This window comes from Pistacia vera, unplaced genomic scaffold (assembly GCF_008641045.1).
Source record: "Pistacia vera cultivar Batoury unplaced genomic scaffold, PisVer_v2 Contig118, whole genome shotgun sequence".
NCBI lineage: Eukaryota > Viridiplantae > Streptophyta > Magnoliopsida > Sapindales > Anacardiaceae > Pistacia > Pistacia vera.
The window spans coordinates 836,730-958,797 of NW_022195226.1; the positions used below are offsets into that span (position 1 = coordinate 836,730).

General features: G+C 34.8%; 8 protein-coding genes, 2 non-coding genes and 4 pseudogenes across 10 annotated transcripts; 7 read left to right on the plus strand and 7 right to left on the minus strand.

Annotated features, from left to right (window-relative positions):
• The first annotated feature begins 18,257 nt into the window (after positions 1-18,257).
• Positions 18,258-19,577, plus strand: LOC116109009 (transcription factor HEC2-like). The gene is made up of 2 exons (XM_031395266.1): positions 18,258-18,402; positions 19,177-19,577. Exons 1-2 carry the CDS (start codon positions 18,258-18,260, stop codon positions 19,575-19,577), a joined length of 546 nt encoding a protein of 181 aa, XP_031251126.1.
• Positions 19,578-24,004: 4,427 nt separating this feature from the next.
• Positions 24,005-24,928, plus strand: LOC116108792 (annotated as a pseudogene).
• A 2,495-nt stretch (positions 24,929-27,423) lies between these two features.
• LOC116108817 (nicotianamine synthase-like) lies at positions 27,424-28,278 on the plus strand. Its single transcript, XM_031395049.1, has one exon. It carries the CDS (start codon positions 27,424-27,426, stop codon positions 28,276-28,278), a length of 855 nt encoding a protein of 284 aa, XP_031250909.1.
• Positions 28,279-34,033: 5,755 nt separating this feature from the next.
• On the plus strand, positions 34,034-34,885 carry LOC116108807 (nicotianamine synthase-like). Its single transcript, XM_031395037.1, has one exon. It carries the CDS (start codon positions 34,034-34,036, stop codon positions 34,883-34,885), a length of 852 nt encoding a protein of 283 aa, XP_031250897.1.
• An 18,134-nt stretch (positions 34,886-53,019) lies between these two features.
• Positions 53,020-53,914, plus strand: LOC116108681 (annotated as a pseudogene).
• A 7,470-nt stretch (positions 53,915-61,384) lies between these two features.
• On the plus strand, positions 61,385-62,237 carry LOC116108798 (annotated as a pseudogene).
• A 5,333-nt stretch (positions 62,238-67,570) lies between these two features.
• LOC116108763 lies at positions 67,571-68,465 on the plus strand (annotated as a pseudogene).
• A 3,992-nt stretch (positions 68,466-72,457) lies between these two features.
• Positions 72,458-72,527, minus strand: LOC116110098. Its single transcript, XR_004124836.1, has one exon. It is a non-coding gene; the product is annotated as a small nucleolar RNA Z105 (small nucleolar RNA).
• A 101-nt stretch (positions 72,528-72,628) lies between these two features.
• Positions 72,629-72,715, minus strand: LOC116110112. The gene has a single exon (XR_004124846.1). It is a non-coding gene; the product is annotated as a small nucleolar RNA SNOR75 (small nucleolar RNA).
• A 4,178-nt stretch (positions 72,716-76,893) lies between these two features.
• LOC116109029 (probable xyloglucan endotransglucosylase/hydrolase protein 23) lies at positions 76,894-78,250 on the minus strand. Its single transcript, XM_031395285.1, has 4 exons — positions 77,972-78,250; positions 77,685-77,878; positions 77,080-77,332; positions 76,894-77,046 (listed from the first exon to the last, which is right to left on the minus strand). The coding sequence occupies exons 1-4, from the start codon at positions 78,248-78,250 to the stop codon at positions 76,894-76,896; spliced, it is 879 nt and encodes a 292-aa protein (XP_031251145.1).
• A 3,476-nt stretch (positions 78,251-81,726) lies between these two features.
• On the minus strand, positions 81,727-82,987 carry LOC116109039 (probable xyloglucan endotransglucosylase/hydrolase protein 23). The gene is made up of 4 exons (XM_031395295.1): positions 82,706-82,987; positions 82,396-82,589; positions 81,913-82,165; positions 81,727-81,879 (listed from the first exon to the last, which is right to left on the minus strand). Exons 1-4 carry the CDS (start codon positions 82,985-82,987, stop codon positions 81,727-81,729), a joined length of 882 nt encoding a protein of 293 aa, XP_031251155.1.
• A 5,198-nt stretch (positions 82,988-88,185) lies between these two features.
• LOC116109646 (probable xyloglucan endotransglucosylase/hydrolase protein 23) lies at positions 88,186-89,361 on the minus strand. Its single transcript, XM_031395877.1, has 3 exons — positions 89,092-89,361; positions 88,815-89,008; positions 88,186-88,726 (listed from the first exon to the last, which is right to left on the minus strand). The coding sequence occupies exons 1-3, from the start codon at positions 89,347-89,349 to the stop codon at positions 88,321-88,323; spliced, it is 858 nt and encodes a 285-aa protein (XP_031251737.1). The 5' UTR covers positions 89,350-89,361; the 3' UTR covers positions 88,186-88,320.
• A 4,702-nt stretch (positions 89,362-94,063) lies between these two features.
• Positions 94,064-95,326, minus strand: LOC116109624 (probable xyloglucan endotransglucosylase/hydrolase protein 23). The gene is made up of 3 exons (XM_031395851.1): positions 94,982-95,326; positions 94,695-94,888; positions 94,064-94,608 (listed from the first exon to the last, which is right to left on the minus strand). Exons 1-3 carry the CDS (start codon positions 95,246-95,248, stop codon positions 94,200-94,202), a joined length of 870 nt encoding a protein of 289 aa, XP_031251711.1. The 5' UTR covers positions 95,249-95,326; the 3' UTR covers positions 94,064-94,199.
• Positions 95,327-105,379: 10,053 nt separating this feature from the next.
• Positions 105,380-106,736, minus strand: LOC116109628 (probable xyloglucan endotransglucosylase/hydrolase protein 23). The gene is made up of 3 exons (XM_031395854.1): positions 106,309-106,736; positions 106,022-106,215; positions 105,380-105,935 (listed from the first exon to the last, which is right to left on the minus strand). Exons 1-3 carry the CDS (start codon positions 106,573-106,575, stop codon positions 105,536-105,538), a joined length of 861 nt encoding a protein of 286 aa, XP_031251714.1. The 5' UTR covers positions 106,576-106,736; the 3' UTR covers positions 105,380-105,535.
• Between the last annotated feature and the right edge of the window lie 15,332 nt (positions 106,737-122,068).

Sequence of the window (122,068 nt, forward strand, 5' to 3'; positions counted from 1 at the left end):
AGGTAAGATTCTTGCACCAAGATGTGAGATTATATTTTAAAAGTTTTGAATTTTTATGGTTTTATATGCTTAGGGTTAAGAGGAAGGAGAATTCTACCAAAGAGAGATTATAGTGTTGGAATTACTCAAATTCAAGGTAAGTAAATCCAACTTTAGCTTTGATTGAATAAATACTTGTGTAGAGAAATTTCGTATACGTTGTATGTGTGTTTGGATGATGAGAATTATGGATTGAAATTGAGGTTGTTTGATTTTTGAATCTTTTGGTCTTGAGAAGTGATACATTTGTATGTGTTGAGTTGATGAAATATGAAAGAATGGATATGGAAGGGTGGAAGGTGAAATTCGGCTAGGGTGGTTGTTGGCCCTAGGGAGTTTTTGCTCCAATTTTGGTGGCTTGAGAAATATGTGGAAGTGTAACTAGTTTGGGGTTTGTATGTGCATATAAGGTGTTTGATGAAATTTCAAAGAAAGTGCATATATATGAGTATGTTAGACTATTACTTTGTTATGGAAAAGTCGTTGGTAGAGAATACTAGTTCCATAATGATATCTTTATATGCCATAATACATTCTTACATTTGAGCATTTGCATTTAGAAAGAATAGCAAAGAATGAGCATATTTACATGCATATATACATGTATGAGAACATTAAAGAATAAAGAGAAAGAAAGAAAAGAAATTAATTGTAGAATCATTATCTAAAGAACATAATTAAAGAATACCTCAAATCTGAAATTTTATTTAAAGAAATAGAAAAAAGAAGAGAAGAGAAGGTTGTTGCAATGGGGAACCCGTGAGTGACAGAGAAGAAGAATATCCCCACATGCACGCCGCCTTTAGTGAGCGGCCTAAGAATAAGAAAAAAGAATTTGTACAATCTGTAAGAAGTGCATATGGATGAGGACTATATCCAAGAAACAATTTGAGAATACAATGCTAGGGTTCCGAATCCATGCCTCAATCGAGTCCGATCGACAAAGAAAGAATAGAAAAGAAAAGAAAAAAAGAAAGAATAAAAAAGCAAGAAAGAATAGAAAATGAGAGAAACAGAAAACTGAGAATTGAAATAGAAAAAGGAAGAAACACTAAAAAAGAAAGAAAACAGAAAAATAGAAAAGAAAATGCATTGCGTAGAAAAAGTTTATGCATTTGTGCATATGCATCATGTCATTTCTACTACCTTGAGTTAGTTTCCCTATTTGTATTTACATATCAGTAAGTGAGAAACTAGAATCTTAGAAAGAGTAGAGAAGAACTGAGAAGTTTGGTGTAAGGAAAGAAAATCCAAGATCTGAGTAATGGAGAAAGAATAGAAGTATTGTGGGTTTACTTACTAAGCAATTAGTGCTCACTCTGTTGATTTCACTGTTTTTGCAAGTAATAGATGAGATGCGGTCGGGAGGAATGTCAAGTAGCGGAGGAGAATGGCACCACTGTCCAAGATTACTTTGTACTTATTTCTGTGACTTTATTAGTTGATGTAGAGATTTGTATATAAAGTTAAATTTATTTTGGGCCCACTATTACATTCTTATATACATATATATTTTCTATAACATGTTAGTGAGCTTTTCTTATATTTTTCCAAAGAACTACTAGCTAAACAGAATATTACAGGCCCCTTCGGATCAGATCTTCAATGGCGTCCTTCAAAGTCTGCACTCATTGGTGTTGTGCTCGATGTCCCGATAGTATCGACAATACTTTTGCTGATCTCTTCTACCTAGAGCCCCTCTCATCCTTTCTAGAACGGGCAATCTCTTAGCCTCACAAGAGACTTCATGTATATGAGCTATGTCATAAGTGAGGGGGGTGTATTCCGTATATTACGGGAAATGCTATTTGTCCCTACGGTTATCTATTCTCAATCTCTTTTGGGACTTGTGTTGATCCCTGTCATTGTGGTCTTGGCCATTCCGCTTGTCTGTTGTGTCAGTAAATGATTCATATACGCAACAGAAACAAAAAAAATATAATACAAGGATCGCTTACATGAGCCAAGATCAAGGGTATAATTTTACAATTTATATTAAAGTAAAATCTGCACAAAAGGTTAATCATGAGTTATGAGAATCATACGCACGTTTGGAGGCTCCACCACATTTGTCTTTGAACGTTTTTGCTATCGACCCAAGCGTAGGATCGAACCGACGTAGTTCACACGAAGACAATCACAAAGAACCAAAGAGGGATTTGCTAGATCCTCTTTGGCTTTAAGATTAAAGAAGAATGAAATCAAAATGAATTGATTTTAGGCAAAATGGGTTTCTGCCGTGGGAGAGAAATGGGGCTGCTGTGTATTTGGTTTTACAATGAAAAACGAGCTAATGAATTAATTGTTTCATTTTACAAATAAACCTTTTCTTTTATAGTAAAACTTTAATGCCATATTCCCATATGGAATAAGCTTGGGCTCCAACCCAAACACCTCATGTTACCAAACACTCCCTAATTAGATATTTTATTTATTTCATCATTATCTCAATTAATATATATTTAATCTATATATTAACATTTAACAATAATGATGATTTAATTAAATATATGTGAGCACATATTTAAACGTAATTTCACTTATTTAATTTTTTTAATTAAATAAAGGCTATGACCTTCAACAAATTTAATTGGACTGTGAAATTACCAAAATACCCTTTTGCCTTAAAAAGACGAAAATGTCTTTCCTTCTTCTTGGATCTTAAATTATCTTCTATGTGTGTGACTCATAGGCTTCTCATCATACCGGCAGTGTATAGTATCACGATTAACACCAATTAATCGTCTCACTAGTACACAGACCAAGATTGGCCCCTCGCAAGGCATCATGGCCACCCGATAGATTCGGTTTCAGCAGAGTAGCTACTTGTCAACGATATGGTTACCATACAATTCGATCATTTCATCATTCGTTATCTCGACGAGATGAAGGCATAGAAATAGTGTCAACCTCCGGGTACTCTCGATATTATGTATTCAGTTTCTGGACCAATGACCTGTATTATAAACCGGATAGAGCAACAACTCAATCCCACTGTGGCCACAGTTTTAGTGTCATTGCCATTTACTGAATTGCGCTGTGACATAACTTCTCCCATACCCGGGAGTGATTAATCCTCTGTCAATCCACCATAGTCTTAATACACTCCTTGATACAGCCAATCACCACTTTATTGACAGCTCTGAATAGAACTGCGTTAGGCTAGTGTCAAACTGCACCAATCGATTCACAAGACGCTCCGGTGATCTCAAGTCTAAGGATCACATGTACTACCATTCGTTAGAGGATTTGTTCCATAGACACTGGGGTTACCATTTATCTGGAATCCTCTGGTGCGCCAGTCCAGTGAACTTGCTGCGGTGTATCCGCCTATAACAAGCACCCATGTGTTGCACCAGGTTGTCACCAATCAACCTTGACAAGTGAGATCAGTCACTGCCTTTCGACAGGGTCGTTCAACACTATGATAGGCTTACTGTATTATCTGTGCCCTTACTTCAGAATAATACTGGGGCTACAGACGTTTCTAGAGTGGCTACCATATGTGCTCATAGGGTTCTCACTATCAAGATTTGAAACACTTGATACTCTCGTCACAGTTCTACCATTCTAAGGACATATATCAATACATATTGCAATAATAATGATTTACGCGATATAGTATAAAATGCCTTTTATTGATTAATGAATATTATTACAAAAAGTCAGTTCCACAATAATTGATTAGCTCTAAAGCACCTACTCCAACATGTTGGGCGATCCTTTTGCTTGTCCAAGGCTCTTCTTGGTGAGCTTCTTGCTAGGGCAGTTAGAGAGCTTTCCACTCACTAATGCTTAGCAGCCATCTGATGAAACATTGCCAAGCTCACATGGTCTTCACTTTGGAGCTCTTTCCATAGCTCCGTTTGCGGCTTAATGCCTGCAATTAGCAAATTTCGGATTGACTCTTCAGGTGCATCCATGACCTTTGCCTACTCATTCTGAAACCTCGTTAAATACGAGGTCAATGTTTCATCTCTCTCCTGACAAATGTTGCTCAAGTAGTTAAGTGGCATTATGACCTATCTCCTTGCTTAGAATTATTGTAAGTACAGCAAGGAGAATTGTTGTCAAGAACTAATGGAGTTCACCTTGAGACTTTTGTACCATCTTTTGGCATCCCCTACCAATGTGATCGCAAAGCAGCAGCACTTTGCCAAGTCATAGACCTGGTGCAACTCCATTAGGTCGTTGAAAGTGTCGAGGTGGTCTCTGGGATCTTCTTTTCCATCAAACTTACTTTCTGGCACCCTGAATCCCTGGGGAAGCAGGGCTTGGTGAACTTCCTCTATGAAGGGAAAGCTCACTATCTCTTCTACCGCATTGTTCTAATGGGTTATTAGATCATTGAGCATTTTCTACACCCAATCCAAGTCTTCGTTGTGAGGATTACCCTGGCTGGCTTTGTTCAGCCTTACCTCAAGCAGGTGAGTTCGCAAATCTGTTGCTTTTGAGCCCCCTCTATTATGCGCATTGATACGCAAGGTGTCATGATGGCTAGAGTGCTATCATGCTCATCGGTGCATTGCTCGTGATGTTGGTTATAACCAAAACGTCGGTCATTGTTAGATTGGTGCACATGACTCACCTCACGAGCCTGCGAGGTCTGAGCCTGCCTTGAGCATGGGTTAAAACCGGCACGCTAATGCTGGGGATACTACTGAGCAGGTCTAGTGTTCTGTGAGCGACCATTACCTTCATTTCCCCCATTAGCTATTTTCATGGTTGCCTCCCGGGGTTAGTTTGCCCATAGGACTCACGTTCATTAGCAGAATGAACTCTATGATGTAGAGGATGTCGGGTGTCCCTCGGTGCCGATGAACCGTATTGGTTGCCGACTGAATTTTGACCTGTCGAGGTGATATCTGTGAACCGTGGCTGGTCAAGCTCTTGGGCGGTTGGTTGCTGATTTCTTAACTCAGCCACATTCTATTGCATTGCTTGTGCAACCATTGTTCTTATCATCTCCACCAATTAGTCGTTCTCGAGATTCGATGTCCCTGCTCCCTGGTTATTCGCGGCCTGTTAAGTTGGCGACACTAGTGGTCGACGCCTAGTGATGTCTTGATGCACCTCCTGGTAGGTGGTTTCCATGTTATCGTGGTTTCCGATGGTGGTTTTCGATCTTATACACATCATTTTAGGCCTTGAGTGATTGCATCACAGGGTTGTTTGCCGGAAATTCTAAGATTTTGGCGGAGGCTCTCCTTCTAGCTCCAAAATGTTGATGCAAAAATACACTAACTACAGCAATCTAATCGACCTTGACGGGATCAGAATTGATGTGTGCGTGATTACATGTAACCAACAATGAATAAACAATAAATGTAGTTAAGAAAATGACAAGAAAATTTTTAAAGTGGTTCGGCGAGTTGCACTCTTGAGCCTACATCCACTATTCTTGTACTTACTGTGAATTGGTTGAACAACTGTAAGGATTGGTTGTGACTAGCTTGTGCTAGGTCGAGCTACAACTCAACGAACTTATGCTGGGTTGGACAATCAGTTGAGTCGAGTTAGCTCTGAATCGAGCTATAACTTCACAATTCTCCAAGCTTGAAGGAAAAAGCACACACAACAATATGCTTATTAAATATGAATAAATAATATAATAATAAAAAAGTTATAATCTAGATAATTAATTTGTATTTATAATATTATTATGAAAGAATTAATGAAATAAGTTAGTAAAATATCTGGTATCGTTGAAAAATTAAAAAAGGGCATTGAGAAAATACATCTTAATACATTTTTGTAAATAATTTTTTGACCAAATAAGAATTTTATATCCCGTGATTACAAAAATCAAACTTCGTACAAAATCCAAAAAGACAAAACAATATTAATTTAAGGGCTTTCATGATATAATAAATTGAATTAATAGAGTAGTTGATAACATTGGAAGGACATATTGAATTGACTATGGAAAAAAGTTGATAGAAAAATGCGTGTGCTTTTTATGGAAATATTTGTCGGTAGAAAAAGTCCATATCTTGCGTGCATATAATAAGTCGAGTAATTATTATATTTAATAATAATGAAAAATTACAAATAATTTAAAGATAAAGAGAGAGAAAATTTTAAATGACGGTATGGATGATCCATGATATTCACAAATAATTTCTTATTATAATTATTATTATTGTTGTTATTTTTGTTTTTGCTGTTTTTATTATCATTATTATTATTATTATTATTAGATTGGCCAAAAATTGTATTGGCCCTGTCAAGTCCAATAACGAAATAAACATATTACGGTTCAGTACCTTAATCCAATTCTCATTGAACTTACGCTTAAATTCATCTCGTGGATTGACCATGATATGAGATGACTCGATTTGTGAGAATGAATATGCTATGGGTTAACCCATTCTACGAGTTGGACCACACTACGAGTCAACCCTCCCCACGAGCTGAGTTATTATTATTATTATTGGTTAATAACAATCGGTTTTGAAGAAGAAGGGTGAAAAGGTAATTGAGGAGGAGCCTGAAAGGCTTGTTGATAACTTTCAAGGGGCGATAGAAGAAATAGATTCTTCATAAAGTAATTGAAATCGGTTTGGATTCTTGACATTTTCAACAGATTTTTATTCATCTTTTTTGGAGGGTTTTGATAAAGGTAGAGTGGTGATAGGATAATTGAAATTGATAGCATATGAAGACTTTAAAGAGAGATGATAGGATAAACACGAAATAAAGAGAATTTAGAGTAACAACTAGAGGTGGGGTTTTATTATCCAACCCTTTGAGAGATACTGAAACAATAATACGCAGTCACTATTTTTTAAAAATATTATATATTCTCCCATCAAATATTTGATACATTTTCAAGAAGTAACCATTAACTAAGGAGTATACAATATTTTTCTAAAACCATGGATGCGTTTCATTTCTTGTTATAACTCTTTATCTCAGTTTCGTCTTTCATCATCTCTCTCCCATTTTATCTTATGTCTTTCTTTTTCTCATGTTCTACCATGGTCTTTTATTTTTTCTTTCGATCAATTATAAATTATTTTCTTAGAAATTTTGAGAATATGTGTTAAAGTGTCCTTACTTACCCTCGGCTTCTTATCTTTCATCTAATAATCGAAAAGTAGTATGTGAACCACATCTTAACATGTATCTCGAATATCTAAACAAAAAAAGTAACATACAAACCACCTCTTAATGTTTATTTTGAGAGATAGTGAAACATTAATAAGCACTCACAATTTTTTTAAAATATTATATATTCCCCCATCAAAGGGGTATTTGATACTTTTTCAAGAAGTAAACAATAATAATGGGCTAAACGACATTTTTCTAAATTCATGGATGCATTTCGCATTGTACTATCTCTTAAGCGGTTGGACAATAATAACCCCATCTCTTGTAAAAACTCATTGTCTCTGTTTCGTCTTTTATTATCTCTCTCCCTTTTTATCTTATCTCTTTCTTTTTGTCTTGTTCTATCACCAGTCTTTTATTTTTTCTTTCAGTCGATTATAAATTATTTTCTAAGATATTTCAAGAAGATGTGTTAATGTCTCTTTACTAACCCCGGACTTCTTATCTTTCGTCTAACAATTGAAAACTAGTATGTGAACCACATCTTAACGTGTATCTTGGATGTCTAAATAAAAAAGCAACATACAATCCACCTCTTAACGTGTATTTTGAGAGATAGTGGAACAATAACACGCACTCACAATTTTTTAAAAATATTATATATTCCCCCATCAAAGGGGTATTTGATACTTTTTCAAGAAGTAAACAATAATAATGGGGTAAACGATATTTTTCTAAATTCATGGATGCATTTCGTATTGTACCATCTCTTAAGCGGTTGGNATGAAATGCCTAATAGAGGTTTAAGTATGAGTATTGAACCTTAATTCTTGCAACATTGCATGTTGGCATTTCATAAGTGCATTGGTGGAGATGAACCATCCATAGGCACTAATTGTGCATTGAAAAGTGACCTAAGAAAGTGTAGGAAACTTGTGTATGCAATTACCCTATGAGTAGAGAGCTTGGTGGATGCAACTACTCTAAGGGTAGAGAGAATGAAATTGCTAGAATAGAGTGAATTAGAAGAGTAGAAGAGATGGGTTGATGCTTTGTGATCATCACCCCAACAGTTATGGGAATCGGGTTGATGCTTTGTGATCACCACCCGAATAGCCCTTAGAGATGGGTCGATGCTTTGTGATCGTCACCCGATAAGTATTAGAAACGGGTGGATGCTTTGTGACCACCACCCGGTTAGTTAATAGATAAGTAGGTTGATGCGTTGTGATCATCATCCGACATTCAGTAGAAGTGGGTTGATGCTTCGTGATCATCACCCGACAGTAAATAGAGACGGGTTAATGCTTGGTGATCGTTACCCAAAAGTCATGAGAAACGGGTAGGTGCTAGGTGGTCTCCACCCGATAGTTATGAAAACCGAGTAGGTGCTTTGTGATCCCCACTCGGTAGTCACTAATAACGGGTTGGTACTGTGTGAATTCCACCCGATAGTCATGGAGAGTGAGATGGTGCTGTGTGAATGCCATCCGGCCGTGCCTCCGGTAAGATGAGGCCAAGTCATTTAGTAGAAACAGAAATAGAATCAGAAATAGTATAAGGAAAGAATTAAGAGTTATACATACGGGGACAGACAGATAGAGGGTTTTACTTACTGAGCATTATTTGGTGCTCACCCCATTATTTTCCTTTGTGGATGCAGGATCTAGGTGTTGATGCAGTCGGAGGGGCGTCGGCAAGCGAAGAGTAATAGCTACACTGTTTCCCCTGTTTTGTCTTTTAAAAATGACTTTTTGTAAACAGTATTCATTGTGTATAAAAGACATATGACTTATAATGAAAAGAAAGTTTTCGGGTCCAATTTTCTATTGTTATTATGCATGCATTGTACTAGTTTACAGTAGTTGTTACAGTTTGTTTAAAAAAATACAAAAGAGTTTTGCAGTTTTAAATTACCAAAAAAAACTTTAATATAATAAGAAAGGATAAATTAAATTTTTGAAAAAATATAAGGATATTTTTGAAATTTTAATAATTTATATAAACCAGAAAAGAATAGTAGATGTGTAATAACTCTTGTAATAAATCTTTGTCTCTGTTTCGTCTTTTGTTACCTCTCTACCATTTTAACTTATATATGTCTTTCTTTTTCTTGTTCTACCATGGTCTTTTATTTTTTCTTTCAATCGATTATAAATTATTTTCTAAGATATTTCAAGAAGATGTGGCAATGTCTCATTACTAACCCTTTACTTCTTATCTTTCGTCTAAGAATCGAAAAGTATCATGTGAATCACATCTTAACGTGTATCTCGGATGTCTAAATAAGGAAGTAACATATGAACCACCTCTTAACGTGTATTTACTATCAGTTATCTCATAACATATATTTTTAATGTCAAAATAAAAAAGTAACGTGTGAATTGGCTCTTAATGTGTGTAATAAAATCATGCAATAATATTAAAAGTCTTTTAAGATAAATTCCTCTTTTTTTATCAAACATTTTTGTTTATCTATTTTAAACGAAAATGTGTCTTATATATGTCCTCTTTCATCCATTTTAATGCATTCATCTTTTATAAATCTTTTTATGTCAGCCCATATTCGACAGTTTAACCCCTGCCTTAAAGGTCTTATTAAAATTTTGCAAATTACAAAATTAAGATGATTGGTTGATAAAAAAATAAAATAAAATAAATAAATAAATAAAAGAAATATGTCTCAACCACTGATTTTTTTTTGTAATATAAAGGAGAGAGAGAATCAATCAACCACAATTAATCATTAATGGTTGGTTCCTAACTTGTTCAGATCAACATGTCCTACTCAAAGCAAGTTTGGCCACAAAAATACAAGTTAATTTCATTCAATCCATGAGAGATAGCTAAGCTTTAAGTGTTTTAATATAAGTAAAACTAAAAAAAATTCATATTTTATGTATAACACAAAAATGATAATATTTATTATGTATTTTCATGATAATTTATTCAAAATATGAAAACACATCAAGAATAATTCCATAAAGCTAATTTCTTAATTCCACTTAAATTTGAAATTCTAACGTCAATCAAATAAGTAAAATATAAGACCTATCTAACTCTTGATGACTAAGGGTCAAGCCCGTTTGGATTCCACTTAAATTTGAAATTCTAATGTCAATCCAAATAAGTAAAATATAGACCTATCTAACTTCTTGTGCTAAGTGTCAGCCCGTTTGGTATGCTTATTCAATAAATTATGGAAATAGAGCTTATTAGAATAGTGCTTATTAAGTAGAACGTTCATAATTTTTTTAAAAAATGATAATATTTATTATGAATTATCATGATAATTCATTCAAATTATGAAAACACATCAAGAATAATTCTATAAAGCTAATTTCTTAATTCCACTTAAATTTGAAATTCTAACGTCAATCAAATAAGTAAAATATAAGACCTATCTAACTCTTGATGGCTAAGGGTCAAGCCCGTTTGGTATGCTTATTCGAGTAGAATTTGTGGAAATACAGCTTATTAGAATAGTGCTTATAAGAGTAGAACTTTCATAAATTTTTTTGTTAATTGTTTGTTTAAAAAAATGCAAAAGAGTTTTGCAGTTTTAAATTACCAAAAAAACTTTAATATAACAAGAAAGGATAAATTAAATTTATGAAAAAATATAAGGATATTTTTGAAATTTTAATACTTTATATAAACTAGAAAAGAATAGTAGACATATAATAACTCTTGCAATAACTGCTTGTCTCTATTTCGTCTTTTATTACCTCTCTCCCATTTTAACTTCTATATGTCTTTCTTTTTCTTGTTCTACCATGGTCTTTTATTTTTTCTTTCAATTGATTATAAATTATTTTCTAAGACATTTCAAGAAGATGTGCCAACGTCTCATTACTAACCCTTGACTTCTTATCTTTTGTCTATCAATTGAAAAGTAGCATGTAAACCACATTTTAACGTGTATTTCAAATGTCTAAATAAAAAAGTAACATATAAACCACCTCTTAATGTGTATTTTGTATCAATTATCTCATAACATGTATTTTGAATGTCAAAATAAAAAAAATGTGTGAATTGGCTCTTAATGTGTGTTATAAAATCATACGCGTATATGTTAATAATATTAAGGGGGCGTTTGGTTCAGGAATGTTTGATTACTAGAAAGATAGATTACCTTGGAAGATTACTGAGAATCTTTAGAAAAATGTGTTTGGTTAGTTGGTAGGTATGTTATATTAATATGTTTGGTTATGAGGAATAAATTGGTGGTACGATATTTAAATTACTAAATTGTCCCCTTTTCAAATATTAATATAATATTATTTTTATTATTAATTTTTGAATAATTTCTTTTAAACCCCAATATTTCAGATTTAGTTAAAACACCCCCGCTTATATAAAACTTTAATTTATTACGAAATCACCCTCACCTCCTGTCGCCGCCTGCTGCCACTACAAACCACCGCGGGGAGTCTCTGGAAGTCCCCGTGAGAAGCTCACCGTGACCAAGAGGCTCCGATATGGCCGTTTCTGGCCATATTGATGGCTGAAAACGGCCATATCAAGCCAAATCTGGCCGGAAATGGCCAGATCTATTTTGGCCATTTCCGGCCTGATATGGCCTTTTTTGGCCATCAATATGGCCGGAAACGGCTATATCAAAGCCTCCCGGAGCCTCCCACTGAATCTCATTCTTTTTTAGGGACTTCGATGACTTTTCGGTGGCGGTCCGTGGTGGTTGGTCGCTGTCAACGGTGGTCACTGGGTGGTAATGGTGGTGGTGGCTGAGTGGCAGTGGTGGTCTGTAAATTGTTTTAAATATAAGGACATTATTGTCCAAAATTTTAGTTAAATAAGGATAAAATTGAAACAGGATATTAATGTAAATTTATTTTAAAATGAGGGCATTATTGTCCAAAACTTTTATTAATAAGGGATAAAATTGTAACAAAAAAAGATAACTCTAGTAATCTTAGAATACCTAAAAAAATGGAGGTAATCAGATTACCTCCAATATTACCAATAATAACTATTATTGGTATTTGAAGATTACTAGAATCTTATATTACTTGACAACCAAACGTGGTAATCAAGTAATATAAGATGACATTATCCTAATAATCTCACATTACCGCCAACCAAACGCCCCTTAAAAGTCTTTTAAGATAACTTCCTCTGTTTTTTATCACACATTTTTGTTTATCCATTTCAAGCAAAAATGTGTCTTGTATATGTCTTCTTTCATCCATTTTAAGCAAAAATGTGTCTTGTATACGTCTTCTTTCATCCATTTCAATGCATGTATCTTCTATAAATCTTTTTATGTCGGCCAATATTCGACAACTTAACCCTCGTTTTAAAGTTTTTATTAAAATTTTGTAAATTATAAAATTATGATGATTGATTAAAAAAAAAATGGATAAATATAAAAAATATATCTCAACCACAGATTTTTTTTTGTAATATAAAAGAGAGAGAGAGAATCAATCAACCACGATTAATCATTAATGGTTGGTTCCTAACTGGTTCAAGTCAACATTACCAACTCAAAGCAAGTTTGGCCACAAAAATACAAGTTAAATTTCATTCAATCCATGAGAGATAGCTAAGCTTTAAGTGTCTTAATATAAGTGGAAAAAAAAAAAAATTCATACTTTATGTATAACAAAAAAAAGATAATATTTATTATGAATTATCATGATAATTCATTCAAAGTATGAAAACACATCAAGAATAATTCTATAAAGCTAATTTCTTAATTCCACTTAAATTTGAAATTCTAATGTCAATCAAATAAGTAAAATATAAGACCTATCTAACTCTTGATGACTAAGGGTCAAGCCCGTTTGGTATGCTTATTCGAATAGAATTTATGGAAATAGAGCTTATTAGAATAGTGCTTATGAGAGTAGAACTTTCATAATTTTTTTGTTAATTGTTTGTTTAAGAAAATGCAAAAGAGTTTTGCAGTTTTAAATTACAAAAAAAAAAAAAAAAAAAAAAAAACAAAAAAAAAAACTTTAATATAACAAGAAAGGATAAATTAATTTATGAAAAAATATAAGGATATTTTTGAAATTTTAATACTTTTATAACCTAAAAAGAATAGTAAACGTATAATCCTCTTTGTCTCTGTTTGTCTTTTATTACCTCTCTCCCATTTTAACTTATATATGTCTTTCCTTATCTTGTTCTACCATGGTCTTTTATTTTTTCTTTCAATCGATTATAAATTATTTTCTAAGACATTTCGAGAAGATGTGCCAACGTCTCATTACTAACCCTTGATTTCTTATCTCGTCTAACAATCGAAAGGTAGCATATGAACCACATCTTAATATGTATCTCGGATGTCTAAATAAAAAAGTAACATATGAACCACCTCTTAACGTGTATTTTGTATCAATTATCTCATAACATGTATTTTTAATGTCAAAATAAAAAAGTAACGTGTGAATTGGCTCTTAATGTGTGTTATAAAATTATGCAAGTATATGTTAATAATATTAAAAGTCTTTCAAGATAACTTCCTCTTTTTTTATCACACATTTTTGTTTATCCATTTTAAGCAAAAATGTGTCTTATATATGTCTTCTTTCATCCATTGTAATGCATATATCTTCTATAAATCTTTTTATGTCGGCCGATATTCGACAACTTAACCCCTCGCTTTAAAGTTTTTATTAAAATTTTGTAAATTATAAAATTATGATGATTGATTGATTGATTAAAAAAAAAAAAGATAAATATAAGAAATATATCTCAACCACAGATTTTTTTTTTTTTTTTGTAATATAAAAGAGAGAGAGAGAATCAATCAACCATGATTAATCATTAATGGTTGGTTCCTAATTGGTTCAAGTCAACATTGCCAACTCAAAGCAAGTTTGGCCACAAAAATACAAGTTAATTTCATTCAATCCATGAGAGATAGCTAAGCTTTTAAGTGTCTTAATATAAGTAAAAAAATAAAATTCATATTTTATGTATAACAAAAAAATGATAATATTTATTATGAATTATCATGATAATTCATTCAAAATAATGAAAACACATCAAGAATAATTCTATAAAGCTAATTTCTTAATTCCACTTAAATTTGAAATTCTAATGTCAATCAAATAAGTAAAATATAAGACCTATCTAACTCTTGATGACTAAGGGTCAAGCCCGTTTGGTATGCTTATTCTAATAGAATTTGTGGAAATAGAGCTTATTAGAATAGTGCTTATAAGAGTAGAACTTTCATAAATTTTTTGTTAATTGTTTGTTTAAAAAAATGCAAAAGAGTTTTGCAGTTTTAAATTACAAAAAAAAAAAAAAATAATAATAATATAACAAGAAAGGATAAATTAACTTTATGAAAAAATATAAGGATATTTTTGAAATTTTAATACTTTATATAAACTAGAAAAGAATAGTAGACGAATAATAACTCAAGATGTGCCAACTCTCATTACTAACCCTTGACTTCTTATCTTTCGTCTAACAATTGAAAAGTAGCATGTGAATCGCATCTTAACGTGTATCTCAGATGTCTAAATAAAAAAGTAACATATGATTCACCTCTTAACGTGTATTTTGTATCAATTATCTCATAACATGTATTTTGAAAGTCGTTATGCACGTAAAGTTAAGCCTGACATGGACTCTCATCAGCAAGAGCCAATCAGGATTTGGGAAGGTTTTGTGCTGTCAAGGCGCTGCCACGTTGTGCGGTGACGGAAGAGGTATAGTTCTTGTTAGTGCAACAGGTGAATGCCAGTCTTGCAAGTGGTCAAAGATTATCCACCAGCCCAAGCCTTACGCAATTTGAGGATATTTCTCATGCAGATAACCAGTAGGACGCAAAGAAGGATTTGCACGGCACCTACCCACTTACAGACTTATAATCATTACCTTGAACTCTCCTACTATAAATAGAGGACACCCCTCTCATTTACGGGATTGGCTAATCTTAGTCTAAAATAGCTTACACATTTTCTCTCTCTTTTTGTGTTTTCTCTAGATTATAACTCAGCTTGCAGCATGCGACCTGATTTTACCCATCTATTAATACAATAGCAGTGGACGTAGGATTCGCTTTTGAGTATCTGAACCACTTTAAATATCACTTCTCATTCATTGTTTCATTTCATGTTCCTTTATCACGTGTGATTTCTAAATTCACTTAACACTTTACACGTGTGAGTCATTGGTGTCAAAATCAAGTATCTACAAATGTAAAAATAAAAAAGTTACGTGTGAATTGACTCTTAATGTGTGTTATAAAATCATGCATGTATATGTTAATAATATTAAAAGTCTTTTAAGATAAATTCCTCTTTTTTTATCGCACATTTTTGTTTATCCATTTTAAGCACAAATGTGTCTTATATATGTCTTCTTTCATCCATTTCAATGCATGTATCTTTTATAAATCTTTTTATGTCGGTCGATATTTGACAGCTTAACCCCCGCCTTAAAGTTTTTATTAAAATTTTGCAAATTATAAAATTATGATGATTGATTGATTAAAAAAAAAAAAAAAAGATAAATATAAGAAATATATCTCAACCACTGATTTTTTTTGTAATATAAGAGAGAGAGAGAGAGAGAGAGTCAATCAATCACGATTAATCATTAATGGTTGGTTCCTAACTGGTTCAAATCAACATTGCCAACTCAAAGCAAGTTTGGCCACAAAAATACAAGTTAGTTTCATTCAATCCATGAGAGATAGCTAAGCTTTAAGTGTCTTACTATATTTAGAAAAAAAAAAATTCATATTTTATGTATAACCAAAAAATGATAATATTTATTATGAATTATCATGATAATTCATTCAAAATATGAAAACACATCAAGAATAATTCTATAAAGCTAATTTCTTAATTCCACTTAAATTTAAAATTCTAATGTCAATCAAATAAGTAAAATATAAGACCTATCTAACTCTTGATGACTAAGGGTCAAGCCCGTTTGGTATGCTTATTCGAATAGAATTTATGGAAATAGAGCTTATTAGAATAGTGCTTATAAGAGTAGAACTTTCATAAATTTTTTGTTAATTGTTTGTTTAAAAAAATGCAAAAGAGTTTTGCAGTTTTAAATTACCAAAAAAGACTTTAATATAACAAGAAAGGATAAATTAAATTTATGAAAAAATATAAGGATATTTTTGAAATTTTAATACTTTATATAAACTAGAAAAGAATAGTAGACGTATAATAACTTTGTTAAATTCCTATAAATGCTTTAATGATACAACCAAACAACTTAAAAATTTTTATGTAAGCTATTTCAGGTTTTAGTACTAACTAACTACTCAACTTGATACGAATAAATAACAAAGCTAGAGTCTTAATAAAATTAATAATATAAGCTTGGTGTAATTTCGCACATAATACTAAGAAAAATTATAACAAAGGTGGAATAACATTATCAATGTTGTAATTTTGCATACATCCATCGTGCATTTGATTTGTTAGTCTCCAATTCGTGTATCAGGCAAGTTTGGACAAATTGTCAAGTATAATACGTTAAAAGGAGTGGGTCAGTTTGTCCCGATGTCAAATAAAAAGCTCCATTATTTTCTCTCTCTTTTATAGCTGCAAATGTATCTTTATACTAAATTGTCAAATATATATTTAATTGATTCAATTTTACAATTTTTTTTTTTTTTGGCTCAGAGGCATGCAGATAGACGTTTGGTGTGTCCTCTCTGTGAAGGTCCTGAAGACTCACATAATAACTTGTTCTTTTGGTGTCCCTTTTCAAAACGCTTGTAGCAAGACATTCAAGTGAAAGTTAAGTTCATAGCCAATACTGATGGGTGGGATTGTTAATTGGTGTGCTATCCGGCTCAGGGGCAAAGGGATAAGAGCCATAATTAGGCGATTATTGTTGGGAGCTTTAGTCTACACTGTTTGGTAGGAGAGGAATTTCAGACTTTTTAAAGGAATCAGGCGGAACCTGGCTAAGGTGAAAGATCAGATTTTTGACACAGTCAAACTTAGGCTGCACTCCATATTTTTAAAGGAGTAATGCTATATTTACACCACCCATTACATCATTTTCATTACACCATGATGTGGCATATACCACATCCACACAAATTTTTAATTATTTTGAATTTTTAATATTATAATAAAATGATTATTAGTAAAATGGTGATGGTGTAATGAAAATGATGTAATGGGTGGTGTAAATGTAGCATTACTCCTTATTCAATACAATATTTTAGAACTCAAACCAGACCGGTCGAACCGATCAACCGCCCCTCTCTGATTTGGGGAACCGTAAACTCGATTTCACCCATTAACCCGGATTGACTTGCGGTTGAACTGGCAGAACAGTGTCGAATCGTCGATTCAACCAGCGGGTCAGAAAACTGGTGGTCAGCAACAATTGCTACAGGTGGGTTGAGTAGGACGACATTTGAAGCTGTGAAGAGACAAGGTAAAGAGGAAGGCTGAAGGTGGTGTTGGCGTCAGCGATCGCACGCAATGACAGTCGTAGGATCGCAAGGTGGGTTATGTGAGCGATGTTGATCGGTTGGAAATCAGTGAAAATGGAGTAGGGTAATTAAGTGTTTAGGCGGTGTCTAGAGCTTTGGAAATAGTAGGTGGGCGTCGAAAGCGACCAAAAAATGGCTGGGGGCTGATCTAGGATGGATTGCAGTTGCAGCGACTACACCCAAACCCCATTACCTCAACTAAACTACACCCGACCTCCACCATGCACCCGTCGGCCACCACAATACCCTGATCCCAACCCATCCCACCTATGCCTCCATCGTCATCCCACCATGAATCTTCTCACACAAAATCGCCGATGATCTCAACGATCTCTACCTCTTCCGCAACGTCGTCACCGCCTAACCCACACCCTACCTTCACCATGCACCTATTGACCACCATCCCACCACCACTGTACCTCGATCGCAACCCATCTCCATCGCACCCACACCAGAGCCTACCCCTACACCATCATCACATCAGCCACACAAACCAAAATCGCTTCTAACACCCAAAAATCGTAGCCCACTTCTACAGTAGCCCACCTGCCGCCTATACCCAACCTTATCCCACGACCAGCACTGCACATCATCTTTCCATCATGAGCTATTATGAAAGTTAGAGGCAATCGCGAAGATAAGCCCACGAAATTGGAGTTACGAAGACAGGCTACGACAGCACGAACGATCGCGAAGTATCGTAAAAATGAGCCTGCAAAATGGTAGTCAGGCGATCGATCGACCACTAGAGGACAACAACATTGACGACTTCAACTGTGACGATCATAAGTGGCGATTGCAAATGCGCCTTCGCGGTCGCAAGCGGTGCAATGCAATTACAGGTGAAACAGGTAAAGATACGATTAGCGTAGGTGGTGATGACTACAGTTGAAATAGGTAAAGACATGGGAAGGTGATGGCTGTAGTTGTATGCCGGAAAAGTAGCGAAAACCACCGATGGTGGTGCCAACTGCAATGAAGAAGTTGCGGACTGAATCGCACTCGACTAGGTACGATTCAGGCCAAAATCGCACCTAACTGGGTGCGATTCTAGCCGAATCGCATCTGACCAATCACACCAGAATTTGGGTGGATCTGGACCATCTGGTGCGATTGGGGGTGGAAGGGTGGGGAAGAAAGGGAAAAGGGTTTGATTTTTTTTTTTTTTCCTAAGTTTATCTATATGGGATACAACAAAGCTACGTAGACCGAAAAATTTTTATCGAAAATTTATACCGGCCTACGTGTATCAAGCGCCTGATTTTTTTATCAATATTTTTCTAGTGAACAGCCGTCCATCAAATTTGGTCGATCGTTCACTCATATGGACTCCCGTTCATATTATATGGACGGGAGTCCATATATCAGGGATGGGCATCCCTATTTAAAGGACGTCCGTCCCTGAATAAAATACAATAAAAAAATTTGTTAAACATTAAGAACGGCAGTCCATCCATTATGGACGACCCAAATATGAAAATAAAAAAAAAAAAAAAAAACTTTGAGGACGACCGTCCATAAATTTTGGACGACCATCCCTTATATTTGGACAGGCGTCCATTCGTCCCTTACGTTTAGATGGACGTCCCGTCCATACTTTAAAAAAAAAAAAAATTCTTGCAAAGTATGTCCACGTTTCGACTCCTCTTCTTCAACAACTCTTCTTCTTCCCCCTCATCATCCACCCTTCAACAACTCTTCTTCTTCTCCCTCATCGTCTCGAAATTGTCCTCGTTTCGACTCCTCCGTCTGTCCCAATCACGTACTCTTGCCTTCTGTTCAACCGCAACGTGAGTTGGCTCGTCAGCGTCGACAAAACAACAGCGACAATGTTCGGTGCTTGCAAAAGCTGATGCCATGTGAGAAGAAAATGGATACTGCTACCACGCTTGAAGAGGCTTATAAGTATGTTCGATTCTTGCAAAGTCAAGTTAACACTCTCCAATCAATGCCGCTTGAGTCTAGCTTTGCTCTTCAAAACGAGTTCTTCAGCTTTTCTGCAGTGTTAAGAAGATACCATTGGTAAGAAGAATCTGCATTGTTAAGAAAGTTGTTTCTTTCCTCTTCTCTCATGTGGTCAATTTTATGTTTGTTTAGTAATATGTATTCCTTGGTAGACACTGAATGCTGCTTTTCATTTTTTTAGTTGAACAAGGGCACAAGTTCAGATGGTAGCTCAGTCTCTGGATTGAAAGACAGGATCAACAACTGCAAATGCTTTATCATCTGGTGCAATGCCTAGTTCATCAAACTTACAAGCTGCCGCAGCAACTTCTGTGAAGCCACCTGCAAGTTTTTTTGGATTAACTCCCATGGTAGATTGCTTAATAACAATTAAATTTCATCTTTTCCTTCACCACAAGATCCCCACATGCACCATATGTCATTCATGGGGAAAGCTGTCATCATCTTCAACATTAAATATTTGAATTAGCAAACAAATTTTCTTCCATTTTTTAAGTCATTGGAGCTTGATTCTTCATGTATAAATGGACACGAGTCCTTGTACTAGTTCTAGTTTGAAGTTTTCTGAATCAAACAGTTAAATTTTTAAGTTTAGCCATGCACGTGTCGATATCCTCTCATCAACAACAAATCTCATCTTATGATCTGGTTTCATTTCTTTTACGTATAACAACTCAAAAAAGATCCTATCCAAAATATCTGTTTTTTGTCTCTTAATGTAAATATCTCTACCTTCTTCCTCCTATTAATTCGCTTCGTCGCTCTATTTTCTTCATTGTAGCAGTGATAGATAATATTGAACTATGGAGCAAAGTACCATGAATCGAGATCCGGAACTGGAAGCCAGTTTCTCTTTTGGCGGTCAGGATTTTAGCCCCGCGCTCGCTGCCTTCTCTGACGAGGAGGATTGTAACGATGACCAGTACATCGAGATAGCTCTTGAGCGACCCATGAATGGAGATCATCCTGATGATGGGTCTAATCAGTTGGAATTTTGTATATCGTTTTCATCTTCAGTTCCATTTCTGCAACTCCCTAACTGCGGTTTGGCTCGTGCCGATACCGTGGACAGTATTGGGAGTGTGGACAGTTCGGTTCCTTTTCTACCCAACTGTGGTTTGGCTCGCGCCGATACTATGGACAGTATCGCGACTGTTGACAGTATCGGAACTGAGTTCTCGACGCTGTTACAACTCCTTTATCGACGTCGTCCTCATCAACCTCTGCCTCCACTTTGGGCTTTTCTTCCGCAGACACATGACGGAGGAGTCGAAACGAGGACGTTTTCGAGACGATGAGGGAGAAGAAGAAGAGTTGTTGAAGAAGAGGAGTCGAAACGTGGACATACTTATGCAAGAATTTTTTTTTTTTTTTTTTTTTTTTTTTTTTTTTTAAGTATGGACGCCCGTCCAAACGTAAGGGATGGGCGTCCATTCATAATAGATGCCCGTCCAAATGTAAGGGATGACCATCCAAAATTTATGGACGGCCGTCCTCAAAGTTTTTTTTTTTTTTTTTCATATTTGGGTCAAGGACGGGCCTCCCTTACTTTTGGACGGCCGTCCAAAATGAAGGGACGGTCGTCCATAATGGATGGACAGCCGTCCCTAATGTTTAACAAAATTTTTTATTGTATTTTATTCAAGGACGGGCGTCCTTTAAATGGGGATGCCTGTCCCTGGTATATGGACCTCCGTCCATATAATATGGATAGAAGTCCATGTGAGTGAACGGCCATCCAAATTTGATGGACGGCCGTTCCCTAGAAAAAAAATTGATAAAAAAATCAGGTGCTTGATACACGTAGGCCGGTACAAATTTTTGGTGTAAATTTTTGGGTGTCCGTAGCTTTGTTGTATGGGATAAGATGACATAATTATCTTTTGGCTTTGTTTTGAATTTAGCATTATGTTATTCCTCAGTTAAAGTTAATCGTGCGTGGATGGAAAAGTGTCCTTAGGCTAAACCTTGGGTGGAAAATGCGTTTACTCCACTTCAAAAGCAAAATTACATAAATATTTTGGTAACACTAATATCTTTTGTTAAAAAAAAAAAAGAAAAAAAGATTTAATGTATTAATATTATCAAAATTTATCTTTTAGTTGTCTTTATGCCCTTAAAGACAATAACGTTTCTCCGAAATAAGAAGTTGAATTCTTCATGTTATAAAGACCAGCGGGTGGCAGGTATATACACATATTCCCTCATTAATTTTAAATAACGTCATCAAATTAAGTTATATAATTCTTTTGTTATTTACGAATAATATAGTGGTACATTTAAATGTCCTCGTCCATATGACCACAAACACCAATGAGAGACAAAAATATAGTGGCATCGCATATCGTTTATCCTACTTTATTTGAAAATGCTACATCAATTAATATTCAATTCATTTGAATAAAATATATAACTTTGGAAAACAAAAGAAAAAACTCAATGACTATTAGTTAAACCAAGCTAGTTTGCTCTCTATTTTAAAATAAAAGTAATACTACACATACAAATAAATCTTATAAAGATTTTTATACAAAGTGATACGGCAGAAAATGAATGAAAGAGTGAACACTCTTTCATTTATTTTCTGTCACATTATTTTATAAGAATTATTTATACATATAACATTATTGTTAAAATAAACTATCTTAATTTGTGTTTTTAATTTAACACCTTAAAGGCTAATTTAAAGAAGATCATGATCAGAGATGGGAACTAAATAATTTGGCTGATTGGATATCTTGGAGTTGTGGAAGAGATCTTAAAGATCAAATGCTCTCACATTAAAATGGACATAACGAACTTTAAAGAGAACTCATTAATTATTATATCAAGAACTAAAACAGCTGCTCCAGAATTTATTTTTATTTACTCTTTTGCAAATTATATATAATTGATATAATAAAGCTCTTTTCAAAGAAATACCGTGAAACCATGGAGAAAAGGGGAGGCATTCTCCATGCCTTAAGATCTGCTAACTTAATGTGAACAAAAACTGTGTCTGGGATCTGCTAACTTAATTAATAATTAACAATAATTATACAGATTACATACAGACAGATACATGAGTGTGAAAAATATACAAGAAACCATTACCTAATGTGTTAGCTTTTTAAATTTGTCTTAAACAAATGTTAATGCCAATAACCATCTGGGTTTGGTACTCAGTTTGTTTTAATAATTTTAAATAAACCACGAAAAGAACTTGAGATACAGTGGGGTTACAAGAATCTAATACACCAACGACTTAAATTTGGATTTTAAGCAACTATATAGCCTTTTTATTTGCGATTAAAATATGTTAAAAGTTAAACGAATCGTCAACTGATTCATTGAATACATGACATTAGCGGAGAGTATTAATTTCTACTGGTTTATCTCTTTTATGAATCTCATTAAATGATGGTTTATCAGCGCAGATAGATATATTATACTTAAAAAAAAAAAAAAAACCTCAAACCTTTATGTATTTGGAAGGAATGGTAAAATTTTACCTTTTATTGTTTAATTACACTATTTAATACTCCCTCCGCTTCGAAATAAAAATCGTTTTAAGCAATTGCACAATTTTTAATAAACTAATTTTTTAATGTAAAAATTTTTTCTCTCTCCTACTGCATCTCTTATTCCTCCTCCCCTGAAAGTGCGATAAGAAATGCAATGAAGAAAAAACAATGATGGGAAAGTTGTGTTAAATGGCATTTGAAAGAGAGAGAGAGAGAGGAGATGTCATAGACAAGACAACGACACTTAATTTGAAAAAAATTTAAACCCTCAAAACGTCATTTATTAAAAAATAGAGGGAGTAAGAGTTTAGATTTTGAAAATTTTAACATTTACTTGTGTCAAAATCTTAGGTTTACATATTGTTACGGGTATGGAGTTTCACACCATTAAGGCTAACCTATTAGGTGGATGGACTTCCCATTATAAACCCAAAACCCCCCTATGTAGGATATGTGACATTCTCCCCAACCCAATCACATGTAGGGCCCTTTGCCTACCCGTCCACCTCATCTTTGAGTAGACCCACAATCATATGTTAATGCTCCTCTGCATGGGCGCTTGGCGGGATACTAAAAGACAGAACAAGGTCAGTTCTGATACCATTGTCATAGACAGAGAGTTTCACACCCAAAAAGCTAACCTATTAGGTGGAGGGACTCCTCCCTATAAACCCAAGTCGCCCCCATTTCCCTTCCGATGTGGGATATGTATGCTACAAACACATATCTTATCTTTAATTCTTAATGATTTTCATCTTCTTTCTTTAATTTTTTTTTTTTTCTTTTCAAATTTAATTTTTTCATTGCACAATGTTAAAGATAGAATGGCATGAAACACATCCTCGATCAATAAATATAGCTGTGTCATTTGCACGTATTTGAGACTTAAGAGATGACGAAAAGACAAGCTTTTGCCTCTATAAATAGTCCTGTGGCCAGGCCTTTCCGCAAGACAAATACACAACTTATTGATAGCTCAATAACCAATCCCATAAGACTAATGACTTCCCCCCAAAACTCTAAATCTGAAAGCCAGATTTTGGCAGAGATCATCATAGCCCGCATTACGCGAATCCATGCTAGCATATCCAAAATGGACTCTTTGAGGACTTCAAGATTAGTCAATGATCTCTTCACCCATCTTGTGAAATTATGTACCCTCCCTTTATCCATAGACGTTAAGGCCTTACCCAAAGAAGTTCAAAGCATGGGAGAAAGTCTCATAGTTCTATGTGGCCGTGCTGAAATTTTATTGGAGCTAGACTTCGCAACATTTTTAAATAAAATCCCCCAACCCCTAAACAATCTTATTCTCTTCCCCTATTATGGAAATTACATTAAGCTAGCCAATTTAGTAAACAGAGTCCTCAAAGATCATGGCGTGGAACAACCCACGAAGGTTGCCTTCGTGGGTTCGGGTCCAATGCCTCCTACTTCTATTATTTTGGCTACACATCACATGAAGCCACTCACTTCGACAATTTTGATATTGATGAGGCAGCCAATGATGTGGCTCGCAGAATAGTTGCTACCGATGCTGAGCTCGAGAAGAGGATGAAGTTTCTGACTTGTGACATAATGGAAGTGAAAGAGAAGCTAGGGGAATATGATTGTATACTTTTGGCCGCTCTTGCAGGGATGACTAAAGAGGAGAAAGTAAAGATTCTTGGGCACATTAACAAGCATATGAAGAATGGAGGAGTTTTGCTCGCGAGAAGTGCAAAAGGGGCTAGGGCATTTTTGTATCCTGTTGTGGAGGAGGATGATTTGTTGGATTTTGAGGTTCTCTCAATCTTCCATCCCATTAATGATGTGATCAACTCTGTTGTTCTCGTTCGCAAGGCTATCTGTTAGTCAGGAGATCAATGAAATATGAATGTGATGCTAGATAGTGTTTCCTTATTAATTATTGGAGACTATTATTTATCTAAGATCACTTAAATAGATAATGTAAAATATTTTTAGTGGGTCGCTTTTGCTTTTCCAGATGCTAATTAAGTTACATGCTTTATGCCATATGTAAAGAATTAAGTTAGCAATAGTGTTCTTTCAGATAGTATCTCTTTCGATTTTTTCTCCTATCTCGATTCGGAGATCCACTCATGAAACGGTAAAATAGGCTTTTGTACCTGACTAATTATATTAAGCAAAAAAATTTAATATAAATAAAAAAAAATGATTTAGGGACAACTTTTCATTTTCTTTATCTTAATTACAGGATTTTTCTTCAAGTTATCTACTTGCACTACTTACAAAATTAGGACCTAAAATATAATATCCTTTCGGGCGAATGACCTGTACCCACCAATAGTTTGTCATAAACACAATTTGGTATCCAAAAAGTTTGAAAATGACAAACAACTACTTTCCATCAGATTCTGTTCGGGGTTTCCATCTGTTAAAGGATAATAGTGTTAAAAAAGACTAAAATGTCCTTAGAAGTTTGATATTATAGATTTTTTTATTAATTTAGGGCAAGTCAACTTAGTCAATTACGTAAATACCCACATCATTTACATTAAATTACTAGTATGCTATCAAGTTGTTATAGGTTAGTGAAATGACCAGTTTGTCCCCTTGAGTTTGTGAAAGGTACTAATATTTGGGCTTTTAAAAAATATATATATGTCTTGGGCTTATGGATTTAAATCACTCATTTGAATTTAGGCCATTAAAATGTTGAATTATTATTTATATGACATAATTAATTAATAATTAATTCAAATATAAAATAATAAAAAATAAAAAATAAAAAACCCAAAATATAACACACCCAGTCACCCTTAGTAACAATCATTTCTTTCTCTACATTGCCTATTCTCTACCGATTCCTCACCCCACACTGCTGGTCCTTTCTACCTCCGTCTTCCACACAGGCACGGTTCTATCTTCCATAATCGTCAATAAAATCACCAAAATTTACAAGCATTTAATCACCAAAATCCATAACATCAACAATACAGAAATCCACAACACCACCAAAATCATAAGAAATCTAAATGAACAAAATAAACAAACCGAAGGAGAAGAATTTTGACGAAAAATGTACAACGTTAACAAATCGAAATATGGCCAAAGATTGAAGTCGCGGTGGTGGGTTAGGGAAGGGGAGAATGTTGAATCTGAGTATGATGCACCTGTTGTCATTAGTCATTGAGTTAATTAATTAAAAGTATCCACTTTGTTAATTAGTAGAAATTAAATATAATAGTCCTTATTATATGCGTGGAACCATAGAAGCTAATGCATATAATGGATCACATGCACTTAATTTTATTTTAAGGTTATACTTGGAAAATTATCATCTATGTCCAATTTAAGAAAAAAACAAAAAAAAAAAAAAAAGGAAGGAGGAAATTTTATCTAATGCAATGAAATGTGCATAAATAAAGGGATTATATGATAAGTTACTTTTAACTTGAAAGAGTAAGCTATTAGGTAAAGACTAACATAAACCTTTAAATCCCAAAGGGTTGATCTGATTTTCAAGAAGGTTTGCTCCTTTTTTTTTTTTTTTTTTTTTAATTTTCTTTTTGTTTATTTTCTTTTTTTTTGTTTTTTTTTTATTTTTAGACTTATAGGGTGTTTAATAGGTCTCGAAGATTAGTTTGCATTGATGTTCTCTCTCATAGTCCTCCATCATCTTCCTTTAACTTTGTTATGATAAGAACAATGTATAATGTTTAAAACAGTTGTCTTTGAATAAAAATTAAAAATCGTAGACAGTTTATATTGTTTAGCATTAATTTTTCTTTCTCCAAAAGTAATCATACATGAATTATTTTTAAACACACGATGAACTGACATGAAAAGGTTCAGGCATTCTCCATGCCTTGAAGACCTTGAGCCAAAACTTCATTTCTTTTCTAGGTTTCTTGTTAGTGTGAACATGAAAAGAATATGGGATCTATTAACTTAATTATATCAACAGAGACACGTGGGTGTGAAAAGAATACAAGTATGAAGTATCCAACCACCGCATGTGTTGGCTTAAACAAATATTAACATCAGTATCCATCTGGGTTTTTCCCTTCTAAGAATATGTGTAACAGATTAAAAATAAACCATTGACACAGACTATAGGTACAGTTTTATAAACTAATATAAATATTTTCTTCTTGGTCATATAAATTATTATATTAACTTTTTGATTACCTATATTGGCAAATTTTCAAGAATCTTCTATTATTTTTTCTCTTTGTCAAGATCAAATGGCATGGAACTCCATGCCTCTATTGACCATAAAGATTTTCAGGAGATTTTACATCTTTGTCATGCGTTAATCAGAGTTAAAACATTACGAAGTTTCAAGATTTTAGCCACTATAAATAGTTGTACATGGCCAGGGCTCTCCACAAGACAAACACATAACTTAAGTAACTCTCAAATCTCATATACAGCATAATGGCTTCCCCCCAAATCCCCAACTCTGAAAGCCAAATTCCAGCTGAGCTCCTTATGGCTCGCATTATGCAAATGCATGCTAGCATATCGAAACTTGAGTCTCTGAAGCCATCAAAAGAAGTCAATAGCCTCTTCACTCATCTTGTGAAACTATGTACTCTCCCATCATCCATAGACATTAAAGCCTTATCCGAAGAAGTTCAAAATATGCGCCAAAGTCTAATAGTTATAAGTGGCCGAGCTGAAGGCTTATTGGAGCTTGAGTTCGCAACATTTTTGACCAAACTCCCCCAACCACTAAACAATCTCAATCTCTTTCCTTATTATGGAAATTATGTGAAGCTGGCCAATCTAGAATACACAATACTCTCTAAGAATGGAGTGGTACAACCAAAGAAGGTAGCCTTCGTGGGTTCAGGACCAATGCCGCTAACATCTCTTATAATGGCTTCACACCACATGAAATCCACACACTTTGATAACTTTGATATCGATGGGGCAGCCAATCTTGTGGCTCGTAAAATTGTGTCTTCTGATGCCTTGTTCGAAAAGAGGATGAAATTCCATACTTGTGACATAATGGAAGTGAAGGAAAAGCTAGGAGAATATGATTGCATATTCTTGGCAGCTCTTGTTGGGATGAGTAAAGCAGAGAAAATGAAGTTTCTTGGACATATTAGGCAGTACATGAAAGATGGAGGAGTTTTGCTTGTGAGAAGTGCAAATGGAGCAAGAGCATTTTTGTACCCAGTTATTGAGGAGAATGAATTGATTGAGTTTGAAGTTCTCTCCATATTCCATCCAACAAATGATGTGGTCAACTCAGTTGTTCTCGTTCGCAAGCCAATTTTTTAAAGAAAAGAAGCATTTGCCGCTATGCTATGGTATTTATAATTAAACCTAGACATATAAGAGCCAGCTAGAATGGTTGCGTATATTTTAATTTTCTTTTTGCACCGGTTGAAATAATTAGAGAGACCATCCGTTTTCTCTGGTTAATTTGTTTTGCTTTCTAATTATAATATAGGGTATCTTCTTTAACTCTTCTTCTTTAATTCTGAGTACTTTATAAAATATGAAGCCACTTAATTTTATCCAAAATGTCTCGATTATTATTAACTAATATAGCAAAATAATGCTTGCTAAGCATTTAAATTTCAACAACACTCCTCCATTGAAGCTTCTAACATAGGATTGTATAAATATTAATATTTAAGAGCCCGATTTATGAAGTATAATTTCATTAAGGGAGCTCGCTTCCATGAAAATAAGCACGAATATAGCAGAAAAGTCATTTAAGATTAGGGCACGAGAGAAATAAAAAGTATTAAGAGTTCAGTTTCTGGGCAAAGACATATACTTGACTATAGCAATTAAAACATAATTTTTTAATAAAATATCAAATATATTCTATCTTTTACTTTGTAATTTATTTTTGTATTAAAGAAGTAAATTAATTATTATGTTAATTTGTTATATGAAAGGTTCTCCTAGATAACTCATCATTTAATATGGAACTATCACAGAAACTATATATTATATTAAACTATTTAATATATAAGAATAATCTATCTTTGGAAGAAATGAATTGAACGTTCGAAGTCCAAGAATATTTCACGATGGCTGCTTGCTGCAAGCTTATTTAAAGATTTTGTGTGCGTGCCACACGTTCCCCATAGTAGTTGGCTAGTCCATGGCTAATAAAAGGGAGAAAACATTTTTTAATTGCCAAATACAGAGTTTTGAAAATCGGACCGGATTGGCCGGTCGAACCGGTGATGGCCACTCTTTCTGGTTCGATTTAGATTGTATGGGTGTTTTTGATGGATTTTAATCATGTAGGGACTAATTCATTATTTTTAGGGATATTTTTGCTGGCACTCAAACCTGCAAGGACAAATTTGAATGTTTTTGTTGGATTTCAAATCACCCTAATTCCGGCCGATTCTGGCGCCAAACACCCCACCTGACACCACCATTGGCATCACCTTTATTTTAACATCAAAACCCCTATCATCCTGACGTATGATTGGTCGTCGATCGTCATCGCCGCCACTATCTCCTTCACAAAAATCAGTAGATTCTTCCCTGATTCCGGAGCCAAACACCCCACTTGGCACCACTATCTTCATCGCCTTCATCTCCACATCAAAACCCCCATTATCCCGAACTCCGATTGGCTACCGATCATTGTCACTATCGCTGTCTAACTCGCGATTTCCTACCCAGATCGCAAGGGTGCATTTGCTATATTTTAAACCTTTAGGGACTTATATGTAATTTTATAGGGGTATTTACGTTAAGTTTCAAACTTGTTGGATCACCAGCAGACCGCCAGTTTGACTAGTCCGATTGAGAAACCCAATGGTCAAAGGGTGGTCCGGTTTTCAAAACCTTGGTAAAATATATAGGCTGAATTATTGTTCCTACCCTTAGTTTGAATAAACTACAATCATAACCTCAGTTCGAAAATCTATCACCTTTCCATCCACAGTGGGAAAGGAAACTTATTGATTTGACAGAGAGAAATTTTGTACAATAGGTTCAAAGTTCTAAACTGTTTGTGAATATGATACAAAAAGGTTAGGAATGGCATTTGAGGAAGAAATATTTGGATTCTTAGTTCCAAACTCAACATTTTAAAAAAATGGAAAAGATGCCTCATCAAACTTACATTTTTCCTTCTACACTTAGACATTTATAACATTTATGATATAGACTGTAGCCCATGAACGCACATTTATCAGTATGAAAATGGAACTTATGCTTGTTGTAAGACCTCAGATATATATAACAAGTGTAGCCATATACCTTCAAGGAGCTATAATCGGGTTTGGAATTAAATAGTACCTAGTATGGGCAATGGATAACTTGAGCTATGAGATAAGGAAAAAGACTTTTGTATTCACCTCCCCAGTCTAACTGAAGAGTTTTAATCTTGGTAACAAATTGAGTTTTTGCTAGTTTGTGAAATTGTTGAAAGACCGGTTTGGCTTTAGACTTTGTTTTGAGAGGAAATAGCCAAACAAACGGCTTATTGTAATCATCCAAAAAAAGAACATAATATCTAAAGCCTTCAACAGAGGTGATAGGAGCTGGTCCCCATAAGTCAGAATGAACAAGCTCAAGAGAAGCATTAACCTTAGAATTAGAGTAAGGGAAAGTCGATCAATGTAGTTTTGCAAATTGACAAGCTGAACACACAAAGTCTTTATTAACTTTGAACAAGTTTATATTCCTTTGTTGCAAGATAGTCTTCAAGGCAAGAGCATTAGGATGTCCTAATCTCGTATGCCACAACTTATTAGAAAAATCTTTATTACATTCAGTAGATAGCTCTGAAACATTGAAAATTGAAGAAACCGCTAAATCTTTATCTGTTATTGTATTATGTTCCTCAGGATAACAAACTAAAGTGGTTGCTTTATTTTTGGAGACATAAACTTGTTCTTTAGCTAGAGTGAACTTGCTGGAGCAATCTGAAACTGTGTTTGAGGTAATGACATGGTTTGAAACAAAGGAATGTCCAGTAACTAGACAGGAATAGTCAGTTGGTACAGACCCTAATTAAGTGTTCCTTGCAGAATGATGATCTTGGACACTTTGTCCTTAACAACACAACCATCAGAAGAAAATTCAACAAAAAAATTGTTATCTGTTGTAATCTTAGAAATACTTAGCAAATTTTGTGTGACTTTTTTTTAGGTAAACTTGGTAGTTGCCTCTTCTGCGACTCAAACACTAGACCCTTGGGTAAAGCTAAACCATGTGGCTAAAGGGTTTGCCATTTAATCACAAGGGGAAAGGTGAGTGACTTGGGGTATACATACATCATTTTTCAAGTGAATAGACTTATTTCTTGGAGAACTTGGGAAACTAGTGTTCCCAATATGAGAGATAGAGAGATTCTCACCATTTTCAAGTTATAGTTTAGTTGAGCCATGATAGTTGTTTGAAGATTGAAGTTGATTCTTGTCAGTTGTGACAAGACCAGTGGCTTTAGAATTCATATACCAGATTAAATCCTAAGTTGAAGATTATTCTAGATTGATGGTATGAGCAGCATATGAGGCTTGTGAAGTGGTGTTGTTGCCTAAATTGTACTGAAAAGATGATAAAGAATTGGTGGTTGAGAAATTTTGAGTTTTCTGTAATAAATCCTTATGATGATATGAAGGATATCAAAGTGTGCCAAAGGAGTTAGAATTGCTTGGAAAGCCCTGAAAATTGCCTAAAAAGGAACCAACAGAAGAATTTCCAAAACCATTTGAACATTGAAGATTTATAGGAAACCTTTAAGGAGTTGCTATTGGAAAACTTGCTGGAAAGTTTAAGGTAGCTATTTGAAAATGATTTCCTTGGTAATTAAAATCAAATCAATGATAGCATTGCAATGACATGACTAGTTTGTTACATACTTGACATATAAGCTTTCCTCTACGAAAGTTTTTACCTCTTCCTTTTCCACCAAATAGAAAACCAGGAGTAGTTTGTGGTAAATGAAAGTAGTTGGTAGAGTAATGGTAAATATGATAATGTTATGATGTGAAAGGAGAGTGTGGAATTTGTGATTGTGATTGGAAACTTTGAAAGTTTTGTGAGGATAAATGCGAGGAATTACTAAAAGAGTTACCCAATGTATTGTCGCTATTTGAAATGACAATGGTGACATTGTGAAGTAAGCTTACATGAGAGTCCATTTGGTAACAAGGAATTTAGAATATTGTGCTTCTCAAGTCGAAGTTCATGCTTTTGTAACAAGAATTGAGCTTCTTGAATAGAGATGGAATCAATTCTAGACTGGAGACTAAATATAGTAGCATCAAACTCAAATTCTAAACCATCTAGGATGTATGACAACAATTCCTTGCTAGTTATTACTTGACCAATAGCAGATAATTGACTTGCAATTTCTTTCATTTTGAAAATACAATCACTCACACTTAGATTTTCTTTGGTTGTGGAATATAATAAATTCCTTAAATGCATCATTTTTGCCTTAGATTCAGACTGAAATCCACACTCCAGAGTACACCAAATTTTTTAAGCTAAAGTACATTTTGAGATATGTCCAAACATAGATTCATAAATTGAGGCGAAGAGCCAGCTAATTAAACCTTTGTCAACTCGTTTCCAAATTGTGTGGCTAGGGTTTGTGACTTTCTTGAACATAGTTGTTTCACTAAAATTAACATCAGAATAATAAATTTTTCTCATTAATGAAAAGAGAAGGACATAGATCTACCCTAGTTAGATGATTTTCGAGCTCGTGAGCTCCAATAGCAAATAACACTTGTAATCACCAAAAGCTATAAGTGCCTTTGATCAATTTCAGTGAGATAGTTTGAAGACTGGTGGACAACATAATTTGAGTTGATGAAGATGAAAAATTTTGCATTTTCTCTGGACATTTTGGTTGCTGAGAAAATGAAGGAAAATCAGGCTTGACGTTAGTCATTGACTCTAATACCATGAAAAGATTTTTCTAGAATCAATTAGAAGAAAACAGAGAACAAGCTCAAAATTGAAGAGAAGAGAAGAGAAACTTGAGATTTTCATTAACTAATTGGAATAAAGTGCACGACTCTTTTATAAACCTGTTGATACAAAACGCTGCGTGTCTTACAAACTTTTATTCCTGACACCTTAACCCAGACAAATTACAAGTTAGTTCTGACTACTTTCCAATATTACATTTTAACCCATATTGCTCCTAAGCTTATATCTTGACAAGTTACTACATAAAAAAAATCATCTGTCAAATAAAAAAATTAAAAAATTAAAAAAAAAAAGGAAATCTAGTCTGATGCAATGAAATAATGTGCATCAATATGGATAAAAAATTGCATTGAGGTTCTCCCTCGTACTCCAAGTCCAACTTAACTTTGTTCTAATTAATTAGGAATATTGTCCCTGAAGACGTCTGTAGCTTCTCTCAAACGAAAAATTTTATGAACGAAAGTCCGAAATAAAGCTTAGCTAACAAACATGTATACACTAAGTAGAGTGGAAAGTAATTAGTTAGACTAACTAATTAAAAACTAATAGACTTCTCTAAGCGACCTGCTGACAGGAGGCATGGAGCCGGAGGCATGGAGCAGTAAACACTGCAGTACAGAAACACTAAACAGTACTATGTACTTTAAGCTACAGTGCAGTGCGTACGTGGGTGTGAAAAGAATACAACTATGAAGTGTCCAACCTAACTGTTTTTGTTGGCTTACATAAATTGGCTTATATAAACAAATATAATTAACTCCAATATCCATATGGGTTTTACCCACTAAAACTAATGTGTCACAAACTTAAGGTACGGTGCCATAAACTAATATAACTATTTCTTCTTGTCATATAAACTAACATAAATTTTCAAGAATCTTAAATTATTTTTTTCTCTGTCAAGATTTTGATTGGCGTGGAACATGCCTCTATTGACAGAAAACACATTCTCGGGAGATTTAGAATCGTTTTCATGCCTTAAGTCCGAGTTGAAATATCACGAAGTTTCAAAAATATAATCACTATAAATAGATGTATATGGCCGGGGCTTTCCCCAAGACAAACACAAATTAAAGTTAAACAAGTCACTCTCCAATCTCAGATCAGCATAATGGCTGCCCTCCAAAACTTCAACTCTGAAAACCAAATCCCGGCTGAGCTCCTTACAGCTCGCATAGTTGAAATCCATGCCAGCATTTCAAAACTCGAGTCTCTGAAGCCTTCAAAGCAAGTCAATAGCTTCACTCAACTTGTGAAACTATGTACCCTCAATTCATCCATAGACGTTAAAGCCTTATCCCCAGAACTTCAAAAAATGCGCCAAAGTCTCATACTTCTATGTGGCCGAACTGAAGGTTTATTGGAACTAGAGTTTGCATCATTCATAACCAAACTCACCCAACCTCTAAACAATCTCAATCTCTTTCCTTATTATGGAAATTATGTGAAGCTAGCAAATCTAGAATACTCAATCCTCTCTCAAAATGGAGTGGTGAAACCAAAGAAGGTAGCCTTTGTGGGTTCGGGTCCAATGCCTCTTACATCTCTTATAATGGCTTCACATCACATGAAATCCACACACTTTGATAACTTTGATATCGATGAGGCGGCCAATTATGTGGCTCGGAAAATTGTGTCTTCTAATGCCGAGTTTGAAAAGAGGATGAAATTTCATACTTCTGACATAATGGAAGTGAAGGAGAAGCTAGGAGAATATGATTGCATATTCTTGGCAGCTCTTGTTGGAATGAGTAAAGAAGAGACAGTGAAGATTCTTGGACATATTAGGAAGTACATGAAGGATGGAGGAGTTTTGCTGGTGAGAAGTGCAAATGGAGCAAGAGCGTTTTTGTACCCAGTTGTTGAGGAGAATGAATTGATGGAGTTTGAAGTTCTCTCCATATTCCATGCAACAAAAGATGTGATCAACTCAGTCGTTCTCGTTCGCAAGCCAATCTTTTAAACAAGAGTGTTAGAATGTGAGGTGGGCCTGACTCCTCACCCAATAAGGCCTTGTTGAATGGAAGGATTACCCCCTCTTATAACCCAATAGGCTTAAGCGTGCCTAGTTGATGTGAGACTCCAACACTCTCCCTCACAGTCAAGCCCATATGTTGGGTCATGTCTGTTATTGGAGGTAGTAACTAGCTCTAACTCCTCACCCGCTGGTCAAGCGCTCAGCTCAACTGAACCTGGGCTCTGATACCATGTTAGAATTTGAGGTGGGCCTGACTCCTTACCCAATACGGCCTTGTTGAATGGGAGGATTACCCCCTCTTATAACCCAATAGACTTAAGCATGCCTAGTCGATGTGAGACTCAAACACTCTCTCTCATAGTCAAGCCCATATGTTGGGTCATGCCTGTTATTGGAGGTAGTAACTAGCTCTAACTCCTCACCCGCTGGTCAAGCGCTCAGCTCAACTGAACCTGGGCTCTGATACCATGTTAGAATTTGAGGTGGGCCTGACTCCTCACCCAATAAGGCCTTGTTGAATGAGAGGATTACCCCCTCTTATAACCCAATAGGCTTGAGCGTGCCTAGTCGATGTGGGACTCCAACAAAGAGAAGGATAATTTGCTTTCTTTTATAAGATTGCCAGCTACAATATTGGCTTCGTGTGTTTTTATTTTCCTCCGATTAAAATAAAGTGTTATCTGGTTTGTTTTGCTCTAATTGTAAGGTAAGTGTGCTTCCATGTAAGATATTTTCTGTAACCCCTCTTCTTTAATTCTGAGTGTTTATAATATGATATGATGCCACTTAAATATTGCAAGGTAATTGTTGATGCGTGATTTTTACACCAACTAAACGCACGTGTGCAATGCTGAGCTGGCCTAGAAGACACACGTGAATATAAGGAAATATGAGAGTCAATACAAATAGGAACAACTTTTAAAGTGGTTCGGATGCTAAAGAAGCAAGTCCTACATCCACTGTGATTTTATTAATGATAGGGGTCAAGTCGCATTAGCTGATTGACTTACAGATGATAGTACAAGCGAGTGAATACTATAAATTATAGAGAGAGAGTAGCTAATCAAGAGTAAAAATGAGCGAATCCTTTGAATGAGAGAGGAGCTCTCAATTTATAGTGGGATACATTGAGCTAATGATTACTGAATCTGTGAGTTAGTGGGATTATCCGTGCAAATCCTTCTTTATGTCACATTGCCCACCTTCTAGAGTGATTTGCGCGATTTGGCGCAGGGATTGGACACGTGGGATCACCACAGCTTCTGGCTGGTCTGACGCGTATCCACTATTCTGACAGAAGCAGGCTGCGGGTGTACCCATGTTCTAACTTTTGCATGCTGACTGGGCCTTACGTCAGCCCTTATATTTTTCAGGCAGAACAGAAGTCTCCTAGTTTTTAAGGTTTGAGGATCGAACCTATAAAGTTTGACAGGGCGTGTGGCCGCACTAAGTATGTTTTGTTTCCTAAGCTACAAATAGATGCTTGCTTTTCTTTGAAACCCTGAATGGCAACAAGGGTTTCAAGTGGATGGAAAAGTGCGAGAAAGCATTCCAAGAGTTGAAAAGAAACTTAGGGCAGCCTTTTTTACTTTCAAAGCCCATCTTGGGCAAGCCTCTACTGTTATACTTACCGGTATCTAAGTTCACGATCAGAGCGTCTTTGGTACGTGAAGAAAGGAGAGTGTAGTAGCCGGTTTATTATGTGAGCAAGTGGTTGCTCGACGCTAAGACAAAGTATACAGAGATGGAAAAGCTTGCCTATGCACTCATCATAGCCGCTCAAAAGTTGCAGCCCTATTTTCAGGCACATACCATACATGTGCTAACAGATTTTCCACTAAAAAAGATAATGTAGAAGCCTGAGGCGTCGGCTAGGTTAATCCAGTGGACTATGGAAATAAGTCAACACGACATCAAGTATATCCCAAGGACCGCTATCAAGGAATAGGCTTTGTCTTATTTCATCTTAGAATTCTCATACTAGCCCGAGGGAGAGATAAGCCCACCAGAAGCAAACACCTCAGCAAAAAAAAAAAAACCAGTGGAGCCAAAGCTTGACAGTCTATGGCAGTGGACCTTGTACGTAGATGGGTCCTTGAATGAGAAGAGGGTGAGACCAAGCTCTTGCTCGAAAGTTTTAAAGGGAACCTAATTTGAGCTACAATCAGATTTAGGTTCGTCACCTTGAACAATGAGGCAAAGTATGAAGTCATGCTTACGGGGATTTGCCTCACCAAAGAAATTGGGGCAAGGTCAATTAAAATATATAGTGACTCTCAATTTGTGGTCCATCAAATCTTTGGAGAGTATCAAGCAAATGAGGACAGAATGGCGTCCTATCCCTAAAAGATAAAATCTGAACTTGAGCAATTCAAGACTTATGCAGTTCTACAGATCCTTAGGGAAAAGAATTTAGTGGCCAATGCTTTAACTCGCTTGGCTTCAGCAATGAGCAAAGAAGCAACTGATTTCATTCCTATTAAATTCCTTCCAAATCCAAGCATCCTTGCATTGCAAGAATCAGTTTTGGTGACAGGGTAAATAACACGACCCGTCCCGAATTTCCTCATCCCATAGGATCCGGGCGCTCCCACAAGACTCGGATACCCGAGACGTGCCATGTAGAAAACTGTAAAACCTGTTAAAAGACCTACTTTTCCTGAATAGCATCATAGTATTTCCATTTCCAACATCTCAAAAAAAAAAAAAGACATGCATCATCCTTCGTTTTACAAAAGAAAGAGTTAGGGAAATTTGTGGTATCAGGTTTTCCACTTATACTACACATTCCAAAACATGAAACAAAATGAAATACATGATGGGAAACATGAGTTCTTGAAACGAAAGTCCAAAATACAATACGACATAAAGATAAAACCCACATAAAAGACGTCAACGCGTGGCACAACCCTAAGCGAAGACTCACTACTCCAGCACGATCTCCAAAAGGTCCTAGTGAGGGGGGGAAAACATTTTAAAAGGGGTGAGCTAAAATACTCAGTGAGTGGGGGAAAAGGGAGGTTTATAAAAAGTTCTTTAAAAAAAGAAATAATGATAACATACAACAATTCTCAAGCAAATCCTGACAACAATATAATTCTATGAATATGCAATAGAACAACCACCCCATTCACATATACAATATATGATTTATTTCTAACCACCCTGCACTTAGTAAACTGTTCTCTGACTTATTTCCTTTAACTGTATCAGATTCTGTATAAAACCTCAACATTTGGTATTAAAAACTCTCACCACAACTAGTACCCTGGGGAAAATCTGTCATACCTGGTCGGCATCCCACACGCAGGCAGAGCGAGGGACGTACCTGTCATACCCGACAAGGTCTATCATCGCGCGGGCAGAGCCTCAAAACTGTCATACCTGGCGGACCACTCAACGCATAGGCAGAGCACTGATAACTGTCATACGCATGCGCAGAGCCAAAATCTGAAACTGTCATACCCGGCGGAATCCTACATCGCTCGGGCAGAGCCAAAAATCTGTATCTCTGGGGGATGGGTACTTCGTAGGGTAGTTTTAGCACCACAACATACTCATGCATAATCTCAATAATATGTAAGTCAAAGAGTATATTACGTATGTGCTTATAATTTATACATAGATGACATGATATTCAAAATCACATGTAGGGGTGAAACTGTAATTTTCTAAACATGTTTCAGAAACTGACGGTTTAACCCAGATTGAAAATTATTTCAACATCACATGATCTTAGTATATAACCAATACATATCATAAGCAAATATCACTTTTAAAAGTCAAAACTCATATAACACATTTTAATTATAATTAAACCCAAGAGCAAAAACAATAAGAATAATAATAATAATAATAATAATAATAATATATGAATATTTCCTATAAGGATAAATCATGCCAACATATGAGATTTCATGGAAATTAGGGGGTAAAATGCAAGTTTTTAAAATATACTTTCAAAACTGACGAAAAGCACCCCATTTGCCCTTTTTACCAAGAAAATTATTACCAACCTCTCAAATCTCAATCCTTTCTTTAACATTTTAAAAGCCAAAATACCTTAACTCAACTCCCAGCATTTTAAGACACCATGGAAATCAATATTCTCAAAGACAGTCTAACTGGAAGCATGCAAGTGTACTCAACCAAGCAATTTTTAGTCCAAATACATAACTCAAGCACCTCGCAAAATGCAGTCCAGCCGAGTGCATGCAACCAAAATATCCAGCTACCATCACAGTTTATTAAAACAACCAAATGCATGCAAGTTCAATTAGCAAGCAAGTTCATTTCATTTTAAAAACTCAAAACAACCACTCTAGAATCTGTCGGAAAACATGCAAAGAAAAATAAACCAAGCAAGCTTCACATTTAGCTCAAACCTCATCAAAATACAAAAATGGCATACTAGAAATTAACATGCAAGCATAGATCTGAAGTTTTAAGGAAAGTTTTCATTAAAACCACTCACTCTTCTAATCCTATAATTGGCTGCCTATTACAGTGCTTGGATTTCGATCTCCACCGTTCAGAAAGTAGAGTTGTGTTTCATGAACAACATATCCAAAAATCAAAACGATCGGACGACAAACGAGCTCCAGATCACGATTTGATGATGCACTGTTCACAGACTCAAAAACTAATATATCCTCTCCCTTTCTCTTTGTTCTACCTTTTTCTTCTCTTCCTCTCTCACTCTAACTCTCGGCCGAACCCACTGTTTCTTCTCTTCTTCTTTTTTTTTTTTTTTTTTTTTTTCTTCTTCTTCATCTGGGCGAACTGCCCAGTTTTCTTCTTCTTTTAAACAAAACATTTTCTGAAATTATAATATGCCCCCCAAAATTTCTAAATGTCATCTAACCCCGCCACATAAGCTTTTCCTAGCAAAAATGTCCAAATTTTTCCCTCTTGATACATGCAAATCCATCAGGATTTATTTCTTTGTTTTCACCCCTTAATGCAACTTAAAAAATTGACAGAAATACCCCTATCTTACCACAATACCAAAAATCAAATAAATAAATAAAAGAATTAATTAACTAAATACAATTCATGGTCTAACTAAATCAGGAATGGGGTTTTACAGTAAATGTACATTTAGATGGATTTAATAACCACATACTTGTGAGACAAAACAGTGCCTGAGGGAAGAAACGAAGCCAAAATCCTTCAAGAAAAATCAGCTCGGTATACGCTTATCAACAATAGGTTTTATAAGCAAGGTTATAATGTCCCGCTCTTGCAATGTGTTGATCACGAAGATATGGAGTATATCTTGAAGGAAATCCACGAGGGTATCTATGGAAATCACGCCGAGGGCAGATCCTTGGCATATAAAGTACTTCACCAGGGATACTATTGGTTGACAGTCATCGACAATGCAGCCGATTTCATACGAAAGTGTGACAAATGTTAAAGGTTGGTAGATATTCCACAAGCTCTACCCCAAGAGTTAACCACTTTGACAAGCTCGTGGCCATTCGCGATTTGGGGAATCGATCTGATAGGCCTATTGCCTCAAGGGAAAAAGGTCGTCAAGTTCGCAGTAGTCGTGGTTGATTACTTCACCAAGTGGATAGAAGTCAAGCCTTTAGCCACCATCACTTCGAACAAGTTGAAGGATTTTGTCTACAAGAACATTATTTGTATATTCGGAATCCCCCACACCATCATAACTGATAATGGAAAACAGTTCGATTGCGAAGACTTCCAATCATTCTGTGAAAGACTCAGAATCAAGAAAAGCTTATCCGTTGTCTACTGGCTCTAATCCAACGGTCAAGAAGAAGTTGTTAATAAAGTAATCAAGCACACCATCAAGAAGAAGCTCGACTCTTTCAAAGGAAGATGGGTAAACGAATTGCCTAATGTCTTATGGTCATATAGAACGACTACCAGAAGCTCGATAAGAGAGACCCTGTTCTCGTTTTCTTACGTATGCGAGGCAATGACCCCGATAGGAGTGGGGATTAGTTCGTTTCGCAGAAAGATCTTCGATGAAAAAACAAACAAAGATCTTCTTCGTCTAAGGCTAGATCTAATCAAAGAATAACGGGCTAAGTCTCAACTAAGGGTTGCTTCCTATCAACAGCAAGAAAAATGTATTTCAACTCCAAGGTCAAGAACTAAGACTTCAGGGTGGGCGACGTAGTTCTCAGAAAGGTTGTCTCAAGCATACAAAACCCGAACTTAAGGACACGTGGGCCCAAATGGGAAGGTCTTTTTAGGTTCTCTAAAAAGTTTGCACCAAGAACTTTCCACCTAGAACACCTCATTGGTGAAGTTGTACTGCGAGCATGAAATGCCAAGCATCTGCAAAGGTACTACCAATTAGCAGCTCAGGTTTCAATTCTGTTTTATCTTCTTTCTTCTAACCAATGTAAGGTCTCTTACGGCCAAATTTCATTTATCAATAAAGAAATATTATTTATAACTTTTGTCTTCGTTTATTATTATTTATTTGTTATTTCAAAATCGTGACCTAAGCGATCACATCCAAAAAAACTCGGAGACAAGAGTTCATAAAAAAAAAACTTAGCTTTGTAAGCCACGCCAACATTCAACTCATCAAGGGAGAAATTCCCCGAATCAACGAAGTTAAAACTCAAGAAACACTCGAGTAACACATGTAAAAGAAAATCGATCATAAATAGGTGACCAAAACTCAAGACGGACAACTGGTCCAAACTCGACGTTGTCACACGAAATATTTTCTTATTTATTTGAAAAGTTCCTAAAGAAACAAGCTACACATAACTTGGAGCAAATCCGAATACTTTATGCTAAGTTCGATCAGAACAATTGAAGTGACTCTGCAGAAATAAAAGTATTGCTTGACAAAAATAGGAAAAACCAAATTTCCATTAAGTAAAAAGTTTAGTTAGAAACTAAACTAATAAAAAAAAAAAAAAAAAGAGCAAAAAAGAGAGTCTAAACAACAGGGGCAAGAGCGTTTTTAGCAGTAAGAGTTTGAGTAGCATCCTCGGGAGTAGGAGTCGGGACGCCTTTGGGAGGCTCGGCCAAGGGAAGGTCATTGGCATCAGTTGGGAGCGAGGCTAGAGAGGTCGGGTCTTCAACCTCTTGTTTGACCTAGGCTTACTTCTCTTCTTATCCATCGTTTTCCTTCTTATCCCCACTCTTGGACTCAGATCTGTCTAAATAAACAAACTCCAAGCCTTGTGCTTCAACTTTTATCCTCTCGATCTCCTTCTGATAGACCGTATGAAGAAAGGAGAAGTCAAGCGAAGGATAAGCTTCCAACAACTGTTGGATAAGGTAGACCGAGATGTCCCAAGCACGGCTTTTGACTTCTGACCTCAGCTTCTTTACATTGACTTTGAGTCGGGCGGCCACTAACTTGGCCTCTTTGTGATCTTCCCTTTCTTGGAAGACTTGGCCCGAAGCCTTCACATACTTGACCTCTCAATCTACGGTACCCTTTTAAGTCGTGGCAAGCTTGGAATTCAGCTTATTGTTGACACCCCACTGCTATGCCAGACTCTTCTTGGCATTGACCAAGTCCACCTCAGCCTTTGTTCAAGCAACCTCGATTACCTTGAGTTTATCAATAAACTCTCTCCTTGACTTCAAAGGCCTCAGAATGCTCCCTCAACTGCTCAAGCTCGACTCGTTATGACTCCCTCTCCTTCTCTTTCACGTCGGCCCTCACCAAGGTATTCCTCCAACTTCTTCGCTTCTTGCCACCCCACATGATTACCCTCTAAGGTGAGATAGCTCTCATCAAGGAGGAGTTTGGTCACCGCACAAGCCTGAAAAGGAAGAAGCAATTAGATAAAAGTAAAAGAGAAAACTTTTGAACAAAGTGAGAAAGGCAAACTACTAATAGCTTGGTGACATAGATGCAGGCGCGAGCAAGCTGCTCGTGAAGAGGGGTGGTCTTGAGCATCTCGTAAGTCTACGGTGAAATGACCTCCCTAGTCACCAAGGCTCTAACGCCAATGTGTTGTGGGAGCCCATCAATCAATGCATCAAGTACGGCCCACCTGAGTTACCTTGTTTGCCTTCCCCTTACCATGCCGTAGAGGTGAGCAACAACTTCCAACGGGGATTAGGGCTGTGCAAAAAAAACCGGTAACCAAACCGAACCGAATCGAACCTGGATTTTCGGGTACCCGAAAATTCGGGTCGGTTTCAGGTAGTTTTTATAAGATACTTGAATTTTTGGTTTGGGTATCGGTTATTTAAGTTTAGAAAACCGGGTACCCGGTACCCGGTTTTTATTAAAAAAAAAAAAAAAAAGAAAAAAAAACATCAGACTAAAGTCTAAAACCCAAAAAAAATCCCCAAATCTGAAAATTTCAGATGCCCTAAAACTAAAACCCGTCACTCTCCAGTCTCCACTGCGTAAACTTCCAGTCTCAGTCTTCCACTCTTCGTCAGTTCGTCTCTTCACTCTCTTCCAGTACCCAAGTCCTGCAGGACCTGCACACAGCCGCACCTAGCCAAACATTACCAGCAAAGCTTGAATTGAAAGTGTTATTAGCCTTGGAAAAAGTAAGAAAATATCCCACTTTAAAAGGATCTTCCATGAGAAAAGACGATTTTCATTGGTTCCCAAAATATCCCAAAAGCTTATAATACAAGCAAAAAGACAGTTCGCTTTAAAGATTTTCAGTTTTAGTGGAGAAAAACTCTCGTGTCCTTTCCTTTTTTTACCGAAAAATACAAATACTATTGCTGCACGCAAACTCTCTACGCCATCCCTTCTGCAGTTGCAACTAGAACTGCAGAACTGAAAATGAGTTGTTGCCTTAAGTAGCTGAGCAAGTTCTTGAGTAGCTGAGCAAGTTTTTTTTTTAGAGTTTGTGCATCGGTTGACTGAAGGGATTAAAGGAGAACAGAGGTAATAGAAAAAGGAAGAGAGTTTGAGAATTTGAGAGGGGATGTTGGTTAAAGAAGTCAATGAATTTGAGAAGAGCTGCTAGTTAGGAGTTAAGACTGTTGGAAAATTCAGGTAACAAAATCGGATACCCGGTTTCTGACCCGAATTTTCGGGTACCCGTAAAACCGGGTATTATAAAACCGATTCGGTTAGCAGGTATATTTTTGGAGGAACCCGAATTTTTGAGTACCCGGTTTTTGGCCAAAATCGGAGCGGGTACCCGGTTTTGCACAGCCCTAATGGGGATGACAACCTCAGCCATCAGAATGGCTTTCTTTTTGGTCGTGCTCTTGCCCAAGGTATCCTTCGGGCCACCAGCTTGCCTGACAACCTTTTTACCTGAGCCACCCTGCTACTTAGTAACCTTTTGTTTTCCCGAGCCTTCATATAGCTCGGTCAACTTCTTCTTGCCCAAGCCCTTTTGCTGCTCGGACATCGTTTTCTTCCCCCAACCTCCAACTTGTTCGTGGGTTTTCTTCACCGAGGTAGGGGGCATTCTTCTAATCAATTGCCTTGGAAGGTGTTAGACCGGTCGTCACGGTCACAAAATTAAACCTAAGTATCGTAGTTAGCGGTAAGCAGGGTCGAATCCACAGAGAGCAAGACTAACGACCTAATGTATATTTGAGTTAACAAAAGAGAAGTTGACAGAATGATTAATTAAAACTAAAGAAACTAATTACTTGCAGGAAATTAAAAAGCATTAAATAAATTGTTAACTAAAACACAATATTAAAAACGTTGTCGCTACGGGTTCGGTTTGACTCAAGACCAACTCTCACAATTCCTCTCCTCGCTCTTCAATTTCCTAATCCTACAAGGCTAGGCAAATCAATAGAAATATCTCCCGGCAATCTAGGCATAATCTATCCTGTCTCCCCGTCGTCTTAGTTACAGATCGATTGGTTAAAGACTATCATTGACTAACCGAAAAATGCTAAACCCTTAAACACCACTAGTTGGTACAACGTTAACAAGTACAACCTACTAACTTGTATCATCCAATCAACTAATTACACAATAAATGCATTCCTAGTAGAAATGATATTAAACGCTACTACAACTTGATTGCAATCAGTACCGAAGCAATTTAAAGTCATAATCAACATTCAATAATCTCAAACCGACATTCAATTATGCGAAAAGTTATATATCAATAAACGTTCTCAATGGACATTATCAATTCAACACATCGAGCATCAGAATAATATTAAAGTATCGCAAACAAACTGAAACGAAAACAAATATAATCTGAATACAAGAAACTTAACCAAATATCCAACATTCGGGGCCATCCAACTAGTCGAGAGCTGATGAGGAGATCAGTGGAGTCAATCTCGATCTCGCCTACACCGTAACGGACAACCGGGAACTCAGCCGCTCATGGTGGTGATGACGGAGGCTGAAACAGTGGAAACGGAGCTGATCATGGCGAAGAGGAGGTAACCGACAGCGATATGATGCGAAGAAGGGCCGAAAACGACCAACGGACAGCCCGGAATACGAACAGCCGCGGTTCGCCGGAAAACGTTAATTTTCCGGCGGGTCTCCGAAAAACGGTGGCGGAAATGGGATCCGAAGGTACCAATGGAAAGCTCTGGTGATGGGGAGTTCAGATCAGGTCCTGGGGAGGTGAGAAGTCGTCGGAAATGAGCAAGATCTGGCCTGGAAGATGAAGAGGCGCGACGGCAAAACCGCGGATTCCGGCGGTTTTCGCGGCGGCTGAAGCTTGGAAATGCTAGATCCGGCTGTGGGGAAGGTGGATCGACCCTTGGGGAGCCGAAACGTCACCGGAAAACGGCGAAATCTCGCCGGGAAGACGAAAAGTCGCGATGGGAAGATGAAGCGTCGCGGTGGTGGTTGGCTCACGGTGGTGATCAAGCGATGATGGTGATCTGTGGTCGAGGAAGCCGAAGAGTCGCCGGAGGTGGAAGACGAAGGGTCGCCGGAGGTGGAAGACGAAGGGTCGCCGGAAAACTCTCTGGATGGCAGCCTCCTGTTCACGCGATCTGCACTTTTCTTTTATAGTGTATATTGCAAAATTTCAGTTTAGTCCCTGCACAATTGAAAAGTGACAAAATCAGCCCCTTAAAACATGACATTTTACCCCCTAAACAGCATAAATGAGACAAAATCACCCTTAATCCATAAACCACAACCTAATATCAACTCATATATTTTCCAAAATCATTCCAAACACGTTAAATTCATAAGAAAAATATTAAGAAGCGATTTTCGTGAATAAATTCATAAATTCTTTAATTGTCTCAATATACTTCAATTTAATCACAAATGGGGTATTTTTATCACCAAAATAGAGTCACTTTCATGACTCTAACAGAAGGAGTCATGGGCTTCTTTGCACTTGGGCCCTCCCCAAGTTAATTGCCACTGCGCTTAAGGGCCAGTCACAAGGTACCTTGCCCGGCAGCCCCGATAGTATCCGCACGCTGTTTCTTCGCTAGGATAATCGATGGCTTTTTGGTAGCCTTACAGGCTGGTGCTTTCTTTTTCAGGTCTTTTGGCTTTTCGACCCACATGTCTGCAAAGAAAAAATAAGTTGTTATTGACCTAACGAGACAAGATTATAAATAGCGAGCTATCAAACACTTATCTTTCTAAAGAATGGTGCAAAACTTCACTGAGTCAGTGTAGAAGTGATACACTTTTAACTCAGAGAGTGTGATGAGCTCGATAATGTCGCGCTCACTTCTGAGGAGATCGCTAAAACGTTGAACCCACTTTAAGTTCGCTTCAGAAAGGAAGTTCAGCTCGACATTTACTACAAAACAAAAAGAATGTAGGGTTAGTTCGCACAAGGATCAGAGTCTTACTAGCTTCCTAGGCAAAATTGTTGGTCTCCTCGACCTCATAAAAAAAATATTGGGAGTCCCAATTCGAAATCTTCTTTGGGACTTCAGCCAAATCGTTAAAGTGTACTTTCCTCGCCTTTGAGAGGTAGTACGTTTAGTCTTGCACTTCTTCAGCCTATACAAGTAGACGACCTCTTCTATAGATAGCTCGCCCAAATCAAATATCATGTACGCTATGATGACTACAATAATTATGTATGAGTTCCCCATCAATTAAAAGGGGGTAATGCCAAACCGATTCAAAACATTGGCGGTGAAAAAATGAGGGGGAACGAACATCCCACACCTCAAGAGGGTATCCAAAATCACCGTCTAACCTGCGGGGGAATTTTTCTAAGAGAAGTCTCCCGGAGCCCTCAATGGAAGTTGAGTCGCATAAACATTTTTTATGTGCTCAATATCCTCGGCCCCAATCGAGGAACTTGGTTCCTTTCAGGGCATGTGAACTGGAGACTTCCTTGGTGGAGGAGTCTTCGTAGAAGGATGGTCCAAGAAGCCCGCAGCATCAATATCGAGCTCCTTACTGTAAGGTCCTCAGAAACCTTTGGGATAACTTCCCCACGAACAGCCGAGGTCACCGAGGAGTCAAAAAGTCGGTCTATGTTGTGGCTGCTAGACGAAGACATGATGGAAGCTCGCCTTTGGGTGCCTGAAATAGAAGCAACCAAGTGTTAGAGCTCAAAATTTCAGCGACCTATCCACACTTTGCTTTCAGTTCAGGCACCCAGGGTAACTTGCATCGATCAATAGATATAAGCGAGCTACCAGGATTCTGGTAGCCACATCCTTAAACCTTCCTAAAACCCAAACCGATGGGTATACTAAAAAAAACCTAAAAAGCTAATGGGGCCACGACAATGGCCACCCTTAACAGCAAAGAATGTTTAAAATGAATAAGAGAGAAGAAAAAAGACTTACCGGAGTGTAAAAGTGGTGGGAGTTCGTTAGAAAATCGCCATGAAGTTGAGAGAGCAACGAAAAAGCAAAGGCAAAGAAATTCTGAATATTTTTGCAAGTATGTGAGTTTCTAATGAAGGATGCCTGCTTTTATAATGGTGCGCATGGGAGAAAAAGAAGCGGGATTCAACTGTAACCATCGATCTATAGCAAATCTTAGCCCTCCATTCATCGAGCAATCTTGACCGCTCGACGTGGCCACGTGTCGATCATCCACGAGGCGATCAACCGTCAAAATTCTACAATAATAACCGTCATTGCAAATTTCCTTGACTTCACACATGGACAGCTGTAATTGCCCATGCGTGACGAGAAGTAACTGAAAAAGTCGGTTGCATTTAATGTGACACGACTGTGCGGAAATTACATGCATGCCCGTCATTTCAAATTCCCGATTTATTGGGAATGTCACAGCAATAAAAAGGCTAGGTCTTGTTCATGTTGACTGAAATTAAGTCTAACTCATGAATCTCAGCTACAAGTGGAACAAATGGGTCGGGTTAGACGGGTCAACCCTAACCCAGCCCGCATTAAAGAGGGTTCAACCCAGACCGCCAATAAGGCGAGCCGGGTTGAACCCGATCCACATGCAACCCCCGAGTGGGTCGGGTTGCCATATGGCAACCCGGTGACCCGCGGGTTGCTTTTTTGTCCTTTATGAGAAAGGACCGCCAACCCGCCGGGTTGACCCGCGGGTTGCTACCCAAAAAAATTTTAAAAAAAAAAACTAAATTTAATTTTTTTTTAAATTCCCCTTTTACCCTTGAAATATAGCCGTTTTATAGCAGTTGGAGGGGTTTTTTTCATCATTTTCTTTTCCCAATTTTTTCTATAAATTGGCCATAAACTCTCATATTTTCTCACAACTCAAATTCTCTCATTCTCTCTAATCTCTAATCTTTATTGAAATCTCTCAATTATTCTCTTAATCTCTTTGTTATCAATTTGCTCTTATTTTAATTTTTATTAGTTTTTGCAATTTTCAATTCATATTTCCAATTTTCCATATTCCAATTCTCCTTCTTTAATTTTTTATTTCTTCTACATCAATTTTTTTTTCAACTACAATGGATAGATATTTCTCTTCAATCAATTTCAATGAGGAAGGAAACTATTATCCTAGTCCTAGTCCCGCTGAATTTACTAACATGAATGCAGGAGGAGATTCAAATAGTCCCGTTTTTCCAGTCTCAGAATCCGATACACCTCAAAATATGCCCTCGATTCCTCCCCATGCTGCTACACCTACAACTCCCGGTGGTTCTAGAAGTCATCCTCATAATCATCGTCCTCGTCCAACTTCATATCAAGCTGAAGCGGGTTCATCAACTGCTGTCGAAAGCGACGACAGACACACATCAGACGTTTGGACACATTTCGATAAGTTTTACAAGACAGAAAATAGAGTTCAAGTGAAGAAAGCAAGATGCAAGTATTGTGAAAATGTTTATAAAGTTGATTCAGGTAATGGTACTAGTACTTTAAAAAGGCATGCTAATCAACATATTGTTTAACATGGAAATAGAGAAACCAATCAAACTCAAATAACTAATATGGGTACTACTTGGCGTTATAATTCTGATGTATATAAGGAACAATTAGCTTTATATATTGCTGTAACTGATCAACCTATTAATATGGCTGAAGATAAATATTTTGAAAGATTTATTAAAAATTCATTTTTTCCAGGATTTAAAAGTTATTCTAAAACTGCAACTAGAAATGATTTAATAAAATTGTTTAGGAAAATGAAATTACAATTAAAAAATAAAATATATACTTGTCATGTTAGTGTGGCTCTAACTGCCGATATTTGGAGTGGTAGAGCTAAACAAGATTATATTTGTGTGACTAGTCATTATTTTGATAACGAATGTTTTTAAATAAATCTTTATTAGGATTTAGATTAATGGATATGGATCATAGTGGTCAACAAATTTCTAATAAAATTTTTAAAGTTTTAGAAGATTATGATATTGTTACTAAAGTGATAAGTTTAACTTTAGATAATGCAAGTACTAATACTACAGCTATAGATTCTTTTTCAAAGTAATTATCCTTTTTATAACAATTTGAAGTTTTTTCACCAACGTTGTGCATGTCACATTATTAATTTAATTGTAAAAAGTGGTATGAAAACAATTAAAGAAAATATTGATAGAATTAGAGATTGTTTAGCTTGGATTACTGATAGTAATAAAAGAAATGCTGAATTTCCAGATGCTTGTATAAAATCAAATATGTCTCCTAGAACTTTTGCATTAGACATGCCTGTTAGATAAAATAGTATTTATTTAATGCTTGATTCATGTTTACCTTATGCTAACTTAATTAGTTATTTTATAGCAAATAATAGAGGTCCTCATTATTTGGTAGAAAATGATTGGCAAATAGCTAAAGTATTTCATTCTTTTCTTAAAATTTTTTACCAATCCACTTTACAACTTTCTGGTGTGTATTATCCTACTAGTCCATTGGTAATATATACAATTATAAAAATTTCTGAGTTATTTACAAAAAACAAAAACAATGAAATTTTAAAAGAACCAATAAAGGCAATGGAAATTTTTTTTTTAAAATATTTTAAACCCATTCCTTTTTTTTATTGTTTAAGTGCTATATTTGATCCTAGAATTAAACAAGAAGGTTTAGAGACATTAACTGAAAATTTACAAAACGTAGCATTTGCCAATCAAATAGGAGAGGTAAAAAATTGTATTGCAGAGGTATATTTCCAATATGAAAACAGGTACGGGAACCCGCAAAGACACGAAATACACAGGGAAGTTGCATCAGAAACAACAAATGAAGACTTTTACACCTGGAGTGCCTTTAATAAGCCGAAGAGGAACCAAACCCGAAGCACAGGCACAGCCTCCTCTTCAAAAGCACCAACGGCAACAACGAATATACTGTCCGCCATGCAGTCACAGAGTAACGAGCTTCAACAATATTTGGGAACTCCCAAAATGTTACTAACAGATCCACAACAAAGAGCCAACTTTGATGTCTTAGAATATTGGAAAACCAGAAAATGTATTTTTCCGGTATTATCAAGACTTGCTTGGATGTTTTTGCTGTTCATATCTCAATCGTCTCATATGAACAAACATTTAGTGCAAGTGAAAGAATTTTAAATGAAAGGAGGACTGAACTTTCACCAAAAATGATTGAAGTCCTCACATGTCTTCGAGATTGGGAACGGTCGCACCATCAAGATCAATACGAGGTTGTCGACAATACTTTAATAGAATCATTTCAATTTTGTAATAGAGATGATACGAATGAGGGAGGTCTTAGTCAACCCCAAAATTAGTTGTTTTGTAAATTATAACTTGTAAATTAATTGTCAATTATTGCACTCTTTTTTCTTTATCAAGTTTTTGTCCCAAGGTTTTTAACGAGGCAATAATTATTGTAATTTCTTATTTTATTTTTTGATAAATAAATAAATTTAATTTTTCTTATATTAAAATTTTAATGTATTAAAATTGAATTAATATTTGAAATGTTAACCAAAAAAAAAAATTAATTTAATTGAATTATTGATATTCGAAAAGAAGTTAACTAAAAACAATTACATTTATTCATTTATAAATTGTTAATTATTCATTTGAAAAGTTAACTAAACAAAACAAAATAAAATAAAAAATCAAAAAAAGGGGTTAACTCGGCCTGACCCGCAGCCTAACCCGGTGGGTTAGGGTTGGCCGGCTGGGCTAGGCCAGCCAATCCCCCAAAAATGGCAGGCCTAACCCGACCTGCCTTTGTTGGCGGGCGGGTTAGGACCGACCCGCCAAAATGAGTAACCCGCCGTGGGTCGGGTCGGGTTAGGCTGAGCGGGTTACTTTTCCAACTCTAAGCTCGGCCAAGCTTGCATTTAGCATACAACTTGTGAAGCTCGAGCTTAATATCAAATCGGGCAATTAGTCTTCAAAACTCGAAACGAGCATTAAACACTAAGGGACAGATGTTGTGTGTAATTTTTCCATTAAGCTTGGAGAAGTCAGAGTTCTGTGAGGTTATAGTTCAACCCAGAATTAGTTGGGCTCAACACTTGTCCGACCCAGCATAAGGTCATCGAGATATAGCTCGACCCACATAAGCTAGTCGCGACCAATCTCGACAACTATTCAAGCAAATCACAGATAAGCTCAGATTCTAGATATTTCAGAAGATATCAGATCAACAACAATAATGGTGCGATCTTAGAGCTCAATCGCAAGAATATCAGAGTTGCATTTCAGTATTAATTGTAATTCCTTTAATTTTGCTATTTCTTTTGTAAAAACTTGTATATAAACCTTTTCCAACGATGGAATAGGGGTTAGCAAATTATTCTAGACAATAAATTATTTTCTTGTAAGCTCTCTAAGCAAATAAGAAAAATAATAAATGTAGGCTCAAGATCTAAACTTGCCGAACCACTTTAAAAACCTTTCGTATTCTTTACTTGCTTTACATTTACTTTATTTTGCATATTTTTATATCACATTACTGATTATCTTTAATCACGCACACATTCGTTTCGGTTCCACCAAGGTCAATCGGATCGTTCTAGTTGGTGTAATTCTTGCATCAACATTAAGTAACATAAATAAAAATATCATATGTCAAACTTAAGCGAAAAGGAAGGAAACCAAATTTAATGCAATGAAATAATATGGATAAAAAATTGCTTAGATGTTCTCTCACAAACTCGAAGTCCAAATTAATTAAGAACATTGTGGACAGAATTCTTGTTATATACATCAAGAAATCAGTCAGCATGCACAACCAAAAAAAATTATTTTCATTGTTCTAGTTTGTATATAAAAAGACTGTATACGTAATTTATTCGTCTAACATTTTTTTTCTTGTAAGGTTATTGTCCAAGAATATTCATAAGACACAATGGATTCACATGGAAAATTTTCAGGCATGCACCATGCCTTAAAGACCTTTAACTTGACTCCAAAACTTCATTTCTTTTTCAGCTTTAACTAGTGTGAACATAAAAAATTTCTGGGATCTATTAACTTAATAATATCAATAGAGACACGTGAGTGTGAAAAGAAAACGTGAAGTGTCCAAACTGGCTGCTTTTGTCGGCTTACCAAATTTGGCTTAAACAAATATTAATTCTTGGGTTTCCTCACATATTTGTAAAAAAATATTCTTCTTGGTCGTATAAACTAATATAAAATTTCAAGATTCTTTAATTTTATTTCAGTCAAAATCGACTGGCATGGAACATGCCTGATCTATTGACCATAGACACATTTTCAGGTGATTTAACATCGTTGTCATGCGTTAATTGAGAGTTGAAATATCAAGAAATTTCAAGATTTTAGCCTCTATAAAAAGTTGTACATGGCAAAGGCTTTCCACCAGACAAACAAAAAACTTAAAAGTAACTCACTCTCCAAAATCAGATACAGCATAATGGCGGCTTCCCTCCAAAATCCTAACTCTGAAAGCCAAATTCCTGCTGATCTCCTTACAGCTCGCATTATTGAAATCCGTGCCAGCATTTTGAAACTCGAATCTCTGAAGCCTTCAAAGCAAGTTAATAGTCTCTTCACTAATCTTGTGAAACTATGTACCCTCCCATAATCCATAGACATTAAATCCTTATCCCCAGAAGTTCAAAAAATGCGCCAAAGTCTCATAATTCTATATGGCCGGGCTGAAGGCTTATTGGAGCTAGAGTTTGCAACATTTATAACCAAACTCCCCCAACCTCTAAACAATCTCAATCTCTTTCCTTATTATGGAAATTATGTAAAGTTAGCCAGTCTAGAATACACAATACTCTCTGAGAATGGATTGATGCAACCAAAGAAGGTACCGTTGTGGGTTCAGGTCCAATGCCTGTAATGTCTCTAATAATGGCTTCACATCACATGAAATCCACACACTTTGATAACTTTGATATTGATGGGAAGGCCAATCATATGGCTCGTAAAATTGTTTCAGATACCGAGTTTGAAAAGAGGATGAAATTTCATACTTGTGACATACTGGAAGTGAAGAAGAAGCTAGGAGAATATGATTGCATATTCTTGGCAGCTCTTTTTGGAATGAGTAAAGAAGAGAAAATGAAGATTCTTGGGCATATTAGGAAGTACATGAAGGATGGAGGAGTTTTGCTAGTGAGAAGTGCAAATGGAGCAAGAGCATTTTTGTACCCAGTTGTTGAGGAGAATGAATTGATGGAGTTTGAAGTTCTCTCCATATTCCATCCAACAAATGATGTGATCAACTCAGTTTTTCTCGTTCGCAAGCCAATCTTTTAAACAAGAGAAGCATGATGTGCTTTTCTTAAGCTTGATCACCAGCTTGAATGGTTGTGTATGTTTTTATTTTTCCTTCCATTAAAATAAAGTGGTCTCTGATCGAAGTTGTAATATTACTGTGTTTCCATATAAGGTATTTTCTGTACCTCTTTCTTTTTTATTCTGAGATCTATATAATATGATGCCACTTAAATAATGCAAGCTAATTATTTTATCACTAAAGATTTGGGCACCTCCAAAAGATTTTGTTTCCACTTTTCATTCCTTCGCCAGTATTAGAAATTCTTGCCTATAATTTACATATGGGATTAAAGGTAAAGATCGCAAATTCTAGATAAAAAAAAATAAAAATCGAAGTGCCGTGTAAAAATCCTTACTAGAATAAATGTTAATATCCGAGTCGACCATTTTTTACTGTGGGTTATAAGAAAGACCATTTTTACATAAAATTCCGTTTAGCCCAGTCTTCGGTTATAAAAACCACAACTTTTACCAAAATTCCTTGTGAGATTTGAGGGGAAAGATACTTGGCTTCAAAAAAGCATATAAAATGACAAACCAAATGATTGCTTGGCAAAATATACATAATTTCATGTTAAGAAAATATTAAATAGTTCCGTTACTTTACCTTAAATATTTATTATAACAAAAAAAATAACAAGATATGTGATAAATGTCATATACCCCAATTATTTTATTATGTGTTATAAATTAATTAATATAAGCTTCATGATATGTTATCTGTTTAATAATATTAACCTGTGAGATTCATAAGAATAATGTACTTTTTCGAATAAATGAAACAAACATTTGATGTCGAATAAATTAATATTTCCGAGCTTATTTTAAAGATTGTTGTTGTAAATAATCGTAAACAAATCAAGCAAACATCAATCAACAAACACACAATCAACGCAAACCAAACAGATTCAACACACAGTATTTACCATGGTTCACTTGTTCAATAGTGAACAAGCTACGTCCACGTTGAGCTCCAGAATATAGATGCTCGCTGCACTTTCTATTTCGATCAAGAACGGTTACAACCCTCAACCTCTCTCTCTTACAAGATTTCAACCAAGATCAAACAGGATTTGAACCAACAACAGTAAACCTACAATCTAAGATAAGAACACTACACCAGGTTCCCTCCCCACTAAGAAACACAACTCAATGGACAGATTTCCTGCAGATTTACACCCACACGAACAAACCCTAATCTTGAACCCTAATTTGTAACTCAGAGAGATATCAAAATAGAGAGAAAAACACGTTAATGAAAAACTGAAGAGCCATCAGCTTTTATAGGTTTGACTCAGCCTAAGTCTTCAGCCGTTAGATCTGGATTCAAACCAACGATCAGGATTGAGTGTCGGTTTAAGTCACAAAGGTGTCGTTTTAAGGCTTCACATTTAACAATTGTGCGACTGCATTCTGCACAAACCGATATTGTTAGTACCTAATTGGGTAATCCATGGCCATGGGGAACGAAAGGGAGAAAAACATTTTTTAATTGTCAATGGGCTGAACTATTTTCCCACCCTAGGTTTTAGCTAAACTACAATATCATTACGTTGATTTGAACTGTTAGTCTCCAAAATTTAGGGCTGTATACGAGCCGAGCCAAACACCATGGTGTTTGAAGCTTGGCTAGTGAAAATTTAGCGAGCTCAAGCTCGAGCTTGAGTTCATCAAGCTTTGAAAACCAAGCTCGAGATGATTTGCTGAGCTCAGCTTGTCTATTTCTTCCTCTTCCTCTTGAACAAAATTATCGTATTAAAAATCAAAATCAAAAGTCAAGTTTTGTCTGTGCCATCAAAATTATAGTACACCCATCTGACAAAATACCCAACCAAATTTTCACATCAAAATTACATTTATAATTATAAATAAATCACACACAAATAGATTACATCCTCTCTCTTGCGTAAACAAAAGATGAACTCAAATCCACCATAAAATAATTTAACAAATCGAACACATATGTGGAATTACTACTTTCAATCACTTGAACATGTCAAGCATTTCGTAGAAGAAAATGCAACTTGGTTAAGGAAAAAGCGAGACAGGAAAGAGAAGAGAGAAGACAAGAAGAAGACGGAAAAGAGAAGACAAGAAGAAGGAAAATAGAAAAGAGAAAAAAGAGAAGGAGAGACAGGAAAGAGAAGAGAGAAGATAATAAGAAGACGGAAAAGAGAAAAGAGAAGGAGAGAGAGGAAAGACAAGAAGAAGAAGGAAAATAGAAAAGAGAAAAAGAGAGAAGAAGTGACAGCTGCTGAAGACCTGAAGTAGAAGACTCCCTAGTTAGTAAAAAAGCGTATTATACGCGAATTATACGGACAGCCGTATAATTCGCGTATAAAACGTGCGTATCGAATTTTGTAAAATCTATCGTATAATTCGCGTATAATAAAGTATACCGTATAATTCGCGAATTTTTGAAAAAAAAAAAAAAAAGCATAATCTCACACCCTCAAAACGACGTCGTTTTGGTGGGTTTATACAAAAAATTAAAACAGATCTGGTTCACTGGTTCAATCGTTCTTCTTCAATTCTTCAGCAGTTCAGCAGCAGTTCTTCTTCTTCCTCAGTTCTTCTTCAGCTTTTCTTCCTCACAAATTTCCACAAGCAATCAATCAACTCCCACAATCAACACACAACAATCAACTCCAGCAAATAATCAATTTCCACAACCTTTGTCTCTTTTGTATAGACATAAGTTTATACTTTATACAAAAGAGACGAAGGTTTAACTTTTAAGAAGAAAGTGAAGACTGAAGAGAAGGTAGAACAAAGAAAGAGAAAGAAGAGAAGAAACTTACAGAAGAAAGAGAGAAGAAAGTTTTGAAAAGAACGAGAAAATGAAAGAGAAGAGAAAGGAGGGAGAAAATTTAATAAAATATATACTTTTAAGTTTTAACTTTTACTTGGTACATTTGTAATTTTTGTAAACTGACTGCAGGGTGTATTTGTAATTTTTGTAAACAATTGGTTTTGTTATGATTGTGTTTGAGTCTGGAGACTATAATTTGAATATCAGTTATATTTATATATTGTGTATTTGTGTTATTGGTTAATTGAATACTTTGTATTTGAAATGTTATATTGATTTTAACCAGGTAGTCCATAAAAATGTTAAAACTAAGATTGATATTGCCGTATTTTTCAAAACGTATTATTGATAATGCACCATATTAAACCCGTATATACCCGTACCGTATTTTTTCCGTATCCGAATTTTATGGCCGAATTTTTATAAACGTATTTTTCACCGTTTGCCGTATTATACCCATAAAATTCCCATACCCTTTTTTTGCCGTACCCGTATTTACTAACTAGGGAAGACTCTAGGGCTTTTGTACTTTTGGAATAATTTATATAGTAAATGTTAAATATCATATATCCCCCCATACTTGAAAACATTGCACTTATACCCTTTTGAGCCGTTTGTGAGCCTATCGAGCCGAGTACTCGGTGGCTCGAGGTTCAGCTTGATGGATAATCGAGCCATTCGAGCTTGATATCGGCTTGACTTTAGCTCGCGGCTCGGCTCACATACAGCCCTAGTCTCCATTCATTCAAATTGGTATTTGATTGAGTATAAATATATTAAAAGGTAAATTTTATCCTTATTCATCATTTTTAAATTAATAAATACAATTTCAACGGAAAATCAACAAATTAATAAATAATTAAATAATATAAGCCATATCTTTAATACACATAGTTTTACCGTAATAATTTCTTCCTAATTTCACAAAAAAAAAAAATTAATTAAATTAAATTTAGCAAATCTTCCTTGCAACAAAATAAATCCATCAACTCCAAATTATTGTTCAAATACGTATCCCTGTCATCTCTTCCATGATAAAAAGTTTATGATGAAACCAACCAGAAAATATATATACAAAAATCAAGCCCAAATCAACCCAACGTTCAACCAAATCTGAATCAAAGTCTCAGATGAATAACGATGGCGTTGAGGAGTGAAGAGAAAAGAATTGCAGCAAAAGAATCTTGAGAAAAGAGGAGAAAGAAACGGTTAAGAGAGAAAACAAAATCAGATCTGGAAAATTTTTTCTGCTTAAAGACGAAAGCTACAGTACAAAGCACATACATACTGCTTTCTTTAGTAAAACGCAGCGTATTGGTAAAGTTATGTCTGACCCTATTCTACTCACATATGACACTCTGGTCCTTAGACCTTTATACACAATATTCCCCCTGAAACTGAACTATCCTCACATATGACACTCTAACAAACTGCTGCAGTCTTATGACCTGCAGACTAAAAAACAGAATCTTTACACAAATCTGCAGGCAACAAACAGAATCAGCTCACAAACTGCATTTCTCCACAAAAAAAAAAACTGCATCAAAGATGTTTCACCAAAAAAAAATCTGCAGTCAAGCAACTGCTCCATATACTGCATTTCTCCACAAAAAACTGCATCAAAGATGTTTCACAAAAAAAAAAAACTACAGTCAATCAGCTGCTCCACACACTGCACAAATCAGCTTCACACACTGCACAAACTCCATTTCTTCACAAAAAAATTGCTCCACACACTGCACAAACTGCATTTCTTCACAAAAACTGTAGTAAATTAACTGCTCCACACACTTCACAAACTGCATTTCTACAAAAAACTACAGTCAATCAACAGCTTCACACACTGCACAAATTCACACACTGCACGAACTGCAATTTTGCAAAACATCAAAAAAAACAACATTCAACCATCAACAATCAGCTATAGACAAACGTCTTTGGTTCAATTTTCTTGGATTTTTCTTCTTTTTCTTTAAGAATTTGTGACTCAATTTCTGAAATTAGTAAACATGGAAGCTGGATCCAGTAGCGTGACAGCTTCAGGAACTCCACCTACTCTACCTACAATCTCTGTAAAGCTTCTTGACAGGAATTAATCATTTTGGCGTTCAAAGATTCTTCCAACCTTAATTTCGCATGGTCTTGATGGATATGTGACTGGGGAAAAAGAATGCCCTCCGATGTTTGTAATGGAATCCGACGAGGAGTCTGGCAAATTGGTCAAGAAAGGAAACCCTAGCTACTACAATTGGAACAAAATTGATCAATTCTTGGTAAGTTGGCTCTTATCTTCACTTTCAGAGTCCATGTTCCGTCATGTAGCTAAGTGTGGCACTTCATATGAAATATGGAACACTCTTGAACTTCATTTCCAATCACTGTCCAGAGCTAGAACTTTACACTTGCGAAACTTATTACAAACCACTAAGAAGAATGCACTTAGTATTAGTGAATATGTCTTGACTATGAAAGGTTTAGGTGATGAATTTATTGCCAGTGGAGTGTCGATTAGTGATGAAGAGTTGTTGTTGTACATTTTAGATGGATTAGGTCCTGAGTATGACGCTATAGTGGCTTTATTGACTACCAATAGTAATCACATGACCTTGCAAGAAGCGCAATTCTTCTTACATAAACATGAAATGAGGCTTGAAAGACAGAATAGTGCTCTGAACATGTTTCTTGATCAACTAGCCTCTGCTTTGGTAGCCTCTAAACAGAACTCTAGTAATGGCAGCTCTGATCCTAATTCTGGAATGAGTCATCATAATTCTGGTTTAAGCTCTGATACCATGAAGAGAAAAGAATTGCAGCAAAAGAATCTTGAGAAAAGAGGAGAAAGAAACGGTTAAGAGAGAAAACAAATTCAGATCTGGAAAATTTTTTCTGCTTAAAGACGAAAGCTACAGTACAAAGCACATATATACTGCTTTCTTTAGTAAAACGCAGCGTATTGGTAAAGTTTTGTCTGACCCTATTCTACTCACATATGACACTCTGGTCCTTAGACCTTTATACACAATAAGGAGAGACATAACGATGGCGTTGAGGAGAGACAGATGGTGGAGGAGAGATGTCAAATCCCAATCCCACTAAATTATTTTTTTTTTTTTTTTTTTTGTGAAGTTGTCCACTTTTAGCCAAGGCCTGCATGGGTATGCTTTTAGGCACGTAAACACCCTTCACCCAAAACGTTGAGTCATTAAGTGGTTGGAGTCTTATATATATAACAGGGTTGGGGTCGTATTTTCGAAACCAGCAATACTCACTTATAAAAGGTCAAACACACAAGGGTTTACCCTCCAGTTTATGCTTAACCAACTTAAGAACCCTAAAAAAATGGGAATAAATAAATAGTTAAACAGAAGTAGCTACTGTAAAACATGGATATTCATGCTGAATTGTATCTTAGCAATACATTAAATAATATTTGTCAAATTTAATACAATGAAATAATGTGCGTCCATATGGATCAAAAATTGCATTGAGGTTCTCTCTGAAGTATCAAGAAATCAGTTAACAAGTGTTAGAGTTGTCGACCACTTCAACAATAGCGAGCCACACAGACGCATTCAAGGGTTTGGGCTTATTCCATAAAGAGTCAGCTGAATGATTTCTCTAAGTAATTAATTCCTAATTGAGTTAGGGCTTAGGAAAATAGATCCTTATAATATTAAGTTTTACTCTTTAAACATATTATATAAACTTATTATTCTCTAACTTACTCTTTAAACATATTATATAAACTTATTATTCTCTAGTATGAGAGTGATAGAAAATCATAAGGCAAATTATATTCATTGTAACGAGAGAGGTGAGACAGTATTTCAATAATATTGACTCTGTTGGACGGAACCTATTAATTTGGTGAACCAGGCAAGTCGCACGTATTATTCTTTCTCTTTACTTGTATGTGTTTACTGTTTTTGATTTCATATTACTCTCGATTGTTTTGGCAAGCACACCCCAATAATTTTTTCTTTTCAAGTTTATATATAAAAAGATTTTATACATAATTTATTCGTCTAAATTTTTCTTTCTCGAAAGTTTACCATGCAAGAATATGACAGACAATGGACTCACATGGAAAATGATCAGGCGTGCTCCATGATTTGACTTCAAAACTTCATTTCTTTTCCAGCTTTCTATTGTGAACATGAAATGTATCTGGGATCTATTAACTTAATAATTTAACAGTGATAGGTGCATGGGTGTGAAAAGAATTAGTACAACTATGAAGTGTCCAAGCTAACTGTTTTTCTTGGCTTACCAAATTTGGCTTAAACAAATATTAACAAACTTTAGGTACAGTGTCATAAACTAATGCAATATTTTCTTCTTGGTTATATAAACTAATATAAATACTTTTTTCTTGGTCATACAAACAATTATATATTATCAAGAATCTTCAATTATTTTTCTCTTTCTCAAGATCGAATGCCATGAAACATGCCTGATCTATTGACCTTAAACATTTTCAGGAGATTTAACATCATTGTCATGCGTTAATCAGAGTTAAAATATCAGGAACTTTCAAGATTTTATCCTATATAAATAGTTGTATGTGGCCGGGGCTTTCCACAAGACAAACACAAAACTCAAGTAATTAACTCACTCTCCAATCTCAGACACAGCATAATGGCTTCCCACTAAAACCCCAACTCTGAAAGCCAAATTCCGGCTGAGCTCCTTACAGCCCGCATTATGCAAATCCATGCCAGCATTTCGAAACTCGAGTCTCTGAAGCCTTCAAAGCAAGTCAATAGTCTCTTCACTCAACTTGTGAAACTATGTACCGTCAATTCATCCATAGACGTTAAAGCCTTGTCTCCAGAAGTTCAAAAAATGGTCCAAAGTCTCATACTTCTATGTGGCCGAGCTGAAGGTTTATTGGACCTGGAGTTTGCATCATTCATAATCAAACTCCCCCAACCTCTAAACAATCTCAATCTCTTTCCTTATCATGGAAATTATGTGAAGCTAGCAAATCTAGAATAAACAATCCTCTCTCAGAATCGAGTGGTGAAACCAAAGAAGGTAGCCTTTGTGGGTTCGGGTCCAATGCCTCTAACATCTCTTATAATGGCTTCACATCACATGAAATCCACACTTTGATAACTTTGATATCGATGAGGCGGCCAATCATGTGGCTCGGAAAATTGTTTCTTCTGATGCCGAGTTTGAAAAGAGGATGAAACTTCATACTTGTGACATAATGGAAGTGAAGGAGAAGCTAGGAGAATATGATTGCATATTCTTGGCAGCTGATGTTAGAATGAGTAAAGAAGAGAAAGTGAAGATTCTTGGACATATTAGGAAGTACATGAAGGATGGAGGAGTTTTGCTGGTGAGAAGTGCAAATGGAGCAAGAGCATTTTTGTATCCAGTTGTTGAGGAGAATGAATTGATGGAATTTGAAGTTCTTTCCGTATTCCATCCAACAAATGATGTGATCAACTCAGTTGTTCTCGTTCGCAAGCCAATCTTTTAAACAAGAGAAGCATAATTAGCTTTACTTAATAAGATCGCCAGCTAGAATGGTTACGTGTGTTTTTATTTTTCCTCCGTATTAAAATAAAGTGTTATCTGGTTTGCTTTGCTCTAAATTGTAAGTGTGCTTCCATGTAAGGCATTTTCTGTAACCCTTCTTCTTTAATTCTGAGTGTTTATGGTAAGATATGATGCCTCTTAAATATTGCATGGTAATGAAGCACATAAAACCATTGAAGCTTCTAACATTAATATTTAAGAGGCGCCGATTTATGAAGTGTAATTTTGTTGAGGGAGCTTCCAAGAAAATAAACAAGTACGCATATTGCAGCAAATATTATTTTAGCATTAAAGATTTGGGCACTTTCAAAAGACGTTGTTTTCACTTTTCACTGCTTCCCCCAGTCACATTTCTGGAAATGTAATACTGATAAAAGGGCAGTACTCTTGACTGTGAAGCAAACTGGCTGGGATATATAAACCACCTTTTTTATATATAATTGAGCAAAAGACATGTTTGATGTTCCCACCCAAGGTAAAGCGAAATGACAAGTTCCCACGGTGGTTCACAAATTTCAGTTTCTCACCAACACTGTTACTAATTTTAGGTCCCGACACATATATATATAGAAGATGTTATTACTATACTGCCTTAACAAATAAGTTAACAAATTATTTTTAAGCCCAAACTAGGACAAGTAGAAAATAACCATCTCAAATTTAACCCACATTACAGCTCTCCACCGTCTCTCTGCCTCCACCTCTAACACTACTGGCCAGGAGATCCCGGCCGTGATCGCCTAGTCAGGAGCCGATCTCGGTCGGTATCGCCTGGCCAGGAGGTGGTGGTGGTGGTGGTTCAGAATCATTGTCTAGGCCAAGGTTTGCTGGTTGGGCCAAAATATCCAACAGTTAGTGGGCGTATTTCAAAGTCATGTGGATTGGTGGCTGACGGCAGCGAAACTGGTACAATCAATCCACAACAACAAAGGACTTCAAAGACAATCAAAATCTGGGATGGCGAAATTAAGAAATAGTTTGAATCGGCAGTACGGGAGAGACAAACAATGAAGAGAAACCACCCAAAAAATTGTTTTCATCAAGCATTAGAGGGGGATAGCAAGGAGTCTTTCTCTTGCAGTTGCATCCGTATGAGGTTGAAGGAAAAGAGAAAAGACATGTTGTCGTTTTATTTTACAAGCTTAGTGCTTTTCTGTCACCACCCACCACCCCACCCCATTTTTTTTTCTCTCGTTTGTTTTTTCTATGATGATTGATTGATTTGGGTTAGAAGTGTTTGTAATTTGTGGTGGTTTTGTGGCGGTGGTGATGGCTATATTGGGTTGTTCTGGTGGCGGCTCATTTTCAGTTTGGATCTAGGATTTAGAATTGACTGTTATATTACACAATTTTCTGTTATTTTAAAGGGTAGGAATTTGAGATTTATGAACCAGGGTTGCCAATTTGCTTTACCTTGGGTGGGGACATGTAAGTTTGCTTTATACAACTTAACTCGGGGGGAAACGGCATTTTTCCACTTAAATAATGGTGTAATGAGACTTTTCCACCCATAAACTATTAAAATACTATTTTAATATCCAAATTTATATTTTGTATCTGATTTTGGTATCATTTTAACTCTATACCACCGTCATTCTCTTTTTCGATCATCACTTATTAAACCCCTCAAACCATACTTACGCTGACATTGTCAATCATCGAAAATTGAGTGATTAAGGTTTGCGCAGTTGTCCCTCTTAAGTCAATTTTTGATCGATACCAACCACCAAAATTTAACCTTCCACAACCAAAAAATTTATCAGTATTCTCTCTTTGAAAGCCCTAATAATTTAGACTGAGTTTGCTTTGTTTTCATCATCAAAATATAAATTTGAGTAGTAAAATGATATTTTAAAAGTTTATGAGTAAGAAAATGTCATCAAACCATTATTTGGGTGAGAAAAATTCGTTAACTCCTCAATTTGGTTACCAATAAGTCCAAGAGAAACTGAAAGAATATAAGTTCAGTCTGCGGGGAAAAATACTAGGCTATCAAAAAGCATATAAAATGACAAACCAAATGATTGCTTGGCAATATAATTTCATTTTAAGAAAATATTATACAAGCTTGATGATATGTTATTGGTCCAATTTTATATAAGAATAATTAACTCTTTGGAACAAATGAAGCGAACTTTGGAAGTATAATAATAATTTTAAAGATTGTAAGTGTGCATCACACAATATAAATAGTAGTTGGGTAGTCCATGGCAATCAAAGGGGAAAAAAACAATTTTTAATTGTGAAGTGGGTCAAATCATATTCCAATGGAAGGTTTCTCTAAATTACAATATCATACCCTTGGTTTGAAAAACCTTCAGGGGCGTTTGATTTAAGGAATGTTGGATTACTAGAAAGTTAGATTACCTTGAAGATTATTGAGAATCTTTAGGAAAATGTGTTTGGTTAATTGGTGGGTATGTTATATTAATATATTTGGTTGTGGGGAATAAATTGGTGGGTATGTTATTTAAATTACTGATTGTCCTCTAATTAAATATTATTATTATATTAGTTTTTAATATTGATTATTATTTAGATTATTATAACCCCCTTGCATTTAAAAACTTAACAAAAACAACATCATAATAAAAGTTTGGAAAATCAACAAAGCAACCCCACCAACCCAGCCACTGTCGGCCGTCGGCAACCACCGCAAGCCACCAGTAGCTGGCAACCGAACGGCACATGGAAGGCAGGAAATGGCCTCCATGAGTCGTCTGGCCATTCCCAGCTAGAGATTTGGACGAAAATGGCCAGACATTACAAATTTGGCCGTCGACGGCCAGATCAATGGCTGTTGACGGCCAGATTAGATTTGGTAGTCAACGGCCAGATCTAGCTGGAAATGGCCATATCGACGCCTGGTGGCCATTTTCGGCCTTCCGTGCGTCGTTCCTACTGCAGCGGTGGTTACCGACAGCAGGTGCGTGGGGGTGGTGGCTTGGGTGAGCTGCAATTTGTTTTGAATTCAAGAGTAATTTTGTCCAAAAAGTTAATTAATTGTAAAAGTCATATTCATGTAAATAAATTTAAAAATAAGGGCATTATTGTCCTAAAATTTTATTAATAAGGGATAGAATTGAAACAAAAAAAGATTACCTTGGTTATCTTAGAATACCTAAGAAAATGTAGGTAATAAGATTACCTCTAATATTACCAACAGTAACTACTATTGGTATTTGAAGATTACCGAAATCTTATATTACTTGATAACCAAACGTGGTAATCAAATAATATAAGATGACATAACTTCAGTAATCTCACATTACCCCCAACCAAACGCCCCCTCAAAGTTATTAATTAGTCTCCAATCCATTCATTCAAACTGGGATTAGACAAACAATATCAATTTACTCTTATATCATTATTAAAATAACAAATACAGTTTCAAAATACTCTTTAATCTCCCATTCATCTTGAATCACCAAATTTAATGTAATATCCTCATAGTTTTGAATTTGAATTATGGGTTGATTTTTTTTTTTTTTTTTTTTTGAATAGTAGATAAAAAAATTAATTTTTTTGCACAGTTTGAAATGTTTAAGTGGGTAATGGGAATATCTTCTAAATTTTAAATATCATTTTTTAATAAGAAGGATATTAAATAACCACTACTGAGTGGTCCAATGGTCAACTAGGACTCTTGAGTGTATTACTCAAGAGGTCTTAAGTTAGATCCACCTAAGTTACTAATAGGGGTGGCCACTGAGAGGATTTACTCAAGTATCAACTTCAGGGTCCTGAGAGATTAGTTAAGATACAGCAAGCTGACTCGGACACCATCAGTCACCAAAAAAAAAAAAAAAAAAAAAATTAGAGTTTAGGGTTTACGGGTGACCACTGAGAGGATTTACTGGGTTGTCAACTTCAAGGCTCCGAGTATGTTTTTGGTCGATGGAAGCAGAGGAATTTTCGATTATAAAGTTTCCTTTTCGTGTAAATTTTAGTCTTAATGTTTTGTCGATGTTATTTCTATTCCAAGAAGTAGCATTTTAAGTGAAGGAATGATTCCTGAGTGAGTTAGCATGGTCAAGTAGGAGAGTAAGTTTAGATTTCTTGAGGTAAATAATTCTCACATACCGTACCTATTAAATATATTTTAATGCATTATTAAATTAATTGTTTAATTTGTATTGGATTGAAACTCACCATATATATTTCTGTATTGAAGGTAAATGTTATTTCACTCAAGAGTTATTTTAAACATTATATTACTAAAGTTTCCTAAATAAAATAAAAGTATTTGTGTTACTGTTTTGCTAAAAAATTAAATGGTTTTTGGCTCACTGTCTATAGTTCTGTACAGTTACTGTTCGGCTTAATTACTGTTACCGTTACTGTTTTGTTCAACTGAATTACTTTTATGAATTGATCTGTCCACTGTTCTAGCTAGGTCACCGGGAATATAGGTCGTTCTATACTTCTATGTGACGTGAGTTGTGTGTTTAGTGAGTCATTTGGTTTGTGGGATAATGGAAGAATTTTTTATTCAAGTACTAATCTCTGGGTAATTAGATATATTTTATTTCATTTTGTACTACTGTTGAATTTTTAGGGTTGTTACATTTAATTTTCCAAATTAATTAAAAAATAAACCAACAAAATACTCCAAAAAATAAAAATTGCATCCATTATGGATCAAAAATTGCATTGAGGTTCTCTCTGGAATTCGAAGTATCAGTTAGCAAGCATACCCTAATAGTTTAACAGAGACACGTGCATGAGTATTCGTCTATCATACAAGAGTATTTTTAAGATACACAATGGATTCACATGGAAAATGTTCAGGCATGCTCCATGCCTGGAAGACCTTGAATTTTTACTTCAATACTTCATTTCTTTTCCAGCTTTCTAGTGTGAACATGAAAAGTACCTGGGATCTATTAACTTAATAATTTAACAGAGACACGTGCATGGGTGTGAAAAGAATTAATACAACTATGAAGTGTCCAAGCTAACTGCTTTTCTTGGCTTACCAAATTTGGCTTAAACAAATATTAACAAACTTTGGGTACAGTGTCATAAACTAATGCAATATCTTCTTCTTGGTTATATAAACAATTATATATTATCAAGAATCTTCAATTATTTTTCTCTTTCTCAAGATCGAATGCCGTGGAACATGCCTGATCTATTGCCCTTAAACATTTTCAGGAGATTTAACATCATCGTCATGCTTTAATCAGAGTTAAAATATCAGGAACTTTCAAGATTTTATCCTATATAAATAGTTGTATGTGGCCGGGGCTTTCCACAAGACAAACACAAAACTCAAGTAATTAACTCACTCTCCAATCTCAGACACAGCATAATGGCTTCCCACCAAAACCCCAACTCTGAAAGCCAAATTCCGGCTGAGCTCCTTACAGCCCGCATTATGCAAATCCATGCCAGCATTTCGAAACTCGAGTCTCTGAAGCCTTCAAAGCAAGTCAATAGCCTCTTCACTCAACTTGTGAAACTATGTACCCTCAATTCATCCATAGACGTTAAAGTCTTTTCTCCAGAATTTCAAAAAATGTTCCAAAGTCTCATACTTCTATGTGGCCGAGCTGAAGGTTTATTGGATCTTGAGTTTGCATCATTCATAATCAAACTCCCCCAACCTCTAAACAATCTCAATCTCTTTCCTTATTATGGAAATTATGTGAAGCTAGCATATCTAGAATTTACAATCCTCTCTCAGAATTGAGTGGTGCAACCAAAGAAGGTAGCCTTTGTGGGTTCGGGTCCAATGCCTCTAACATCTCTTATAATGGCTTCACATCACATGAAATCCACACACTTTGATAACTTTGATATCGATGAGGCGGCCAATCATGTGGCTCGGAAAATTGTTTCTTCTGATGCCGAGTTTGAAAAGAGGATGAAATTTCATACTTGTGACATAATGGAACTGAAGGAGAAGCTAGGAGAATATGATTGCATATTCTTGGCAGCTCTTGTTGGAATGAGTAAAGAAGAGAAAGTGATGATTCTTGGACATATTAGGAAGTACATGAAGGATGGAGGAGTTTTGCTGGTGAGAAGTGCAAATGGAGCAAGAGCATTTTTGTACCCAGTTGTTGAGGAGAATGAATTGATGGAGTTCGAAGTTCTCTCCATATTCCATCCAACAAATGATGTGATCAACTCAGTCGTTCTCGTTCGCAAGCCAATCTTTTAAACAAGAGAAGGATGATTTGCTTTCTTTAATAAGATTGCAGGCTACAATATTGGTTTCGTGTGTTTTTATTTTCCTCCGCATTAAAATAAAGTGTTATCTGGTTTGTTTTGCTCTAATTGTAATGTAAGTGTGCTTCCATATAAGATATTTTCTGTAACCCTTCTTCTTTAATTCTGAGCGTTTATAATATGATATGATGCCGCTTAAATATTGCATGGTAATGAAGCACATAAACCATTGAAGCTTCTAACATTAATATTTAAGAGGCGCCGATTTATGAAGTGTAATTTTGGGGAGGTGTGAATTTGTATTAAAAACTAAGAGAAATCAAGAAAGAGGAATTCGATGAAAATTGCTTCGGGTATTGATTGAGAGTAACTAATTACAGAGCGGGAACAATTCTCCGTTTTATACACCTTTCTTTTAACAGCTAATTGTAACAAACTATTTAACAGTTTTTTCTTATAAGCAAAACGACATCATTTTGTCTAATTTTACTCTGCTCCTATTACTTGACACTTTTACATTTTTATTCCTTTTTGAGTTGTCAACAGGCGGGAACTTCCAAGAAAATAAACAAGTACGAATATTGCAGCAAATATTATTTTAGCATTAAAGATCAATAATACTATACTTATAAAGAAATCTTACAAAGATTCTCAAACAAAGTGATGTGTCAAAAAATAAATAGAAGAGTGAAACAAAAAGTTAAACTCATTAAATTCACTCTTCCATTCATTTTTTGCCACATCACTTTGTATGGAGATCTTTGTAAAATTTCTTTTTAAGTGTAATATTACTTATTAAAGATTTGGACACTTTTAAAAGAAAAGACTTTGTTTTTACTTTTCACTGCTTCCCCAGTCACATTTCTGGAAAAGTAATACTGATAAAAGGGCAGTACTCTTGACTAGACATGGCAAAACCGGCGATCGGGCTGCGGGTTGGATCTAAACACTTACGGGTCTCACATGTACGGGCCCAAAATAGGTCGATTTAAACGGGTCCAATATTTTGGACCTGCACCCTACCTTATGCAGGTACGGATGGACCTGTGGGTGCCCATACTGTTCATTCTAATTTTAGATTTTTGCAGTTACACCCCCAAATCTTCCTAAAATCTTGATTCTTGAGCAAAATTTGTCTTTCTCAAATCCAAACAAAAATACTCTTATACCCAATATAGTTTTAGTTCAGAAAAAACACATCCAGATTTCTATAATCATTCAAATTATCAACGGGAATTGGATTAAACCAAATAAAAATCTCTAATCCCCAATTTTAGATGTAAATTGAATCCTTTAACATAAAAGAAAATAACTGAAATTTTAAATAATTAATTTTGATGAACTCGGCTAACACAAGATTTAGATAAATCAATATGATCTCTTTTCTTTTTCCCCACAATTTAGAATCCTTTTCCCTAGTTTTCTAAGCTGCCAATCATGAATCAAAACCATACACACAAACAAGCCCAATTAAAAAAAAAAAAAGCCCCTGACATTATTTTCTCCCAAGTTTTCTCACCAACCAAACAGAAACCCAGAACCTAACAAAGAAAAAGGTAAAAAACTTTACCGATTGTCCTCTCATTCCTCATCAACCAAATAAACCCACATAAAAAAATCTAAAAAAAAGAAAAAAATTACACAAGAAAAGCAACAGCAGCACAAGCTAGAAAGTATCTACTAAATACAGTAAATGGAGACAAGACAAATTACAAAAACTTCTAGATTTAGTTTGATTCATGTTACAGTGGTTTCCAAAGGAATACACATGATTGACATATGTTATCTGCAGAACAATAAGAATAAAGCAAGAAGAGCAACCTTCAATATTACTAGATTGTAGCCGAGGAGAAGTTGAAGATGCTGGAGAATCGACTCCAAGAATTGGGGCCGTTGAAGAGTGAAGACGAAGCAAATGAGATCAAATCGACGACGGTGATACACATACCTTGCTGCGCTGACAGTGGAGACTACAAACGTGGCTGATGAGAAGCGGAGACAGGAGAAGCGGCGACATTGGAGTTAGGGATTTTGATGATGATGAGTTTGAGAGAAGGCTGATGAGAGAGTAAGTTTGAGTTAGCTTAGGGATTTTGCGATTTGAGGCAAAATGAAAAGGGGACAGGTTTTTTTAAAAAAAAAAAACAAACGAGTACACGCGGGTGTACCCGCTTAACCGGTTGCCAAAACGGGTCAAGCCGGATACGGGTCAAAGAAAAACGGGTCCAATATTAAAGACACACACCCTATATTTTTACCCGGATTTAGGATCGACCCACAGGTCTAGACCTATTTTGCCAGGTCTACTCTTGACTGTGAAGCAAACTGGCCGGGATATATAAACCACCTTTTTTATATATAATTTAATTTGGTTTCAAGTAAGTCTAAGAGAAACTGAAAGAATATGAGTTCAGTCTGCGGGGAAAGATACTTAGCTATCAAAAAGCATATAAAATGACAAATCAAATGATGATATGTTAGTGGTCCAATTTTATATAAGAATATAATCTACGCTTTGTAACAAATGAAGCGAACATTCGAATTTCGAAGTAGAAGAATAATTTAAAAGATTGTGTGTGTGCACCACACGATATAAATAGTAGTTGGGTAGTCCATGGCAATCAAAGGGGAAAAACAACAATTTTTAATTGTGAAGTAGGTCAAATTAACATTCCCACCGAAGGTTTCTCTAAACTACAATATCATACCCTTGGTTTGAAAAACCATCAAAGTTATTAGTCTCCAATCCATTCATTCAAACTGGGGTTCAACAGAGTTTGAACATCAAAATGTGAATTTACTCTTATATCATTATTAAAATAACAAATACAATTTCAAAATAGCCTTTAATCTCCCATTCATCTTGAATCACCAAAATTAATGTAATATCCTCTAATTTAAATTAATTGTTTAACTTGTATTGGACTGAAACTCACAATATGTATTTCTGTATTGAAGGTAAATGTTATTTCACTCAAGAGTTATTTTCAACATTATATTACTGAAGTTACCTAAATAATATAAAATTATTTGTGTTACTGTTTTGTTCATAAATTAAATGTTTTTTTAATGGTTTTTGGCTCATTAATTGTCCATAGTTATGTACAGTTACTGTTAGCTTAATTACTGTTACCGTTACTATCATGTTCAAATGAATTACTTTTATGAATGAGTAATACTACACCAACAATTTTTTCTCACAAACTTTCTCTCACAATTCTGATATGACAGCTCACAATTAATTAGTGGAACCCATGTGAGACCTATTGTGAACTGACCAATTGCGAACTACCACATCAAGGTTATGAGAAAAAGTTTATGAGAGAGTGTTATTAGTGTAGTATTATTCTTAATGAATTGACCGATTGATCAGTCCACTGTTCTAGCCAAGTCACCAGGAATATAGGTGGTACTAGGAGTGAAATTCAAGTCGAGCAGCTTGCGAGCAACTCAGGCTTAGCTCGAAAATAACTCAAGCTCGATCGGCTCAACTATAGTGTCGAGCCAAGTTTGAACATGTTACTACTCGGCTCGACAAGCTCGCGAGCTTAAGAGAGCTCAAGGGTATATGTGATGCTTTTGAAAGTAATAGGGCGCAACAGTAATTTTTTAGTTTTAAAATTGAAAAATCCACCCATATTCAAAATATATAAAAATCGATTTGGGAATTTTGAAAATTGAAAAAAAAAAACCCTAAAACTAAAACCTCCCTGTCTATCTACTCTGCAAATTTGCCAGTATTCATTATCGATTGTATTATTAATTAGTTGGAAGATGCAGACTTGCTTATTATATCAATCATCTCAAAATTTTCTTTCAATAAAAGTTCTGTTCAATCACAATTTTGTTTATTTAAGTGTAATCTTCGGATGCACCATTCACTATCAACCAGTACGATAGTTCACAATGTTAATACAACAAGGTTAAATTTTAGATTAAGCAAAACTAATTTTTTGGCTAAAAGTGTAACAATTTAGCAGGCATTCTGAATGAGTAGGAGGTAATTGTTTCAGCATATAAAAATAACACAGTAAACAAATCATCATCATGCCCAAACAAATTATGAACACCCAAATTAATAGATTTATTTATGTTTCGTAAAAAATAAAAATTAAAAAAACTTTTAAGAGGGAAAATAATGATGAGGGCATGAAGTTCTCTCAGACAAATGCCTGGATTTGTCGTCACGATTTAGAGTATGGAAAAAATCGGACTCGTCATCATTTTTGTTCATCACCGAGAAACCTTCCTCCTTCATCATTATATCATTATGTTCTCATCATCATTGATGAGCGAAAAAAAAAATAAGGAAAATAAAAAATTAAGACTCTGCGAAACAAAACCCATTAGGTACCTCATACCTGAAAGGTATTTGTAGGTGAGAGATGAACCAGTGCCGCTACTGATGAAGTTATAGAGGCCGTTGAGTTTAGTTTTAGGTTTAGGGTTTTTTATCTTTATATTACCCACAATATGTCTTTAATTTACGACCATACCATCTAATATTCCCAAGTTTTAGTGGGCCTGGGCCTTTCCTTATTTTACCCACAATATGGTTTCTAAAAAACAAAAGATTAATAAAAATTTTATAATTGAAAAAATTATGTAGAAGATGGATGAATATAACAACAATCTAAAGAGATTAGAGATTAAATTAACAATTATAAGCATAAATATTTTCTAATTTGATAAATACTATTTTTCAGAAATAATTATAAAAAAATTTTTACAAGAGTTATAAAAATGTTTAGAATAGATTTATAGTACTTTTTCGTGAAAAACAAAACGCTCAATCAAAAATCCTTTGAAACATTACAAGCAATTTCCATGGAGTTGCCATTATAACATTTGCACAACTTCATGTATAGATATTATACACAAGTACATGGCTTATTAGACAAAAGTGATGACCATTGATCATTAAGCTCGAAAGCTCGATTAACCGAGTTTGAATATCCCTTTAAGGTATCAAGTTCGAGTTCAAACTAGATTCTGTAGCATTTGAGTTGAGCTCGAGTAGTCAGATACTCGACTCGATTTCATCCCTAGGTGATACCATGTGACATGATTTGTGTGTTTAATTGTTATAATGAAATATTCTTTAAATGAATTTGCAAAAGATTATTTAATTTTTAAATACTCATGAAATATTAATTTATTTGTAATGTATAATTAATTTGTATCTAATGTTCTTATAATAAAGATTCTAAAATATTTACTGATTATTCTAAATTATTTGTACTAATGTGTGGTATGTGTGGATTTATTTGTTGAGTGTCGTCTCTAACATTTTTGCAGAGTGAGTTTTTTGTTATGAGATTTTTGGATTTGGAGTATATCAATGGAGCTTCTTTTGGAGAATTCTTGGATTGATTACTTGGAATATGAGAATTTGCCAGGTTAATAGTAGTTTTTTTTTTGAAGAACTTTTTATTCAAGTACTAATCTCTGGGTAATTAGATATATTTTATTTCAGTTTGTTCTACTGTCGAATTTCTGGGGTTGTTGCATTTAATTTTCCAACAAACGACTCAAAAAAAGAGATTGAAAATTAACAAATTAATAAAATAAATAAATAAATTATTTAAGCCATCTTTAATACAACAGAGTTTTTACTTTTAGAAACAATTTCTTGAATAATATTATATGTATAAACTTTTTCATACAAAATGATGTAATACAAAAAGAATAAATGCATTTATACAATAAATCAACTCAACAAATATCGAATTTATATATGTAACGCTTCCCTACTTTCGTCCTATTTTACATAGAATAATTAAAAACAAAAAAAACCTTCCCAGAATCAACTCTAGATTATTGTACAAAAACGGCGACCATGTCTTCTCTTTTATAACAAAAACATTTATGATAAAAATTATTGAATATTTTTGTCAAACTTACATTATATGTGTGCACAATTGTTGTGTGTGTGCACACTGAAGTCAGGCATATGCATGTTGCATTTCATCTTGTATTTTACTTCGTGTGTGCGCACACTCTTCTTCTGTGCTAACATCACATGTCTGACTCACTTTACAAAAATTGTGTTTTTTACTTAACAGCTAAGATATTTTTATTGCATCTTTTGTGCTATCATTTGGACCACTTACAAGTGTCTCAATACCCTTTAGTGGTCCAGGGAAAATCAGACTTTTTTCCTTTTTGATTATGGTCCCAAAAGTTTGGTTGTGGTCCTAAAAGATAGATGAAATATTTTTTATTTTTAGACCAACATATGTTAACCCTTGTTTGCTAACTTGGCAAGAATTGGGGAGCACGAAATTGACCTTTATCATTCTTGCTCATATGTAAAGCCAACCTTTGATATTGTATTTGTTTGTACTATGATTTTTTTTGCACATGTTACGTCTTTCTTATATTATCTTGGCCATCAAGTTTTATCTCTTTCATGGTTTTTATGTGAGTTTTCTCTTTATTATTTGTTTGCCTCTCTTCTTATGGTCTTACAAAATTGGTGAGCTTTTGTTTGTGATCCCAACAAAAGATGAAAGAGATTGTTTGCCACTTGTCTTAAAAAGATTGGTCAAGCAAGGATTATTTAAAGCCATCTTCTTCTTCCTTGCATCTTCAAACCTGGTTTTTCATTGTTTAATTCTTTGAAATTTTAGAGAGTATTTCAGTTAGGTTCCTTCTTTGTTTGTGGGTTTTTGTTCATTCTTTGATGATCATATCTTAGCTTGTTGATGAGTATTTATTTGGAACATAGTTCCTTTATTGTGAGCTAAAAGGAAGTTCATCCTCTTCCTTATTTGTTTTCTTTTGAACCTGCATATTATTTTTGTTTGTGCTCTGAAATTTTCAGAGAGTTTATTCCTTGATAGGTTTCATGTATGGTTTAATGTTTAAATCATTTTGTTCATCTTTGTTTATTGTTTGTTGCTGCTGGAACTTGGTTCATATGCTAAGAGCTTGAAAGGAGTTCAAGCCATGGAAGCTGGAGGTGTTCTTCGGCAAGTGAAGCTTGGGTGGAGCTCAAGCGTTGTCCGAGAGTGTTCCTGGTGTGGAGTGATCCTATAAGCGACAAAGCATTAGAGATTCAAATGGTGGTGAGATTCAAATGGTGGTGTTTAGTGTAACGTAGAATAGAGAGTTCTCTTTGCTATAACTAAAATCAACTCTGAGAGATATCTTGTAATATTTGTTGTTATAGTAGATTAGTTTCGATCTGGACAAGGTCCCATGGATGTAGGCTAAGAGTGATTTTAGCCGAACCATATATATGCTTGTGTGCTTTATCTTTACCGTTTGTGGTTGTTGATTCATGCTTAACTTGATAACCATTAATTAACTTAGTAAAATCTTCCGCAACACTAAATAGGTATCTCACGTTTGAAGAGAGTTCACGAACTCTAACAAAAACAACCAAGTCATCCCGACAAATAACGGCACAGAGAGAGAAGCCACGCAGCCAAGGTTTACCGATGCAAGGCCAGATCTAGCTTGCACTTGCTTCGGCGCAGTCGCACTGCTAAGGCTAGATTTGGGTCAGCCTATGCTAGCAAAACTGCATTACCTGAGCCTGATCACAATAGGCAATCAATGGAACTCTATTAAATCTTCCTTTTTCTTCAAAAGAACAAAGACTTCAATATTTAAAATATAAGCTGAAGAACACTAAAATTTAGACGTGCATTTTTCATATTATTATACCAAACACGTCGCAAAAATCATTTAACATAAAAAGGATCTTTCCCGGCCCCATTACAACTTTATTGAAGATATCGCAGATGGCGGAAAGAACTGAAAAATTGAATGTCAACAAATAAACAAACGAGACAAAATCAAGTATAACAGACGATCATCTCCCTTAGAACAAGTCCTTCTTGATATTGCATTCCTTAGGGAGACCGTAGGGAAATCGTTTATAATCTGTGCAATAATTGTATATCATGTAGTTTTTCTGCACCCATTTAATCTTTCCTGTCCCTGCAAACCCAAGCTTTTCCCAGTACCAGGAGCCCTTAGCATGCCAATTTGAAAATGGAATATTAACATTATCATTATTTGAATCGCAAGAAGAATATTGTCCATAAGTCCAAATACAAGCATTGTCGTCATTGAAATTTGTTTAGGAAGCAGTGAAGGGTGCCTGGCTCCAATCTGTCTTCACAAGTCCTCCTCTTGTCGCCCAGTCATCGGCATTCCAAAGGGTTGAGTAAATTCTCATTGGCTGGTGCTTAGGGAAGGGNTAAGCTGAAGAACACTAAAATTTAGACGTGCATTTTTCATATTATTATACCAAACACGTCGCAAAAATCATTTAACATAAAAAGGATCTTTCCCGGCCCCATTACAACTTTATTGAAGATATCGCAGATAGAGGAAAGAACTGAAAAATTGAATGTCAACAAATAAACAAACGAGACAAAATCAAGTATAACAGACGATCATCTCCCTTAGAACAAGTCCTTCTTGATATTGCATTCCTTAGGGAGACCGTAGGGAAATCGTTTATAATCTGTGCAATAATTGTATATCATGTAGTTTTTCTGCACCCATTTAATCTTTCCTGTCCCTGCAAACCCAAGCTTTTCCCAGTACCAGGAGCCCTTAGCATGCCAATTTGAAAATGGAATATTAACATTATCATTATTTGAATCGCAAGAAGAATATTGTCCATAAGTCCAAATACAAGCATTGTCGTCATTGAAATTTGTATAGGAAGCAGTGAAGGGTGCCTGGCTCCAATCTGTCTTCACAAGTCCTCCTCTTGTCGCCCAGTCATCGGCATTCCAAAGGGTTGAGTAAATTCTCATTGGCTGGTGCTTAGGGAAGGGAATGCCATAAGACTCCATGTTCTCGAATTCTCTAATGGGAATGTCATCTACATAGAAGCTGAAACAAAAGGAATCAGAGGGGTTAGACTCCAATATTAATATTGGATACATATAAGAAATTCTTAAGTGCTTAAACCCTGAAGTTTTTAACATACTGATCAAAGGTTAGTGATTAGTCATTGACTTTTTATTTTGCAATTGGTGAATGTAGCGACTAGTCGTTCACCTTTGATTCGTATGTTAAAAACCTTCCTGAAGTTTTTAATATATGGATCAAAGGTTAGTGACTAGTCATTGACTTTTGATTTTGCAGTTTGTGAATGTAGCGATCAGTCATTCACTTTTGATTCGTATGCTAAAAACCTTCAGAACGTCGACATTAAAAATTGACTTTATATGTTAGTACTTACACAATCCGTTCAGGGTTCCAAAGAATGGAGTAGGTGTGAAAATCTTCAGTGGGATCAAACCATAGGTAGAATTGTTGCTCTCTGTTGCCTTTGCCTTGGCAAAACACATTTGTGTGAAGAATGTAAGGTTCACCAGTTACGTTTCCCAAGAATTCAAAGTCTATCTCATCCCAGTTTGCTCCCTTTGAGGATAGCTGCAAAATAATAGAAGAATCCCATTACTCATTATTAATGAAACTGAAATTGAAATTGAGAAAGGTTACTATAATAAAATACAGAATACATACATAGTAAGCAGTGACCGTTCCCGCAGAATTTCCAGGGACAAGCTTAATCTGCATGTCAATCTTTCCGAAAAGATATTCATTCTTGGATTGGAATCCTGAGCCAGACTCTTTATCAAGATTCAGAGTAAGAACCTGGCCATAGTTGAGCAACTTAGCTTTGTTGTATCCCCATACGATATCAAAATCTTGGTGGAAGTTCCCGGCGGATGAAACCATCAAAAGACTAGCTAGTATTGATATAAGCAGCCCGGCTGCTACACTTGAAGGAGGAGATGCCATTGCTAATATTTGATATATTATGTTAAGTAAAAGATGCTCAGAATCCTTCCGATGGAATGAATTTGTTTGAAGAAACGAGGAATTTATAAAGGAAGAAGAATGTTAAGAGAGAAGATGACAGGTTGTAAGGCTTGTTAGCTGGTAAGCAAAAGCTGATGATGAGTTCTAAACATGTCATTGAATAAGCTAGTGGGCTACCATGAACAAATATATTTAACACAGCCAGGCAAAGCTGCCGTCCCAATAGGCTCTGCCAGATACGAATTTTCACACGGTTTTGGAGAGAAAAGTATACACATGGTTTACTTCTGCCTTTGTAAATGAGTATAATTTCATTTGACCTGAAGAATAGGACCTGTTTCATAAGTCCAAGGTCATCTGCTTTTATTTTTTATTCTTTTTATTTTTTTAATGAATTTTTCCGATACATAACTAGATTTTTGTTTTTCTTTTTTATTTGTGTTTCCCTTCAAAATGAACTTTAACAATACCAAAAAAAGAATTAAATCAAAAGAAATCAAAATTTTTAACCAATTTGTCGTACTTTGATCGTGAAAAACTGAACTTGTTAGGTAGGTTTGTAGTCAGCGGAGGAGCTGTTGGAGGCCGGACAAAAAGTTTTAGAATTTATGGAGAAATATAGTATTTTCATCTCTAAATATTCTTCTTTTTTTTTTTTTTTTTTCTTTTAATCCTCTTCATTCCCTCAACTTGACTCTTTAGCCCACTAAATGCTAACTTTTTAAATCTATTTTTGTACTTTTGGGTTAAGTTGTATACTGCCTAAAAACTTAAGCTGACTTATATTTTAGTTTAATAAGATCTTATGCAACTTGGGTTACATATTTATATTTTATCCAGTTGAAATGTTAGAAGAAAAAATATATTTATATTTATCACTAAGTATAATGTTTTTACAACCAAAGAATTTGAGCTAATGTCTTTAGACAAAAAGTGTTGGGGGAATAATTAGATGTTAACCTAAATATTTATATGTAGATGAGCTTAGAGATCCTGAGAAAGAAGTGATGGAGTTTCTTACTATTTTCTTGCGTTTTCTCTCAATTAATTTTAGGCTTTAGCCAATATATGACTACCTTTAAGTGCCCCCTTTTTTTTCATAAAGCCACAATTATATTTTAAAAGATTGAGATATATTGCAAACGACTAAAAAAAAAAAAAAGAGAGATTGAAAATTAACAAATTAATAAAAGAAATAAATAAATTATTTAACCCATCTTTAATACAACATAGTTTTTACTTTTAGAAACAATTTCTTGAATAATATTATATGTATAAACTTTTTCATACAAAATGATGTAATACAAAAAGAATAAATGCATTTATACAATAAATCAACTCAACAAATATCGAATTTATATATGTAACGCTTCCCTACTTTCGTCCTATTTTACATAGAATAATTAAAAACAAAAAAAACCTTCCCAGAATCAACTCTAGATTATTGTACAAAAACGGCGACCATGTCTTCTCTTTTATAACAAAAACATTTATGATAAAAATTATTGAATATTTTTGTCAAACTTACATTATATGTGTGCACAATTGTTGTGTGTGTGCACACTGAAGTCAGGCATATGCATGTTGCATTTCATCTTGTATTTTACTTCGTGTGTGCGCACACTCTTCTTCTGTGCTAACATCACATGTCTGACTCACTTTACAAAAATTGTGTTTTTTACTTAACAGCTAAGATATTTTTATTGCATCTTTTGTGCTATCATTTGGACCACTTACAAGTGTCTCAATACCCTTTAGTGGTCCAGGGAAAATCAGACTTTTTTCCTTTTTGATTATGGTCCCAAAAGTTTGGTTGTGGTCCTAAAAGATAGATGAAATATTTTTTATTTTTAGACCAACATATGTTAACCCTTGTTTGCTAACTTGGCAAGAATTGGGGAGCACGAAATTGACCTTTATCATTCTTGCTCATATGTAAAGCCAACCTTTGATATTGTATTTGTTTGTACTATGATTTTTTTTGCACATGTTACGTCTTTCTTATATTATCTTGGCCATCAAGTTTTATCTCTTTCATGGTTTTTATGTGAGTTTTCTCTTTATTATTTGTTTGCCTCTCTTCTTATGGTCTTACAAAATTGGTGAGCTTTTGTTTGTGATCCCAACAAAAGATGAAAGAGATTGTTTGCCACTTGTCTTAAAAAGATTGGTCAAGCAAGGATTATTTAAAGCCATCTTCTTCTTCCTTGCATCTTCAAACCTGGTTTTTCATTGTTTAATTCTTTGAAATTTTAGAGAGTATTTCAGTTAGGTTCCTTCTTTGTTTGTGGGTTTTTGTTCATTCTTTGATGATCATATCTTAGCTTGTTGATGAGTATTTATTTGGAACATAGTTCCTTTATTGTGAGCTAAAAGGAAGTTCATCCTCTTCCTTATTTGTTTTCTTTTGAACCTGCATATTATTTTTGTTTGTGCTCTGAAATTTTCAGAGAGTTTATTCCTTGATAGGTTTCATGTATGGTTTAATGTTTAAATCATTTTGTTCATCTTTGTTTATTGTTTGTTGCTGCTGGAACTTGGTTCATATGCTAAGAGCTTGAAAGGAGTTCAAGCCATGGAAGCTGGAGGTGTTCTTCGGCAAGTGAAGCTTGGGTGGAGCTCAAGCGTTGTCCGAGAGTGTTCCTGGTGTGGAGTGATCCTATAAGCGACAAAGCATTAGAGATTCAAATGGTGGTGAGATTCAAATGGTGGTGTTTAGTGTAACGTAGAATAGAGAGTTCTCTTTGCTATAACTAAAATCAACTCTGAGAGATATCTTGTAATATTTGTTGTTATAGTAGATTAGTTTCGATCTGGACAAGGTCCCATGGATGTAGGCTAAGAGTGATTTTAGCCGAACCATATATATGCTTGTGTGCTTTATCTTTACCGTTTGTGGTTGTTGATTCATGCTTAACTTGATAACCATTAATTAACTTAGTAAAATCTTCCGCAACACTAAATAGGTATCTCACGTTTGAAGAGAGTTCACGAACTCTAACAAAAACAACCAAGTCATCCCGACAAATAACGGCACAGAGAGAGAAGCCACGCAGCCAAGGTTTACCGATGCAAGGCCAGATCTAGCTTGCACTTGCTTCGGCGCAGTCGCACTGCTAAGGCTAGATTTGGGTCAGCCTATGCTAGCAAAACTGCATTACCTGAGCCTGATCACAATAGGCAATCAATGGAACTCTATTAAATCTTCCTTTTTCTTCAAAAGAACAAAGACTTCAATATTTAAAATATAAGCTGAAGAACACTAAAATTTAGACGTGCATTTTTCATATTATTATACCAAACACGTCGCAAAAATCATTTAACATAAAAAGGATCTTTCCCGGCCCCATTACAACTTTATTGAAGATATCGCAGATGGCGGAAAGAACTGAAAAATTGAATGTCAACAAATAAACAAACGAGACAAAATCAAGTATAACAGACGATCATCTCCCTTAGAACAAGTCCTTCTTGATATTGCATTCCTTAGGGAGACCGTAGGGAAATCGTTTATAATCTGTGCAATAATTGTATATCATGTAGTTTTTCTGCACCCATTTAATCTTTCCTGTCCCTGCAAACCCAAGCTTTTCCCAGTACCAGGAGCCCTTAGCATGCCAATTTGAGAATGGGATATTAACATTATCATTATTTGAATCGCAAGAAGAATATTGTCCATAAGTCCAAACACAAGCATTGTCGTCATTGAAATTTGTGTAGGAAGCAGTGAAGGGTGCCTGACTCCAATCTGTCTTCACAAGTCCTCCTCTTGTCGCCCAGTCATCGGCATTCCAAAGGGTTGAGTAAATTCTCATTGGCTGGTGCTTAGGGAAGGGAATGCCATAAGACTCCATGTTCTCAAATTCTCTAATGGGAATGTCATCTACATAGAAGCTGAAACACAAGGAATCAGAGGGATTAGACTCCCATATTAATGTCCAATATATATATGAAAATTTTCAGGTATGGATGTCCTGAGTTTTAAAAATGCAGACCTAAAGTTAATGACTCGTCGATGGCTTTTAATTTTGCAATTTGTGAAGGTATAATGACCAGTCCTTCACCTTTGACCCACAAATTGAAAACGACCATACTAAAGATTGACTGTATATGTAAATACTTACACAATGCGTTCAGGGTTCCAAAGGATGGAGTAGGTGTGAAAATCTTCGGTGGGATCAAACCAGAGATAGAATTGTTGCTCTCTATTGCCTTTGCCTTGGCAGAACACATTTGTGTGAAGAATGTAAGGTTCACCAGTTACGTTTCCCAAGAATTCAAAGTCTATCTCATCCCAATTCGCCCCTTTTGAGGACAGCTGTAAATTAAACACATGCAAAACAATAGAAGAATCAACCCCATTAGTGAATTGTAATTAATGAAATTAAACTTGAAATTGAGAAAGGTGACTATCATAAAATACAGAAGACATACATAGTAAGCTGTGACCGTGCCAGCGGAATTTCCAGGGACAAGTTTGATCTGCATATCAATCTTTCCGAAAAGATATTCATTCTTGGATTGGAAGCCTGAGCCAGACTCTTTGTCAAGATTCAGAGTGAGCATCTGGCCATAGTTGAGCACCTTAGCTTTGTTGTATCCCCATACAATATCAAAATCTTGGTGGAAGTTCCCGGCGGATGAGGCTATCAAAAGGCTAGCTAGTATTGATATAAGCAGTCCTGCAGCTGCTATACTTGAAGTAGGAGACGCCATTGATAAAATTCGAAATATTATGTTTAGAATGCTTTTGATGGAATGAAATTGTTTGGAGGAATGAGAATAATTTATATAGGAAGATGACACGTTGTAAGGCTCGTTAGGTGAGCCAAAAGGCCGTTGAGTTATAAACATATCATTGTTAAAGCTATAGTGGGCTACCATGAACATGTAATTCATTTGTTTTTAATTTATATTTTCGGGTTCTATGTTAAGAATACTTTTTTTGCATAAGTTCAAAGTCAACTATTTTCATTTTTGTTCTTGTTAATTTGTTTTTAATTTATATTTTCAGGTTCTGTATGTTAAGAATTTTTTTTTTTTTTTTAAAGAAAAAAAAAAAACCAACTACACCAGATAAATTTTACTAAAGAAGGAATAAAAATATTCAACCATCTCGAGTTATATATTAGACTTAAATATTAATTTTAAGTCTTTATCTATTAACTTAAGTTTCTAAATCAAGTGTTTATTTAACATAATACAAGTTCTATAAAAAAAAAAAAAAAAAGGATGTAGATGAATTATATTCCTTAACTAAAATAGCATGTTTATATTTACATAGTTAAAATTTTCTTAAGTGATAGCTATTTTCAAAAAGATTGAGAGATATTATTGTTGTAAAAAAACTTAATTACGCATAACTGAATGAACTTTGCACCCAAATATCATCTTATAACCAACAACCCCCCAATTTCCTTGGTCAAAACGAGAAAAGAACTCATGTTGGGTTCGCCATAAGAACATAATTTCCTTGGTCAAAACGATAAAAGATCTCATGTTGGGTTCGCCATAAGAACATGGGCGTGCCCACCCAAACAGTCGGTCTGTTTGGAACAAAACTTCGCCCAAGTTTAACCTAGCCCACCCATTAATGGATACCTTTATGTGTAAACCAACTTTTCTTCTATTTTAGAGGAAAAACATCTAGAAAGCCCTATCAAAGAATTGGGCCAGCCCAGAAAGTTTCTAATCATGAATAAGAAGAGAAAAACAATGATAGATTAAGAGTTTAAAGGAATATAAGAAGCTAGAGTAAGGTTTAATGAAGGATAAAAACCTTAATACATGTATATAAATAAGTGATTTATCTTATTAGGTTTGATGGGTTTTATTTATCATATACTATGAATAAAATTGAACTAGTATTTTCAAAATTATAGCTTCAATGTGATAACTGAGAGAAAAACAAAGATTTGATCTGAGTTATAGATAGAAGTTATTATATATTTTCATTAATATGGCATTAATGAGAAGATTGTTTTAGATATTAGAGTAGTTAAGTAGATATTAGAGTCTTCACCTGCTCACTATTTGCATTAAATAATGGCAAGTTGGCATAATACCATCTTAGAGCATCTCCAATAGTATTTTTTATTTTAAAGAGCATATTTCACATAAAAAAAAAAAAAGAATATCTTCATTAATTTGTAAATATAAAAAATTGAACTCTACAAAATACATAACTTCGGTACAAAAATAAAAGAATCCATTTTTTTTAACGATTTAATTTGTTTAGATCTAATTACGGCTTGAACTAGCGGTTAGGGTTTGAGAAGATATCCGGCCAAAATGACAATATGACCATTCTACTCTTCCTTTTAACTAGCTTTTGACCATCTTGCTCTTCTTCATAACAAAAATTACTAATATATTTGTGTTTTGAGTGGTAAAGTAGTATTTTAAAAATTTAAGGGTGGAAAAGTGTCTTTAAGTCATTTTTGGGGTGGGAAAAAGCCGCTAACTCTTTGAATAATAATGGAAGTTGAAGAGTTACTCAAACAATTTTCTATTTACATGTTATGTAATGTTAAAAGGATATTAATTAAGATTCCAACTCTTATTTTTTTTCCTTTTGTTTAATTTATTTGTTGTGTTATAATAGAGCACTTAAGCAGTGTAAACAGTGCCGATTTTCAATCCAAATTGAGCGCCATTTTATTGTGTTGTTGTATAGACTTTTCTAATGAAATTTCTTGGGTAGGATTCTGACTCACCCATAGAGGGTATTTTTCCATAGTGATTAATTTAACATGAAGAAAAAAGTTTAATGATTAATAATATAGATGGGCTATTTTAATACCATATAATAACTCAATCAAAATACAATTATCTTCAATAACAAAAATGTTTGTCACGTTTAAATTTTTTAGCTTGATTTATATCCATCTTAAATATGTCATTTATTCATCAAACTGCATTGTTTTGCAAGCTGTTATAAGTTTTCGATGAAACCTGTAATATGATTCTAGGAAAATAACTTACTCCAGTTCAAGAAAATCTTTTTCCCAACCCAAAAAAATTCATAAAAGTCTTATAATATGAATGAAGACTTAATTCAAACAGTAAAATTCTTAAGCAACCAAATTTTTTTTTTTTTTTTTGGGGGTCTTTTTCTTCTCTTATTCGAGTTTTAATATGTTTATTGTGAAACTTCCTTCAAATGCAATAACCCTAAAAGGATCAGAAGAAAAATAGAGAAAAAAATTATGAAATACCTCAATATTTTACAAAATTATTTATACTACACTTGCCATCTGAGTTGGCAATCCATGTAGAAACAAATCTAATCCATCAATTGTTTTAGAAACAAACACAAATACATATAATCTTGACCGTTGAATCATCTTCTTCTTCTTCAATAGAAAGAGAGAGAGACTCTTAAGTCTTATTCTGCTTCAGTCCTCAATTTGCAGAGAATGGGAAGAGAACAGAGATATTTTGCTGAAACACAACGCTGTCGTTCGTGTTATGTGAATTAACAAACCAAAACGCTGCCGTTCCTTCTTATGAAAACTAACGAACTTGGAAGTTGGAACACCTTTAACTCAATTTCTTCTTCTTCAACATTTGTTACATTGTTGAACATAACACTTTGCATGAATATAGAGTAAACGGCTTTTTCTCACCCAAGTAATGGCGTAAAGACTTTTTCTCACCCACAACGTTTCAAAATACAACTTTAACACCCACAACAAATTTCTGTTAATAAATTTCATTGTGAAGAAGGGTAGAATGGTCAAAAATTCGTTAAAAGAAAAGGTAGAATGGTCCATTAATATTTTATGTAAAAAAATCAAAATTTTTAAATTCAAGTGTAGGTAATTTTAGGGCTAAATGGTTGCCACGTGTTTTTTTTTTTTTTTTCTCATCCTTCTTCTCTCATTCTCTTCTCTTTCTTTCCTCCTTTTTTTTTTTTATTTTTGCCCTTTTGGCCTTTCATCCTTCTTCTTTCTTTCCTTCATGTTTTTTTTTTCTCAAATCCGAACCGAAGCCAAAACGGCCAGTCCTCCCTCACTTCTCCTCTCTTCACTACGCCTCCCACTACCTCCCCTCCGTTGCTCCACCTACCTGCAATTTCCTCGCTCCCCACCACCTTCCCTCCCCGCATCTCTCGCATAGCAGCACCAACCTACCCGCTTCACTTCTCACCACACACCACACCCCTCATTTGCACCACACCCCTCATTTGCTCTTCAAAACCGACCCACACACCGTCCAGCCCTGCTCACCGATTACCACCTGCAGTGCCGTGATTGTTATTCTATATTTCGGGTGATTGTTGTTCTGTATTTTCGGATTTTCTTGTTGTGACTTGTTTTTTGATGTTGATGGAGTAGTCTGGAGTTTGTATTGAAGTGTGGGTGTTGTTTGATTGTTTATTTGGAGTGTTCTTGTGTTTGTTCTGGCCGCATTTTCCCTACCAGTCACCACCGTTCGCTCCCCAACCCAGTCTGCACACCACCTATTCGTTAAAAATCCCCACCCAACTAACTTTCCCCTGCCGATTAGGTTGGATGGTGAGAAAATTGAAGACTTTTGTTTTAGAAGGGAATTTTGATGAGAAATGTTTTTGGGGAGGCTTTCTTTGGTGACAAAAAAAATGTTACTGGAAATGTTATTCTTGAGTAAGTACACACTGTACACTGAGAAGAAAATGATTGATAAAAAAAATGAGAAGAACTGATATGAGAAAAAGAGAAGAAAATGTAAATGAAAGGGAGAAGAAAGAGGAGGAGAAGAGATAGAAGAAAGAAAAAGAAATAAAGGAAAAGAAAAGAAGGAAAGAATAAATTTTATTCTTAATTTATATTATATGAGGACATATTAGTAATTTCATATTTAAAGAGTGGGCATATTAGTAATTGACAATGACATAAAAATAATTTAAGTTAAATGGTAAAAGGTATTTTTGTCTTCACAAAACTATTACTGTAGTTAATAGAAATTATTAACAAAGCACAAGTGTATAACGTTTGATAATAAAATTATATTTTGAATCATTTTGGGTGAGGAAGTGCTAATAAAACCTTATTTTGAATCATTTTGGGTGGGAAAGTATCAGTAGGTGGGAAAAAGTGTTTACTCATCAATATAACATATAAGAATGCAAATCAATTCAATTATATTAAATCATAAAATTATCAGTAAAGTCCTGTGTTGCTTTATACCATGTTAAAAATAGAAAATATCATGTTATTAATAGATTTATTAAATGTTGATAATATAATGGGAATAAATTAATTGCATATTTTCGATGACGACAAAAATTATTAAGAACATTATTTACCTGTTTTTGTTTTTCCTTTTTCCAGTAAAGAAAATGAATATATCTTCAATTGTTAACTCATATAAATATTATAGGATAGTAATTTTGTTCAATTATTATGTATATGGTTAATGAATTATAGGTAATTAATTAAATCCTATTATAGCTCATGATGAAAAGTTGTTGAAAATGTTTTTTTTTTTTAAAAAAAAAAAATTGGTTTTTCATTTAAAAAAATATTAATAAGAAATTCTCTTGCTATAATTTATAGGAGATTGCAAGTGATTGATTTGAGCATTTTAAAAATGATTATGAAAATCAATACAAAAATAAATGATTTTTTTAACTGGGTTTTATTAGAGTAATATTATATCCAAAATCTAATCTCACCACCTTTTTTCACAAGCCGAACGCAATAACCCATAATTTAAGGATTGATTTCGAAATTATAGCTTCAATGTAATAAAAAGAAATAAAAACCAAGCCCTGTTTCTGAGTTGGAGACAGTGAAGATGAAGTAATTGTTCACTTTCATTAACTTAGCCTTCATGAGAAGATTGTTTTAGATAGTGATTGATGGGATTTGGTTTGACATATTTTTAGAGTTGTTAACCCGTTGACAATTTCTACTAAAATAATGGCAACTTGGCATAATAGATTCTGCATATATCACATCTTAATGCTCTGTTTATAGAAATAGAAGAATTTGGGGATTGCCATGACAAAGAATTAAAGAATTGAACTTTACAAAATACATGACAAAGAATTAATTTGTCTAGCTCTAAGAGGTTTTGCTGCATTCTGCAGGGAGGCCCTGGGGAAATCTCTTTGTGTCACTGCAATAATTGTATATCATGTAGTTCTTCTGAACCCACTTCAATCTCTCTTGACTTGTTGTATCAAGTTCTTGGGAGAGCCAGGCACCATTGCTGGACGAAGAAGAAGGTGAGTTTGAAGTGCAAGAAGATTTTCCATTAGACCAAACACAAGCATCAGCTTTGAAGTTTCTGTATGAAGCAGTGAAAGGAGCTTGAGTCCAATCAGTCTTCACAAGTCCACCTCTAGTAGCCCAGTCATCAGCATTCCAGAGTGAAGAGTATATTCTCATTGGCTGATTCTTTGGGAATGGAACACCAATTGACTCTGAGTTCTTGAACTCTCTTATAGGAGTGCCATCCACAGAGAAGCTGAAATTACAAACAAAGAGATTAAGAAAAACAAATAAACATAGATTAAATTTTAAGTTGGAGTGAAGAAATTAAATAGAATACTCACACAATGCGCTGGGGATTCCAGAGAATGGAATAGGTGTGAAAATTAGCAGTTGGGTCGAACCAGAGATAGAATTGTTGCTCTCTGTTACCCTTCCCTTGACTGAACACATTAGTGTGAAGAATGTAAGGATCACCACTCAAATTTCCCAAGAACTCGAAGTCTATCTCATCCCATGTAGACCCTTTTGAGGACAACTGCAAATTTAAGATAATATTCAGTAACATAAACTTAGATATATAGAATCTAGAGAAATATTTAATATAGTTTAGGAAGTTACATAATAAGCAGTGACAGTGCCAGCAGAGTTTCCAGCGACAAGCTTGAGCTGCATATCAATCTTGCCAAATAAATACTCATTCCTGGACTGGAAGCCAGAGCCAGAGGCTTTATCAAGAGACAGAGTAAGAAGCTCTCCATTGTTGATCATCTTACCACGGCCATCTCCCCAAGTAATATCAAAATTTTCGTTCAAGCTACCGGCAGAAGCAACCATTAAAGAACCAAGAAGAAGAACCAATTGCAACATTGAAGCCATAGAAAGATTTGATTGAACCGAGCAAATAATGAAACTGAGTGAAGTGTTAAGTGAATGGATGAATGTGTTGAGCGTCATGGCTCATATTTATACTGACACTTGGCTTGTGAAAGTAAGAAAAGGAAACTCCTGGGAAGGTCCAATCGGCTAAGCTGTGGACAGTTGGCTTGAAGAAGAAAAGCGTAGTAATAATAAAAAATAAGAGCTGTCTATATCGCACTAGCGAACACGATTCAAGCAAATTGCATAAGAATTTTTTTTTTTTTTTTTTTTTTGGTTATTATTATTATTATAGTTGTCATGCAAGTTGCGGTCACCAGCTAAGTCTTTAGATTTTCCAACCACCACCATTAAAGACAGTATGAGACAAAAGCCTGTATTCAAGATTTGGAGCAGCCGATAAGGAAGCATCCTGACGGAATTTTATACCACATTTTTAATGGGAAATTAATTTTATTTTTAGTATAAAATGTTTTCCTTCCCTATATATATATATATATATATATAATGGGTGTTGTATATATTGGATTTAATGTTTCATCAAATTTCAAGAATGATGTTTCCTATTGAAAGATCAATGAGGAGACATTATGCTACTTAATGATACGACATTAATTTATGGATATGATATTTTAATAACATTTTATAATATATAAGTAGTATTAAACTTTTAAAAAAATTCTCAAGTTTTGGTACTTGCTTTTTTTTTTTTAAATTAAATCTGACTCCTGTTAACTAGTATAGTAAACATTAAATGATAAAATTTTACATATTTTTTATATGAAAAAATTTGATTGAATATTTTCCTGTTTAATTCTCTAGGAGGATTACTGATTTATTGTTAGATTTCATTTAATGAACCTACTTCTACCATTAGGATGAAAAATTAAGAAGAAATGGAGAAGAAATCCAAAGTCTAATGGCGGCCTTCAGTTTTACCTACCATACTTTACCACTGCGTCAAGAAAAGGAAAATGTTGACCTAGTTTGCCAAACACAGCAGTCAAACTTCTAGCTCACCTATTTTAATTTCCTTCCAATATCTATCTTCTTCATTTTAATTCTAACCAAATTTTTTATGACTTGACAAATTACAATGGTTAGGCCTAGTTTTGGGTTGTTGTAATTTAAAAAAATAATTATTTATTTTTGCGTTTTAAATGATTATGAATAATATATTTATAAATAAATTTCAAAAGTAGTTCAGAGTTGCTACAATCAAAAGTAGTTAATAAGTATCAATAATCATATTATCCTAATGATTAAATTTTTTTTTATTCTTTTTAATATAATTATTTAATAGTTTAACAAAAAAACTTTGAAAAATAAAAAAAGAAATTGAAAATTTATCGACAGTAACAGTGGCAACTGCTGTCAATAACAAAAAAATCCAAGAACCCAACCAATATCCTTGTATTAAGTGAGCCAACTTGTTTACAAAAAAACAAAAAAAAGCTTTCAAATCCTTGAACAAGGCATTACATGCACATATCTATGCCTATGTTTCTTTATGCATCGAATCGAATATTTTAACTTTACATGCAAATGGAAATGGAAGATCCAATAACAATTTGCTGGCACTCAATAAGGCAAGCTGTAAAAGTGTAATCATAATATAATTAAAAACACAGACTATCGATAATAATGAGTTATTAGAAATTAATTAACCAAACTTCACTTCAGTTTTACCACTTGAACGAAGGTTTTGCCAACTCACCCGCCACTAGCAATTTCACAAGTTTCAGAAACACAACTCCTTGAGTTGATATAAGCTTTAATTGATTCCCCCTTTAGTCGCTTCCACTAGAACTTGACCAACTCTTTTGTAGAATTCTAAATTAATTATTTCTAGTTCTTATAAGAATTGTTGAATTCTTCATATATGGGAAGAGTGTATAAGAATTGAAAAGGAAATATGCCGTTTCTTTTAAGTAATCACATTTTAGAAAAACAAAAAGTCTAGACGTAAGATTTTAGAGATTTTTAATGTAAATGCTCATTTGATAATCTTTTTTGTATTGTTTAGTTAGATTTCGAAAACAACATATGCATAATATTAACAACCCCTTAGTAGCCAAATAGTTGGACAATGACTTTTGGGTGTATTACTCAAGAAGTCAAGAATTTAAATCATCTCAGTTGTTAGCTAGGATAGTCATTGGAGAGTATACCTGATCGTTAACTTCAAAGACCCAGAAGATTAGTTGAAGTGCGTAAAAGTTAGCCTAGAACACACCTAGTCAAAAAAATAAAAATAAAAAAACATATACATAATATTGAAAAAAATTGAGAAACCCTAAACCCTAAAGAAAACATCAAAATTATTTTACCCCTTCCAAAATTTTAGAAATTTCACTTGATCATTTCTTATGTTAATTTTTTTAGGTAATTCAAACTATAAACCTTTTTTTTTTTTTTTATGTTTTCTTTAAGTAAACAATTAACAATTTCATAAATAAATGCTTCTTGAATAAGGCGAATGAAATTGACTCCATATGTCTTATGATTAAAGGATGAGAAAAATACTCCACTGAGTTGGGACCCGATCCACCTCTAGATGGGGCAAAATAGAGATATTATTGTTGGAGTCTCACACCAACTAGACACGCTCAAGCCTACTGGTTTATAAGAGAGGGTAATCCTCTCATTCAACAAGGCCCTATTGGGTAAAGAGTCGGACTCATCTCAAATTCTATCATGGTATTAGAGCCTAGGTTTAGTTGAGCTGAGTGCTTGACCAGTGAGTGAGGAGTTAGAGCTAGCAACTACCTTCAATAACAGGCATGACCCAACATATGGGCTTGACCGTGAAGGGGAGTGTTGGAATCTCACATCGACTAGACACGCTCAAGCCTACTGGTTTATAAGAGAGTGTAATCCTCTCATTCAACAAGACCTTATTGGGTGAGGAGTCAGACCCATATCAAATTTTATCAATTATTTTTGAGAATGAGGTGAACTAAAATGAGCTTAGTACTCACCCTGCTCCCTATTATAATAATATAATATAAACACCTTTTATTTTGTAATACATTATATAAAGGGGTGGTCATAGGGACTCGTACTCGACTGATAGTTCTAATTTTTCGGAGGATTAATTGAGGTATATATAAGTTGACTTGGACACCCTAGTGATAAAAAAATAATAAATAATAAAAATAAAAATAAAAAATTGTGTACAAAGAGAAGAGCTTAACTAAAGAAATGAGTATAATTTAGTCTTTATATTTTCCATTTTTGCAATCATTTGTTCAAAGTTGTTGGTTTTGATATGTAACACAATACGATGATGATGGTTTATATTTAATTTAATATAATATGTTACAGGTGATTTTTAATTAGAATATATNACTTTACATGCAAATGGAAATGGAAGATACAATAACAATTTGCTGGCACTCAATAAGGCAAGCTGTAAAAGTGTTGCCTGATATAATTAAAAACATAGATTATCGATCATAATGAGTTATTATAAATTAATTAATCGAATTTCACTTCAGTTTTACCACTTGAACCAAGGTTTTGACAACTCACCCGCCACTAGCAATTTCACAAGTTTTAGAAACACAATTCCTTGAGTTTAGTCGCTTCCACTAGAACTTGACCCACTCTTCTATAGAATTTTATGGTGTGATCCCCTTCTCTCTTCCCTTGGATCCCTTTCTCTTGAAGTGAAGTCTCTGTTTTATATTAGTGTTCTGACAGTAGCTGAGAAGAGGTAGATCTGAGTCAGTCTTCACCCATGTTTAAGTCAGAACAATCATGCATAGGGTCTAATAAGCTCGTTGACTAAGTTATTCGTTGGTTGAGCGACACATGGGCGATTTTGGATGCTCAATCTTGGTGTCGCTCCTGGGCAGTTGGCGCAAATCGGCCGCAAGAAAATTACGCATAACATCAAAATTAATTTATCCCTTTACAATGTTAGAAATTTGACCTGATCATTTCTTATGTTAATTTATTTTGGTAATTCAAACTAAAAACCTTTTTCTATATTTTTTCTAAGTAAACACTTAACAATTTTTTTATGAACGCTCTTATTTCATATTAAGTTTTTTTTAATAAACCGAATGAAATGGACCTTATAAGTACAAGAAATTTTTATTCCAAAAATTATATCTGACATGCAAGAGATGATGCAAACACGTCAATTTTGATTGAAGGATGAGAAAAATGCTCCACGAGTTGGGGCCCGGATCCACCTCTAGTTGGGTTAAATAAGGATATTATTTTTGGGAATATGTGAACTTAAAGTCTAAAATGAGCTTAAGTACTCTCACCTCGCCCCTTATAATAATAGAATAATGCATAAAAAATATAAGATATAGTAGTCATTTTACATGAATTTTGTATAATTTTTAGCAAGTTGTATGTCTGGTTATATAACATAGTTGTAAGCATAGCATTATTCATAATAATAATATATAAATATAAATACCTTTGTAATTTATAATTTTTGTATAAGAGCTTAGTTAAAGAAACGATTATAATTTTATTATATTTTCTAATTTAGCTATCATTTATTAAAAATCGTTAGTTTTGATATTTAATGCAATACATTGATGATGATTAATTTATATTTTAATTTAATATAAATTAATTTTGTTATATTTTCCAATTTACCTATCACTTTGTTAATGGTGATTTTTAATTGGAATACTAGGAGAATAATATGCATGAAACACCTTTTATTAGGAAAAGAACTAACCTTTTATTAATTATGAGCTACAGAGAGCATGCATTTAATTCATTACAGTACAGAATGCCAAAATCACACAAAATGAACGAACTGCAACGTCAAAAAACTGAATTAATTAACAAGATATAAACAGTTAATAATAGCTAAATTTCTAGGATGATTTATTGACTGCACATTCTGCAGGAAGGCCTTGGGGAAATCGTTTTGTGTCCTTGCAATAATCATAAATCATGTAATTCTTCTGCACCCAGTTGAGTCTCTGTTGGCTTGTGTTATCGAGTTCCTCCGAGAGCCAGGAGTTGCTATTATCCGAATTCGAGTTGCAAGAAGAAGTTCCGGAACTTGAAGACCAGACGCAAGCATTAATGGCGTTGTATTTTCTGTAAGAAGCTGTGAACGGAGCCTGTGACCAGTCAGTTTTGATGAGCCCGCCTCTCGTCGCCCAGTCATCGGCGTTCCAGAGACTTGAGTAGATTCTCATTGGCTGGCTCTTGAGATAAGGTACACCAACTGACTCAGAGTTCTTGAACTCTCTAATGGGCGTGCCATCAACATAGAAGCTGAAAAAGAGAATGAACAAGTTAAGAATGAACAAGTTCCTGGTCAAAGAAGAAACGTGATCAAGATTGAATGAGTGGAAACTTACATAATACGTTGAGGATTCCAGAGAATTGAATAGGTGTGAAAATCAGCGGTCGGGTCAAACCAGAGATGGAACTGTTGCTCTCTGCCACCTTTGCCTTGGCTAAATACATTAGTGTGAAGAGTATAAGGATCACCGCTTAAATTTCCCAGGAATTCAAAGTCTATTTCATCCCAAGCTGAGCCTTCTGATTTTAACTGCAACACAAAAAAGTCTGGGCGTCAGGATTTGATGATAGTAGCCCTTTAATCAACTGAAACAATTACTGTATTATTATAAAAGCAACTTACGTAGTAGGCAGTAACAGTGCCTGCAGAATTTCCAGGGACAAGCTTGAGTTGCATATCGATTTTTCCGAATAGATACTCATTCTTGGATTGCAAACCTGAGCCCGAAGCTTTGTCCAGGGAGAGAGTGAGAAGTTCACCGCTGTTGAGAATTTGCCCACGACCATCTCCCCAAGTTATATCAAAATTCTGGTAGAAATTAGCAGAAGCAAGCATGAAATAGCTAAAAACCATAAAAATCATTAGCATTTTTCTAGAATAAGAAGCCATGGATTGAGCTAAAGCCTTGATATTTTGTTGGAACTGATGAATAATGCAAAGGGTTTATATAGCAGGAAAAGTGGTAAAATTAATTAAACAATTGACCAAAGAAGGGAAACTTAAGTGCGTGTATTGAAGGATCCTGGCGGGTCTTGAAGTTGATGGAGAGGAAATTATGAGCTGTGGATAGCTGGCTCGCGCTATTAGATGAGATCATCATAAACTACAAAAAATAATTGATTAACAGATAAATAAAATGGACCATATAATGATGGTCTTAGTTCACCAAACCCGTAAATATATTTTCGAGCAAATTCTTTCATGCTCCCCTCGACTCAGTGCACTGGGCGAGTCTAACAAGGTTGACTCCACTCCTCCACTCAGTCGGATGCACTGAGCGCATCCATGACTACGCTCCCCCTCGACTTGGTACACTGGGCAAGTCTAACAAGGTCGACTCCACTCCTCCACTCGGTCGGCTGCGTGTCCATGACTATGCTCCCCCTCGACTCGGTACATTGGGCGAGTCTAACGAGGTCGACTCCACTCCTCCACTCGGTCGGATGTACCAAGCGCATCCATGACTATGTTTCACCTCAACTCGATACACTGGCGTACCAAATGCCCCACCGACAACAAAAGCTATACCATTAGTTCTTGGGAACAGAGAAGCAACACATTCACAAGTTCAATTGGTCGGTCGAGACGGCTGACCAGATACACCTCCATGCAATGCCTACTCTCTAAGCTAAGCACTCCTTAACTCAGAGAGTGGGGGGTAAACTGTTAGGGTCAAAAAAAGGTCATCGACACAAATAGGCTCAAAGAAAAAGACACCTTTAACAAGGCTGGAAGCTAGAGCCCAATTTCGATTGGGCCCACAACAGAGTTCTGCAGATGAGGCCCGTTCGGTATGCTTTCCCAGTTACTCACCATTTGGACCCAATCAGCAGAGGCCCGATCCGTTTAGGCCTCACTACCAGCCTATCTGGACCCAGACCGTCTGATCCTAAAACACCTTCTAGACTTACGATAAACTCAGAGCCTAGAGTCGCCTATGAACTATAGTACTACTTAAACTCTACTAAAGAAGTCAATCACTATCCTGATTCATCTAAGTTTCGTATCTTCGGCACGTTGGGACTCTCTTTCCTACTGAGATAAAGGAGCCAAAGGCTTCACTCTTTCACAAAAACCACCACCACAAGGACTCCCAATCCCACTAGGATTCGAAGACCCTACAGTCACTATTTAAATAGAGGCCATCTCTCTCACAAGGGACAAACACATTACACCTTCAGACCCTGGAGTTCCCACTCTTGAGAACTTTGCACTACAGTTGCAGTCACAGTATCCGACTAGACTTTTAGTAACCTTTCCTCTCCCTAACCCTCATTAAACTAGCCTCATTCAGCCTTACTGTCTTGAGCGTCAGAGTGCCTACAGCAAACACCACCCCAGTATTTTCCATTTGCTTTACGCTTGTTTTCTTGAGTGTGTAGGGACTGTAGATCGCCAGTGGCCTCAACCTTACGGGATCGGTCCCTCTTTCCGTAAGGATAGATTTTTGCATCTACATTTTTATAGTTATGTTAATTATTAATGTCATTTACATAAGACAAGATTAAAGGTACTTTAGATATTTAGTAAAATAGTTAAACCATTAAAAGTGATAAGGATTTAAATGCTACTTTCAGATCTTAATGGACCTAACTATATAGACTAAATCTTATGAAAAAAAAAAAAAATGTATTTAACTCGTATTTTTAAAGTAAAATATGATCTAAAGTTTTAAGATAAAGTTTAGGATTAAATAATAATCAATCTTAGCAAAAGGCACCCATAGCTTTCTACTTCAAATTCGTCATCATACTAATAGTAATTATATATTAGAAAGAATATTAAAAGAACGGGGTTAGATATCCACTTACTTCCAATAAGATGCTACCACATTTCCAGTTTAGATCTCAAATGACTGAAATAACCCTTGATAAAGTCGACAAAATAAAACATCAGCCGTTTGAATTGGAGGTAAGTACCTATACGTCCCTGGGTTATACCCTTAATAAACTTAGGACACTGAGATTTTTTAATAGTAATATAGTCCCTAAAACTAACAGAATAATCCTGCGTAAAGTCTAATATGCCCTTATGATAAAAATTTAGAAAAAACAGAAGGAAAAGAAAGCCTCCCCTTTTTCTCTCTCTCCCTCTTGTGTTCTCTTACATAATCTTCTACACAAAAAAAATAATAAATAAATAAATTAAACTCCCATCCATCTTCTCGAATTTTATACTTCAGCACACAAGCCACAACACCACCTCACTTATCAGACTTCAAACTACTACACTACAAGTTCCACCATAAATTAAAAAAAAAAAAATTAAATTAAAAAAATCAATTCAATCCACTATTATCACATCAATAAAATCCAAAGAAAGAATAGCCAGTCGGCAAACCAAAAATTCCTTTTAGCTGGGTTTTGAGATGAGTTTCATTGGTTTGTGCCGCTGTAGCAATAGAGCTAGAGAGAGAAGAAAAGGCAACAATGGAGATTGATAGAGAAGAAAATCCAGCAATGGAGCTGGAGAGAAGGGAAAGAAATATTCTTTTCTCCCCTTTTCTATGAACCTGCCACTTGTCAATGTTTGGTGCAAAACTTCCCTCACAAGCTGTACCCATCTTACAATGCTAACTTTTTTTATTTTAAAACATTATATGAGCATAGACAGTCCGTTTTACCCTCCTAGGATTAATTTGAGTCTAATGTCTGTTACGAGGGATGCTTTTGTCGGTAGAAAATAAAAGTATCCTTGACTTAATAGATGAAAACCATAGAAACTAATATGTTTTTTACTCTTGGAATTGAGTAGTGGTTCACATTCAATGCCAATTTGCCAAAATTTTACAAATAATTACTATAACAAAATATTTTTATGATATTTTTTTGTTAAATACAGTAAAGAACTCACATTTTTAGGAATTCGGTTGTCACCAAACTCTATTTTGTAATAATTTTAATTTTCAAATGCTGAATTTTTAATTTCCAAATCTAAATTATAAAATTTTACCAACATGAGCCTAAGATTCTTAAGCATATATTTTTATTTTATTTTTCTTCTCGGTAGGTAAAGAAAATTGAGAATTGGAAAGTAAACATAGATGGACCGTTGCTATAGCTATATTTGGAGTTAATATTGATGAATCAATTTTCTTGCAAGTATCATCACTTTTATGTAATTATTGATTAAGGTTGGTGTTTGTTGGTATTTGTGTGTTCTAGATCACATTCAAAATTTCATTATATAGTTGTACCGCGGTTTAATATTAACAGTAGTACTACACTTTCCAAGTAAAATCATACATTTCTCCCAAATAAGGTGTTTGTTTGATATAGTATGGACATATCATTTACCATATGAATTATTTTAGAATTAGGATAATTATATTAAGTCTTTCACAATTATACTATTATCTAATTATGATAAAATTATGATTATCTTATTATCCTTATATAATTAGGATATAATATCTTATTTTATTTGAATTAGGCAATTAAAGTCAATTAGAATAATGTATAAGGTTATATAAAACTTAAAACAATTAAGGTTTGACAAATAATAATCAATAAAGTTCTTTTCCCTTAAACTCTTAATTCACATTCTTCTTTGAGGTTCTGTTTTCTCATATAAAGCAGAAACACTATCCTATCATTGGTGCTCTCATTGACAGTTGATTTGGCCCCATGTTGAGAGACAAGTTCTTCTAGAGCCTTTAGGCGAGAAGGGTCAGCCATGGAAAGAGAACGAGAGCACCAATGATAGGATATTGTTTCTGCTTTATATGAGAAAACAAAACCTCTAAGAAGAATGATAATTGAGAGTTTGAAAGAAAAAAAACTTCATTGATTATTCCTTGTCAAACAATGTTAGGATTATTTTAGAATTAGGATAATTATGTTAAATATTTTATAATTATGCTATTAACTTAGGGGATGTTTGTCTGAGCTTATAAGCAGCAAGTGCTTAAAAGTTAATTTTAGCTTATAAGCATTTGAAATTTTAGGCAGTTACGTGTTTGGTTAAAGTACTTATAAGTGATTAATAAATAGTTGACGTATTTGGTAAAATATGACATATAAGTACATTTTATTATTAAAATGACTAAAAATGGTACTACGTTATTTTATCAAATAATAAATTATATTAACTCAACTCAATTTTTTACTATAATATTAGCAAAATAAATGAGCAATATCCCAAGTTTTTAGATTCTTTATACAAAATAAACTACTGAACAAATATAATGAATTATAATTATTCTCAAAAAAATAAAATTTCAATCAAAATATTCAATTCATGTCTCAATTGAATCATATTAAGCCATTCAATTTGCATATGAGAATAACTATATGGTACAAATTTCAGTTGCAATCAAATCGCGTATAGCCATCCAATAAGCAGTATTTTCACCATATGCATTGCAATAATTATCTTTGGTAAAAGCATTATCTCCATTTGATGAAAGTGCTCCATCTCCATCTAATGAAGGCATATATGTTTCATTCTCAGCTACTTGAAAAGCCATATCTAGTGTGTTCTTTTTTCTAATGTAGTTATGGATTGCCATAGTGGTAAGCACAATATCTCATTGTGTGTCAATATGGAAATTAGGCATATCTCTCAAAATAGACCAATGTGCTTTCGACACACCAAAAGTTTGTTCAACAATATTTTTGCACAACGAATGTAGATAATTGAATTTTTCTTTATTTCCTGTTGGTGCATGTAATCGCCTTGTTCGAGCATGCCGAAAATCTTCCAAGTGATATCTTACATTTTCTCCTTTGCATGGACTCATATATCCTCATGTATGGGGATATTCAGCATCTACCAAATAATATTTGTTGCCCGTTGGATGGGGAAATCTTAACTCTTCTCTGCGGAGTGCCTCAGAAAATATGCGACTATCATGTGCAGCACCTTCCCATCCAACCCATGCAAATGTAAAGCACATATTAAAATCTACCACTGCAAGAATATTTTGAGTAGGATACCCTTTATGTCCAATGTAAAGTATTTCTTCCCCCTGAGGCAATTTAGCTTTCACATGTGTGCCATCTAATGCTCCAATACAATCCTATTAACATGACAAAAAATAAAAATTATTGCTTCATACAATTATAATCATGAATCAAATTAATAATAATAGTTTGAAAAAAAAATATTGCATAATAATCGTTACTTACATCGAAAGGTTTGTATTTTAGATTTTGTGGTTTGTGAAATCCCTTTCCTCCATTGTATTGTGGATGTGGTCTAATAATATCTTTAGCTAAAAGAAGTAAAGTAATCAATACCCTATGGAAATGGTTATGAATGGTTTGACCAGAATGATTAAATATTTCTTGAATCAATCTATTCCCGCAATTGTGAGCACAAATCATCAAGAATATGCCTACTTCCTCATATACCAACATCCCTTATGTAGGCCTCAGACCATATTTATTGGTTAAATCATGACATAAATCAGGGAAGACAGATTTTGTCAAGTAAAAATCTTGATAACAACGATTTTCATTCCCTTCCAATATTTCTTGAATCAACATGTGACCAGATCTTATAGAAGTACGGCATGGGATTTTATCAATGTAATTTATATAATATAAAATAATTCACTTAACTGTTATCTCACAAATAGTCATCCAACTATGATTTTTTTCTTCCCATTGACTCACTAAAGCTTGTAATTCATCCTTTTTATCACCATGGCCATCAACCACAAAATTGTAATCAGTAGAAACCAAATTTGAAATATCCCACGGCTCCATTAAACTAAAAAATAAAAAAATAGTAGTAAAATATATGTCTTCAATAAATAAATAAATAACAAATATCTTGATCTCAATGGTCACTCATCACAATTATCCAAACAAATTTATCATTCAACAAATAAGTTACTTTGTTTGAAATTCAATGACATTAATAGAAATAAAATGAAATGACCAAAGAATCCTAAGGATAAGACATAAAAGAAATAAAAGAAATGACTAGAGGTGGAACAAATGGGCTGAGTTAGGTAGGTCAACCCTAACCCGGCCTGCATTAAAGAGGGTTCAACCTGGACCGCCATTGAACCCGACCCACGTGCAACCTCTGGGCGGGTCGGGTTGCTATATGGCAACCCGACGACCCGCGGGTAGCACTTTTGTCCTTTCTAAGAAAGGACCACCAACCCGCCGGGTTGACTCGTGAGTTGCAACAGCCAACCCGCCGAGTTGACCCAAAAAAATTAAAAAAAAAAGCTAATTTTTTTTTTTTTGGAATTCCTCTTTTATTCTTGAAATATAGCCATTTTATAGCAGTTAAAAGTGTCTTTTTCGTCATTTTATTTCCCCAATTTTTTCTATAAATTGGCCCTAAACTCTCATATTTTCTCACAACTCAAATTCTCTCATTCTCTCTAATCTCTAATCTTTATTGAAATCTCTCAATTATTCTCTTAATCTCTTTGTTATCATTTATCAATTTGCTCTTATTTTAATTTTTATTAGTTTTTGCAATTTTCAATTCATATTTTCAATTTTCCATATTCCAATATCCAATTCTCTTTCTTTAATTTTTTATTTCTTCTACATCAATTTTTTTTCAACTACAATGGATATATATTTCTCTTCTATCAATTTCAATGCGGAAGGAAACTACTATCCTAGTCCTAGTCCCACTGAATTTACTAACATGAATGTAGGAGGAGATTCAAATAGTCCCGCTTCCCGGTCTCAAAATCCGATACACCTTAAAATATGCCCCCAATTCCTCCCCATGCTGCTACACCTACAGCTCTCGATGGTTCTAGAAGTTTTCCTTGTAATTGTCGTTCTCGTCCAACTTCATCTCAAGCTGAAGCGGGTTCATCAACTATTGTCGAAAGCGACGATAGACACACATCAGATGTCTGAACGCATTTCGATAAGTTTTACGAGGTAGAAAATGGAGTTCAAGTGAAGAAAGCAAGATGCAAGTATTGTGGAAATGTTTATAAAGCTGATTCAGGTAATGGTACTAGTACTTTAAAAAGGCATGCTAATAAACATATTGCTCAACATGGAAATAGAGAAACCAATCAAACTCAAATAACTAATATGAGTACTACTTGGCGTTATAATTCTGATGTATATAGGGAACAATTAGCTTTATAAATTGCTGCAACTGATCAACCTATTAATATGGCTGAAGATAAATATTTTGAAAGATTTATTCAAAATTCATTTTTTCCAGGATTTAAAAGTTATTCTAAAACTGCAACTAGAAATGATTTAATAAAATTGTTTAAAAAAATGAAATTAGAATTAAAAAATAAAATACATACTTGTCATGTTAGTGTGGCTCTAACTGCCGATATTTGGAGTGGTAGAGCTAAACAAGATTATATTTGTGTGACTAGTCATTATTTTGATAATGAATGTAAATTAAATAAATCTTTATTAGGATTTAGATTAATGGATGTTGATCATAGTGGTCAACAAATTTATAATAAAATTGTTGAAGTTTTAGAAGATTATGATATTGTTAGTAAAGTGATAAGTTTAACTTTAGATAATGCAAGTTCTAATAGTAAAGCTATAGATTATTTTCAAAGTAATTATCCTTTATATAACAATTTGAAGTTTTTTCACCAACGTTGTGCATGTCATGTTATTAATTTAATTGTGAAAAGTGGTATGAAAACAATTAAAGAAAATATTGATAGAATTAGAGATTGTTTAGCTTGGATTACTGGTAGTAATAAAAGAAATGTTGAATTTCAAGATGCTTGTATAAAATCAAATATGTCTCCTAGAACTTCTGCATTAGACATGCCTGTTAGATGGAATAGTACTTATTTAATGCTTGATTCATGTTTACCTTATGCTAATTTAATTAGTTATTTTGTAGCAAATAATAGAGGTCCTCATTATTTGGTAGAAAATGATTGGCAAATAACTAAAATATTTCATTCTTTTCTTAAAATTTTTTACCAATCCACTTTACAACTTTCTGGTGTGTATTATCCTACTAGTCCATTGGTAATACATACAATTATAAAAATTTCAGAGTTATTTACAAAAAACAAAAACAATGAAATTTTAAAAGAACCAATAAAGGCAATGGACATTTTTTTAAAAAAATATTTTAAACCCATTCCTTTTCTTTATTGTTTAGGTGCCATTTTTTATCCTAGAATTAAACAAGAAGGTTTAGAAAATGGTTTAGAGATATTAACTAAAAATTTACAAAACTTAGCATTTGTCAATCAAATAGGAGAGGTAAAAAATTGTCTTGCAGAGGTATATTTCCAATATAAAAACAGGTATGGGAACCCTCAAAGACACGAAATACACAGGGAAGTTGCATCAGAAGAAATTAATGAAGACTTCTACACCTGGAGTACATTTACTAGGCTGAAGAGGAACCGAACCTGAAGCACAAGCCCAGCCTCCTCTTCAGAAGACCAACGGCAATAACGAATCTACTGTCCGCCACGCAGTCACAGAGTAATGAGCTTCAACAATATTTGGGAACTCTTAAAATGTTACCAACAGATCCACAACAAAGAGCCAACTTTGATGTCTTGGAATATTGGAAAACTAGAAAATGTATTTTTTCGGTATTATCAAGACTTGCCTTGGATGTTTTTGCTGTTCCAGTCTCAACCGTCTCATCCGAACAAACGTTTAGTGCAAGTGGAAGAATTTTAAATGAAAGGAGGACTAAACTTTCACAAAAAATGATTGAAATCCTCACATGTCTTCGAGATTGGGAATGGTCGCACCATCAAGATCAATACGAGGTTCTCGATGATACTTTAATAGAATCATTTCAATTTTGTAATATAGATGATACGGATGAAGGAGGTCCTAGTCAACCCCAAAATTAGTTGTTTTGTAATTGTAACTTGTAAATTAATTGTCAATTATTGCACTCTTTTTTCCTTACCAAATTTTTGTCCCATTGGGTTTTTCATAGTGAGGTTTTTAACGAGACAATAATTATTGTAATTTCTTATTTTATTTTTTGATAAATGAATAAATTTAATTTTTCTTATATTACAAATTTAATGTATTAAAATTGAAATAATATTTGAAATGTTAACAAAAAAAAAATTAATTTAATTGAATTATTGATATTTGAAAAGAAGTTAACTAAAAACAATTACATTTATTCATTTATAAATTGTTAATTATTCATTTGAAAAGGTAATTAAACATTTAAACTTAAACAAAACAAAATCAAACAAAAAAAAAAATCAAATAGGGGGATAACCCGGCCCGACCCGTAGCCTAACCCGGCGGGTTAGGGTTGGCGGGCCGGGTTGGGCCAGCCAATCCCCCAAAATTGGCTGGACTAACCCGGCCTGCCTTTGTTGGCGGGCGAGTTAGGATCGACCCGCCAAAATGCGTAACCTGCCATGAGTCGGGTCGGGCTGGACGGATTACTTTTCCACCTCTAGAAATGACTATGGACTCTTTCCTTTTGACTTCATGTAGCTATACTTTAGCCAATTCAAATGAACTTTTTTATCATCATAACAAAAAAATAACCCTCTCATATCTTTCTTAATAAAGAGGTTGGAGGCATAAAAATAAAGAGGACTCGATATTTCAATTTCAGGCATCTTCTTTAGTATATCCATACATTACGTTATTGTTGGTTCATGTTGCAATGAACTAGAAGATTCGGTAGTGCTTTTATCACTAAGCATAGCAATAAGAGAATCTATGTTCTCTTTCAATGATGATGCAACTAGCTTTTCCTTTTCTTCATATTGTTATTGGTTCCTCCAATTTTTCTTTTATTAAGAGATGAAGATGGGAATTTGATGGGGACGTGTTCAAGTTCTTCTATACTTCTTCTTACCACATCATTGTCATCATCTCTTTCAAAATCAACATCAATTCCTTCATCTCTATTTTCACTCATCTCTATTTTAATTTAATATAAATTAATTTTGTTATATTTTCCAATTTAGCTATCGTTTTGTTAATGGTGATTTTTCATTGGAATAGTAGGAGTAAGTTTGGAAAAACTATTATTTGCACAAGGATTCTCCATATTTAGAATAATATGCATGAAACACCAAATTATTTTTATTAGGAAAAGAACTAACCTTTTATTAATTATGAGCTACATAGAGCATGCATTTAATTCATTACACTACAGAATGCCAAAATTACACAAAATGAACAAACTGCAACATCAAAAAACTTAATTAACAAGATATAAACAGTTAATAATGAGCTAAATTTCTAGGATTAGTTATTTGACTGCACATTCTGCAGGAAGGCCTTGGGGGAATCGTTTTGTGTCCTTGCAATAATCATAAATCATGTAATTCTTCTGCACCCAGTTGAGTCTCTGTTGGCTTGTGTTATCGAGTTCCTCCGAAAGCCAAGAGTTGCTGTTATCCGAATTCGAGTTGCAAGAAGAAGTTCCAGAACTTGAAGACCAGACGCAAGCATTAATGGCGTTGTATTTTCTGTAAGAAGCTGTGAACGGAGCCTGTGACCAGTCAGTTTTGATGAGCCCGCCTCTCGTCGCCCAGTCATCGGCGTTCCAGAGACTTGAGTAGATTCTCATCGGCTGGCTCTTGAGATAAGGTACACCAACTGACTCAGAGTTCTTGAACTCTCTAATGGGCGTGCCATCAACATAGAAGCTGAAAAAGAGAATGAACAAGTTAAGAATGAACAAGTTCCTGGTCAAAGAAGAAACGTGATCAAGATTGAATGAGTGGAAACTTACATAATACGTTGAGGATTCCAGAGAATTGAATAGGTGTGAAAATCAGCGGTCGGGTCAAACCAGAGATGGAACTGTTGCTCTCTGCCACCTTTGCCTTGGCTAAATACATTAGTGTGAAGAGTATAAGGATCACCGCTTAAATTTCCCAGGAATTCAAAGTCTATTTCATCCCAAGCTGAGCCTTCTGATTTTAACTGCAACACAAAAAAGTCTGGGCGTCAGGATTTGATGATAGTAGCCCTTTAATCAACTGAAACAATTACTGTATTATTATAAAAGCAACTTACGTAGTAGGCAGTAACAGTGCCTGCAGAATTTCCAGGGACAAGCTTGAGTTGCATATCGATTTTTCCGAATAGATACTCATTCTTGGATTGCAAACCTGAGCCCGAAGCTTTGTCCAGGGAGAGAGTGAGAAGTTCACCGCTGTTGAGAATTTGCCCACGACCATCCCCCCAAGTTATATCAAAATTCTGGTAGAAATTAGCAGAAGCAAGCATGAAATAGCTAAAAACCATAAAAATCATTAGCATTTTGCTAGAATAAGAAGCCATGGATTGAGCTAAAGCCTTGATATTTTGTTGGAACTGATGAATAATGCAAAGGGTTTATATAGCAGGAAAAGTGGTTAAATTAATTAAACGATTGACCAAAGAAGGGAAACTTAAGTGCGTGTATTGAAGGATCCTGGCGGGTCTTGAAGTTGATGGAGAGGAAATTATGAGCTGTGGATAGCTGGCTCGCGGTATGAGATGAGATCATCATAAACTACAAAAAACAATTGATTAACAGATAAATAAAATGGACCATATAATGATGGTCTTAGTTCACCAAACACGTAAGTATATTAACCAAATGAAATGAAAGGAGGAGCGAGCCGCCTCATTAAGTAATCTGTGTCGGTGTAAGCTTAAGGGCATTTGTGTATTTTGGCTTAAGGTCACATTCACCGAATGAATTACGAGTTGTTTTGTTTACTGCACATAGAGATAGAGATTGTGGTTCGTTCCCATTTACAGTGATAGAAATGTAGCTCTCTTTACAGATTGTTCACAGCTTACTGGGGCCAAAGTCATATTAAGTAATCTGTGTCGGTGTAAGCTTAAGGGCATTTGTGTATTTTGGCTTAAGGGCATTTGTCTTTATCTACATTTATAGCTGCATCTTTGATTGAGAAATATACAGAACAACAAAAATCAATTTCGTCTTCTCTCCAAACACGTTTCTAATTTGGTATCAGAGCAGTTTTGCGATTCTTCAATAATTGCAATTAATCGATCCTAATCTCCCTTCCATTTCATAGCCCTAAATCACATCTTAACCCTAATTCTTCCGTTCATCTTATTTGCATAAATGGAGCAACAAGGGCAAACTATGATGTCACCGAGTCAAATTGATTTTCACAACCTATTCTATCTTCATCCAAGTGATACTTTCAAGAAAAATTGCCCTCGGTAACATGCACAAAATGATACTCTATCTAATTGTGGCTTCTATTCAATTTTTTTTATATATCTAACTCTAGAACTTAACCCCTTTTTATAGGTAATACATGAGATACTCAAATCTCATATTCTAATGGGAATTTTATTTTAATTCTTAATTCAATTATAATCACATTCCAAATTGTATTAATAAAAGAAAACAGTTCTACTTAAACACAAATTAGGAAAACCCATGTCCTAATCCAACTCTAATTTAGATTGAATTTGACTCTACAATCTCAACAAAATTAAGTAAAATTAACCAGTTAAATATAATTCCCTCACAAAATACCCTTAAAATCACTAGGTATGAGTACGCNGATTGGTTCTGGGTAGGAACCGGAACCAAACCCAGGGTACCTGCCAGTTCCGGTTCCAACCGATTCTTTTAAACACCCCTAATAAATGGAGCAACAAGGGCAAACTATGATGTCACCGAGTTAAATTGATTTTCACAATCTACTCTATCTTCATCCAAGTGATATTTCAAGAAAAATGGTCCATGGTAATATGCACAAAGTGATACTCTATCTAATTGTGGCTTTGCCTTCTATTCAATTTTTTTTATATATCTAACTCTAGGACTTAACCCATTTTTATAGGTAATACATGTGATACTATTCCTAATAGGATTCAAATCGCATATTCTAATGGGAATTTTATTTTAATTCCTAATTCAATTATAATCATATTCCGAATTGTATTAAGTTCTACTTAAATACAAATTAGAAAAACCTATGTCCTAATCCAACTCTAATTTAGATTGAATTTGACTCCACAATCTCAACAAAATAAAGTAAAATTTACCAGTTAAATATAATTCCCTCATAAAATACCCTTAAAATTACTAAGCATAAGTGCACTTCCAAGCACTCATTATGGTCTTTTTTGTCGATTATTGCGGTTTCAATCACATGATTCATTGACTGGACTATTATAGCTCGTAAAGCTTGAGGAATTGGATGCTTCAGGAAGCAAATTACTTAGTGGGCATCAGCAAGGACTTGGTGCGTCCTTTAATTATGCATTGATACTCTTTTTCTTCTTATTTTATGTATTCCCTATAGAATTTCTTTGACGGCCTCCTATTGACAAAACATCTAAGCTGATTGAGAATATTGTTAAAGGCTTAAAGCTAATGAAGCCCAGAGAGTTCAACGTGCAAATCAAAATCAAGCAAATGGGTCATATCAAATTCACTAAAAAAATACACAATGGAACTCATAGATACTAATATATTAAATTAAACAAAAAGCCTTAAACCCTAAATTCCACCATTAAACTACAAAATTACAAGAACAAAATCTCAAATTAAAAAAAAAAAAAAAAACCATTAACTAGCTCAATTAAGGAGGTGTTTGTCTAAGCTTATGAAAATTAACTTATAAGCAACAAGTGCTTATAAGCTAATTTTAGCTTATAAGCATTTGAAATTTTAAGCAATAACGTGTTTGGTTAAAGTACTTATAAGTGACTGATAAGTAGTTGACGTGTTTAGTAAAATGTGGCTTATAAGTACATTTTATTATAAAATGACTAAAAATGGTACTACATTAAACAATGGTATAAGCTAGTTTGACCAACTTATAAGCTTAGACAAATACTCCCTAAGGTATGTACCTTAATGAAGAGAGAGCAGTGAATTCTAAACCATTCGTATGAATAGGGAAAAAGATTTTTGCTTTTTCCAGTGAAGAGGTCGTCTTTTTCCTTCACAGATCGAATATAAACATATAGTAATATGACCTAGTTCAAATATAAAAATAAGGGTATACTATGAAATTTTAAAATTAAATAAGGATAATGTGGTAATATATTTGGTCAAACTAACTTATATATATATATATATATTTTTTTTTTTTGGCTTATAAGTTCAGCTTATAAGCCTAAAAAAATTATAAACAAACATGTCAACTTAATTTTAGAGCTTATAAACTAGTTTGACCAGCTTATAAACTAGTTTAACCAGCTTATAACCTCAAACAAACACCCCCTTATTAGGATAGAATTATGATTATCTTATTATCCTTTTATAATTAGGATAAAATATCTTATTAGATTTGAATTAGGCAATTAGAGTCTTTATATATAGGATTAGAATAATGTGTAAGGCTATATAAAGCCTAAAACAATTAAGGTCTGACAAGCAATAATCAATAAAGTTATTTTCCCTTAAACTCTTAATTCTCATTCTTCTTGGAAGTTCTGTTTCCTCATATAAAGCAGAAACACTATCCTATCACTATACCTCAACTTTTTATTTATGCATCATAACCACATAAGACTACACATTACTTAGGATGGGAAATTTGAAATTTCATAGGAAAGTATAATATTATTCTAATACTATGTTTCCTACTTTATGCATATTCTAGTTTCTTTTCTAATTATATATAGATTCCTTTCCTAATGATAGGTTTAATTTGTTTAGATCAAGCCTCTATTAGTTAAAAGTTGAAGATATTAGTTTTAGTGTAATTTTATTGAGTACTACTACTTATAATAAAGTCATCTCTTACAAAGATTTACGTACAAAATAATATAACAAAAAATGAATGGAAGAGCCCAAGTGTGAATATACAAACTCCAACTTATTATATTTACTCTTCTATTATTTTTCTACCACATCACTTTATCTATATATTTTTTGTAAGAAGTGTTTGTATGTGTAGTACTATTGAATTTTATTTCCATATTCTATCTGTGAAGTTATTGTAATTAGAGTTGACTATAGTCGACGGATGTGGGGATGGCAACGAACCGGGGTGGGGCGAGGATAGCAATCCTCATCCCCATCCCCGTCCCCAAAAAAAAATAGGTAGCCCCAACCCTAGCCCGATCCCCCTTTTTATTTAGCAGGAATTGGGCCAGGGATTCAAAAGAAAAGGCAATCCTTTGTTCCTATCTCAGCCCGACCTGAAATTCTTTAAATTAAATTTTTATAATTGATTGTTTCAAAATTATAATTGTTTAATCTAATATAAACTTTATTGTGTTATATTGTCAATTACACTAATTAAAAAAATAGAATAAATTAGTAATTAACAAAAAGTTCATTTAATGAATATAGATTATAGAGAGAAACATTAGTGATTTTCATTTACATAATATATATATTATAATATATATATATATATATATAATATATTTTTTTTTTTTTTTTTTTTTTTTTTTTGCAGCAAGCTAAGAAAATTTATGGAATATTAAGAGAATAACTATCTCTTACAAAAAATTATATATGTATTCAATTAAGTTTGAATTACAAAAAAAAAAATTAATATAAATAAATTTATTTACTTTTCAAAACTTTCAAATCTATAAAATATTTTCTCAAAACATAATAAAATAATGATCATTGTCAGTTAGCCTTTGATTAAACTCATGGTTTGGTTTACGGGGGAATGTCAATCAGTTGTAATATGAAAGTGTAGGGTCTCTTTGGAAATTGTCCCTGTTTCCTTGTTCATTTACAGACATGATGTCATTTACTCTTATGAATCATCTGCTTTAGCTCGTCAAGTATAAAAGATGAGTTGCTGCATCTGTAACTGTTACTCAATTTTAAGAAATGGAAATACTTTTCACTTGACTTTCTTTGGAATTTCCGCCTTTCTTCTTTAAGTTTACATGGTATCGAGCTCTTGACTTGCGTCAATGGCGAAAATTTCTAATGCCTCTTCATCGATTAAAAGCGTTGAAGATATGTTGAAGGAAGCTTCCACTAGAACGACTTCAGCTCTTGCTTCAAATTTACAAGTCATAAACCCAAAGCTTACAAGAAATAACTACCGCTTCTGGAGCTCCCAAGTGCTGTCGACAGTAGGATGTCATGAATTGGAAGAACATCCTCTAGGTAAAGTTCCATGTCCATCACCTCTCTTAATCTGTGATTTGGAAATTGAGGAGAGATAGCTCAAATTAGAGGTGAAATAAAGGAAAATTGATTCGGTGCCTGAAAAAATTAATCTGCCTATATTCTATGGAAAGGACTGACAAATTCCTAGTGAGTTGGTTGTTGGCCTCAATTTCGAAGAAATGTTTGGTTCCATATCTAAATGCCGTCTTCCTCTAAAATTTGGTTTTCCTAGAATTGAATTCTTACAGATTCTAAAGCAAGAGCCTTACACTTAAGAACTTACTTCAAAACACATCCAAAGGAACCTTAGTATAGCAGATTATGTAAAAAAAAATGAAGGAGATTGCTGAAAGTTTATCAGCCAGTGGGTTAGTTGTTTCTAGCGAAGACTTATTGCAGTATGTATTGGATGGTTTGGGACCCGAATTTGATGCAGTTGTGGTGAATTTGACATCCAGAATTGAATCCAAGTTTGATTCAATTACGCTACAGGAAGCTCAATTTCTGCTGCAGAAGTACGAACTAAGACTTGAGAAATTCAATTCTCTTGACTTTCCAAACTGCTCAGTCAATATGGCTGCACTTAGTTCCAACATGAACAAGTCTCAAACTTCTAACTCTGCACCAGTTTCTACAATTTCTGCTGAAGGTTCCTCTGGAAGTACTGGATCTGGAAATTTTGGGATAACAAATCAATTTATACCACTGCAAAATGCCTTGCCTGTACCTTCTCAGAATTATCCCTTAACTGTTGGTGGATTATTGATGAACCAAAACAGCTTACCTGAAGCTATAAACCAGCTTAGTCAGTACAATATTTTTTCCTATAGACCTTTTGGCTATGTCGGTAATGGTAGAGGAAGGGGCAGAAACACTGGCAGAGGTAAACCAATTTGCCAAGTATGTGGTAAAATAGGACATACGGCCCTTCAATGCTATCACCGTTACAATTCCAGTTATAATGGTTTTGCACCTCAGTTCAATAATTCTGGTTACTTTGGTGCACCTCAGTTCTATAATTCTGATTACTCTGGTGGTGCTCCAATATCTGGTTATTCTTGGGGTTATTCTGGTGGTGGTGCTCCTGTTTCAGTCCATTTCAGTGCATCATCACCACAGCAACATTTTCCTGGTCTCTCTCAAGATTTTATGCCTAATCCTAACAGCACCTGTGCTAATCCATCCGGAAACATTTTGGGCACCAGGAATCAACTATATGGTTCTCATACACAACAACATGGGAGTCATAATTCACAGTCTCCACAGTATCAATTCATTGATCAGCAAAAGCACTCTTCCTACTCAACCCAACAGCCTGGCTTCAAGGTTCCAAGCCCACAATTACCATCCCCAAGCTAAGCCTACTTTGCTGCACATTTAGCTACACCCGTTTATCACACCACCATCACCTCAAACACACCTCCTGACCCTACATGGTATATGGATTCTGGTGCAACAGATCATGTTGCATCAGATCCAAATCAGTTAACAAATAGCCGAAGTTATAATGGTAATGATCAACTACAAGTAGGCAACGGTGAGTCTCTCAACATCTCTCATATTGGTTTTGCTTTAATTCCTAGTTCTTTGAAATCTAAGTGTGTTTACTTAAAGAATGTGCTTTATGTATCTAGAATTACAAAAAAACCTGCTTAGTATTTCCAAACTTACCAAAGATAATAATGTAGTTGTTGAGTTTGATTCTGATTATTGTACTGTAAAGGACAAAGCTTCCAGAACAGTTTTGCTGTAGGGAGGACTTAAGGCTGGCCTATATCAGTTGCAAATACCCTCTAGCCTATCATCGCATACTTCTCCTTCCTTGCCACCATTTGCTGTTGCTCCTATTAGTCAATCTGAGTCAGTATCTTAGTCCTATGTTACTGCAGTTGCTAGTCAATCTTTAGGTTCTGTTTTACAAGAAGAAAATAGGTCGAGTTATGTCAATAAAGATTGTATCAAGACTGATATACAGTCTTCTGATAATAGTTGTAAGTCAGAAGCTGCTTTCTCAAAATTGTCCCCTGAAAATAGGTGTAAGTCAGAAGCTGATGTTTCAAATTTGTGCCAAACATCTCATTGATGTAATATACCTTTTCTGAATAAAACAATATCATCATGGCCCTCTATACTGTCTATATCTTATGATGAATTTCATGTAGACACCAATAATGCTTGTGAGCTTAATAATACAAATCAATCTTTGTTAAACAATACACCTTGTGCTTTTCAAGTTAGTAATAATAAGGAGAATCACCTATCTCTTTGGCACAATCGACTAGGGCATCAACATGTTGAAACATTGCACAAAATTTTGTCTCATTTGCAGCAAGTTCTTGCTGGTAGTATGTCCCAAATACCATTTTGTGATGCATGTAAGATAGGTAAACTTCATAAAAATAACTTCCCAACATCTCACTCTAGAGCAACACAGCCTCTTGACATTGTTCATAGTGATGTTTGGGGACCCTCACCAGTTGCTTCCTTAGAAGGGTATAGATATTATATTCATTTTATTGATGACTATAGTCGCTTCACGTGGTTATTCCCTTTAAGAACAAAAGCTGAAGTTCAATCTGTTTTCATTAAATTCCATCACCTGGTCGAAATGCAGTTTAATTGCAAGCTTAAATGCTTGCAATCAGACCAAGGAGGAGAATATAAAGGCTTAATTTCTTACCTCACTACTGCTGGTATACAATTTAGACATTCATGTGCATATGTTCACCAACAAAATGGGAGAAGTGAGAGAAAACATCGACACATTGCTGAAACTGGTCTTACATTGTTAGCTCATGCATCTATGCCCTTGCATTATTGGTGGTTTGCATTTGATACAGCTGTATTTCTTATGAATAGGATGCCTACTGTTGTGTTGAATTTTCTATCACCATATGAAGTCTTGTTTGGATCAAAACCAATATACTCTTCCCTTAAAACCTTTGGCTGTACCTGTTTTCCTTATCTTAGAGACTTTAACAAACATAAACTCAGTTTTCATTCTTCCAAATGTGTGTTTGTTGGTTATAGTCTTATACACAAAGGTTATAGGTGTATTAATTCTTAAGGTAAGTTGTTTATCACTCCTAATGCCCATTTTAATGAGTCAGAGTTTCTTTTTAATAAAGGTTTTGGTTCCAACTCTCTTCAGTTAAATTCATCTGTAGCATCTTCTAAACAAGTGAGTTTAACCAGTCCTGAAGTTCCAGCCCTTATTTTTTCGTTTGTCTTTGAACATTCTACAACTGATCACAGCTCCAGCAGAAGAAATTCCTCGCATCATGGTTGTCCTGTAACTGCTCCTTGCAATAATGATTTCAGTAGAACAGACACCTCAAACACCATCATCTGTCCTTCACAAAAATCTGAGTCTCATGACTTACCTGTTTCACAAACTTCCTTACCTATTTCACAAGACTCACCCACCATACAGACTACTAAATCTGCCTTACCTTCTCTGTCCATATCTGAACCACAAAATTCACAAGAAATTTCAGTTCTCACACATCAGATTCCCCATCAAATAGTTCTGTTTCTGAAGCTCAAAACAAGTGTTCAATAGTTGTTGATTTCACCAGTTATAAACCAGATCATTCTTTAAAAACTCAATTAACCAGTTTAGAGACATTGCCCTCTTGTCCACTTGTGGTTGATTTAACACCATCAAACTTTCAAGTTTCTTCATCAACATCATTACCTACCACATCAGGTCATAACCACCAAAAACAACCAAATTCTGCATCCTTATCAACTAATAACAACCAATCATACCAACAAAACCAGAAACAACCTTTCAATATTCATCCCATGATAACCCGAGCTAAGTCTACTGGTCAAACAACAGCACTTCTGATGTCATCCAAATTATCAGCCACCATACACCCAGAACCTACCACTATACACCCAGAACCTGCCACTATACCTGAAGCTTTGGCTAATGTTGATTGGAAGAATGCTATGGAAGATGAATTTGATGCACTTATAAGGAATAACACTTGGACTCTTGTTCCTAAAACTTGTGATATGAACATTGTTGGCAACAAGTGGGTTTTTAGAACCAAGTTCAATGCTGATGGTACTTTGCAAAAATACAAAGCTAGGTTGGTAGCCAAAGGATTTCAACAAACCCCTGGGCTAGATTACTTTGAAACTTTCAGCCCGGTTATTAACCTTGTACCATTCGTATTATCTTTACACTTGCTATCTCTTATGGCTGGGACATACAGCAAATTGATGTCAACAATGCATTCTTGAATGGTATGTTGAGTGAGACTGTTTACATGTAATAACTTGCTGGGTTTGAGAGTTCAACATGTCCTTTACATGTTTGCAAGCTTAATAAAGCATTATATGGCCTTAAACAAGCTCCAAGAGCTTGGTTTGACAGATTAAAACAAGCCTTGCTGGAAAAAGGTTTCCAAAATTCAGTTTCTGATTCTAGTTTGTTTATTCTCAAGGATGCAAGTCAAGTTTTGTATGTCCTCATTTATGTTGATGACATCTTGATTATTTGATCCAAGAACTCTTCTATTACCAAGTTGGTTCATGATCTAAACAATCAATTTGCATTAAAAACCTTGGGATCAGTTACCTATTTCTTGGGTTTAGAGGCTATAAGGACTGATGAGGGAATTCATTTGAGGCAGTCCAAATACATCACAAATTTACTTGTTAAGACAAAGATGCAAAATGCTCATTCTTGCCCAACTCCTATGGTTGTTGGAACTAAACTGTTTGTTCGGGATAGTGAGTTGTTTAAGGAGCCTAGTCTTTATCGAAGCACCATTGGAGCATTGCAATACTTAACATTAACAAGGCCTGACATTAGTTTTACGGTTAACAAACTAAGCCAATTTCTTCAAGCCCCAACAGAACTTCAGTGGCAGGCCTATAAATGTGTGTTGAGATACATCCAAGGTACAAAATTCCATGGTCTTATCTTCAAACTAGCCACCTCTCTTTGTGTTGAATGCTATGCGGATGCTGATTGGGGCAGTAACTTGGATGACAGAAGATCCACAAGTGGGTATTGTGTGTATCTTGGTCCTAATCTAGTTCAATGGAGTTCCCGCAAACAAAAGGTGGTTGCACTTTCATCTATTGAAGCTGAATATAGGGCTTTAGCACAAACAACAACTAAGTTGGCATGGTTGGACAGTCTTTTCTCTGAATTAGATGTGAAAATAAGCTCCATTCCCATAATTTGGTGTGATAATGTGAGTGCAGGAGCCTTAGCAGCCAATCCAGTTTTTCATGCTAGAACAAAGCATATAGAAATAGATGCACACTATATAAGGGACCAAGTGTTAGCTAAGAAAGTCCTGGTGCAATATGTTCCATCTAAGTTGCAAATAGCTGATGTCTTAACAAAGCCTCTCTCTATTTCTCAGTTTCAGAAGTTCAAAAGTAAACTGACAGTGGTTGCAATAGAATTGAAAACTTGATGTTAACTGATAGTAGGTGCAGTAGAATTGAAACTCAATTGCTGTATCATTTGCTGTATCAGATGATGGTGTAGCAGTTTAGTTATGAAAATGCAGGCAGCTATGCATATGTAATTCTGAAGTTGTAAAAATGGAGGTCTAGAAGTGATCTACTATATGTGTTGTTTTGTGAGTGCAATTCTACAATTTTGGAGGTCGGAAGTAGCAGTTTAGTTGTAAAACTGAGAAAGTCTGGAAGTGATCTGCTGTATGTGTTGTTTTGTGACTATAGTTCTGCAACTCTAGAGGTCTAGAAGTAGCAGTTTAGTTGTTTTTGTGAGTGCAGTTCTGAAGGTTTTGTGAGTGCAATTCTGGAGGTCTGGAAATAGCAGTTTAGTTGGTTTTGTGAGTTCTGACAGGTTGTAAAAAAAAAAAAAAATGCAGGCAGTTATTATAGTTCTAAAAGCTGTGGATTTTTTTTTGTGAAAATGAAGTTTGGTGTGTGTGCAAGAGTTCTCTGTTGATGTGCAGGTCTGAAGTTGTGAAAATGTAGCTTTGATGTGTACTGTGTAAGAAGCAGTTCAGTTGTGAAAATGCAAGTAGCTATGCAAATGCAGTTTGTTGGTTTGAGAATATAATCAGATGAGTGCTTAGTTTTTTGAGATTTGCTTAGTTTGCTGATTTGGCAATATAAGCAGATTTTTAAGTAGGTTTCAGTTGCTATGCTTAGTTGTGGGAGTTGGTATCAGTTGTTGTAGAGATCAGCTCAGTATTACTGGATCGTTCTGGTTTGCACAATTTTTGAATTTTGTTTAAGAACTCAATCAGCTCTTGATGCTAGCTGTGTCAGAAGTGGTTTCACATTGCAACAGTGATCTATGCAGTCTGCATATTTGCAGTTTTATGAGCTTTGAATTTAGTTCAAAACAGAAGTTTTTTTTTTTAGTTCAGATCATTGCAGATCAGATCAAAGAATGTTGAAGCAAGTAAAAGAAACATGAGTAATAAACCAGTGGCTTAGTCTATGGGGGAATGCCAGTCAGCCTTTGATTAAACCCGTGGCTTGGTTTACGGGGGAATGTCAATCAATTGTAATATGAAAGTGTAGGGTCTCTTTGGAAATTGTCCCCTGTTTCCTCTATTTCATTTACACGACACAATGTCGTTTTACTCTTATGAATCATCTGCTTCAGCTCGTCAAGTATAAAAGATGAGCTGCTGCATCTGTAACTGTTACTCAATTTTTAAGAAATGAAAATACTTTTCACTTGACTTTTCTTTGGAATTTCTGCCTTTCTTCTTTAAGATTTACAATTATATCTTAATTATTTATTTTAGCCTAAAATATTTATTCCTTAACTATAATAGGTAGATTATATAAAATATGTTTTCTGTAAGTTGTATTGAAAGAGAAAATTATTTATTTTGATTTGCAATATTCTTTTGAAAGAATATTTCATTTGTTTAATTTTTAAATCTTGTGGGGATTTCGCGTTTTACTGGGGTGTGAAGATTAAAAGAAGAAAAGAGCAAAAACTGGATCTGATTTGTATTAATTGAATGAATCTAAAACAATCAAAAAAATCTCTCTTATATACAGATAAGAGAAGACATGAAGGAGAAGAGAATTAGTAAAGTAATACAGTAGCTCGTTTGAGCTCAAGTGTTAACTAAAAACTAATTCAAAACGACAGCATATTGGAAAGCTACTGCATGGCCCTTTATGTTTTCCTAAACTATAATCTGCACCCTTTGTACCATATGGTTAACATGGGGATTAGAACCAATCTTCGTCCACAGAGTCACAGACTGAAATCAATACGGGGATGAAAAATCATCTTTGTCCCTGATTTTTCACACTTAATCTCGGCCTGTCCCTACAGGGAATTTTGCCAATCTCTAGATGGATGCAACCAAAATTGGCTCTAGATTTGACGGTTGCTTTATTTATCATGAGAAGGCCAATTTATTAGGTTACAAGAGACTGAAGAGAGTTGTGAAATTTTTGATAAGATTATTTCAATTTCATATGTCCACCCATTTACTATTTGAGAAGCATGAATCCAAAGCACAAGTAATATTCAATTTTTTTTATGCATAATTATTCAAATTTATAATGTGAAAAACACCGACAAACAATTGAGTGTATCAATCAATGTTTTAAAATCCGCCTTGGCTCGACCAATTCAATTGGTTCAATCGTGACCTTGGGCTTTCATTGGGTCTAGTTACTAATTTTATTGTTCATGGCAAACCTTAGAAATTAGGACGACGATCGGTGAACAATTGGTGGCTAGGATGGTTGGGGTTTTGAAGAGGAAGGACCAGTGAGTCGAAAGGTGGCGACATAAGTGATTTCCGATTAGTGAAACGATCTAAAATCTCAAAAATAAATCCCATTGTTGCCAACGATTAGCAAGGGGAACCAGGGTGAGGTGAGATGGGTTTTGGTCAGGATGCTGAGAGGAGAATTTTCGTGGTGATGGGGTGTGTTGTTGACGCTAGAAACATGCCCTATTTGGTCTGGGTTGTCGACGTTGGCAGTGTAATTTGGGGGTTTTTTTGCAAGATTTCAAACATGTAGAGAATTATGTGTTATTGTCAAGGGAGTTTTTACTGGATTTCAAACCTTTGTACGTGTTGATGTCATTGGTTTGACCCGTTGGTCAAACTGATTCAACCAGCTGGTCAAACCGATTCAACCAGCTGGTCAAACCGATTCAACCAATCAACCCGGGACTTGGCCACTTACCGGGTTTCACCGATTATTAAAACACTGGTAACAATCATTAATTATTCATTCATATAATGATTTGTTACATGCCATTTAATATATATTTGTCCATATAATTATTGAATAACATACTAAATGTAAAAATGAACTTGTCTATTTAAAACCATTTGTTAAACACTAAAAAACAAAAGTTCTATTGTTCACTGCATTGAAAATTTTCTAGGGATATACATAACTTAATTAATTTCTTCTGCAAAATTTATAATTTCCTTTGCCTACAATAAGAGAAAACAGAAGTACAAATTAAAGCCTGATGAGAATCTATCACAACTAGCAAGTACGAGACATCAAAGCACAGAAATGAGCTGACCTATCACTATATAATGAGAAGAAATGCAGAGAATTGAGATGGGGCTTTTAGGGCAGTTTCTTTTTCATTTCATAATGAAAAAGAAATTGCCCTAAAAGCCTGCACAAAGAAGCTCTCTTCACCACTACAAGTATTAATATCTTTCAACTCTGAACAACTGGTTTCCTCTTCAAGCATCATTTTGTAGACTTGATGGAGCCGTAAAAGAAAGCATGCATGAAGAAGATAAACTATCCTTGTTAATTTTTCATTTGTTTATGTTTTTGTTGCCGAAAATAATGGATGTTCAAGAGTTTGAACAGTACTTTGTTACTCGAACAATTTTCTAATTTCATGATTTGTAATGTTAAAGTAATATTAATCAAGATTCCAACTCTTATTTTTTTTTTTTCTTTTTTTTTTTTTTATTGCGTTGTAGTAGAGCACTTAAGCGGTACAGCATTGGTTTTCGCGATGGTTTGTTATGTCGTTGTATAGAAATTTTTCCGATGATGTAAGAAATTTTTCCGATGAAATTTCTTACATCAAGATCCGGCTGGTTCGTAGAGGACATTTTTCCGTCTTATTTTTTTTAACATGAAGAGAGAGTTTAAGAATTAAGAATATAGATGGTTCATTTTAATACCATATAATTAACTCAATCAAAATATTATTATCTCCTGGAGCAACACGTGTGTTATCTTTAATATCATTAGTTTGCTATATGTCTCTGTCTCTCTTAATTTTGCCCATTATTCGTCAAATTGCATTGTTTCGCAACCTACTATAAGTTTTCGAGATCTAAATATTATTCTAGGGAAATGATTTATTTGAGTTTGAGAAATAATTTTTTACCAATTGATAAGATCATACAAATGTTAAAATATGAACGAACCTCAATTCAAACAGTGAAATTCTTAAGCCACCATTTTTTTATAATGCAAAAAAAATTCATTTTATATTAAGTCATAAAATTTACGTTGTTCTACACCATGTAAAAAAAAAAAAAGAAAAATCATCTTATTTGATTTATTAAATGTTAATAAATATAATTGAATAAATTAATTGCATATTTTCGGACCACGACAAGGATTATTAAGAATATTTACCTATTTTTGTTTCTAGTTTCCTTTTATTAGTAAAGAAAATTAAGATATTCAATTACTAACTCATATTAAATTATGTAGTATTAAAAATATGGTTGATAATTATAGGTAATTAATTAAATCCCATTATTGCTCCAGATAAAAATGGTAGAAATTGTTAAGTTTTTGGGTTTTCATTTCAAAACATATGAATATGAAATTCTCCTGCTATTTTGTGGGAGGTTGCAAGTGATTAATTTTGGGCATTTCCTTTAACTTGTCACTAACTGATAAAGTCAATTACATATTGGGTATTGGCTGGGTGGTAAAAGCTTCGGGCCAAGAGGTTTGCTCCCCCTCAAGTTTGAATTATAAGAACGATTGTTAATATTATTGGCCACGGACTACAGGGTTTGTCCTATTTTGAAAGTTTTATTCAAGGTCGAAGGACTAATCAAAATGCACATAAATTGGCTAAGATACCCTCGATAACAAAAAATAATAATAATAACAAAAAAGGCTACTCTATTTCAATATTAAAGAGAATAATCACTAATTGTATACAATAAAATTAAGATTTTATTGATAACTACTGGAGGTAAAACTGAACCTGCTTCTAATGACAGAGCAACAGCCAAGGGAACAAGAGTGCCCAGTCAGAACAGAGAAGATTGCAACTGATATTTTGGAACAAGAATGCCCAGTCAAACAGAGAAGATTACAACTGATATTTCTGGCCACCAACTTTGTTACGTTTGTGATAGTGTTTTTGATTTTTGAATAGCTTATATATAGGAGAAAGTTATGGAGAGTTTGTGTATAAATATTATACACTGTACACACTGAAATATATCTGAAAAACTCTCATCTAGTTAACATTTTACATGGTATCAGAGCCCAAAACGACTCACGTCTAAACCAATCCTCTTCAAGATGACTGCCTCCCCAAATTCCTCCACTTCTAATGTTGCCCAAACCAACCTTCCCACCTTCAACCCATCTTCCTCCATCAACCCCACCAAACTCACACGTCTTAATTACCCCACGTGGAAAGCCACCATGTTACCTTACCTCAAAGGCCAGAGAGTCTACGGATACATCGATGGCACCGTTCAG

Coding starts and splice junctions, on each gene's coding strand:
- LOC116109009 (XM_031395266.1), top strand. CDS start 18,258: ATGAGCCTGCAAAATGGTAGTCAGGCGATCGATCGACCACTAGAGGAC. Junction 18,403..19,176: donor TGCAATTACAGGTGAAACAG/GTAAAGATACGA, acceptor ATTCTTGCAAAG/TATGTCCACGTTTCGACTCC.
- LOC116109039 (XM_031395295.1), bottom strand. CDS start 82,987: ATGGCGTCTCCTACTTCAAGTATAGCAGCTGCAGGACTGCTTATATCA. Junction 82,166..82,395: donor TGGAACCCTGAACGCATTGT/GTAAGTATTTAC, acceptor CTTGTGTTTCAG/CTTCTATGTAGATGACATTC. Junction 81,880..81,912: donor GCGATTCAAATAATGATAAT/GTTAATATCCCA, acceptor TGGCATGCTAAG/GGCTCCTGGTACTGGGAAAA.
- LOC116108807 (XM_031395037.1), top strand. CDS start 34,034: ATGGCTGCCCTCCAAAACTTCAACTCTGAAAACCAAATCCCGGCTGAG.
- LOC116109646 (XM_031395877.1), bottom strand. CDS start 89,349: ATGGCTTCAATGTTGCAATTGGTTCTTCTTCTTGGTTCTTTAATGGTT. Junction 89,009..89,091: donor GCACTGTCACTGCTTATTAT/GTAACTTCCTAA, acceptor TTAAATTTGCAG/TTGTCCTCAAAAGGGTCTAC. Junction 88,727..88,814: donor TGGAATCCCCAGCGCATTGT/GTGAGTATTCTA, acceptor TTGTAATTTCAG/CTTCTCTGTGGATGGCACTC.
- LOC116109029 (XM_031395285.1), bottom strand. CDS start 78,250: ATGGCATCTCCTCCTTCAAGTGTAGCAGCCGGGCTGCTTATATCAATA. Junction 77,879..77,971: donor GAACGGTCACTGCTTACTAT/GTATGTATTCTG, acceptor ATTATTTTGCAG/CTATCCTCAAAGGGAGCAAA. Junction 77,047..77,079: donor GCGATTCAAATAATGATAAT/GTTAATATTCCA, acceptor TGGCATGCTAAG/GGCTCCTGGTACTGGGAAAA.
- LOC116109628 (XM_031395854.1), bottom strand. CDS start 106,575: ATGGCTTCTTATTCTAGCAAAATGCTAATGATTTTTATGGTTTTTAGC. Junction 106,216..106,308: donor GCACTGTTACTGCCTACTAC/GTAAGTTGCTTT, acceptor TTTGTGTTGCAG/TTAAAATCAGAAGGCTCAGC. Junction 105,936..106,021: donor TGGAATCCTCAACGTATTAT/GTAAGTTTCCAC, acceptor TCTCTTTTTCAG/CTTCTATGTTGATGGCACGC.
- LOC116108817 (XM_031395049.1), top strand. CDS start 27,424: ATGGCTTCCCCCCAAATCCCCAACTCTGAAAGCCAAATTCCAGCTGAG.
- LOC116109624 (XM_031395851.1), bottom strand. CDS start 95,248: ATGGCTTCTTATTCTAGAAAAATGCTAATGATTTTTATGGTTTTTAGC. Junction 94,889..94,981: donor GCACTGTTACTGCCTACTAC/GTAAGTTGCTTT, acceptor TTTGTGTTGCAG/TTAAAATCAGAAGGCTCAGC. Junction 94,609..94,694: donor TGGAATCCTCAACGTATTAT/GTAAGTTTCCAC, acceptor TCTCTTTTTCAG/CTTCTATGTTGATGGCACGC.